At 43.1% G+C, this 144,179-nt stretch overlaps 2 protein-coding genes across 2 annotated transcripts; both read right to left on the bottom strand.

The window, feature by feature from the left end:
* Positions 1–3,528: 3,528 nt before the first annotated feature.
* Positions 3,529–29,396, bottom strand: PPP2CB (protein phosphatase 2 catalytic subunit beta). The gene is made up of 7 exons (XM_067556961.1): positions 29,126–29,396; positions 13,935–14,144; positions 13,524–13,697; positions 12,232–12,321; positions 8,749–8,910; positions 7,686–7,804; positions 3,529–4,240 (listed from the first exon to the last, which is right to left on the bottom strand). The coding sequence occupies exons 1-7, from the start codon at positions 29,225–29,227 to the stop codon at positions 4,168–4,170; spliced, it is 930 nt and encodes a 309-aa protein (XP_067413062.1). The 5' UTR covers positions 29,228–29,396; the 3' UTR covers positions 3,529–4,167.
* A 15,810-nt stretch (positions 29,397–45,206) lies between these two features.
* TEX15 (testis expressed 15, meiosis and synapsis associated) lies at positions 45,207–118,119 on the bottom strand. The gene is made up of 9 exons (XM_067557359.1): positions 117,975–118,119; positions 115,619–115,784; positions 103,864–104,101; positions 102,484–102,630; positions 95,043–95,205; positions 68,980–76,961; positions 64,857–64,921; positions 50,260–51,428; positions 45,207–45,275 (listed from the first exon to the last, which is right to left on the bottom strand). The coding sequence occupies exons 1-9, from the start codon at positions 118,117–118,119 to the stop codon at positions 45,238–45,240; spliced, it is 10,113 nt and encodes a 3,370-aa protein (XP_067413460.1). The 3' UTR covers positions 45,207–45,237.
* Between the last annotated feature and the right edge of the window lie 26,060 nt (positions 118,120–144,179).

Raw genomic sequence — 144,179 nt, forward strand, 5'->3', positions numbered from 1 at the left:
ATTCACCAGTCAAGCTGCGCTGAACTCGTTTCTTGCTCTCTGGCTTTCTTCAGCAGTTCCAGTGGATCAGTGTCAGCTTCTTCCAGAAATGCACACTTTATTTTCCTCTGCCTTGAACTATGTGGGGGGGTCTCTGCTCAACTTCCCAGGTGAGAGGCTGGGAAATCTTCCTCCCTCTGCCACCAACCAGTCAGCCCTCCAATGTTCTGGCGATTTTCCATTTAGAAGGGTCAGCCTCAGCCACTGTTTTTAATGAGCCATGCAATCTGCTCCAACAGCTAGAGGAGATTAACACACCTATTTCTCTTACTCTGGCCAAGAGCAAACTTAATCCCATTTCCCCCAGTGGGTAGCTATGTAAAATATAGGGGGAAAATAAGGCACACATAAGATTCATAAAATTATTACAAATTCTCACTTTGTCTCGGGGATTTATCATTGTTCTCCACAGGGGCAGGGAGGGGGATTCTCCATTAATTTCAATGGGGGAATGTGACAAAATGGGATTTTTTTTTTTTTGGTAATATTTTCATGAAGCATATGTGCCTCATTTTCCCTTTGTACTTTGCATTGCTACCCAGTTGCAGGGTGGTTATGTCTGCACTCACAGTACCTCAGGATATCAGGTGTGAGTGTCACCTGGCTGTGTGGGGTGCAATTAATGGGTCTTTAAGGAAGTGACTGGAACCTGTTGAAAGCAAGCCTGTATCAATGCAGAATCCAAATGATACAATAGGAAGCCCTAATGACCTAGTAATTCATACATAACAATCAATGACCAAGAAGGTGGTTTCCCCCCCACCTCTCAGTGGGGAAGCTGAGACAAGATCAGCTTGAGAATAGGAGAGACATGATAGGCAGGAGATAAAAAGTGAGGGCCTGTCTACACTTGAAACATGACAGTGGCATGGCTGTGCCGCTTCAGTGTAGACACCATCTACACTGTCATGAGGAGTTCTCTCATCAGTGCAGGTAATCCACCTCCCTGAGCGGCAATAGCTAGGCTGATGAAAGAATACTACAGCAAGGGTAAGGTTAACTACATCATTCCCCGTATGATGCTGACTAGTATATGAGTGACCATTTATAATATTATTATCTCAATTGCAAAATTGCAGTAATTCATATGAGATGTCATGTCAGTTACCATTGGAAAGGTTATACTTTGCTCAGTATGACAATATTGTTTGTGTGTATCATTTTTGTATTGTTTTACAAACAGTGGCTGGTGTCATTGCACATACTTGCAGAAGTGCATTAGTCTCTGCAGAGTGTAAAAGTCTCTCAGTTTATTTTAATGGTACTCAGTGAGCAGAGCTCACCTGTGTGAAGCAGGAGAGCTGGAGCATAGAGGCTGTGTTGAAGGTGGTGAGACCGCATGGCCTACCTTGAAGGAAGAGTGAGACCCCTTGGGGTCTGGCACACCAGGGGAGAGGAGGGGGAAGGAAGGAAGAACGTGTCTCCAAGAGTGTCTAAAAGCTAGGAGGGAGCAGTGGTCCTGTTGATCCATGACAGGGGATAGGAAGAGAAATTCTCCATGAATATCAAGGGGGGGTATCAGAGAAAGGGATTCTCCCTTGATCTCAATGGAGAGCACAGGAAGAAACAGTTATTCACTCCGGGCCGTAACTGCAGTCCTTCAAGCTGTGCCGCCTATCAGTGCTCCACGCTAGGTGTACTTGCACCCTCTGCGCCGCCTTTGATTGGAATTTCAGATAGCAATGTTCATTCGGCCCACACATCATCTTACCAGGTCTCATGCACCACACTGTTGTTATAGACTGCTGCACAGGCGAACCACCCCTCTGTTCCTTCTTTACCATGAAGCTCCATAGCAGAGAACTCCAAAGCAGAGGGAGAAGGGCACATAGTGGAGCACCCCTAGGAACATGCATCTCAGCACCACAGTTATTGCATAGGGTGAGTAACCACTTCTTTCTCTTAAAGTAGTGTCCCTACTAATGCTCCACTCTAGCTGACTACCAAGCAGTTTCACTTAAGGAGAAGAGGGGCTTCAGAGTCAAATCCAGTATTGGAGAAAGTACAGCAGAGGCAAACAACTTCAGAAGCAGAGTTGTGAGCCATTGACAATGTTCAGCAAAGCTATGTGTAGAGGTCGAAGTTGCAGCTCTACCTATTTCAATAATGGGAACACTTTTCAGAAAGGCTGTTGAAATAGAAATAGAGCTTGTAGAATGAGTGTGTATGTCCGAGGGTGCTTGGAGATTGAATGATTTGTAGCAACAACTAATACAGTTTGATATCCCGTTGGAAAGTCTTTATTTAGAGACTATAGACCCTTTTCATCTGTTGTGATTGACACAATTAGGAGGACTTGCTAAAAGATTTAGTCCTGTCAAGACAGGTGGCTAGGGCTCTCCTGCACTTTTGGTAAAGTCAATTCTGGACTTGCAGACTATAAGCTTTAGTTGGTCAGACATGAAATACCTCCTCGATCTGGGAGTATGAGGTGGTTCATGCTTTTGTGGGTTCAGACAATGCCCATGCCATATGGGCCTCTTAAGAAAAGCTGACTAACAACCTAAGTACAAACACAAATAGCCCTTAGAGGTCAGAAGAAATAAACCAGTGAAGCATCGAGGACACTGCATGATCTGAGCTCATTGCGCCTTAGAACAGAGGTCCTTAAACTGCGGGTTACGCCTCCCATGGGGCATGGAAGGATATCTGGGGTGCGTGGCAGGGCCCAGGCCAGCCCCCAGGAGGTGGGGAGGGAGCACCACTCCACCCTGCTCTGGTCCCACCCCCCCCATCCGTGGCTCCAGTCTCAACTGCCAGCCCCTGGCCCAACTGCCACAGCCCCGTTACTGGCCTCAGCCCCCAGCCGTGGTCCCTCTTCCAGCCCCAGCCGGGGAAAGGAGGGGCACTATCAGGGGGGTAAAGAGGGGAGGCAATGTAAAAAGTCTGAGAACCACTGCCTTGAAGAAACTGGAGGGCAAGTGAGATCACTCCCCCTTTTATATCCTCTGAGCCCTACCTGAGGGAGGGCTGAGGGGCCTCCAAGAGAATTGCTCACTAGATGGTTCTGGAAGCTCATGGTGCAAGCCCCGTGATTCCACAAGTGCAGATGACACTTGGAAAACTACCGTTAGTTCATAATCTCCATACATAAGCACATTCTTTGAATGATTCATCTTTTAAACAGTCATACACCAATATCTATAGTATCATCTAATATTGCAGAGTTGTTGAGCACATTCAACTTCTAGCAACTCCACTGGGAGAAAAGGGAGCTCAACACCCTGAAGAAGGTGGCTCTCCATTGATTAACATGCTTGTACTGTGTGGACATTCATCCTATAAAGATTGTTCTGTTATATACATTGGCCAAAAAGTACACAGATTAACCTCTTCACCAAGTAGGCTCCATGTTCTTAGATGTAAGCAGAAACCTAGAAACAGATAAATACTTCACAACCCAAACACCTTTGTGTTGAGTTTGAATAGCTGTGTCACATTCTGAAATGACAGTTACAGATATGCTTTTCACAAATGCAGACCACAGCGTTTTAGAATAGCCATCTGTTTTGGTTTACAATTGCAAGTTTATTTGTTCAAATACACCAGATAAGATGCAAGCACTTTCATGACAAATATACAGAAAAAAAGATAGGATCAACACAGAACAGTAATTTAACTAAAAAAGGGAAAGCTTTTTAAATGTTATGACAATATTCTCTCAATAGGAACTATTTCCATTCTCCAGTTAAGTTAATCATACATTTCAATAAAATAAAGGGTGATGGGTTGAGAGAGAAGTTAGTTGTGTATTTTCCTTAAAAATAAATTCCAAACTCTAATTAATACCAGTTAAACACTACAACTAAAATTTACAAATAAGCATAAAAGGAGTTGAAAGTGTTAGAATTACCTTTTCTCTTTGAACAGTCCAGAAGAAAACGATTACTACAAATACAGCAGGCAAACTGACTGTTGGACTGATTGTTATAAGATATATATTGTTGTACTGAATTCAGTCTCAAATTGTGCTAAATGCTCATCATCCTCAGTATGGCACATTTTGGTCCATGATGGGGGTTTTAGGCCAAGACAGATCCCAATTTGTTAGAGAAATGTGTAAATTATTGTTGCTTTTTTAAAATGCAAAGTGTACGTCATCCTACTAAGGCCAGTGTTAGGAGATGTTTATAGAAAGTAGTCTGGGGTACGACGGGTAACATGAGGCTCTCCACGACGAGGTGCAGGGTCAAACTGCAGGCTGTAGTAAAAGGAACAAATTAATTTTTTGCCACTACGATTAATGTTTAATGAATTTTTAAATACAAATTCAAGACATTTTCCCCACTGCTAGGCTATAACTTACCACCACCTCTCTCTACCCAATGCACTTTAGAATATCAATGTAAGTCTAGAAAAAGCATCCCTAATATATATCATTTTATGGGAGGCAAACTCTTATCAACTGGCATAGGTGATTACGTCAAATAAAGATCATCACTGGCTACTGTTTGTTGAACACTTCAGAAGCCCATCTCTAGTCTCAGTGAAAGCCCTCTGAGCAGAATTCTCCATTTATTTTCTTATCAAAAGCAACCCATTTCTCATTACACAACCTAATGTCAGCAATACAATGCACCCATCTTTACTTCCTAGATGTAGTAAGGTTCAAAAGTACTAGGAATTAGCTAAATACATTTTGGAGTAATATTTAACATGCTCACGTTTACACAGAAAGCTCTGCAACTAAGTACCAGAATAAGGAGTTGCACCACTAAAATGTAATTAGGAATATATGTGTTGTGTAACAATTGCACAACACAAATATGCAGCTTAATATTAAACAATATATCAAGTTCAGTATAACATTTTTGAATACTTTTATCCATCACGGCTCTCCTGCTCCCCCATCTCCCTTAGAAGAGAAGTCTAAAAAAACTTACTTCAACATTATATAATATATTAATAAATGAAGTATTTTTACAAAGTCTCTTAAATGCCCTCAATATGTGTGAGGTAATATCTTGTATTGAACCACCTTCTGTTGGTGAGAGAGACACATACAGAGCTCTTCTTATGATGACCTGAAGAAAAGCTCTGTGTGGCTTGAAAGCTTTTGTCTCTCACCAATAGAAGGGGCCTTAAAGTATGATTCAATGAAGCAAAAAGCACCAGAGAGAACAATGAAAGCATGAACTGGATTTGGAGAAGCAGACAAGCAAGAGGTACCACAGAGGACTAAATGGGGATAGACCATGGAAAACCAATTTGACAAGGAGCCTACATACCAAATTGAGCCCCATGAAAGAAGGCATCTCTTAATTCAAGGGTAGTACCAGTCTCCAGGTCCAGAGAGGGAATGAGGAAGTTACCACGTAGAACTTCATCTTTTTGAGATAGTTGTTGGTACAATATTGTGCCATGGATATGGAAGGAGCTCATTCTGGCTCCAGACTCGATGGAACTTGCTAGGCACTGGAGTCCACAAGCAGAGGAGTGCTTAGACTTAGACCTGTTAACCCCATACCTAGCAGACTTCAGTGAAGATCTCCCCCTTTCAGCATTCTGCTTCTTAGGTACAGGGAATTGTGAATGATACCAGGACCCAGGCATGGTAGAAGTGCACTCCTTACTGATGCTGAAGCACCTGGCTCAGATGGAGGTCTCAAGAAACTTTAGCCTGGATTCATGATCTTTCCTCATGTGAGACTTAAAGTCCCTGCAGTTTTGGCAATGCTCTCCAATGAGCATTTCCCCAAGACACTTCAAGCAACCTGAATATGGGTTGCTCATGGGCATAGCCTTATAGGCACAGCTTGAAGCTTGGTGACCAAGGCAACCCTCGGCATCGGGAATCAAATGAAACCCTCAGATGGGGTAAAACCTAACTAGTTAACAGCAATAACCTTATTGACACTAAACTACTTACAGTAAAATATGAGCGAATACAATCCATTGAGAGTACTTACAAAAGTAAGGAAAGCCATTCCAGCAACCTTCATGGGTGGTAAGAAGGAACTTAGGGGGGCTTAGGATCATCTGGGCCCTTTATACTGAGGCCAGAGGTGCGTGGCAGCAGAGGGTGCTCAAACCGCCCCGACAGGTACCACTGAGAGAAAAATTTCTGGCAAGCGTGCACGCGCTACGCGCACACCAAGAGCAGAATGCATGTGTGCAATCACTCAAAGGAGGAGGATACTTCTAGTTGTGTGGAATTCTTCCTGGTCTTCTCTCAAAGTCACAGCATTCCCATGCTCGTTTGCTTCCAGCTGTGTAGAATACCACTGGGTTTTCTTGGTGCTTAAAAAGTGCCAAGCTTCTAGTTTCCTCTCTCGGATTCCTTGGTTAACCAGTTCTTTTCTTTCTTGAATCTGAGGATGGCGATGCTTCCTGAATCTGGCTGTCCAAGAAGTCCTCAGCCTCTCTAACATACTGTAGTGACTGTATTTGTCTTGCCAAACCAAGCATCTTTTCTTCCAGCACAGCCACCCTTACACTTCAGACTCAGGAAGTCACTTCTGGCAGGAAAGAAAACATGGCACATCCCTTGCAGGTCACTATCACTGGCCATCAGGGCACTGTGTGTAGAACTGTACCTAAAAACTCTGTCCAACCACCCCCCATTTGCCACTCCTGTTCACCAGGCAACTGACAGACTAAGCCTCACTGCTCAGCTCCATCCTCCTGCTAAACAGGAAAGGATTAACCCACTGAAAGACTTTCAACATCATAGCTGATCAAAGACCCACGGGTCCCAGCCACAAACAGACTTCTCACCTGGCCTGTTCAGGGCCCACATCCCAGCCACACAACCTTCACAGAGAAACAGAGGGACCAACTACACTACTCTACCTCCAAACACAATGAAACTCCTGTTTGCCACTGCTGTTTACTTGCCTTCTCTGTCAATAAACCTTACAAACTATAAACAAATTAGTCCTCAAAGGACAGAAGGAAAAAAAAACACCAAGGGTAACATCAAGGACATTGCACAATCTCAGCTTGCTGCAACTTTGGCAGTTAGAAGGAACTGAAAGGTGACTAGGATCTTCTTCCCCCCCCCCCCCTTTTTTTTTTAATACCACTGGTACAGGGATGGGAGGGGCAAGTAGCCCCAACGGACACAGCTTTCCAGAAGGTTCCAGAAGCTTATGGCACAGGTGCCAAGATTCCACAAGTGAGAACATCCAGAGGCCACTCGAATATCAGCTGTTAACATTTCAAAATGAAGTCCTGAAGTATGTCAAAGTGTGATTTTTCTTCTTATATTATTGATATTTATATTTTTCTACTACTACTTGCTTTTGAAATAATTTAGAGCTTGTCTCTACAGATAGGGATGATATGAAGGCCATGTACTCAAACTCTGACAGAAGAATTGCTTCTCCTTTCTGAAGGGATCCCCTGTCACTAAGGAAAGGCTGCACCACGGAACTCCAGAGATGGGGAAAAAGAAAAGTTTGTGGCAATTCTTATGGAGACTCCAGTCTCATTTCCATGTTCCTCAAAGGTCCATGCCTACTAAAACAACCCTTGTAAACTCCTTCATCAACTAAGTATCACATAAGAGAATCTTTCAAAACTTCTATTTCCATTTCTGCATCACACTCTTGATTCATTAGAGTAAGAGTATCATCATTAGTTCTAAGATCTGCATCTCTTCCCTTCTGAAAGGAAAGACACTTGAAACAAGATAAATTACTCACAAGGAATATTTTAAAGTGTCATCTAGTTCCATGATAGCAGCCTGGTTCCCACAGCGATAACAGTAATTGGGTGCACTGAAAATGGTAACCACATTTCGATCATGACACCAGTTGTAACCCTGCGATGTAAAAGAATTAAATTCTCAGTTAAAACCCTTAGCACACATCAACAAGTCTGAAAGCTCCTTTTAAAAGCTTAAATGGGTTATGAGCATTTAATAGGGCAGCTTTCTTTATTCTTTGTTAGTATTTCCCTTTTGCAGTGATCTCAAGCTTCAAATAATTATTTCTTTTTAGCAGCTATTTCAAAATGAGAAGTGAACACTGAGCAGACAGCAAACTTTTTAAGGTCACAGAACAGGTTATAAATGACCATGATTATTGGTAATTTAAACCAGGGGTAACTTGCATGTTTATTAGTATTTTTGTTTGCAAATTCCAGAGAGCAGTACCCTAGACATACCTAGATGTTTTTAAATAGAAATGTTTAGCCTTTTTTAAATTCTGAGTACTGAAGTTTGAACTGATTAGCTTACATACTCTCTATATTTGTATGTACAGCATAAGCTATAAAGGATCTACTTTAACTGATTTAAAAATAAAAGTGCTCCATTGACCCACCTGGCATTTTTCTAGTAAGGCTATCCTGGTATGTTCTATCTATACCAGCTGGATGGTTTAATCCCTGTTGCAACTGACTGCTACATGTTACAGGATAGCCTACTTAACACATTAGTAGAGGAAAAGATTGTCAGTGTGCAAGTAGACTACTATACTTTTGTAACCAGTCCTTAGCATGAGCCATCTTTATTCCCTTTGAGTAACTCACACTAAAGAAAAAAAGTATTCTCTCACCAATTCAGCTAAAATGACAAGTGTACAGGATTACTTTTCAGGCCTATTACACATAATTAAAAGCCTCTTGGGATATAGAATGTAAATACCACTGTATGTAAGCCTGTAAACAATGGACAACCTTGCCTTTATAAGAAGTTAGGTCGTCTTTGGTATTTGTATCACTTAATCTATGGTAGGCTATCATAACAGACTACGCTCACGGTACCTCCATCACAAGTTGGTGAGCACGGGAGACCAGTGTAAGACCATTGGCATGGTTAAATGTTTCAGAAATATCCTGTCCAAATGTGTAGCCAGCACCACGTGGAGAAATACCCCAGCCTCCACGATCATCTGGATCTGACCATAAAAGATCACACATTGGGCCCTAGCAAGGAAAGCAGAGGTTTTAGTTAGAAGCAAAGTATTTTTTAAAAAGTCTACTTTGAAAGGCATTTTATTTACAATAAACACATTTCCAACCCCTCATTCTCTGATTATATGCTGAATATTCTATATATTTTTAAATACACACTGTCAGTGTGTATAGTATAGTGGTATAGTATTTCATAATCTTAAAAAATGTACTCACTAACATACAATATTGAGAGTTCTGTGGCACTTTAAAGACTAACAAATTTAATATTTGTAGACATAAGCTTTCGAGAGACTTCAGCTCTCTTCTTCAGATGCAGTAATACAGAATATATAAGATGCCTCTGTGTTACCTATTTTCTGTATTACTGCATCTGAAGAAGAGAGCTGAAGTCTCTCGAAAGCTTATGTCTACAAATATTAAATTTGTTGGTCTTTAAAGTGCCACAGAAATCTCGTTGTTTTTGCTGTATACAGACTAACACAGCTACCCCTCTGGAACTATACAATATTGACAATCCCAAATGTTCATAGATCATGAATCAGTCTCCAAAAATCATGACACTGGCTTAAATATCATGAAATTTTTTTTTTAAACAACTCACATCAAGTTTTCAAGCTTTTCTCCACAACCAGGAGGACTAGAAACATTTTTCTAAGTGAAAGCTGAGATTCTCATGTAATCTTCTTGTTAGGAGATTGAGCTTTAAGTGAAACATCAAATATCATGAGACTTATGGTAAAAATCACAAGAATTGGCACACTGTAAAAACCCTTTGGGAGCTTGAAACTGAAATGATTCCTTCCCAATTCCTTCCTCTCTCCTTCAACATGTCTGACCACTGACAGACACTGCATATTTGTTCATGATCAATAGCTTAATAGTCTTTTTGAAAATAGAGACTATTTGACCACATCATGGATGAGAAAATAAAATTTATAAAAATTATATTGATGTAGGCATAAATAATAAGAAGGTTAGAAGGGACTGCAATGATCATCTAGTCTAACCCCCTGCCAAGATGCAGGATTTGTTGTGGTTAAAGCATCCAATGATGAGAGTCTAGTTCCCCCAAACTAATCTCCAGTCCTATTGTGGCAATTCCCATATCTCAGCAGAAGCAACCAGAAATCCATTCCCAAACTGAAGTCATTCTGTCATTTAAGTGGTTTATATTAGTCGCATCTACTACTTCAGTCAGTTAACTAGTCTATGCATTAGTCAGTGTAGTTTACTGACAAAAGAGCAAGTGTGTATGTATGATGCTAGCCAAGAAATTTCATTCCTCACTAGGCAGCTACTCCTGACAAAGTTTGGTCCCATTACACTTGCAGAAGCTCAAGAAGCTGTGAAAAAGAATTAGAGCCACAAGCTCTGAGGCAGAGCTGTGCCCCTCCAGGCTAGTGAAAGCCACTGGGGAACTATGTCCACTACTAAAGGAACTTATCAGAGTCCTCTTCAAAGAAGAAAAGCTGGCAGACTGTCTGAAAAATAGAGTAGCCTGCCCAATCCCCCTGAATTCGATATTCCATCCTGAAGACATCACTTCCTGTCCCATCTCCAGCCTTCCACTGCTGACAAAATAATTAAGCAGAAACCACCAAATGCCAATCTCTGATGCCAGCCAACATCTTGCATGCTTCAGCTACAGTAGGGCAGAGCACAAACCTCGTGGCAACTACAAGCAGGAGGAAAATGCTGTGAAAACCAAATTGACAAGTGGAAAAGGACAGAGCTCTGGTGCAGAGTCCAGTGCATTCTCCACCTGGCTACTTAGGGTATGTCTACATTGGAATAAAAGACCCACGGCACAGCTGTGGCTGGTCTGGGTCAGCTGAGCTGTAAAATTGCTGTAGATGTTCAGGATCTAGGACCCCACAAGGGCGGGAGGGTCCTAGAGCCTGGGCTGGAGCCCAAATCTGAATGTCTACAGTGTGATTTTACAGCCCAGAAGCCCAAGCCAAAGTCAGCTAACCCCAGCCAGCCACAGACGCACTGCATGTCTTGGATTCCAGTGTGTACATACCCTTAGAGGGTGCAGGAAGAAAACAGAGTGGCTTTCACCTTGGAGCTGGCCCAGCTCTTCAATTTTCTCTAATCTGCCTGAGCCAGGCTCCAGGTTCTCTGCCGTAAAATGAACCTAAATTCTCCAGAAAGTAGAGGTTTTTACTGAATTAAATATGAAAAAAAAAATCAGTCTGACACCTGATATTTAATTTTATGATTTCCCCTATTTTTGGTTTTCAATATGCTGCAGATTTTTGTACTGACAATGCATAACCACTTTGTAGAAGTTGCTAGGGAAACAAGAGGATTTAGAACACTGGAAATTGTAGCATCAGCACATTAGCTAGACATTTCCGTTAAAACGATCAATAGTTAATTTTTGCATTTAAAACCACTGCCCCTTGCTTTCTGAGTCAACAAGTCTGAAGTGTATGGGGCAGTTCACAGCTTATTGTTTAGGCTGTAGACGTCGGCAGACTTCACTGCATTTTTACACAATTTACATTTTTAAGCGCATCTTTGCTACCATAAAGGCTAGATACATAGGTTTGTTTTTCAGTGAAAACTCAGCTACTGGACCACAATTTTATGTCAGCTCCACAGGAAAGCCAACAGCCATGAAATCTCAAAATATCAGAATTCTTTGACCAAGCAGGTACTTATTGAATAAATACCATTTGGAGATTTCCACTCCTCCTGGGAGAGGAGATGTATGCTTCACTCCTTCCCTCACATGGATGCTGGAAGAGACTGCTATTCTTCACACTTCAGTCTCAAGAAGTATCTTTTTGATTTGCTTCTATCCCTCAGTCTATTTTGCATGCATTTTCTCCTTTCCTGTTTGGTTTGTCTTTCCTTCTCCTCATAGAATTATGCCCTTGCTGCAAAGTGAAGTGACCAAATTCTTGTAAATTGCACTCCAATACAGGTAACCTATTTAGCAGGGCAACTTAAGCAGGAGTGGCATTTATTCACACAGTTAGTGTGAACTTGGTTAATGAGATGTGCAAACCAGTACACACACTTCCCTATCCAAATATTTCATCAATTGTGGGTCTGATGAGGTGGTACTCAAAGTCAGAGAAGATAAGTGTGTGGAAAATACTACTGCCTCTTTCTTTGCCAATTCTGCTGCCATAACATATACTGGTTTGTTTTATTTTACTTATTTAAGACTACAGTATTCGTATCTTTCTTAGAATTGTAACAATCTACTGTATCACCATGTACTTCACTTTAGTAAACTGTATTTCAAAATGGAGGATAAATGTGCATCTAAAAATACTCAAACATATGTGTAAAATAGTGCATTTCCACTCAGGTTACCTCATGTGGAACTTCTTGTAGACGATCCAGAGCCCTGATATGATCCAGTGTATCTATAGATGGAGAGAGACCCCCATGGAGACAGAATATCTGTCCAAGAATAAAAAATAACATTGATTTTGACTGAGAAAAGACCTCATTTTGAAAAGTAAAATTAACTAGCTTATGCATATCATTGTTCACATTTATATCGTTCTAAATCTCATGGCACAGATCACAATTTTTCTGAGTGAAATGCTAATTCCACCAATGGAAACACAGAATTCTGTAAGTGGTGCTTGAAGATCACAAAAGCAACAGTACCGGTATATCTGTAAGGTAATATTTCACCACGTTTGTTTCAGAAATATTTTGCCTCTCACAGAACTTAACACATAAGGTACAATCTCCCTGTAAACCAGGAGGAGACTCCTTCCTATTGAGGTAGTGTGTTAGGGAAGAAAAGTAAAATCCTGCAGCAGTTAGGACAGCAGGAACCAAGGTGGGATGGAAAGTGCAGCCCTTCCTCCACAGGCTCTAGCACACACTAACTAATCTGGTTGCACACTAACTAATCTGGTTGCATCAATTATCTTCTCCTCCTACTCTCACATACCACTCAGTTCTGGTACAGTGCATGTGGAACTTCAAGATTGCATAGATAATTTCCACAAATCTTGAAGTGGTGCTTCAGTGAAGCAGAGTGCTGTACAGGCAGCTTGGAAAAGGAAGCACTTACACTAGCGCCCAATTCAATTCGCAGAAGTCCCCACAATTCCCACTGAGCACTTGAACCAGTCTAGGTTTATTTTGGTCATGACTCCAAATCCGAAACTGGGTGGGTTGCAGCCAGAAACCACCAGGTCCTGCGTAAAAGTCTGAGACTCCGTGCCACAATTAATTTTTTCAAACCACTATGCACAACAGCTTCCAGGACATCTGTACTATTCACCACAACGAGAACTCTTCTTATGACATCTTTCGAAGTTAATTCATTATTATAAATGGCATACAGCAAATTGAGACCAGGAACAAAGTAATACTCTCACTTGTAAGCACAAGGGAAAACAAACTGCTTACAAACAAACCTTAAAAAATTTGTAATAGGTATAAGAGTAAGAAGTATAATAAAGACAGGCCTCAGTGAATGTAAGTCTGAACTGATTCTCATTAATGTTACCAACATGTATTATACGCCAAGTATGACACAAGTAGAACTCCAAAAAGGAGCTTGAGTAACCAAAGTACTCCTATCTGACCTTAAAATCTATGAGTAAGACCTATTATTCCCTGTATAATACAGGGAAGCTTACCTGGCCATCTACTAGAGCTGTGAGTGGAAGATAATCAAATAGATCTGTGAAATACTTCCAAACATTGGCATTTCCATACTTCCGTAGACATTCATCATAAAAGCCATACACTTGTGTAATTTGTCTGCTCTCGTGATTTCCTCTCAGTATTGTAATGCGTTCTGGATAACGAACCTAGCAATAGAAAGAGAACAATCATAACATCAAACAATAGATTGTTGATTAGTGTTAACTTCATGCCATTTTGAACATATAAAAATATTAAGCTTCTTTCTTGTCAAATGTTTTTACAAAGCAAAATCTTCGAGTCTGCAAATACATTTCAGCTCATCCACCCAACCCTCAATTTGTTTCAGAACTCTTGAAATGTAAGGGGTTTTAATGCTTTTTTTAAAATAAAAAGAAGAGTACCTTTAGTGCTACAAGAAGAGTCACTGTTTCCACCGAGTAATAGCCTCTATCCACATAGTCTCCCATGAACAGGTAATTTGTGTCTGGTGATTTCCCACCAATTCTGAAGAGTTCCATAAGATCATGAAATTGACCGTGGACATCCCCACAGACTGTAACAGGGCAACGGACCTCCTGCACATTTGATTCTTTTGTAAGTATTTCTTTAGCCTAATAAAAGATAGAGAAGACATTTAGGGCGAAAGGGAAGATAAACTATATTTTGTAAGTCGAGTCAATACGTTGTTTCAGCACCTACATGTTACAATCCCAATAGCCTGATAGGTTTTGAGACACTGTGAAAAGCCAGGTTCTGAGATAAGCAGAGATGTAATGCATACTGCAAATTGCTGTGGGGAGAGCTGACAAACCCTGTATAATCAGATCAGATCAGATCATTGGGATTTTATTGCACTGTCAATGTTCTGAGCATATCAGTTTTCTACAAAAGGAAATATGTACATAATGCAAAAAGTGTTGACAGAATACTCACAGGTTCACGAATTTTAAGACTGGAATGGACAATGATAATCTAGCCTGACTTCCTATATAACTCAGACCAGAAAATCATCCAATCTTGATTTAAACATTTTAAGTGATTCAGAATCCATCATATTCCTAGTAGCTAAGTGTTACCTCACTTCCAGTTAGAATTTTTCTAGCTTCAATTTAAAGCCATAGGATTTTTTTTATACCTTTGTCTGCTAGACTAATAAGCCCGCTGCTATCTCATAGCTTTCCCACACAACAGCTATTTCTAGGCCATGATCAAGTCACCTCTTAACTATCTCTTGGAAAAGCTAAAAAGAATGAGTTCTTTAAGTCTCACTGAAATGTAAGGCAGGCTTTCCAGACCTCAAATTGTTCTTGTGGCTCTGAATCCTTTCTAATTTTTCAATATCCTTTTTGAAAAGCAGGAAATCAGAACAGAAAACAATACTCCAGTATGTTTTTTAAGTGCAGTATACAGCAGCAGTCATTTTGAAAGAGCTAATGGTTCTTAAAAAAATATCATTTATCTATGCACCTTGATGGAAGATTACTCGTCAACTGAGTTACACCAAAATGCACTAACATTCAGAAACCTATATAGCTATTATGTACAAAAATGTTTAGGTTGCCATCATGCATTGTAAAGTTACAAAATACCAGATTTACGGTTATTCATGCAATCTTAATTCTGTCTCGTGTGTCCAACCTGTGCACTGAATGAGGCAAGAATCCTTCGCGCGCGCGCCGGGGGGGGGGGCCCGCCGCCAAACTATATGACTGAAGACTACAATACAATAGTTTTTAATCCTATACTACAACAATAAATATACACAAGGGGACCAAATTACAGTTGTGCAGACAACTGTAAAGTGGCAGATCCTAATTTTTCAGTGCTTGATTTTGCAACCTAAGTAACTTCAAAGGTAGCTTTCTGTATGAAACAGTTATATGATAATATGCAATCTTCTAGGTTTCTTTCAAAAAGAGAAGCATATAGACAACTTGTTACTTACAATTGTAACAACCCTCCAACTTCATCATGCATCAATAGGGTTTGACTCCTGAAACTTCAGCTCTGCAGCACAGACCACTACCATTTGAGTGAGCTACAGGACTAACTACATTAGTTGGCAGCAGAACAAGGTGTGATTCAGGAACCTTTTTGTGCCAACTGGCAGAAGGCACAGAGTTACTAGGATCCCCTGGGTCAAGTTTATGCACAACAGTTCAAAGGGTGGCATGTAAGGTCGCTACCGAGAGCCAATAGCTCACTGGTCATCATAATCATTGCAAAATGTATGTATGGATAATATTTTAAAGGTTATGCATCTGTACTATCAAAGCCTTGAAGTTAGAGGCAGGACACTAGGAGGTAACATGCCTCGGATAAGTTCTGTTCAGGCACAGCGTAGTAGACTATTCTCTCTCTGACCTGTCACTGTGCACTGAGAGATACAATGTAAATCTATTAGAATATGAAACCACCAACTAATTAAGATTGCAAAACCAAGAGATTGCAAAAAAAATCTATGGAAAGGAACACTCAGCAGGACAGTGTCTGGTTTATGAAAAAAGATCAAAGGACTGTTTTGAGACAGCTTGGGTTGCAAGGAGATACACAGTATCCTTTACCTGGGGGACAAGCTCGCAAGGTTTGTTTCATGAAAAAAAGATCACGGCCAGACCTGGCTGAAAAATATTGGAAGGACTTTGGGGTGTTATTCCAAAAAATAAGAAATAATCCAGTTAAACAAGTCTAGGGTCTAGAACGTGTTATGATTTTATATGAAACCATGTGTTTCCAATGCTTCTCCTTCCTACCATTTGAATCTTTTATCTTTGTTCAACAAACTTTTGCTTATTTTCACTATAAACATACCTAAGTACTGTTTTAAACAGAGCCATGATCTAAGGTAAAACTAGTAAGCTGAGGTGTACTGTTCCTTTGGAAACACCATATCTATGAATGCTGAAAGCATCCAGTGGACCGGGCCAGACAATCCAGGGAGATGCTCAGAGGTTGGTGCATGCCTATCGCTAACTTGCAGAGGGACAATGGAATCTGCACAGGCCGAGGTCTGGTCTACACTGGCAATGAAGGTCGACGTAACGCCACTTACGTTGACCCCCTAAAGTATGCATCTCCACTGGCACGTAAGTTTCGTCCATTTGAAGCACGGTAAAAGTCGACCTAATAAAACCACTTCTGCAAGTGGCATAGCACTGAATTCGAATTCTATGGGTCGCATTTAAATCAGTGTAGGCAGAGCGCAACGTAAATTGATGCTACTGGCCTCCGGGAGGTATCCCATAATGCCCTGTTGTGACCACTCTGGACATTCACATTCTGGTGTAATGTGGTCACGAACAGGAATAGCTCCTCCCCCTCCAGCCCTGGGAAATTTTGAATTTCCATTTCCAGTTCAGACAGCGTGGAGAGAGCTTTGTAGCCAAACTGCTCATGGCAACTGCACAGCCCAAACGCGCTCCAGCTTGGAGTTAGACAGATGAGATCCAAGACTTCTGGTTGTGGGGTGAAGAGTCTGTTCTGGCTCAGCTCCAAGCCAACAAAAGAAACAGATATATACAAGAAGAAATCTCGCTGCATGTTGGAGAAGGGGCAGAACAGGGATGCACAGCAGTGCCACGTTAAGATAAAAAAGCTGAGGCAGGCTTATCATAAAACTAGAGAAGCTAACAGCTGTTCTGGCTCCTTGCCCAAAACATGCTGCTTTTAGGAGGAGCTGCATGCAATTCGCAGTGGTGACCTCACCACTGTGCCATCATGCAGTGTCGATACCACTGAAGAATCCCAGTCCAGGACGAATGAGGAAGAATCTGTGGACGAAGAGGATGAGGAGAGCAGGGTTCAGGAAAGGGGGTATCCATTCTCCCAGAGAGCCAGGACCTGTTTGTTACCCCAGAGCAGTCCAGCCACACACAAGACAGCGGGACTGATCAAGATGCAGGGGAAGGCACATCTGGTGAGTATGTGGGGCAAATCTTTATTTTGCTGTTATGTCCCCAGTCCAGGTTCTTAAAAGGACTGTGTTTTTGAGGTGAGGGTCTTATTGTGTGGTGGCAAACTTCAGTGGAGGGTTACTCCTGGAACAGACTATTTATGTGTAGAGGTATGCTCCAAGATTTCTCTGTGGATAGCTCAAAGAAACTTTCATGTAGGTAATCTGTTAACCTTTGCTGAAGGTTTCTGGGGAGGGCAGCCTTATTTCTTCCACCACAGTAGGATACTTTTTCCCACTCTATTAAATGAGCAGGCATCATCGCGGAACACAGCATAGCAGCATAAGGGCCAGGCCTGAATCCCAATGCTTGCAGCAAATCTTTCCTTTCCGCCTGCGTAACCCTCAGGTGACTGATATCACACAGTCACCTAGGGAAGATGGCACAAGTTTAAAGTACCCGACCAATACAGTCACTCCATTTTATTCCTCTGCCATGGACAGGGTCCCTGGGTGCCTCCCCAATACTATTCCTAGTACTATTACAATGGGCATTAAGGTTGGGACACTGGTTGTCCTGTTTTCTGCCACTACAAGTCACCCACAGTGTCCTCTAATCCAGTGTTTCTCAACCTTTTATCTTCTGAAAATTTTAATAAGTATCCCAACACTCAATTTTCCACTCTGAGAAATACAATCCTTTTCCCCTTTACCGCTGGATGACTGTATTTCTCGTAAAGCAGGAGAGTTTGAGTTCTGCAGTGCTGTGGCAGATCACAAAACCCCCTGCTGTTTCTCCCCTCCTTTCTCCACATAGAAGCAAAAGTCAATGCCAGCCAATCACTATGGCTGATGGTGGGGTCACGTGGTGTTTGCCTCACACAGGCGGGAACTTGTGAGGTATGAGCAGGCACAAGTGGCCCACCAGAGTGGATAGCAGCACTCTCCATGGCCATCCCTAGTGGGGTGCGGACCTGGGGCAAATCACACTGTGGGCTGCCTGCCTTCCAGCTACCACTTGGCTTCCCCAGAAGTCAGCGGCTGCCGCTCACCTCTCTTCACTGGGTTTTTCGCTGTGTACCAGCTGCCTGCGTCTCACATACCCCCAGGGTATGCGTACCACAGATTGAGAAACTATGCTCTAATCTGTTCTGCCCACCTCCTCCCAAACCGGTCTTTGGCATGTTACAGGGGAGCCCGGTGAGCCCTCTCCTTGCTCAAGTGTGGATTTTAGTGCTAATGAAGCCTCTCTATAACAGATGCAAGGGCCCCTTGCTTACCATGTCTGTAACGTCAGTCCTACCCTTCTGATGTGTACAGAATGGAATGCGCGTCTAGCTTAGCCTTGTGAACATGAAGGGGAGTACTTTTTACATTGTAACATTTCCTTTACTACTTTGGGTCAGCTAACAATGGCAACTTTGTGCTTTGCTTATCTTACAGTAGACACCTCGGCCTTTGGCCCCCATTGCCAAACTCCAGCTGAAAGACTTTTCCAGATTAGAAAGTGGGAAAAAAAAACCATGGGATGACATGTTCAGCGACCTAATGAATGCCTCCGCAGCTGCTGACACAGCGCTCAGAGCTGGAGGATGTCCTTGTCTGAAAAATTAGACATGGAATACAGAAGATCTGTGCAAGAGCGTGATATGCAAAAGGAGATGTTGCATATTATGAGGGATCAGTCCAACATGCTGAGGCGTCTGGTAGAACTCCAGGAAGAGGAGCAGCAGGACAGACTCCCTCTGCAGCTCCTCCAAAATGCTCCACTGCCTACTGCTTTATCATCAGCCTCCACCCTCCAGCTGTCTAGGAGGATACTGCACGCTGCTCAGTCTGTGTTGCACTCCACCCTGGCGGAGGCACGCAGAAGGACACGACAGCCCCTTTAAGAATTGCATGCAACCACAGTTGCTTGCTCAGTGACACTTTACAATGTTAAGTTATCCTCCTTTCCCCCCATTAAAATGGGTCACAAATAAAACTTTGTAGCATTAAAAAATCTGTCTTTATTCATTCATAGCTTGGGTTGGGAAAGAAGGAGAGGGGGCCGCTGAAGCAAAGGTAGGGGATGGGATGGGAAATAAAGGCACAGTACAGACAAATTACTGCAGTTCATTGCAAAACCAGGTTTTCAATGCTTCCCAAAGCCGAAGCGCTCAGCAGTTGGCTCTGAGCGTAGTGCTGGAATCTGGCTGCTCAAAATTTGCAGCTGGCCTATCAGCCTCCACGGCCCAACGCTGAGGGAACTTTTCCCCCTTCATTTCACACAAATTATGGCACGCACAGATATAATTGATGGGATGTTCTTTTCACTGATGTCAAGCCTAGTAAGCAGACATCTCCATCTGGCTTTTAAACGGCCAAATACACATTCCACCACCATTCTGCACTTGCTGAGCCAATTATTGAAATGCTCCTTCTCGCTGTCCAGGTGCCCAGTGTACTGTTTCATTAGCCAAGGAAGCAAGGGGTAGGCAGGATCCCCCAGGATCACTATTGGCATTTCCACATCCCCAATGTTTATTTTTTGGTCAGGGAAGAAAGTATCCGTCTGCATCTTATTGAACAGACCCAAGTTCCTAAAGATGCACGCGTCATGCACCTTTCCAGACCACCCCACACTGATGTCAGTGAAACATCCCCTGTGATCCAAAAGGCTCTGCAACACCATTGAGAAGTATCCTTCCAGTTCATGTACTCTGTGGCAAGGTGGTCAGGTGCTAGGATAGAGTTATGCATGCCATCTATTGCCCCCCGCCCCAGTTTGGGAACCCCACTGTAGCAAACGCATCCACTATGTCCTGCACATTTCCCAAAATCACTACCCTTCTTAGCAGAAGCCTATTGATGGCCCTGCACACTTGCATCATAGCAGCTCCATTGGTGGATTTACCGACTCCGAATTGATTCCCAACTGATCGGTAGCAGTCTGGGGTTGCCAGTTTCCACAGAGCGATGGCCACTCACTTCTCCACTGTCAGAGCTGCTTTCAAGCGAGTATTCATGCGCTTCAGGGCTGCGGACAACTCTACACAAAGTTCAAAGAAAGTTGCCTTTCGCACACGGAAGTTCTGCAGCCACTGCTCATCATCCCACACTTTCATAACAATGTAATCCCACCAATCTGTACTTGTTTCCCGGGACCAGAACCAGCGCTCCACAGGCTGAAGATGATGCTTGACAGCCTGCAGCAAACAGGAATTGTTCCGCTCTATGGCTTGTAGCAGGACAGCCTCAGTAACATCGCTATTTTCCATGCTGCGGCTCCTCTCTCACCTTTGAAGGATAAGCCGTGAGGTATTTGTGATGCTCACAATGATAAAGCCCGCTCAGCTCTGCACTATGTCTTTCTAGCAACGGCATGCGCACAGCATAGAAAAACGGTGCGAAAAAGTGTTTGCAGTTTGTTTGGGACAAGAAGGTAGGGGGAAGGTACACGTTGCATCATGGGAGGACAAGAAGCTTCCCAAGAGCCTCTGCAGCTAGTTGCACTTTGGGATAGCTATCCGTGGTGCACTGCTTTGAATGTCAACCCAAGCATGGTGAATGGGGACGCAAGAGTCTGGCACAAGGAGCGTGGTGTGATCATGCTCCTGTGACTTCTAAAATTTGGCAGGTGAAAGTCGATTTAAAGTAAATTGACTTCAGACAGCAGTGCAGACATACCCGTAGAGGGGTGTGCCTGTGTTGGCCCTGGCCAATGGATTTGGGGAGCTGATACACAAGAGGCACAGATAAAAGTTCCTCACATTCCTGTGTGGCCGTGATTGAGGGAAAGTAAAGGGCTGCTGACACTGTGGACGAAGTTGAGAAGGTAGTGTTCTCTTCCTCCCCTCGTCCAGGAAATGTGAGTCTCACCCATGTCATGTCCATGTCATGCCATGTCCACCCATGTGGACAGAACACTGGGGCCATGCAGTGGATTTTGTGGGGGTGGAGGTAGGAAGGACTCCAATTATTTCAGTAATTTCCAGGCATTTGCAGTGCAGCAACTGCACGGGCCTCTCTCTTGATTGATCTAATTTTCAGTTATTTTAGGAGGTTTTCCTGAGGAGCGCACATGAGAGAAGGGAAACAGCAATTTAACAGTTTAACTGAGCTAAATGCAAATGGAATTTCATGGGACAAGAAAAAGGCACTCCTCTACCTTGGGGGCATTTCAAAGGCCTCCCAAAAGCAATGATGAGAGTGTTCAATAGTTCTTTACAATGGAATGTGGGTGGGCAACTTAAACACAGGGGTCACTACCACCTCTCCACATAACACTTGGAATTAAACCTGTGACAAAATTGTGATAAAGACTCATTCTTAGGACCATGATGGAAGGAAGATGTCCTAGATAAAGAGTTTGGCAGTTTAACAGTATTGTGATATTTTTTCCTCTATACACCAACTCCTCTTTCTAATCACACAAACTACATCAACTAGACAACTTGTCTAAATTACATGATTATTTTTATATGAAGTACTGTATGTGTATCAACCATATGGCTTTACCTCATTCAACAAGGTACTTCTGTGCTTCAACCAATGTCTAGAGGCCAGGGCATGGATGAGCACAAGTTGACAAACTCAGTCCAGACAGGAGCGACGTGATGATGGGTTGATCGAAATGGCCAGAGGAGATGGCAAAGGTGTTATCTGACTGAGGGTGTTTCTGCCATAACAGTACTTGTCAAGTTTCAGAAAAGCTTTCCTCATTTATTCTAGGTCCTAATTTTTGTCCCAAATCCGAGGGCTACTTTTTATATATTTTGGGGGTGCAGAAGGAGGACTTGCTTAGTCCTACTAAATAATAAAAAAAATTCCTGAGTTCTCTAGGATTCTAAAACTAATTCAGAATCACAATGCTCTTGTAAGTAAGAACTTCCTCTTGTTCACCCTACAGAGCTGTATCAATGACAGTGAGGTATCTATAGTAAATGTGGCATTAATATAGCTCTTCATCTGAGTGTCATGTACCATGTCCACGATGCTACATTTTACCCAGGCAACACAGTGTGTAAGTAATTGTTTGCTTATCCTTACAACACAATGTTTGTTTTCTAAGAAAGTCCAGGCAGCTCTAACCAAATTATTTATACTGCGGTTTTCACAGCGCCATCTGAACTATTCTACAGACCTTTGGCTGCTGCTGGCACAGAAAATTATGGGTTTTTTCAAGGTGTTCCTTTCAGCAACCTAGAATCCATTTGTCACACTGGACACCGTGAACACTTTTAAATATGCCCACTTGTCTTAAAATTCAGGGTTTGCTGCTTCGGCTTTGTAACTTTCAAATTCAACTGCATGGAAAGGGAGCAGAGTACAGTCTCAGGTGGTACATGAGAAGACAATGGCTCCACATAAAGAGGTTTTATGTCCCTCTATCACCAAATAGAGCTACAAGAGAGAGAAGACTCTGGGACTAACCATTGGTTGTTTAATGTTATGGGGAACTGAGAAGCCTTTGTACCATTAAATGTATTTTGGATTCTGTAGAGCTGAAACTGACATTTCAGCATCAGGCTCACCATTTTCCAGTTACTATTTTATGGACAAGAGAATTGCCACAGTGGTACAGAGGCTGGAATGCAACACAGACCACTGTTTTCTAGATGGAATGTACAGCACACAGAAGTCCATGATGGATATCATTGAGTTGGCAGAGTATGTAGAGACAGCTAGTTTTACTGACCCAAGTGATAACTACTGCAGAGGTCCCTGAGATAGAGACATGAACAGTGTAAGGCTTTAACAACCATGCTGGGGTTCTTAAAATAGACTTCATTCTTTTCCTCAATCAAGTCAATGAGTTCCACCACTGAAACATTAGTCGTACTCTAGGACCACACAGGCCATTGTCAATCACATGGGCAATTTTGATGATGTCACTTATTCTGGTCTTTACTTAGGGATGCCAGTGTATAAAAGTGGAAATATAATGCCACAATTACAGCATTTTGACTTAGGCACAACATTACTGAAGATGAGCAGTAAGAGTGCAAAACTATGAGAGCAAATCTTTGTTTTAAAGTGACACCAATTTTTAAAACTCATTACATTTCAAGAAGTTACAAGTAGCGTTAGACACTACAACAGCTTCCAAGCCTTCGTGCAAGTTATTTGGTGGTATTTTCTTGTTTCATTAAACTTTTCTCCCTGTCATGAATCAAAGGAAAAACTATGTATAGTTAGTCTGAATAATCCCACATATAGTCAAAATTAAAACTGAAAAAGAAAGATTCTCTAATGTCTGATAGTCTATAGACTCACCAATCCAGTGCAATTCCAGCCCATAATTGTGAGAAGGAAAGGTGGTTACAAATGAGTGGTGTGGAGGGAGGAAGGAATGTGTCAGATTCTGTTGACAGAATTGGTGAGGCCAGAGTCAGTAGAAAAGAAAAAGCTTTGTCTGCAGGAAAAGAATGGCTTCTTTTTGGAAGGCTTAGAGTACCTCTGAAGCTGGTAGAGAAGTTGATTCTCTGCAATGATCTTGAAACACTGTATCAGTTTAATTAGCTGACCCAAGGAGCACAGCTGGCACTGGAATCCCTGAAGGTATGGAGTGCCTTGTCCATTTTCAGGCTGAAGAGCTCAGATTCTGCAAACAATATCCTTAATGGCCATTTGGATCAGCTTTGATATACCCAAGGATTGTAACCAGGATGCTCTGTGCACTGTGATGGCTGTGGCCACCAGAGGCATCTAGGTCTGCCTGAATACATGTCTTCATCCCCAGTTGTCTTTCAGTTATGATGTCTCTAATCTCCACTCTGGCCCCTTGTGGGCTCTTCTAGAGAAAAGATGTTATCCTATTCCATGTAAGGAAATCATTTCACCAACAGAGCTTAGTATTTGGTGATACACATTTGGAGAGTCGCAGAATAAGCTTTTCTCCCCAACAGGGCCAGTCTCTTTGTCCACCCTCCTCCATTTAATACGCACACAGCCTTTGGAAGTCCCATTTACTTAGACTTCTCCTGTATCACACAGCAACTAGAGCAAACAGTGTAAGTGAGAGTAGATGTACTCAAAACCCTTATGTGGGACATGGCACCTCTTATCTCTCTTGCAGGCCAGGGAAGATAGAGACTAAAGCTAGCATCAGATCCTTTGCTGGTTTAAGAGCCTCTTCATGGAAGGGCACTGCCATCCTGCCTGGTTGTGTTGAAAAGTTTGTGCCTTCTGTGCAATGACAGTTCTCTATTTCACATGATAGCTGTTCTCCTCAGCAAGTCTTGGAACGCGCTAAAGCATGGAGGGAGACTGGATTATAGTGTAATTGATCCATCTGATGATGAGAGGGGCAAGTAGACCGGCTGCGGGTTCTACGTTATCAATGCAATCAACTTGGGGGTCCTCAACATTTTCCTCCACCTCATGCATTTCAACATCTTTGGCCAGTTTAGACTTGACTGGAAAAGAGACCTACAAGGAGAGTTGCTGTCTGGGTGGTTGGTCAGGGAGAATCCACATTGTCTGGTACAATCGCAGTGTATTCCATAAGGATACAGCTAAGAAGGGGGAGGAGCCCAGGAAGAAGAGTGTGGGTGCAAAGGCATCGTGTGCATGTGAGGCATTCAGATTTATTTTTGGAGAGACTCTTGGATCCCACCCCTAATGATCACAATGACGATACTGAATCCTCCTGTCCCAGAGAAGGTTAAGGTGGTCAGGGTTCTGGGGAGGACTCACAACTTGGCTACGGGTAGGAAGGAGAAGGAGAGGAAGAGAAGTATACTGGATCAAAAAGGGTGCAGATCTCCTAGGTGTCAGGATATTTTGGCAGCTATTGGAACAATGCTGCAGTATCATACTGGGGAGGCAACCGGTGCTAAGGTGGTGTTTCAGTACCCTTCCATCAGAACTTGCACCAAGTCCAACGCAAGGGACTCCACCTGGGCATCGCCAGAAGATACCCTTATGCTATGATTGGTACCACCATCAATGTGGATACCCATGCTAGCACAGACGCTGCAGACACCAGCTCAAAGCTCCACCATGTCTCAGGGACTGTTGCCAAAATCTGAAGAGGACCAATACTCTATACAACTGGGGATGTGGATTTCCTCCAGACAGAACACACATCAGGTTTGTCTGTCATGGACATAACACCATCACCTGCTAGCAGAGCTTGAAGCCTGAGGCTTTTGATTCTGCTATGAGGAGAGAAAGGTAACTTAGCACTGACTGGCTGGTAATGACCTAAAAAGGCTGCTACAGCTAGGCAGATATGATAAAATATTAACTTATTATCTAAACTTACTAAAAAACTAGGTTAAGAACAAGAAGAGAATTTAAATTTGCTTTGTGAGGTTAAGGAGCAGGACAGATACCATGAAGTTTCCACTTACTACCTTGGGTAACAGGGAACCAAGAGGCATTTGGGGTAATGCTGGCCTTTTATGCCTTTAGGTGCAAGAACATGAAGGTACAGACACCACTGATTCAAAGGGTTCCAAACCCACATGTATACTGTGAGAGGGATCCATGGGAGATGATTCTCAAAGAAGCAGCTTAGGCCTGATCTACACTAGAGCGTTTTATTGACAAGTCATCTTTTGTCAACAAAACAGTCCTGGTGTACACATTGCAACAACTCTTTTGTTGATAAAACTGCCATTTTGTCAACAAAATAAACCCACCTCGATGAGAGGCCTAGAGTCTTTTTCGGCAAAGTTTTTGCAAAAAAGCATGCATGTAGACACTGCCCTTAGGTTATATCACTGAAAATGGCATTCTGGGATAATCAGGAGGCTATCGTGAGTGCTGTTCTGGTAGGCTGTTTGAGCTCAGCTGCCCCATCCGCCTCCACCCCTACGTTTTCAAAGTCCCAGGTAGTTTTCACGTTAACTCACCATGGAGCTCACTCCACAGAGGCAGCAAATGCAGTCCTACCTGCCTGCCCTAAACTACAGGGGCGGGGTGTAACTCCTGCTGTGCTGTGCAGAGCCAGGGAGGGAGGCAGCGGCTGTGTCCCTCTCCCCCTGTGGGTGTACCAGACCCATCTCTACTGAGGTGGGGTGGGGGAACAGGGGATGCCCGCTATGAGCTGTCTTTGCAGCAGCATGTGCCTCGGGATTGGTTGCTTCCAGCTGCTGCTGTCTGAACTTAAAGAGGCAGCGACAAGTGCAGACAAACTCGCTGTCCTGCAACACACATGGTCTGTGTCTGTTTGTCTCTCTCACACATACACACTCCCACTCACTCTCCCACCTCTTCTGTGGGCTTCTTGCATTTGTGTTCAGTGGTGTCAGCTTGGCTGACAGGGCAGTTTAAAAGCAGCTGTCTAACTAGTAGGATGCCCATGGAATGATGGGATTCAGAAACCTTCATCATGTGACACTGCCTGTCCCATGAGGCATTGCAAACCCTTCCCAAAGCACCCTGCCTGCAGTTGCACAGTGGAATATCTATCCCATAGTGCACTGCTCCCTTTGTTGACAAAAGAGCTGATAGTGTGAATGCTTTCCACTGACAGACGGAGACAATGAAGACACACAACAGCGATTTAATTACAGTGGTGGTTGTATGTTGGCAAAACTTTTGTTGACAAAACTTTCTAGTGTAGGCAAGGCCTTAGATTCTAAAGAAGCTATGGTACTGTTTCTCTTCTCCCCACAAATCAGGGAGACTTCCCAGTCACTAGTGACAAACAGACATGCCTCACTCAGGGGTTTTAGCACATTTTCCATGAGTAGCATTGAAAAGAGTTTTAATTAGTATTTGTATTACTGAGGCTTCAGGCCTCAACCATGATTAGAGCATCATCGTGATAGGCTAGTGGGTGGTTTCCAATTCCTGTGAAGGATCTGAAAGGGATCACTGTATCTGTGCTTTAAATCAACTACTATTTATTCTCCTATTAGTACAGTCTATATAGTTTGGCCACAATCAAATTTAAACTATGAAGAAACAAAACTTAAGTTCTGTGAAGACAAGACTTAATGTTATTTAGTTGCCATGATCTTAGCCATTAGGTGGAAAAGACTGAGAGAAACAGATCAACACCATTAACTGAGTGAAAATACAAAAATAGTGTCAAACACTTCTAAAAGATAGTTGCTAGTAAGATACTTATTTATAACACACTTTTCCTTTAACCTTGCATCAGATATTTTCCTTTGCAGGGATTAAACCCCTTTATTTATGAAAAATACAGTGTATCCTCTCCAAATTTACAGCATGATGTGTACAGAATGAATGTTCAGAACATTTATAAGTGTTAGTTTGAGTGTTTAAATTGAGTAAAGCTGAGCCCCTTTAAAAATGTAGCATGGGTCAATCTTTGTTCTGAGAAATCAAAATAATTCAAAAACCAAAACAGACTGCAAAACTTTCTGTATAGAAAATTAAAATCTTTTGCTATATTTGAAGCAATTAAATGTAATTAAGATAAATAATTAATAATTTTACCTAACTGCTAAGATTACATGGACTACTAAACCAGGCAATAATGCTGGTAAAACTTATTGGGACTCCCGGGATGCAAGAGGTAACTCAACCAACCAAACCACAACCCATACTCTATAACTAGTTGTAATGTAATATTGGTTATAACTCAGTCAGGTAGGAAGGACTGGATATGTGTTTAGAAATTATCACTGGTAGTTTATTTGTTGCTGCTTTTCCGTGGCTACCTGCTGGCTCAGATGTCAGTGCCTGAAAGGTTTCTAATAGCATTGCTGCCCTGACTCCCCTGAGACACAAGCTGCCAGACACAAACACAGAGACGCAGAGATTCAGAGACTCGGCTCCCCCATCCCTTTCACAAGACATTGGAAATATAATTAGGGCCCCCAAAGAACCTTCACTGTGCCCTACAGTGACATATCGAGGAGGAAAAAAAACATAAAAAACAAACTTCTCTTTAAAACTAATGCAGTATGTGGCTACAAACATGAAATGCCTCCGACAGGGATACTGTTAATGTACTGCACCACTAGGCCAGAGCTCAGCCTGTCTGGGTGTCCGAGCTATACACTGCCATACCTTAAAACAAATGAATCCCGTTCAAGGTTAATCAGATCGCTGAATATTCTGGGTTTATCATTAGAGCCGTGCAAACCTGCGGGGGTCCGCGGCCCACTTTTGCGGATCAGATGCGGATTGTGTGTCGGCGCCGGACTCGGTTTACAATGCTATGGTTACCGGGACAACAGCAACATCCCCGGGATACATATTTTTCCTTCAATCACTGCCACGCACCCGCTCCTCCACCTTCACTCCATTTTAACTCCCCCCTCCCCCGAAATAAACACGCGTTATCCATCCGCGCGTTAATGGAGGCTGTACGGCATCACACCCAGACAAATCCGACCGCCGACTCCCCGCAGCGGTGTCATTTTGCGACTAGGCCTCTAGCGAAACACCCTCCCGTGCAGTCAGCTACCCGCCGTGTGTGTGTGTGTCACAGCCGGCCCGTCCCAGCAGGCCCTCGGCCGCTCGCCCTCTAGCGGATCGAGGGCGAGAACCGGTTCAGCTCCCGGCCCCGGCCAAGGCGCTAGGGCGCGGCTGACGGGGCCTGCGGGCGGAGCGCGGCGCCACTGCTCCCGTGCGGCCTTGGCCCAGCGGGGAGCCAGGCCCGGCAGGGGAGCAGCCGCGCGTGAGCGCTGCGGCCAGGCACGAGCTCCGAGCCCCGGCCTCGGCCCCCGCCCCGGCACGAGCTCCGAGCCCCGGCCCCCGCCCCGGCGGTGTCCGCGCGGGCTCACTCACCTTCTCGCAGAGGCTCCGCACCTGGCTCTCGCTCAGCTGCTTGCACTCGTTGAGCTGCTCGATCCACTGGTCCAGCTCCTTGGCGAAGCCCTTCTCCTCCATGGCGGGAGGGAGCTGCTCGCTCGGCGCCGCGCGCGCCGCCCGGACCCGCCAACGGCCACGGGGCAACGGTGGGTGGGTGGGTGCGCGCGCGAGGCCCGCCGCTCCGCTCCCCCCGCCCCGCGCCGCGGAATGGCGATGGCCGGCCCGACGCTGCGCCCGCGCGGCCCCTGCCCTCCCCCTTCTCCGCACCGCCACTTCCGGCCCCACCCCCTCCTCCGCTTGTTGTTGCTTCCGTCCGCGGGACAGTGGAGGGCTGGACCGGGGCGGGGAGCAGAACTGTAGTAGCAACCCCCGGACCGGACCGGACCGGACCGGCCGGCGCTCAGAGACCCCTGCTCCGCCGCCCCTCCACTTCTAGCCCCATTCCCGCCTCCCAGAACCCTCAGAGACACCCCCCCGCAGCATCACTGGGCGCCCCCGGCCACAGCGCCGCGCCCAGGCAGCCCCTCCTTGCCTCCCCCCGAGCCATCCTGAGCTCCTTGCCAGCCTAGGGCTGCCATCTCGCAGGTTCCCAGAAAAAGAGCCTTGCCTGCTTGGGGGGCAGAGGAGAATACAGTTGGGGGTGCTGGAAGGATGTGTGTACTGTGAGGGGGTATTTGGGAGAGGTATATGGGGGAGTGTACTGGGGGGTATTGGGGTGCTGGGGGTTTGTGTACGGGGAGGGGTATTTGGGGGTGCAGGAAAGGTGTGTACTGGAGGGTACCTGCAACCTCACTTTCAAGGTGGGGGGCAGTGTTGGTCCTAGTCCCAGTGCAGGTGGGGCAGGCCCAGGATGCTGCGCCAGCTGTCCAGTGCCTCCTTACCCCTCCCTCTTCCCTAGGGCTGGAAGCCCGGGTCTGGGTGGGCAGGATCCATCAGCTTTGGTTGCAGTAGAGGGACCAGTCGGTGTAGAGCCGGCTCTCTCTGATCTGCAGCATCTGCTCTGCAAAAATACCATTTGTTTTCTCTTATTTGAAAAATCCACCTGGACAGAGGATCAAAAAAGAGGAACCGCCAACCGCCACTCCCATTCCACCCCAAGCCACTCTTAACCCCCTCCCCACAGAGCTACTCCCACACCCGTCACCTCCACACAACACCACTGCCAGACTCCCCCCACAACACCTCTCCTCAAGCCACCCCACAGCCCTCCTAGAGCCATTCCCAGCCCCCCTCCACTCCCACACAGCCACTTCCAGCCCCCCTGTACACATAGCCCCCCGTATTATTCCCACCACTCAGAACCAGCCCCCTGTACCCACACACACACACACGTTCCCAGCTCCCCTCCCCCTAGCATCCCCCATCTTCCTTCTCCTACACAGAGGCACTCCTAACCCCCTGCCACAACCACTCTCAGGGCCCCTCCACACACACACACGGTCTCTCCCAGCTTTCCTGACCTCCTCCCCCCACATATACAGCCACTCCTAAACCCCCATAAACACACACATAACTGCACACAGCCACTCCCAGCCTTCTTCCCCACACATGTTGTTGGAAATATTTATACAGGTGTGACATTCCCACGGTACAATATGGACTGCTGTGTCTCCTCAAATCTCCAACCTGGGGTATCTTTGACACTGCTTCGCTGTGAGAGCAACCACTTTGGTCCTGCTCAGACAGCCTCTACCACGCAAAATCACTCCCAGATGAATTGTATGAGTGTTACAATTAACCACTCATGAATTACAGTACAGGGTGACATTAGCAAATTCCCAATCCCAGACTGGTCCTCAGAAATGTGTGTCTTTTACTGTCCAGCTCTTTTCTTCTGTACAATACAAGATCATAGAAAGTCTGTCATTTCAGTAATAGAAAATAATGTGCACAAATCTTGTTATTTCAAATGGCGGCTCCCAAACACACACTGGTTTAGAGAAAACATGTTTATTAGTCACAGAAAGAAAGATTTTAAGTGATTGCAAATAATGAAGCATAAAAGAAAATAAAAGGTAAAAATGTTAACTAATACCTAACTTAGCAAGCTAAATGAATTCAAAGCAAAGGCTTTTCTCACCACATGTTTTTTTCAGTTTTTACTGGCAGAGAGCTTTCTAGCCAGAATCCCTCCACCAGTTCAGTGTTTCTTCAGGCATTGTTGCTGCTCTGAGCAGAGAGGAATGAAAGAGAAAGGTGAGTTGGTGCCTCTATTCCTCATTTTTATATCTTTCTTTTCTCTTTTAGAATAATCTCCAGATGAGGTCCAGGTGACAGCAAGTCTGTTTTGGATGGGAACCTACACCCGTTTGTTTGCCAATATGTACATTTCTCACTTACACTCTTCTTCCTGCCAAAGAATGGCTGCTTAACTTGGTAATAGTCCACTTGATTATGTTGGTATGTGCCTGAGGTTACTGGCTAATCTTCTGTCTCTGAGGTACTGATTTGGGTTGCTTTCTTTTTAACTTGAAGCATGTCTCGGCAATGTCATATAATAGAATCTTTTAACTCTACATACAGGGTTGCCACACATATTTTACCAGGACAGTATTGATCAGTGAATTATGAGTTTTCAAATGATACCTCACAAGGCATACTCTGTACAAAATGTATCATACTTTTGTAAAAGTGATGAACGTAAGGGGACAGTCTGTCACAACACAGTATTACCACATCACCAATGTAACAATAAATTCACTTATTAAATCCAAAGGCCAAATGGTATTAATACAATTGCTCTAAATATGTCTAAATAGCCTAAATAATAAGCAATTTACTTCATCCAAACAGTAACAAAACATTTATAAGCATTTGATCAAGATACTTACAGATTAAACTCTCAGGGATTTTTAGACTCATATTGGTCAGCTCCACTTGGTCAGGTAAGTATTACAAATGAACCCTTTAAGAGTTTACTTTTTTTATACAATTTAACAAACAAGTGATGTCATTGCCAATTATTGGACCTTAGCTAAAGGCAGATGAAGCAATTTCTTATATAGTCAATTATTTACTGAGCCTAGTACCCAATTAATAGTGTTCATTTATTTGTTTGTTTATTCTTATTTCTGTTATTTTAGCCCAAACCATAAATAAAACAACACTGGTATTTTGAAGGGTCACTCCAAGTTTAACACTTCAACTCTTTTTTCTCATGCTCTCAGTCTTTTTGCTCTCATGCTTTGGGCCTGTTGTTCATGGTAATATCCTAACTCAATTAAAAACCCTAGTTCACCCATTATCTAATGTGCGTGTATATTCTCTCTAACGGACATGCACATTCTCCTACCTCTGCTGTTACCTAGCAGCTCTGTGCTCTTGGGGAACCAGGGTGCAAAACCCCAACTCACTCTCTCTGGCTCACCTGAATTACCCCCCCACCGGCCCATGCTTGAACCAGAAACCAAAGGCATTTCAATATGAAAATGCAGGAGACAACTGAAACCCTCCCATCAAGGGTGAGACAACTCCCCATGCCTCATAAGCATCTCAGTTAGCACATGAATGGAGAACAGAAGCCTCATCTACATCGAAGATGGAACACGCACTGAACTCTGGGATTGGTATAGCAGGGAACGCACTGAACTCTGGGATTGCTGCAGCAGGGAAGCATTGCATGTTGGGAGATCTATGCTCTTGATGTAAATGAACTAACACCTGCGCACATCCAGCTCCACAGTTATCAGACCATTCTAGTTATTGATATGCAAAACACTGAAACCTGGTTGCATTGTGAGTTCCCTCTCAAGGAAGAGCGCCCTTCCAGGAATGATCAGCTCCTTTTATCCAGACATTGTTTATCCATAAACAAACCTGGTATCTACAAATCCCCTATAAAAGCTCAAACCTCTGTTCTGATGCTTGGATCCAAACTCTGCATCAGTTCCACTGTAACCTGTCTTCTCTTCCTGACTGATCGTGTTGGGGGCTCTGCCAGACTAAAAGCACTCCAGACCCTAAGATGACAAGCCTGTTCCTGGGAACCTCTGAACTGCATGGAGTGGTGAGATCAAACCCCGCCCCCCCTTCTTCCCCCAACACAACTGGTCTCTCTCCCCCTCTCTCTTAGTCCTGGGTATAACTTTCTACTTTTGCAATCAAACCTGGGATAGCTCTCTCCAATACCGCAACTGTAATTGTGTAGTATTGTAAGCATTTGATTGTTTTTTTCTTCTTGTATGGTAATACTATTAGTATCATAAGTTTTATATACCTAGCAATAAAATAACTGTTATAATCAAGCTGGTTGCCACTTTCTCTCTCTTTCTCCAAACTGCATGTACTCCTTTGTGTTCTTGATCCCTATCTTGCTCTGTAGCAATGCTTCTCTTACCTAAGCCAAAGATCTCTGGAGTGCCCAAAAATCCTGTGGGGTTTGCTCATCAAGGGTGTTACTGCTAGTACAACTGTGGTGTAAAGGGGCATATGAAGGGGATAGCCAGGAAATGCTACTCTGCCTAACCTATGGAGTCCAGGGGCAACTAAGGGTGCGGCTCAAGTGCTGTTTGACCCAGCCTGATTGAGTCCAGGGGCAGATAGAAGGGAGTAGACGAAAAAGTGCTGTTTGGACCCAGCCTGTTCAAGAAATGTGCTCTATTCTGGTGCGTGGCAAAGAGGCATATAAGGGTAGCCAATGAAAGTGTGGTGTCACCCAGCCTACTGAGTTCAGGGACGTATAAGGGGTCAGTTGAGAGTGCTGATAGCCCGGTCCGCTCAGACGCACTCAGTTAATCTGAAATGTGTGTGTATCTGTGGGGGGTTTATTTGAATCGGGTGCTGGAGGAACCCAGCCCTGAAAACCTTAAGTCCTGCAGGATAGCTCCATTGGGAGGGGGCTTGTAGCCCTATGAACACACAAATAACACAAGCAGTACATTAGTAGCATCACACACCTAGAATCACCCCCCCCCCCTCCAGGAAGGTAACCCTAATAAATGAGCATACCCCAAAGTGAAGGGCAAATCTGTAACACTGCTTTCATACAACAGAGTCATCCCATCTTCCCTATACACAGAGGCGCTCTTAGCCCCCCACGACACACACCACCACTCCCAACTCCCCCCATGCACAGCCATTCCCATCCCCCATTAACACACACACACACACACACACACACATTACCACTCCCAGTTCTCCCTCCACATGTAGTCACTCCCAACCTCCACTCTCCCCCAGAGCCATTCCCACCCCCTTCCCTTCCTCTCCCACATACAGAGCTACTCCCATAGCAAAGATTGGGTTTTGGCCCTATGCTAGTTAATATCTTTATCAATGACATGGAAGAGAACATAAAATCATCATAGATAAAGTTTGCAGATAACACAAAAATGGGTGGAGTGGTAAATAACGAAGAAGACAGGTAATTGATTCAGAGCAATCTGGATTTTTTGGTAAGCTTGGGAACAAACAACCAATATGTGTTTTAATAGTCAGTGATCCCTTGGAGTTTGAGGATGATTATCTTCCATGAAGTGATAGCCAGTTATTGCTTGTGGACCTGCAGGTGGCTACTGAGACCAATCCAAGATCCACAGATCTTATCAGAGAGCAGACGTTTGCAGTCGGTGGAAGGGGTGGATCTGGATTGTTGAGTCAGACTGGGGCGCAGTCTTTCCTCCTTTCCCATTTCTCCATTTCCTGTTATCTTCGCTAAGTCTTGAAATGCTGGTGATCCTTGCCACAAGGTCCTTCCCCATTTTAATCAGTCAAGGGCTTGGGTTTCCCATAAATTTATGTTGGCTTTAAAGGTGTCTTTGAAGTGCTTTTTTATCCTCCAAGTTTTGGACTCAGAACACTGATGTTGATGCATTGCTCATCTCACTTGATTCGGAAGATCTTGCGGAGGCACCCTTAATGGTATTGTTCAAGAGCTTTGAGGCGTCTACTGTACGTGACGTAGGTTTCAGCATAGAACAGAAGGCAAAGATGATGGCCTGGTACATGAGAAGCTTGGTTTGGTTCTTGATGTCACCATCTTCAAAGACTGATTTTCCCAAGTGTTCAAAAGCTGCACTGGTGTACTGGAGGTGGTGTTGAATCTCCTTGTCAGTGTTGGCTGTCTGCGACAGATAGCTGCTAAGGTAGGGGGAGTGCTCCATGTTCTCCACAGTCTCTTTGTTGATCTTTGACTGCGGGAGCAGGATCCTGGTGATTCGGAGTATGTTGGTGTTGCACTTTAGTTTTCTTGGTGTTGAGTGTGAGGCTTGGTTGGTTGCAGGCCTCAGAGAAGATGTTGACTGTTGTTTGAAGATCTTCTAAATGAACACACAGAGCACAGTCATCCACATATTCAAGTTCAATGACTGATTTAGTAATAGTCTTTGTCTTGGATTGGAGATGATTAAGGTTGAAAAGCTTGCCATTAATTGGATATCAAGTCTGCAGGGGAGCTTGTCAGTGATGAGGAGGATAACAGCAAATAAAATGGATAAAAGGGTTGCAGCGATGACACAGTCTTGCTTGACTCCTGTCTTGACTAGGAAGGGGTCTCTGTTGGGTCTATTGCTGACGACCATCATGGACATGTTGTCATAGAGAAGTCACCAGGATAGAGTCCCCCATTCCTGTAAGTATGGCCTACATTCTTTGTTCCTAGATGCATACTTAGATTTAGTTGTGGATCGCGACCTTGATGTGGTGGAATGGTTTGAGTGTTCCCATGATCCTGAGAGCCATTCTCAGCCCCAACCTCCCCACAGATCTACTCTAGTCCTCCCTCCACACACACTTACTCCCAGTCCCACTCCCCATACACACAGAGCTATTCCCAGTCCCTCTCCATATTCATACACAACCACTCCTAGCCTCACAAGATATTGCTAACTCCCCACACACATTCCCAGCTCCCCTACACACACACAGAGTCACTCCCAGCTGCATGTCACACAGAGCCATGCCTAACATCCCCACACATAGAGCATGCACTCTCTCCTAAATTTCCCCCTCACAGCCACTCTTAGCCTTCTCCCCACACACACACACAGCTACTCCCAGACCCCCCCATAGCCACTCCCAACATCCCTGCCTACATACACACGTAGACCCCATCTGTCCATACCCCTCGTCCCTTAATACCACTAACAATGGTACACATTCCCCATCCACACGTTTTCTGGAAACACATGCCTCCTCCACCCAGACACACTCAGTTGGCCACTGAAGCCGGGTGGTACCTATCCACCCCTGCCATGCTCCACATACATCCCCCCATCGCATATGCACCCTCCATAGCATACATATACCTGCCCATCACACATACACATGCACACATGCCCCCACAGACCTCCCTAACCATACACAGACACCGCTCCGGTTAGGCAGTCTGCCCCTGAATACTCTCCCAAAAAAACCCAAATCCACCTATGGCCACATAATTCCTCCCCACATTTAGACAGTAAGATGCACAGACCATGTTCATACATGCCCTTCACCATACAACTCCCCCCATAAACATACACACATCCAGTCATGCATTCCCCTGACCCCCATATGTACTCTCCTCCCTTCTCCTTATCCCCCCGACATGATCCGACAGCTGCATTCCTGCCCCCCCACACATTACCACCACGCTCACACAAACAGGTGAATGAAATCCTATAGCCTCTCATCTGAAATCTCCACTATTTGAGGCAGCTGCGTATCCTACAAAGGACCCGTTTTCCATGTCATGTGATGTATTTTGAAAATGTTTCCCTATAGACAATGGCTCCTGATGATTCTGGACTCTCTGTGACATTTCAGTGCCCAAGAGCTGTCACAAGAGAGCATGTTTCAATTTGAACACAGTAACGGCCATACTGGGTCAGACTAATGGTCCATCTAGCCCAGTATCCTGTCGCTGACAGTGACCACTGCCAGATGATCATGTGTTGTGTGAAGAAGTCCTTCCTTCTGCTTGTTTTAAACCTGCTCTCTATTAATTTCATTGGATGACCTCTAGTTCTTGTGTTATGTGAAGAGATAAATACCACACCCATATTCACTGTCTCCTCACCAGTCATGATTTTATAGAGGTCTATCATATCCCCTCTTTTCTAAGCCAAACAGTCCCGGTCTTTTTAGTCTTTCCTCATTTGGAAGATGTTTCATACCCCTAATCATATTTGTTGTCCTTCTCTGCAGCTTTTCCAGTTCTAATATAGCTTTTTTGAAATGGGATGATCAGAACTGCATACAGTTTTCAACATGTGAGCATATCATGGATTTATATAGTGGCATGATCATATTTTCTGTCTTCTCTATCCCTTCCCTAAAGGTTCCTAACATTGTTTGTTTTTTTGCATGCTGCTGCACACTGAGTGGTTGTTTTCAGAGAACGATTCTTGAAGACATCAAGATTTCTTTCTTGAATGGTAACAGCTAATTCAGACCCCATAACTTTGTAAGTAAAGTTGGGATTTTTTCCCCAGTGTGCTTTACTTTGCACTTAAGACTGAATTTCATCTGCCATTTTGTGGCCCAGTCATCAAGTTTAGTGAGATCCCTTTGTAACTCTTCACAGTTAGCTTTGGACTTAACTATCTTGAGTAATTTTGTATCATAGAATTATAGAAGTGTAGGAATGGAAGGGACCTAGAGAGGTATTGTGGTCTAGTCACCTGCACTCAAGGCAGGACTAAATATTATCTAGACTAGGAGTGGCCAACCAGTCAGAAACGAAAAGCCCCAAAATAGCTATAGATACCGCAAAGAGCCACATTTACCTTACCTTCCGCCGAAAATTCACGCTGATCTGTCAATTTCGGTGGCAGCTTGTCAATTTCACATTTGAAAGTAAAAAATTTTTGGTGCCCCATGCGCGGAGCCACATTTGATAGAACAAAGAGCTGCATGCGGCTCGCGAGCCGCGGGTTGGCCACCCCTGATCTAGACCATCCCTGACAGGTGGTTGTCTAATCTGCTCTTAAAAATATCCAATGACGGAGATTCCACAACTTCCCTAAGCAATTTAGTTCAGTGCTTACCTACCCTGACAGTTAGGAAGTTTTTCCTAATGTCCAACCTAAACCATCTTTGCTGCAATTTAAGTCCATTGCTTCTTGTCCTATCCTCAGAGGCCAAAGGGAACAATTTTTCTCCTTCCTCTTTGTAACAACCTTTTATGTATTTGAAAACTGTTATCATGTCCCCCTTCAGTCTTCTCTTCTCCAGACTTTTTCAATCCAGTTTTTTCAGTCTTCCCTCATAGATCATGTTTTTTAGATCTTTAAACATTGTTGCTCTTCTCTTGACTTGCTCCAGTTTGCCCACATCTTTCCTGAAATGTGATGCCCAGAACTGGACATAATACCCCAGTTGAGGCCTAATCAGCGTGGAGTAGAGCAGAAGAATTACTTCTCGTGTCTCGTTTACAAAACTCCTAATACATCCCAGAATGATGTTTGCTTGTGATCCACTATTACCTCCCCAGATCCCTTTCCACAGTACATACTCCTTCCAAAGCAGTCATTTCCCATTTTGTATGTGTGCAACTGATTGTTCCTTCCTAAGTGGAGGGTTTTGCACTTGTCCTTATTGAATTTCATCCTATTTACGTCAGACCATTTCTCCAGTTTGTCCAAATCATTTTGAATTTTAATCCTATCTTCCAAAGCACTTACAACTTGTGAGGCCTGGCGCTATGCGCCCGGCTCACATACAGCCGGATGTCTGTTTGTTAAGTAGAATAGTAGAATGTGTTGCGGTCGAGTGTAACGGATGAGAGATGGGTGAGCGTCATCCTTTCAGTGCATGTTTTTAGATAAGTTTTGTTTCTTCATATAAAGTTAAGTTTCGATTTTGCGTATAAGGTATAATTAGCATAAATAGGGGGAAATTAAGCAAATATCACTGGCCTCTTTGGACTAGCAAAATAAGCCAGATGAAGGGCCTATCACCAAACCAATATACTAAATTGACACGGAAGCCAATTGTTGGTTCCAATCAGCAAGTGCCAGTCTAAGTAGGCCAAAGTTTTAACCAACCAGCAACACCAAGCATTGGATCGACTAAGATCCAAACTAGATAAAAGATAGAGTCAAACGGCCCAGGAGAGTGGTGTATTCAGATGTAATCAGCACAGCAGAGGCTGATAGACAACACAACCCCCTTCTCGACCCCTTGACTTCTGGACTTCGCCCGGAAGAGAAACAACTTGAAGCAGAGCAGAGCAGAGCAGATTGAGACAGAATTAAAGACTGATTAAGACAGAATCAAAGATTGAGTAAATATATTGCGATTGAGTACAGTGATTAGGTATTAGGCCTAGTAGGAGTGGCCTTCCTGACCAAAGGGCTCTTTGCCGAGCAGCATAGCCATTTGTGGAAGTAGGAAACCTCTGATACCTTTAGACAAGTAACAGAAGATTAGGTTAAGATTGCTTCAAGGGGAAAAGTCTTTCGCTCAGAGACTAGGTGAGACTGAAACGTCCTGAGGACACGGTTAAGGGTTACCGTGAGGCTGGGGCTACGTGCAGGAAGCAGGCATAGCAGGCCTAACGCATGAGAAGTATAGTTAGGGCCTGTTACTGGTCGCTTTTGAACACGGCAAGTGAGGTAACAGAGGACCAGCTATTGTAGCGGTCTCGCTTGGAGCCACGACTGGGGTACTGAGGTACTATCGGGGGACTCGCGACAGTTTAGGCATGCATTCCTATCGCTTACATCCTTAATTGCTCAGGATTTCTTTTCCTTTCTATCTCTTATATCTTCATCGGAATTGTGAATTAAATAGACTCGGATTGTAACAGAGACATTGAGTATTGGTACTGATTGAAGGGCTGGAAACCGTTGGTCACAGTAACACTGTCAGGACCACGGCGAACTGAGCGAGGGGAGTCGGTCATACTACACAGGACTCACCCTTCATTAGGTAGTCCTCTCTGCACAGCAACTCAGGGGCCCTTCATTTAACATCCCAATAACACCCGAGGCCATTGCCCATGACACAACTCCTCCCAGATTGATATCATCTGCAACCTTTATAAGTGTGCTCCCTATGCCATTATCTAAATCACTGATGAAGTTACTGAACAAAACCAGACCCAGAAATGATCCCTGAGGGACCCCACTCAATATGCCCTTCCAGCTTGACTGTGAACAACTGATAAAACTACTCTCTGGGAACTGTTTTCTAACTAGTTATGCACCCACCTTGTAGTAGCTCCATCTAGGTTGTCTTTCCCTAGTTTGTTTATGAGAAGGTCATGTGTGTCAGTATCAAAAGTCTAGATGTACTAAAGTCAAGATGTACTACATCCCCCCATCTACAAGGCTTGTTACCTTGTCAAATAAAGCTATTACGTTGGTTTGACATGATTTGTTCTTGACAAATCCATGCTGACTGTTACTTATCACCTTATCTTCTAGGTGTTTGCAAATTGATTGCTTAATCATTTACTCCACTATCTTTCCAGGTACTGAAGTTAAGATGACTGGTCTGTAATTCCCTGGGTTGTCCTTATTCCATGTTTTATATATTGGCATTATATTTGCCTTTTTCCAGTCCTCTGGAATCTCTCCCATCTTCCATGACCTTTTGAAGATAATCGCTAATGGCTCAGATATCTCAGTCAGCTCCTTGAGTATACTAGGGTGTATTTCATCAGACCTTGGTGACTTGAAGACATTTAACTTGTCTAAGTAATTTTTAATTTGTTCTTTCCCTATTTTAGCTTCTGATCCTACCTCATTTTCCCTGGAATTCATTAAATTAGCAGTCCAATTGCTACTAAACATTTTGGTGAAAACAAAAAGTAATTTAGCACTTCTGCCATTTCAATATTTTCTGTTATTGTCCCTCCCACCCCATTGAGTAATGGGCCTACCCTGTCCTTGGTCTTCCTCTTGCTTCTAATATATTTGTAGAAAGTTTTCTTGTTACCCTTTATGCCTCTAGCTAATTTAATCTCGTTTTATGCATTGGCCTTTTCTAATTTTGTCCCTACATACTTGTCATTTGTTTATATTCATCCTTTGTAATTTGACCTAGTTTCCATTTTTTGTAGGACTCTTTTTTGAGTTTCAGATCATTGAAGATTTCCTGGTTAAACCAGGGTGGTCTTTTCCCATACTTCCTATCTTTCCTATGCAGTGGGATGGTTTGCTCTTGTGTCCTTAACAACATCTCTTTGAAAAACTGCCAACTCTCTTGAACACTTTTCTTCTTAGATTTGCTTCCCATGGGATCTTACTTACCAACTCTCTGAGTTTGCTAAAGTCTGCCTTCTTGAAATCAATTTTCTTTATTGTGCTGTTTTTCCTCCGACCATTCCTTAGAATCATGAACTCTATCATTTCATGATCACTTTCACCCAGGCTGCCTTCCACTTTCAAATTCTCAACCAGTTCCTCCCTATTTGTCAAAATCAAATCTAGAACAGCCTTTCTCCTAGTAGTTTCTTCACCTTCTAAAATAAATATTGTCTCCAATACATTCCAAGAACTTGCTGTATAATCTCTGCCCTGCTGTGTTATTTTCACAACAGATGTCTGGGTAGTTGAAGTCCCCTATGATCCCTAAATCCTGTGGTTTGGATGATTTTGTTAGTTTTTTATAAAAGGCCTCCTGCATCCTCATCATCTGCAAACTTTGCCACCTCACTGTTTACCCTTTTTCCAGATAATTTATGAATATGTGGAACAGCACATGTCCCAGTACAGATCTTTTTACCAGTGAAAACTAACCATTTATTTCTACCCTTTGTTTCCTATCTTTTAACTAGTTATTGATCCATGAGAGGACCTTCCCTTTTTGACTCCTTAGTTTGCTGAAGAGCCTTTGATCCAGGTACACTAGATCTACTTGATCACCCTTGTCCACATGCTTGTTGACTCCTGCAAATTATTCTAGTAAGTGGTGAGGCATGATTTCTCTTTACAAAAGCTATGTTAACTCTTCCCCAACACATCATGTTGATTTACGTGTCTGATAATTTTGTTATTTACTATAGTTTCAACCAATTTGCTGGAACTGAAGTTAGGCTTACCGGCCTGTAATTGCCAGGATCGCGTCTGGTGCCTTTTTTGAAAAATCAGCATTATGTCAGCTATCCTCCTGTCATCTGGTACAGAGGCTGATTTAAGCAATAGGTTACAAATAGACAAAGTTAGTAGTTCTGCAACTTCATATTTAAGTTCCTTCAGAATTCTTGGATGAATGCCCTCTGGTCCTGGTGACTTAGTACTGTTTAATTTATCAATTATTATTAATTATTAATTACTGTTTAATTTATCAATTTTTCCCAAAATCACTATTGACACCTCAATCTGAAACAATTTCTCAGATTTGTCTCCTGAAAAGAATGATGTTGCTGTCGCCTTACGGCTGTTGTGGCATATTCCTCTTGGTGGGGGACTATTCAGTAATTAAACCATTCTAGCATTCCATGATGGGCATTGTATTAGACAGACTCATGAATGGATATTTTCCAGCCCAGAACAGAGATTACAAACTATGGAAAACAAAGTCGATGCTATAACTTTGTTTTGCTGATTTGGTTGATGTGGAGGAAGAGTTTTCCAGCAGTTTCAGAAGCTATGCAAGAATGTTAAAAGTCTGCAGCCTCTTGCAATACTTCAAATGGAATCAAATGTCCAACTATATGGTTTTTGATATATTGTATTAATAAGCAAATAAGTAGAATGCAACAAATATACTACAAAGCACTATAATAAACAAGTGTTTTTATTATTACTCAAAATGACAAATTGGCTAAATTCTGCATAGTTACACCAGCAGATACTCATAGTAACCCACTGTAAAAAGCTATATAAGCCAAATTCAAGCTTGGTGTAACTCTGCAGGGTTAAATGAAGATACACCAGAGATGAATTTAGGCCAGTATGCCTAGTGGAATATGTACCTGTTGTCATTTAAAACCAAATAAAGAGAAAATTCAAGGTGGCTGGCGGTGTATAAAGAGTCTTAAAATATTCCCTACTCCACTTTAGCATGAAACAGGATTCTACTATAGTTTAGAGGAATGAGAGAAATGAAATTATTCTTTAAAAAAAAATAGGGATGGACTGGAGAGGGGAAGAGGGAAGAAGTAATTGCTAGGAAGGAACATAGTTTTCACCTATGTTTAACTTCAGCCAATATTTATTCTAATAGTCCTAAAATACCCCATTCATAATATGCCTGTAGTAAATAAATGTGTTTACATTACCATACAGTCTATTGCTAGCAACTGACAGTTTTTAATTTTAATCAGCTGTGTATGTTGCACAACATCATGAGACGTTTAACACTAGTAGAAGTCTATTTTCCTGTTGATGAAGATTTACACTTCCCAACCATGTTAAAGGATGCATTTCAGGTATTACATGTGCATATCAGATGTAGAAATGACCAATTTAGGGCTTAACTTTGCTCTTAAATATGTGGATTTCTGTCACAACAGAGCTCATGAAATCATCTGCTATCCAATTGTGTGTAAACCACAGCAAATAATTTTACAAGCTAGATGGGTTCCTCTCCAGTGTATCTCAGATTGCAACACAGGGTGAAATCCTGGCCCCATTGAGATCAGTGGCAAAGGTTCAATGATTTCAGTGGGGCTAGGATTTCACACAAATCTCTCTTTGTAATTTTGATTAATGTAATTCACCTCTAATTATGATATCTTGTTCTCATGAAAGCACTACAGCATACAAATAACGTTTTGACAATACTGGTAATTCTTCAGCAAAGACAGACTATCATAAACCCTGGACCATTTTGCATATTTAAAGTTCAGCACAAATATTTTTAATTTTTCTGTAAAATTTGTGCTTTTAAATGTAAATTAATAGCTGATGCAGAGTTGCCAATTTTGTAGCTCGTGTTATGTCCTAAATTACCACATAATAGACACCTAACTGTAACTAAACTGTCAATGCTTGTTATTTCTGTACTATTTGCTACCATATTTTTAAAAAACTGTTTAATACACATACAAATAAAATTTACATAAATACTTGCACTGTACAAATGCTGTTAGCATTTAAAATTAAAATTTTCAATAAGACCTATATACTGAGAAATATTTCTAAGAAAAATATACAAAAATAACAAAAATAAGTTTATTCTTCATTGTTTGAAGAAAATACTGAAAGTATTCCAATCACTGTCATAAATAATATCTATAAAGTTAAGCAGTGCCAGTGTAAAAACTATTTGGATTTAAACAAATGTTAGTTATTTGCATATCAGATACAGCAAAGTATCAATTACTGTTATAAAAAATACTAACCATAAAATTCAAGAATCTAATTTCTCTATTACAATCTAAAAAAAGCAACCCCAGGCCAGCAAAAACTAAATACACATTTTCAGCAAAATCCGATGTAAGTGCTGACCTGCTGAACTGTGGTGATTTTCAACCAGGTATTCAGAACTGACTGACTTCAGGTCTTGACAGCCTGTGGCAGAGCTTTTGTTCAAAAATGTATTTAAAAGCTAAAAACCCATAATCACACATAAAAAGTTCTGTTTTCATTTTTTCAGTAGATGTCAAATAAACACCATTGTATCACAGTACTAAGAGTTAACCAAAAATGTAACACATTAGGGTCAAATCCAGAGACAGTATCCAGTGAGGCTAAAGGGCCGTACACTGGATATCTTCACCGGGTAGGCAGAGGAAAAAGAATCCTCCCCCAGGCCAAAGCCATAGAGCCACTTCACAACTGTTACTTTAACCAGTGGTTTAAACTGCCTTTTGCACTGCAGAACCATGCTGGTTCCACAGTCAGAGGGCCCTCAGTGGTCACTAAGGTGAATTTATATTTGCCCCTTCGTGTGTGTTTGGGTTTTTTTTAATCTGGTTAGATAAATCTTGCTGTTCATTAGGGACTCAATCCTGCACCCATACAAATCACTAGGAAAACTCCAACTGTCTTCATGTCCTAAAAAAGGGGAGTATTTTTGATACAATAGTTCTGGAAAATTCAAATTCTGTGGCCTTCTAAAGTAAGTGGTTACACTTCAAAACATTATGCAGTGCTCTGCATTTTGTATTCAGCAGCAAATCTACATAAGAATTTAAATATCTAATACTAAACATCTTTAACAAAGAAAAATTACAATTAACAATGCTCAACCAAAATGTAGTCATGGGACTGGTTTCAATATCCAGGATGAAACGGTGGCTGCTGCCAGAGAGCTGGAAACAAAGAAAAATATACTTGAGAAATAATTAGGAAATATAGATTCCTCTTTACACCATCCAAAGCACCCAACACCACCGCTTTGCAACTTCTATAGCAACTTTTGAAGGTTTTGAAAGCATTCTGAGACTCTGAAGCACTGACTTTCATCCTGTGCAGGGGGCAGCAATTAGGTGCCTTAAAGTCCTGTGATGCAAAGTCCTTCCGCCACAGGTGAATTTCAGCCTTTATAAATATTTATGAGTTTAGCTTAACCCCACTTGCCCAAGGTTACATAAATTGTCTGTGGATTAGCTAGGATTAGAACTCAGAATACTCGATTCCCAGTCCTATGTTTCAATTACTATAGCATAGTCCCTGTGAATGAGAGTCTATAAATGTAGCCTATGGGTTGAAGTTTCAAATAAGCCTTAAGTGATTCAGGAGTACAAGTTCCATTGAAAGTCAGTGGAACTTGTGCTTCTAAGTCAAATCCCACCAATAGTCTTATCCATTAGTGGCAAATACTATTTTAAATTAACATAAGACTCAAATAGCTCATAAATTATAAACACCAGAAAAATATGAGAAATTTTCTCAGGAGGCAGTAAACCAGCACTGGGCACTGGCAAATGAAAAAAAAAAAATCCTCTGCTCTTTGTAAAATAGAGCTTACTTTAGTACAAAAAGTAAATAAATATCTTCCAATCCAAACCAGGATGTGCACTCAACTCTCATCATCACCTTTTTTCATTTACTGGGAGGAAATGGCTATCTCAAAGAGAGTGGTGTTGGAGAATGGGGGTGGGGTTAAAAAGGCCTGCTAAAACGTGATAGCTATGATAGCAAGACTGAACTGATGATAATTGTACCCAATTTTTTATATGTAACTTTGTGCACACAGTAAATATATGGTTGCTGGAAACAGGAAAAGGAAGATGCTTGACACTACAGTAACTGGAGTTCATTGAGATGTGTGGTCCCTCTCTGCATTCCACTGTAGGTGCACATGCGCTCCATGCGCCTGAGACTAGAAGATTTTTGCTAGCAGTGTGCGTTGGACCATGCCTGTGCCCATAACTCCTCATGATCCAAACAGAGGGCATAAGAAGCAGTGCAGACCGGCCGCCTCTCCAGTTCCTTCTCTACTGTGAATCAGCTTAAAGATCTGAAGAAGAGGGGAAGGAGGGCGGGTAGTGAAATACAGACAGGTACCACACACCTCAAAGAACTCCAGTTACTGTACAGGAAAGTAACTTCCCTTTCTTCTTCAAGTGCTGGTCCCATGTGTATTCCACTGTGGGTGATTGACAAGCAGTGTTTATTAAGGAGGAGAGTGCAAGGACCTCTGGAAGGCTACAGACAGTAGTACAGCAGTGCCCAGAGAAGTGTCAGCTGCAGAGGCCTGCACCAAGGCATGATCTTGCCATTGAATGTGGGGCTGTGTCAGCTGCATCAACTGAGGCCTGGAGGGAAGATCTAGTGATTAATCTACCCTCCTCAATTATTACCTGGAACTGTGATCTGTGCTCCTGCAGGAGTTTGTCCATAAATTCTATCAATTTAGAGTAACTGATGAAATCATATTTCAAGAACAATGCCTAACAGCTGGCTATATGAAATTCCAGGCTGACTGAAGTGAACCAAGCCCAGCGGGTCTAGTAATTTAGCGTCTTCATCTGACAAGGTGGACTTCATCTGATGATATCTACTTCTTTCAGTAGTCGCTTGAACTAAAGAGTTCGGGGCGGGGTGAGTAAATAAAAATTCTACCCCTTTAGCTGGTACGTAGTATTTCTTTTCAGTCCTTTTGGTGATGGCAGCACATGTCAGATGATCTCAGCAGGCTTCATGATGGCCTCATTCATGGTGAGTGCTATCCTGCTTGGCCATGTACTCTAAAAAATGTCGAGGAATTTGTGAGGAGCTTCATGTACCTCCTCCAGTGGGATTTAGTGGAGAGTCTCAGCCATTCTTCTCAACAGGTCTTGAAACTATCTATAATCATGGAGAGGAGGTGAGGCTGGTGCCCTTGCTTCATCTGTGAATGAAGTTACTATCAGAGCAAGCAGTACCAATAGATCTAGTTTTTCTTTGTCCTCCACCATCAGTACTTGAGAATCTCTGTCTTGTCCCTAGGAAGGGGGTGTATCATGATTCATGATGCAAGCATACCAACTTGGGGTATCATACATATATGTTCCAGCACCCCAGTATGGTCAGTGAGATGGGTCGAGCACTGTTTGGGGAAGTCCCTATGGCATGGGATACCATTGGTCCCGAGGTGGATATCCAATTTTAAGTGACCTTCAGGGAAGGCAAGAAGTCCCAGATGCTCTGTCTGGGCTGTCATTTGACTGAGGGGGCAATGGTCCTCCACCAACATCCAAGTCCTCCTCTGAGGAGAATGTAGGCTCCACTTCTAGTGGTGGTTCCATCAGAACTGTGGTTGATGACATCTCATGGATGGTGGGAGGGACCGAGAGCAGCTTTTTCCCTCACACCATCTTAGTGCCAATGGAGTCAGGATCTCTCTAGTGAGGATGGGATCCAATAGGAGACTCCGAATCTAGGAGCATAATGAAGCTCTCTGGAGTTATATATCTGGCCGTGCTTGTGGAAGGGCAAGAGCTCTTCTCTTTTTGTACTATCTTAAGCTAGTGTTGGTATGGTCTTCAACACTGAAGCCCCTTTACTGGGGTGCTACAGTGCTGTCGGTCCAGCTTTTCTTTAGTTGGTACTGATAGTTGACTTTCTTGAGATCTCAATTTTTCAGCTTTGTCCATATTGGTAGTATCCCATCTCCAATTCCATCGGGGCACCTTTTCTTTTTGGAGCTTGTAGATCAGTAACAAGATACTTATGAGCTCTTGAGACTTCATGGCCAGAACAAGATGTCTCCCCCTGACTTCCAAGGTGCTGGGGAAGAAGTTCTCCTCTTGGAAGGAGGAGATCGTGGAGATCCACTCAATCGATCCCAGATGGGCCCTCTGGTCAACGCTGTTAATCCACCTCCCCGAAAGAAGTAAGGTTGCATCAACAGGAGGGCATCTCCTGTTGACGCAGCACCGTGAAAATGCTGCAGTACAGCAACATAAGAACGTCAACGAGAGATATACCAGCTACATTATGTAGCTAGTGTATCTCCCGTTAACTGCCGGCAGCAATGTAGACCAGGCCTAAGTCTGTCTTTTCATGCTTGGTGGGCCTGGCTGGGAAAGGCATGGCAAATATTGCACGTGGAAGCTATGTGAGCCTCTCCAAGGCAATAGAAGCATTTCTGGTCGTCACTGACTAAGAAGACTTAGGGGGTAGAAGATGCAGTTCTTAAAGCCCAGGAGCTTTGGCATAATAATCACCCAAATCTAACTTACTAACTGAGTACTAAGTTAAACACTATCGCTATCTACTAACAAGAAAAAATATTTACAATATTTACAGAGAAACACTGAAGGGGTTCCATCTCAGACCTTGCAGTAGTAGAAAGGAACGGGAAAGGTTGTCAGTCTACACTGCCCTTTATGTCCTTGGTTCAGAGCACAAGGAGAGTAAGTCCACAAATATGAACCAATAGACACTATAAGCAAAAATCTTCTGGTCTCAGGTGCATGGAGCACATGAACACCCACAGTGGAATATATATAAGGAACACCACTTGAGTAGCAGTATTCCTTTTACAGCTAAGGGGTGATAATCAGGGGATTTGCTAGTATCTTCTTTCTCAAGACGTAAGTGTAATAATATAATCTCCACTCTTCTACACTGAACCACAGACTCACAGGTAAGGTGTTTTGTACAATACATTTAAAATGTTTCAACTAGATGCTTGGCAGCATTTGTACACACTGGGCCAAATTCTCATTTATATGTGACCAAGGGCCAAATCCTGAGAGCTAGTTATGCAATCACAAAGTGCTAAAGATCCAAGCAACCTATTTCCACACTCTTCATTGTGATGAGGGAGCCTGAGGATGGCAAACCCTGTGTGGAGAGGCACAGAGGAGTAAGTACAGGCACAATGGGGAGAAGGGGAACCAGTTCTAGAGAGGGTCACTAAGGTAGCCCCTCTATTTTTCTTCTACTACAGCTCTGAACCTAGGCCAATTAGCCTAGTTAAGAGCTTGGTTATGCAGCTGCTTTGGTTATACAATGAAGTAGTTCTATAAACAAACTGTCTGAGACAGGTTTCAGAATGAAGAGGGGCACCCTCAGGGAACCAGGGTGACATTCACTCCTCTCTCTAAAGAAGGCCAGCACAAGGCCTATGCATCATTTAAGTCCTCAAAATAAGAGGTCAGAAAAACTTAACTGGAGCACAAGGGAGAATTTCACTCCATGCATGTATCATTAAACACAGAAATATTGAATAAAGAGAATGTATTTGTTTTCCAGTGTAACATTAAAATGTAACAGTTTAATAACTCAAATGGAATGCACAACTAGATCATTAGCATTAGACACTGACAGTTAGGAAAACTATAAGGCTAGAAATGTTCAACTAGTCCAGGTACCTAATGGCTGAGAAACGTTTAGTGCTTTATCAATTCTTTTACAGTAAAACACTCATTGGTAGAGGGCATTGTGGAGGTCATGCTCCCAGCCTTTAGGCAGGGAAGTGCTTACTACATTACTCAACAACTGCTCTGCATACTGGCAAAAGAGACTTCATAATCCCTAAAGGAAAGCATCAGCACTACATCATAATACAGTGAAACACTAAATGAGGATGGATTTTTGAAGAGTGAAACCATGGGTAAAACTACTATAGATGCATGCCTGCACTGCCCAGTTTGAAAGATATTCAGAGGTGACTCTGATTGTAGGAGAGTCTAGTTTACACCTCTGCATTTGATATAATGTATCATTTGAAAATCACTGGATCAAGGCCAAGAGCTTAGTAGTATTTGTTTGAGGCAGCAAAGCAATGTCTAGATGTAAACGCCTGAGGTCACTGCAACAAAAATATGAAAAAACCACTGAATTTAGTAGTCATGTACTTACTGCTGCTCCAAACAGCTTCTGAGGATGATCCTGTATTGGAAGGATATGGCAAGGGTCCTTGTGACCAAGGCTGACTTGCATCATACTGTGGTAAAGATGGCATCTGAGAGCTGTAAGGAAGAGGCATCTGAGAACTAAAATATCCATGCATTGGATATTTTTGAGAATAGTTAGGCCTTTGTAGCTCCCCAAGAGCAGCATAACTAAACGACTGGGAGTAAAACATATTAGAACATGCATTATACACGGTACTTGCAATTGCAGATGTGCCAGAATAAGCAAGCTGTTGCACTTCATAAGTTATCCCCTGGTAGGTCTGGGTTATGGAACTGCCATTGCTATCACTTTGATGATAGGAGTAACAAGAATAGTAAGGATAGGATGTCTCATAAGCCTGCACAAAAGAACCTTGCACTGGAGGTGTTGATGGTGGAAGTTCATTTTGAAAGAAAGAAGAATGTTCAGTGGGGCTTTTTGCTTTTTCATTGGAAGGTGGTTCCAAAAGAGAGCACACTGATCGTGATTCTAAATTTGGAGGATCTGAAGTACTGACAGGCACACTGCTAGGACTCTCTGAGTTCTTCTCATGTTTTTCTTTTCTATCAGATTTTGGAGCTAAATTATTAGTTGTACTATATGCAGGCAGTAAACTGGATCTTGATATATTTCCTGTGGTGTCTGATTGTTGCACATGTTGTAGATTTAGTGCAGCAGACGTAGCAGAGGAACTAGTACCTAGTTTTGTTGTTGACCTAAAAGAAGACTTTTGTGTTGAACATGAAGCATTCTCAAGACACTTTTGAAGTTGTGGCTCTTTTTCTAAAGACAAATGGACATTTTCACATTTCTTGTCACAGGATGCAAAACTGTCCCTATGTTTTCTTGCACTTTTGTTAAAATTACTGTTTCTTCTGATCACACGCTTTAGGTTTGCTGAATTCTGATGGCTGCTTAAGCCTTTTAAATTAACAAATGAGCTTTTAGAAGCATCTGGTGTAGATTTAACATGTGGAGAGCAATAAACATCTTCCAAATCTTTTGAATGCAAAGGAGAGCTGGGTGATCGGTCTTGCACAGCTTTTTTTAGAGGCCTCTTGTTTCCTAGATTATCCAGTGAGATACTCAATCCTAGATCTTTTTCATTTTGGAGATTAACTCTTGCATTTGCTCTAAAAAAAAAAAGAAAAGCAAAAGCAAAACATAATTATATAATTGTACATCCACACTTCCGTCTTATCCAGCTGATAATAAAAAATACATATGCACCACTATCAAATACTGGTAGTAAAATAATTGTTTATAAGTGATATGCATAAAACATCTGCTTTAATCCTTTATATATACATGGATTATAAACTCACTAGTCCATGCTATTTTATAATTAATTAGAGGATGTAATAGTGTGGAATATTATTCCACACAACTTTATTGTATTTTATAGTCCAGAAACATGTTATTCAACATTGCAATATTTTTTCCAAGTGGACATTATTCTAGAATTTCCACAATGGTTGAGTCGATGCAGTCCAGTGTGGAAGTATTCTACCTGAGCAAAACTGAACAAAAGCATGATCCAAATCACACACCTTTTGTCAGAGGGAAGCTGAAGGAATTCTCTTCCTTGATGTTCTCTGTCCCCTAACCACTGGATGCTGAAGAAAATGGGTAGGATTCCACCCATTCTCTTCCTGAAAAAGCTTTGGTAAGTTCAATGCCTTTAACTGGTGCCCTGATCGCTGAACTCAAATAGAGTGAGTGGTGCAACAATCAACATACTTCATCAGCTCCTATGATATGTAGGCAAAGTGAAAGAGTGATCTCGGATTCCAGACTAGGGAGATAAGGAATGAATGCTCTGGTCTGAAGCCAGGCAGCTGGTAGCCCTATAAGTGTCTTTTACTAATAACAAAAATATTTTCTTGCAAGGTAAGAATTTGATAACTCCACCATAAGTATTGATCCACCATTGGAGCGCTGAAAAACAATAGCATATATCCCATTTCTAAATTTTCTACAACATCTAGAAATCTGATTTGATATACTACAGGATTTAAGCTTCAAGTGTAATTTCTACTCTTTCCTCCATCCTAAAAAAGTGCTGTTAATCGTCATTCCTTCTGCAACACTATACCAATATATACTCTTCTTCCCACCTAGCTCCCTGCACCATCCCAGTTACAAGGAATTTTATTTCTTCTTTGAATTTAAACAGCTGGTTAGTGATTTAACTGAAAACCAACAAACGAACTGTGGTACTGGAGCTTTAAGAACAGTAGTGTCTATAGTAAGACTTGTCAGATGGCAGCAATTGAATCTAGAATTAGAGATTGACCCCATGAATGAAGTGGATGTAACTTGTAAGAAAGAACCTGCTAATTCATCTCATTTGTTACTTTATTTTTCTTCTTGTTATTCTGATCAAATTGAATTGTAGTTAATTAAAAAGTTGTATGTGGCTTATTGGAAAATCAGAGTCATAAAAGAAAAATCATTGGTGAGGAATCTTTGATGGAATTCTTGAAACACTAAGGTGAATCAGTGAAGCTACAATTACAGAAGAGTTTTGTATCTGAAAAGAGAGGACGAGAAATAAAGGGAAAAGACTGGTAAAAATGGCTATGTATGTCAAATGGACACTTTTCATTTTGATAGCAGAGTTGAGGATTTGAGTTTAAATACAAAGGGTGCATTTGTATTTTTATGCCAATGACACTGAAGTCAGTCACAAGTTCCAACTCTGGTTAGAAAGAGATATCTATACACTTAAAAGACTTATGTTTCCCTCAAGAGCTAGGTGACATGAACTAAGAGGACATGAAGTGCTTAAAAACACTATGTACTCTAAACAAATTTACCAGCGAAGATACATTTCATTTAAGGTGCAAAAAAAAGAAAGCATATCTAATTTTCTGACTACTCTTAAAGCTGTCCATAATCTCTGTCATTTCAGTAACAACTTAGAAGAAGTCTTTCCAGGACGGTTCTGTAATTCAAATCAGAAATAAAAAGTTAAGAGAAAGGCCACTGAGCATAGCTCATAAAAAGGATCTTAATCTGAAAGGAGCAGTAGATAGAGCTTTGGTATTTATTCTGTTTCTGTTGGGCGTCTCTGTTTGAATAAGTGTGTCTGCTTAAGTGTCATATAAAGTAAAAGAAGTGAGCATGATCTGTGTTTCTGTTGTTTGTGGAACACATCAATGTCTTTTTAACGAACTGAAGTGCAGAAGTTGAGATAAAAGGACATGCAGTTCATTTACAGGTACTCATTTACAAAATGTGTGTATTTTGGCAACATTTCTGTGATTATTACACTCATTTATTTGCATTACGATTGCACCTAGGAGCCCTAGACATGGACCAGGAACCCATTGTGCGAGAGACTGTACAAACACAGAACAAACTGTTATGTACTTCATGTCAGCATAGCTCTTCTTTGGGCATTTTAACAAAAGATACAATGGTCACCATTAAAAAAAAATCTGTACTGCCAACCCCAAACATTCAAAAGTCATGAGTTAGGCCTCAGAAAATTATAGGACTAGCTTAAAAATAATCATTTACAAAAATTGTAATGTTTAGGTTCTTTTTATTTGCCTTCTGATTTTCAAGCCTTCAGGGGTCGGGTTTCAGACTTTTCTCCACAACCATGAGGGCTAGAAACTTACTTTAAAAAAATGAAAGCTGAGATTCTCATGTAATCAAATGATTCCAACTTGTCATTTGACTTGTAGTAAATAACAAGAGTGAGCAGTGCTGATCATCTACTACACTGTGGTATCCAAGACACATTATTTTCATAAATTTGAGTACGAAACAACCATGTGATAATAATATGTCAACAATTCTCTACCTGCAGATATTTAGGTGTAGGTTTACATTTTCTGAACTTTTGGTAATATTTAAATTTTAACTATTTAAATTATGCAACCTCCTGAAGGTTTGGAATCACATGTGAGAAACTATGCTCTTGATAAATGTAGGTGTCAATAAAGAATGACTGTTAACTAAGGAATATAAAAGAGTATTAATATCATTAGCATATTGGTTGAATTATATTGCCATCAAGAAGGTAAAGTGAACATGAAAAGTTTGGCTAGAATTTATTTTTTAAGACCGCAGATCAAGAGGAGAGGGAGCTTTCAAAGGTGTCAATCTGATTCTGTGGAATGAACTCACACAAGAACTAAAAGGGACCATCACAAACCTCCTCCCTGCCTTCTACTCCAAGTGCCTGGCACTCTTCTCTGACCACCCCACCTAACACAAAGACAGAGCAGCGTGGCCTTTTCTAAAAAAATCCCTGAAATCAGAACAAATCACCAAATTGCACTGCACACACAATTCTCCCCCAGGGGAGAGGATGAAAGAAAGAATGACCACATGTGTAGTCTGGGAGCATAATATAGTAAAATCTCATTTCATGGGCAAATTAGTGATAGAAAGGTAAGGGAGGCGTCATTTGATTGGAAAAATCTAAAGAATCATAATTTCAATTGTATCACCCTCTGTGGCATGGCAGGAGGGACTCATTGCCCCCCATGCTCCCAGCTCCAGGTCCTCTGATTGGTGGAAAATTTGATTATACAATGTCATTGGGCTGAGCTGAGTATTATTCGAAAGACCTTTCTTCCACAACTAGAATGGTACCAAAATGTGACAAACCTAGAAAAAAAGACAGTTACTCACCTTGTAACTGTTGTTCTTCGAGATGTGTTGCTCATGTCCATTCCTTTGTAGGTGTGTGCGCGCCTCTGTGCACAATCACCAGAACTTTTTTCCTTCAGCAGTACCCATAGGGCCGGCTCCGGCACCCTTTGGAGCCCCATGCACATGCCACGATATATGAGGTGCTGCCGGCCCTATGCCCCCTCAGTTTCTTCTTGCCGCCAACTCCAGCAGCGGAGATGGGGGGGCGGGTCATGGAATGGACATGAGCAACACATGTCAAAGAACAGTTACAAGGTGAGTAACTGTCTTTTCTTCTTCGAGTGCTTGCTAATGTCGTGTAGGTGACACTCAAGCAATGCCTTGGAGGTGGGCCGGAGTTTCAAATGAGCTGCCTGCAGCACTGCTCTGCCAAAGCCAGTGTTGTCCCGTGTCTGCTGGACAATGGCGTAGTGGGACGTGAACGTGTGCACCGATGACCAGGTGGCAGCCCTACAGATGTCTTTTACCGGCACCTGCGCCAGAAAGGCTGCCAACAACTCTTGAGCTCTGGTCGAGTGGGCTGTGACTATCCCAGAAGGGGCACTTTCGCCTGCTCGTAGCAGAACTTGATGCAGGAGGTTATTCAGGACGAGATACGCTGGGTGGAAATAGGTAAGCCTTTCATCCAATCTGCCACTGCAACAAAGAGTTGAGTAGACTTCCAAAACAATTTTGTGCGCTCGATGTAGAAGGCTAATGCTCACCTAACATCTAGCGTGTGCCACCTCCGCTCCTCCTCCGAACCATGCAGTGTGGGAAAAAACACAGGGAGAAAAATATCTTGGTTACAATGAAAATGGGAGACCACCTTAGGCAGGAAAGCTGGATGAAGTCGTGACTGAACCTTATCTTTATAAAACACAATATAAGGAGGCTCCGAGGTCAGCGCCCTAATCTCGGAGATCCTCCTTGCCGAGGTAATTGCCACCAGGAAAGAAACCTTCCATGATAGCAACAGCAGTGAGCATGTAGCCATGGGCTTGAAAGGGGGACCTGTGAGCTGGGAGAGAACCAGGTTTAGACCCCAGAGAGGCACTGGATCACAGACCTGCAGAGAGAGCCTCTCCAACCCTTTCAGGAACCTAGTTGTCATAGGGTGAGAGAAAACTGATCCCCCTCCAATGGCTAGTGGAATGCCAAGATGGCCACTAGATGAACCCACAGCGAAGCCACAGCTAGGCCCTGGAGCTTTAGATATAATAGGTACTCCAGGGCCGCCTGTATCGGCGACGACCAGGTGAAATTCCATGGGACACTACCCAGCAGGTGAACTGCTTCCATTTCGCCTGATACGTGACCTGGGTGGAAGGCTTCCTGCTACCCAGCAGGATTTGCTGAACCTGCATTGAACAGGCTCGCTCATCCGCGTTCAGCCACAGAGCCTCCATGACATCAGGTGTAAGGAGTCCAGGTCTAGGTGCAGCAGGAGGCCGTGGTCTTGGGACAGGAGATCATGCCACCTCGGCAGTTCCAGTGGGGGTGGTGGGGGGATGATTGATAGTTCCAGCAGCATGCTGAGCCAATACTGATGCAGCCAGGCTTGTCCCTTTTGATTTTCAGCAGGACCTTGTGAAAGAGCGGGATGGGTGGAAACGTGTACATCAGGCTCCCCCTCCACTGCAGGAGAAAGGTGTCGGATGGTGACCCAGCCTTGAGAGGGAGTAGAACTGTGGGCATTTCCTGTTCCATCCTGATGCAAACAAGTCCACCTGGGGAAAGCCGCACCTCTGGAAGATCATAGAGGCCACCTTCGGGTGAAGCAACCAGTTGTGGCAGGGTAAGAATAACCTGCTGAGGCAGTTCGCTTCGTTGTTCCTGACTCTCAGTAGGTGAGAGGCTATTATGTGAAAATCGTGCCTCACCGCCATGTCCCACAGGTGAACCATCTTCTTGCAGAGGGCTGAGAAACGGGCTCCCCCTGCCTGTTGATGTAATACACGGCCGCTGTATTGTCCGTTAGTACGTGCACTACCTTGCCTGCAATGAGGTGAAAGAACATCGCACAAGCTAGGCGTATCGCTCGTAACTCCCTCACGTCGATGTGCATGTCTCTCTCCTCTCTCGACCAGACTCTTTGCGTGCCAAGGTTGGCGGTGATGTAGACCCCCACCCCAAGTCCGAGGCATTTGATACCAGTGTAACCAAGGGGACTAGCTCTTTGAACAGTAGATCTCTTAGCACTGCATGGGGGTTCTGCCACCAATCGATCGCAGACAGAATGGGGGGGTGGGAGGGAGGAGACTGTGACCACCCAGTCTAGGGAGTGCCTGCTCAGAACATAGGTCGAGGCGAGCCATGATTGAAGCGACCTGAGTTTCAGCCAAGCAAGTTTCACCACATATGTATAGGCTGCTATATGGCCTAGCAGCTGTAGACAGTACCTAGCTGTAGTGGTAAGGCAGAGGTGCAGGCAAGCAATCATGGCCAACATTGCCTTGAAACGTGGCTTGGGAAGGAAAGCCCTGGCCCATGAAGAGTCCAGGACTGCCCTGATGAATTCTATTCGCTGTACAGGAGTTAATGTGGACTTCTACTTGTTTATTAGTAGGCCGAGGCGGTGGCAGGTGACACATACAAGGTCTGTGCTGCTCTGGACCTAGGACTGGAACCTGCCCTTGATTAACCAGTCGTCCAGGTATGGGAAAATTTTGACCCCCGGCGCCTGAGGTGCGTCGCCACTACTACCATACATTTCGTAAACACCCTTGGGGCCAAGGAAAGGCCAAAGAGCAACACCACAAACTGGTAGTGGAAGCTGGCCACCACGAAGCGGAGGAAACATCTGTGGCTGGGGAGAATAGAAATATGGAAGTATGCGTCCTTTAGGTTGAGGGCAGTGTACCAGTCTCCTGGATCTAGGGAGGGAATGATGGAAGCAAGGGAGATCATACGAAATTTCAGTCTCTTGAGATATTTGTTGAGACGACGCAGGTCTAGTATAGACCTGAGACCCCCTTTCACTTTGGGGATGGGGAAGTACCTTGAGTAAAAGCCTTTTCCCCTCATGTCTGGTGGAACCCCTTCTATGGCCCCCAGGATGAGAAGGTTCTCTACCTCTTGCATGAGGAGTTTCTCGTGAAAGGGGTCCCTGAAGAGGGATGGGGAGGGAGAGTTGTTGGGAGAGCTAGAAGCAAACTGGAGGGCATAGCCTGCCAAAACTATGCCAAGGACCCAGCGGTCTGATGTGACCTTGGCCCAATCAGACAGGAAGGGAGCTAGGTGGTTTAGGAAGGAATGGGTAGGATCCTGGAAATAGGCTGAAATGCCACCCTCAGGCACACCTTCAAAAGGACCGTCTTTGATTGTTAGATTACCTAGACGACCCCTGCTGGTGGGTCGAGGAGGACCCCAGCATTGGTCGGCGTCTCCTAGACCTCCTGTTTCTGTCCCTTTGTCTATAGGGTGCAATATGCTGCAGCTGGTATCTTTGCTGCTGGTTTTGAGGAAGGAATTGGAGCCTTGAGGCCTGGGGTGTATAAAGGCCCAAGGAATGGAGCATGGCCCTCGAGTCTTTCAGATCATGCAATTTTGCATCCATCTGGTCCGAAAATAGGGCCAACTTGTCGAAGGGGAGGTCCTGAATAGACTGCTGGACCTCCTGTGACAGGCCCGAGGATTGCAGCCACAAACATCTACGCATACCAGATCACCGAAGCCATGGTTCTCCCCGCTGAATCTGCTGCATCCGAGGCTGTCTGCAGCACTGCTCTAGCTACTGTAATGCCCTCTTCTAGGATGGTGCCAAAGTTCAGTGCTTGGTCCTGGAGCAAAGCCTCTCCAAAACGTCTGAGAGTCCCAGAGTTGAAATTATATCTGCCCAGGAGAGCCTGCTGGTTGGCAATGCAAAATTGTAGGCTTGCCGTCAAATAAACCTTTCTCCCAAACAAGTCCAATTTCTTATTATGTTTATTCCTGGGGGTTGAACCAGGCTGGTCCTGCCTGTCCCGCTGGTTGGCAGCATCCATCACAAGGGTACCAGGAGAGGGGTGGATGAACAGGTATTCAAACCCTTTAGCCTGGACAAGGTACTTTTTCTCGGCCCTGTTAGAGGTTGGGGCCACCGAGGAAGGGGTCTGCCATAGGGCCTTTACTATTTTTAATACCCCCTTTTGCATGGGAAGGGCGACCCAGGCTGAAGCAGCCACTGCCAACACACTGAAGAGGCTATCTGATGCCTCCCTTAGCTCCTCCGCCTCCAGCCCTAAGTTCGAGGCCACCATCTTGAGGAGTTCTTGATGAGCCCTGAAATCATCCATGGCTGCCGATGACCCTTAGGTGACTGCTCACCCGGGGAAGATGAGGAGCACTGGAGGGGTGCGGAGGGTGGTAGCATCCCTTCCCGCTTCCAGGAGGCCCTAGCCGAGGTCCCTTCCTGGGGGTCAGAGCCATTATCGGAGACCGAGTAATGATCCTTCTCCAGAGCTGGCGCAGACTGCACCCCACCAGATGACCTGTATGAAAATGGCCCTGGCCCCACCGGGAAACCCCAGGGACTGCAATATGGGCACTGGGCTGGCCACTGCCCTTGAGGCCACCCCAGAGCTATCACAGCAAGGGGCTGCTCGAGCACCATTTGCAGATGGTGGTGTCTCGAGACTTGCTGTTCGATGACCAAGGTGGGGTTGCTGCAGAGGCTCCTGCCAAACGGTGCCGCATGGAGGGGGAGTGATGACACAACCTCTGTGTCCCCCTTGCTCCGAACAACGCCCTCTTGGCATTGCTGAACGCAACAACAAACCCCATTGCCGGCTCCTTGATCGGTGCCACCGGGCCAGGGAACCATGCACCGACGGAGAGCTGGAATGCCAAGAGCAGCACCTAGACTCCGATGACTTGCAGTGCCGATTCCCCCTTGGTGCCGGCTCCACCTCCAGTGACTAGGTTCTGTGCTGTGCCGGTGCAGGCAAACTCCTCGCTGCTGGGGAGCAGGAGCGGTGCCAGCTCTCTTCTGAAGAGCGTCCACACGAGGATGACCTAGACCGTGCCACTTTCCCAAACGCGTTTCCCTCGGTGCCAGAGACCACAACCGGTGCTGAGAAGGTGGCAACCTTCCCCTGTGCTCCACTGTAGAGGGGTGCTCCAGTGACCGTGACTGGGAGTGCCCCCTCAGAGACTGACACCATGACAACACCTCCACTCACAGCAACCAGGCTCTTGGAGACAGTCTCCCCGGCTCTGGGGATCGTCGAAGCCACACAGGGGGCCCCAGCATGGACTTCCCCTTGGACACTGGCATCCTCTCTTTTGCCAGATCTGGTGCCCAAAGAGGAGGTGGTGTAGGCAAGGACATCAGGCTCCTTGCTGCCTGGAAGGCCTCTGGCCTCAACAGTGTTGGCAGGTGGAGAGATCCCCTTCTGCTCCCCATAGTCAGGGATGGGTCTCTAGGTAGGGACGCACCCGTAGGGGGCAAGCTCATGCCCGGACAACTTTCTGCCAGCTGTGATCGGTGCAGTCCCGCACTCAACCCCGATTTTTTTGACAGTGTAGGGGAGTGGCCTCGCGCCGCACGTTGTTTCCTTTGCTTCTTCCTCGATGGCGAGGAAGAAGTTCGGTGCTGCGGCAGATCTGGTACTGATTGTGCGCTTTGCACCAATGCCATACTCAGCACCGAGGCAGAATGTGCCTCCATTAGTAAGGCCTTCAGGTGGATTTTTCTATTCTTTTGAGTCCACGGCCTGAAAGCCTTACAGATCTTGCACTTATCCTTGCGATGAGCTTCCCCCAGGCACGTTAGGCAACTGTCATGGGGTCACTCAGTAGGAATGGTTTCCCACAGAAGACGAAGGGTTTGAAGCCTGGCAATCGGAGCATGCCCCGCTCCTGGGCAGAAGTCCCAGCCAGGACTATCCCTATACTAGCTATCACTATTAACAGAAATTTAAGGCTAATCTACCTAAGAAAAACAAAACAAAACAACGAACAATTAACAGGTATGAAGGGTTTGAAAAGCACTTGTGATGCAAGCTGAGCAGTTCCAGCAACCATCACAGGCTGAAAGAAGGAACTGAGGGGGCGTAGGGCTGGCAGCACCTCATATACCGCGGCATGTGCGCGGGGCTCCAAGGGGCACTGGAGCTGGCCCTACGGGTACTGCTGAAGGGAAAAAAGTTCCAGCAACCATGCATGGAGGCACACGCACATCTACAATGGAACCGACGTGAGCAAGCACTCGAAGAAGAACTATATAATACATATTCAAGTAAATGTGTAAAAATCACCTATTTTTAATTATACTTAACACAGGAATGCATTGCTTTCATAAAAAAAAAGACAGATCTTTGGTAATCCTAGGGAATTTAAATTTGACATGTAGGACTGAAAACATTTATTCATCAAAGTCATCATTACTGTTGTCTCTGCCGAGGGCACCACTGCTACACACAATGTCACACTGACAGTATCTGGGAAGCACTTGCACATCTCCGTACAAGGCAGGTTCCTGGCCAAACATTTGCAGGGCAGTAAGCATCTGGTCTTTCCACACAAGCATTTGATTAGCTGAAAGATTGATTCAGGAATGCAAATCTTGGCAGGTCTGATTTGTCAAAAGCTTGCACTTCAGCCATATCATCTATGATTGCTAAACTGGATGGTTTCTGCTGGCATAATGTATCATTCACTTTGTCAGTAGATGCTGGCTTAGGAAGACCTTGCAAGATGTGCATTAATTTGCTTTTCATCTGGCACTTAGGCATTGTTCCATTGCATTCAAACATTGATCATGGTACCACAGAGAACTCATACCTTCCCCTAAGCTGTACAAGGAATTTGCTACAGGTTTTGGAATGAATTGTTAAACCAGCAGTCACTTGTCACAGATTATGCATACAACATACAATTGTTGTGTATGTGTTGAAAACCTGCCTTTCACTCAAGCACTCATACATGAGGCTTTGTGATAAAATGGCAGCTTTGTGCTCTTATTGCTTGCTGTTATACTTGCTGGTGCTGAAGTCACTGTGATCACCAATGCACCACTTAAAAGTAGTAGTACTGGTCACACGGTATTATTTTTCAGGTTTGGCATCAGTAAGGTGATCGCCAGTGTAAAAAATCAGGATATATTTTTTTTCAGGGGAATGGTAGGGGAGGCAGTTGCATATGTAAGACAAAGCCCCTAATATTGGGATGGTCCCAATAATATAGGGATGTCTGGTCACCCTAGACATCAGCTATGAATCCCTGAAACTCCCACATGCTGCACGACAAAATGCTTTTACATAAAAAATGCAGCAGTTGCAAACAGAATCTTCATATTACTGTTGACATCAGTGCTTTCTTCCACTTTTGATAGCACCATGTCTTTTGCAGATTAAGGTCAGGTGCTGTGATTCATTTCTGTGGACAGGATTGCTAAAAACTAAGTCCATATTCCACAGTTCAGCTTCAATAAGTGCTTTCAGAGCCTTTCTGCTACGCATTTGTTTCTCTTCAATCCCATTCAAAGCACATACTTCTCTGCGCTGGCCATCATCACGATGTTCCCATCCATTAGAACAGTGGTTCTCAACCTTTCCAGACTACTATTCCCCTTTCAGGAGTCTGACTTGTCTTGTATACCCCAAGTTTCACCACACTTAAAAACTACTTGCTTACAAAATCAGACAAAAAATACAGACATGTCACAGCACACTGTTATTGAAAAATTGCTTACTTTTTCATTATGGTAAAAATGATACAATTATAAAATAAATCATGACTCCCAGGTTGAGAAACACTGATATAATATGTAGAGCAGTATAAACAAGTCATTGTATGAAATTTTAGTTTGTGTTGACTTCACTAGTGTTTTTCATGTAGCATGTTGTAAAAGTAGGAAAATATCTAGATGAGTTGATGCACCCCCTGGAAGACCTCTGCGTACCCTCAGGGGTATGCGAACCCCTGGTTCAGAACCACTGCAAATTCTTCTCAAACTTCATGCCATGGGACTTAGTATAAAGCGAGTCTTGCCCACAGCAGGCACTTGTTCCTGCTTCTTCAACATTTTGCTGTTGCTCAATGTACTTCCTCTCCCATCTTGCCGAATTCAGTTTATGGATGTATGTATGCATTATGTAACTATGTGCACACCATTTTCAGATGGATTCCAGTAATTTCTGGCTGGTTGCTGATGTCTTAATCAGTACCTCATTACAACTCTTTGGGATAATAAACAAAGCTGACAATCAATATAATTGAACCACTTCTTTTTTGCTGATACTAGCAAATCAATCTGAAGCACTCCTTCCATTCATAGTAACCGGTAACATTAACAAAATTAATCAGGTATCATGTCCTGCATATTAACTGATAAGGTAATATTGTCCATTAAGGACCACAATTTAAACTTTGTTGAGGACTGCTTTTTGACATGCTTGTGTTAAAGTTTTTTGGGTTTTTTTTAAGTTGATTTTTAAATATTATCTTGAATGTGTATTTACATAATTGTTCTAAGTTTGTCTTGTTTGGCACCTTTGTGTTTGTGAGAGAAAGGGCTTTTGAATGATAACCAACTCAACTCATCTCCATTGACACTATTAGCAAAATTTCCAACGATCAGAGTACTTGGAGCTGGGAGCAGGGCTGGGGGGAGAGTCTCCCTTGCCACATTACAAAGGGTGATACCATTGAAATTATGATTCTGCAAATTTTTATGAATCAAATGACACTTCCTTCACTCTTCTATCCACTTGCTCACAGAAGTATACATGCTCACAAACTATGACAAATGTTAGTGACATGGTTCAGTGCACGACAGAAAAGCATGCAGCCACTACAGTGATGCATGTGGGAGAAGAACTTCTACAGAAGTGAAGATAATAAAAGAAAACCTAGTCAATGTGCTTTACGTAGTAGTCACCTAAATATGCCTCAAACCACTTCTTGTCATCCTTGGAAATGGGTTATTGGGCATATGCTCATATGGTTTACCTGAAGGGATTGCTTCAGACCAGTGTTTCCCAGCTGATGTGCCATGGCACACTATTGCGCCATCAGGCCAGAGCAGGTGCGCCATGGATTTTTTTAAAAAACTACTTGAAGAGTTCTGAATTGGCTCATGAATATTCATGAGTTCATTTGGAGACTATATGGGAGTGTGCCTCAAAATAAATAATGGTATCAAGGCAGAGAAGGCAGAGAAAAATTGGGAACCACTGCTTCAGACAATGGACGTCAGTTACTGAAGGATTTCCGATTTTCCTCAACGGAAATTTTGCAACATACAGTAGGTAAACTGCTTATCATCCAGCATTAAATTAGTTAGCAGAATGCTTTGTGAAGACACTTTAAAGGACACTAGAGAAAAACATGGGTAGAAGTCTGCAATGTTGTTTTCGGAAGTTCCTTTTGTCACACAACCCTACACCACCGACCTTCCCACAGAAACAACCTTGAAGAGCTGGGAGTGAAGGAAGCTGTAAAGTCATATAACATTCTCTGAGACATCCTAATATTGCACAGTGATGCCGTGTCATCTATGCTGATGGAGAATGACAAGAGAAACATCACTAAGCAATCTCAGGATGTTATGTCATGATAACTCGATAAATTCATTTGACACAATAACCTCTCTCTTCTCCATTACTATTCTCCTGATGGCTGAAAGGGGTCCCATCAACTCTGATGCATTGCTTAATGCTTCCCCCTCCAGCCTCACATATGCCAGGAAGTGCAAAGAGTGTTACTGTGATTGGAACTCCACCCATTATGTCTGAGAATAGGTTGAGCAAGAGGTGCTCTGTGGATTCTGCAGAAGTGCCGCAGGAATTAAATGCATCTGTAACTACAGGTTGAGTAGCACTGTGTTAAAGTAAGGGGAAACGGTGTCACTTTTTTTCCTGTCGTTATTCAGCAGATCTTGAGTTTTTCTGTACAAGTGTTTTTACTATTTTAAATCTTAAATATACCTTACGTGGCCGCATGTTTCATTTTCATCTCCATTTTTTGAGGCTGCTGCCATCAGAATACCAACCTAAGAGAAAATAAACTGGTTATATGTGAAATTCTTATACTTTTAATGAATATTATTTTGCGCACTCTATTCCTATTAGCTATTTTCAAAATGCACACACATATCTTTGTTTGAATGACATCTTATATTTTTATTACAATCACATTAAAACACTACCCTTGGGATCCAAGTATTTTGGGTGTTACAACTACTATAGAATGAAGGATTCACAAGAGCTATGGTGGAAAGGCACCTTTCTCTGAAGCAGCCAGAGCCGGTCATTATCAGAAACAGATACAGAACTTGATGGACCACTGGTCTGATCCTATATGGCAATTCTCATGTTTGGACCCAGACATGCTATTGGGTTAGTGCTGTCAAAGTGAACCAAAAGGTTGTGTTCTGCTGAGATTTTGGAAAAGGCCAGAGCACAAGAGATGAGCTGGAAAACATTGATGCTTTTATTTTTCTGCATGAGGGTTGACTCATCTCCAGTCATACTGCCCACAGTGTAAAGTTTGCTTCCATAGTGTGTATGCAAGGGTCTGAGTTAGATTTTAGCATGTTCTTTGTACTTATGTACTCACAAATGGGACATCTGCATGTAATCTAGGAATAGATGCCCAATTCTGCAGTGCATCTAGCAAATGGTTTCATGTCTTTGAAAGGAATCTCTGGAGACACTTTATACGGAATCCCCACGAGGAATGATACTGGGTACGGCAAAAGCATGCTAGATGCTGGGACAACACTGATGTAATGAGGCTTTGGATCTTTATAAATCTTTTCTAGTGTGGTAAAGTTCTGGCTACAGCCATACCTTTTTCAGTCTGTGGATGGGCAACTCCCTATGCTGGCGGGCTGAAAAAGTTATTGGGTTTTAGTAATAACCAGTAGGTTGGAAGCATTTCTGGCATCTGGCAAGTTATGATTGCTCTGCTTCTCTGGGCTTGGCTCTGATTAGGATGTTGTCCATGAATGGGTGTGTGTATAATTTATAGGTTCACAGATTCCAAGGCTCGAAGGGACCATTGTGATAATCTAGTCCCATCTCCTGTATATCATAGGCCATAGAACTCCCCCAAAATAATTCATAGAGCAGGTCTTTGGATATTTTTCTGAATCTTTATTTAAAAGTTGTCAGTGATAAGAGAATCCAACATGTCCCTTGACAAATCATTCCAATGGTTAATTACCCTCATTGTCAAAAATTTACATCTTATTTCCAGTCTGAATTTATGTAGCTTAAACTTCCAGCCACTGGATCTTTTTTACTTTTCTCTGCTAGAGTGAAAATACTTACTATTAAGTATTTGTTCCCCAGGTAGATACTTATAAACTGTAATCAAGTCATCCCTTAACCTTCCCTTTGTTAAGGTAAATAGATTGAGCTCTTTGAGTCTATCACTATAAGGCATGTTTTCTAAGCCTTTAATCATTCTTTTATCCTTTAATCCTCTAAAACTTGCAATCTGAGCTTTGTTAAAACCACTACCAGCCATTTAAGATTGAGTTCAGAATGCAGATTGAATGGAAGGAATTTAAAGAAAGTGGAAGTTCCCATACATAAATGTGCATTCTAAAGATTTTGTGATTTTCAGGATAGATTTTCAGGATAAAATTCTATCTAGAGCTCTTTCTCCAAACTTCTGCTCCAGTTTACTTCCTCTGTGGGGGAGGGACAGAGTCTCTTCTTAAATGGCTTTGGAGTTGGCAGGGGCTAAAGTACCGTATTTGCTATGCTGGATTTGAGAAATGAGAGATGATGCCTCCCTGCATTCACAGCTACTACTTTCTCTAGGGTTTCCCCTATAAAATTTGTAAGCCAACGGTCTCTCTTTGCAATGACTACTATTCATGGGTGTAAACACAGCTTCCTTGTTAGGGGCCGTTACTCTTTTCACAAATCACATCAATTCCCAAGAAAGATTACCAAGAATCAGTATTTTACATACTGCTTCAAGGATTTGTCAGAATCTGCATCCCAGACTTCTCACACTCAAAGTAAGGATCATAGCTCTAGACAAACAAGCCACTGGCTTGCCACTAAGTAGTTTTTCAAATGACAGTTTTATGAATGACAATAAATCTTTTTTATATGAATGATCAAAACTGAGCTTTCAAATTTATGCTTAGAGTGACTTCTTTCTTATGGTCTGTGGGAACTTATGGAAGGAAATCCCCTTTTGAAAAGACAACAGTGCCTTGCTGTGCTGGCCTTAGGTTCATTCCCTTGTTCTCATCATCTGTGAAATTTCCTTGTGTTTATACAGCAGTTTAGTTTCCACAGAAGTCCCCATTCAGATCTGATGATGTCCTCAAAAAAGGGGAGTATGGAATTAAAAAGTTACAAATCAAATCCCTTAAAGGGCACTGGTTTTGTCTTTTTGGGACCCAGAGTCTCTGGAGTTTATGAGACTTACCCCAGAGAGGGCTGTTTGGCGTTCTCCTTCCCTCAAGAATCCTTCCAAGAGAAATCACATTGCTCCTGCTTGAGCCTTCCCACAGCAGAGTTCCCCAGCAGGAAGATGCAACAAGGCTCTGACATGCCAGTCCAACTCAAAGCCCTGTGCCCTGGCAGGATAAGGGTCAACTGGTTGGTAGCAGCAAGGCATTGCTCACTGTATGAAACTCCTGAAAAGATTGCCTTATAAATACAGCAGCTCTTGGACATGGTTTGACGCTTGCAGGGCTTCTCTGCTGCTGTGGGAAGGGGTTGGAGGCAGAGGAAGATGACTAGAGAGACGCAGAACCGGAGAGGTCCCACAGGCCTCGATGCTCAGCGACTCCCCAGCAGAGGAGGGAGAGGAGCTGGGAGATAAAGTGAGATCTCTACTGCACAAGCAACGAATGCCTATTACCATTCTAGAAGATGAACCACCAACTTGTACCACTATTGGAGGCAGAATTTCTGGGGGCCTGAGTGAGGAGTGGGGGCTTAGAATTGCAGCTCCCGGCAACAATGTCAATTCCACAAGAGAGAGACAGTCCATTCATTAAGAATAAAGGAGCAGTTGGTACAGCAAACACAAGATACAGCTACTGTCTATCAAAAGTGGAGAGCAAGGGTGAGAGGTTGAGGGCAGAGCTAGACTACACCAGACTGATCTACAGTATAACAAGGGTGCTGCATACTTCCTGTTTTCAACTCTCTGGCTTTGGGGTTTATAGATGAGGTCACCATGTCTTTTTAAAGATTGGTTTTAAAGTATGCTATTAATAGGCACCTAGAGGTTTACAGAAATACAGTTTTTATTATTTATTGTTCACATTCAGATTTTCCACAGGTCTTAATGCAAAAGAAATATGAACACTGATATAAATATTAAAAAATACTTTTGACACACAAAAGTCTAGTTGAATACTGGTAAAATTAAGATGATACATTTTTTAAAATGGTATAAGAATGATTGAAGCATTTGAAAACATGCCTGATAGTGACACATGCAAAGACTCAATATGTTTCGTCTTCCAAAGAGAAGGCAGCATTCTATAAATGGCAATCAAGCACTTAGCTGATCATCCCCACTTTCAGTGATTCGAGGAGTGGGGTTTGTTTGCATCTGAGGCTGGAAATAAATCTCAGGTGTTTATTATGGGTTGTGCTCTAATTTTTAACTCGACTGTGACAAAGCAGGTGGTCATCATATTGGACTCTCTGCTTTGAGAGGAGTCCTCAGATAGCCTCCTAGCAGGCTAATGCTGATAGAGCCCTCTATGAGTGGCAAATTCAGATTTTTTTAAATTGATGCTCTTATCTAGTATCAAAAACACCTTTTCTTTTGAGGGTGAAAGAGAAAACAGCATTAGAGATGTCTCAGTCCTAAAACAGTTTCAAATTAATGACATTTCTTCATTGGTCAAAGACGGAACTGTCACTTCTTTGAGGCCAGTTCAAGCCCTGTGAATAATATATACGAGACAGTCTACTTTTTTTACTCTAAATTCAAACGTGGAATAATTTATCTCTACAAAGCAAAATCTGATGCACCCCTCTGCCCTTAACTAAGTATATCTAACTAACACTACAATTCTCCTTTAAATATAAAGCATTTTGAAGTATTAAAGAATTATCTTACCTTTTGTTTTTTGCAGCTGGAAGGAGTAGAACTTTCTGCATAATCAGAAGTGTCTCCGTGTGAGGCCACACAACTATGTCTTTTTTTCTGGGGCTGAGAGCTAGCTTTGATGTCAGACACTGAAGCTTTTGTTTCACAGACACTTTTTTTAGTTTTAGTCAGATGCATTTTCATGTCTCCCTTTCTTTTCAACTGGCAGGTCTTTCTCCAGTTATTTAGCATTTGATATATCAGAAGAGAGAGAATTGATTTACCTTTTTTGGCACAAGCAAACTTCATGTGCTCAATGGTTTTCATGATTTTCATAATATGAGCCATTTTTCCTAAATCTTTCCTGGCAGACAACATTAAGTTTTCAAGTAACAAAGAAAACTGGTTGTAGTTGTAGTCTAGTTCAGTCAGAGTGCTCCCATAGTTTACAGACATGGTATAAGGTACACACTCAACATATGTGAAGATAGAAGGCTTTGAATTTTGTATTAATTTTCTTGTTTCTGAAAGTTCTGCAAGTTCTCTGGTCAGAAGGTGAAGTGCATAAGAGCAGTTTATGCTTTCTGCATAATTGCAAATAATGTTCAGCTCATTCTTAATCTCAGAGATGGCAGACTCTACAGCTTTACAAAGGTTGTCCTTTGAATTATCCTTCAGAAATGAAAAGGAAGACATTTTCTCTTGGGAATGTACCAATTCAGGGAGAAGCGATGAATCAAACCACAACAAGCTTCGAAATCTTTCTTCATCTACTTTTCTTGCTATTGAATTTTTAAGAAAGTGAACTGTTTCATGCATCATTAGTACTTCAATGTAGGTCTCAACAGCTTCAGGCTTTAAAATTACAGCATTAATGCTATCATTTTTCATTGTGTCTAGCACATTTTGCTCTGTGAACAAGATTTTATCTACATCCTCCTCCTGCAAAATCTGAAAATACGTCTTTAAGGTTTCTAAACGTTCTGTACATCTGAGCATTAGCTGCTGTAACTTCGTGAGGTCTGCAAACTGAGCTTCATCTAATATTTCTCCAACACAGCAATTATCAGGATGTGAAATCAAAACATTGAGGAAGTCAGAGTTTTCCTCTCCAGGTGTTCCTTCATTTTCATAATATTTTGACTTTTCTGTATCATTTTTCTTCTCAGGAATATTGTTAGATTTTTCAGTTCTAAACTCTTCAGCCACGTATTCATAAACTTCATACAGCCTAGAGAGGGCAGCTTGGTTTATTTTGCACAAAATTTGTTTTTTCCTATTGGGAGAGGCGTTATTTAACAAAAGACTTCTGTCTTTCCAAACAAGACTTTTAGCAGCATCAAAAAATATATGCTCAAGGCCAAAGAGTGACGCTTTCATATTCATTGATTCACAGGCTTTTATAAAGCTTATTTTTGTAGAGATAATTTCCATTATAATCCACAGATGGTCCTCTTTTTCTGCATAGGAGTGAGCATCTGGAAGGTTCCTATATGTATTTATCAGTTCCACTGCACTTTTCCTTACAGTTTCCAAATCTTCTAAAGTATCTCCAAAGTTAACTCCACAAGTAAAAGGCACAGAGAGGAAAAAATCTAAGTAATCAGAATTATGTTGTAACACAGCTTCACATTCATCAATCTCTCGTCTGAATTTCAAGAATGCATAGTAAGATTTTTTTTCCCACCTTGTTTTTTCAAAGAGCTCTAATAACTGTCTATGGTAGCTCTGTAGCTCCCGAAAAACATTGTACTTCAGCCTTCTTTGGAAAGCAGGATAGAAATTGGATTGTTGTTGATACCCTGATTGCCTACCAAGCAATTCCCCATACAATGAATCATCATACCAAAGCAAGCTTCGGAAAGTTGGCTCCCTTTCTAGAAAGCACTTCTTGTTTTCAATGAACTGAACTGTTTCCATTATCATTTGGAGTTCCACTAACGAATCTACAGCATGTGATTTTAATATGGACTTACAGTTAGTCCAGAGCTTTCTTTCAACCAGTAACTCTCGGGAAACCAAGATGTGTTTAAATGAGCACCCTTGTTTTTTCTCAAAAGCTTCAATAAATGAAGGAAGAAGGTTATCACAAAGTGTAATCTGTTCCTGTAATATTTTCAGAGATGATGTTTCATTTGCTTTTTGTAAAATTTTTGATATTTCAGTTATGAAAGCAAGAGATTTCAGTTCCATTCCCACTTCTCTATGCTTGATTTTACTGTTGATACTCTTGCATTTGTTAGGATGTTCACCTGAGAGATGATTTACATTCAGTTTAGTCACAGTGTCTGTAAATTTCTTATGTGTTTTCCTTGGTAAGGCATCATAATAGGCACAAGGCAAAGCAGAAGCCCCAGTTATACTTTGAATACCTTGTTTTGACATAATTCCTGATTTCAACTCTGAGTTAATTTGACAACCTTTGTTAGTGCTTTCTTTCCAATCTTTGTTTCTTTTGGCAAATTTTTTATCAATTGACTTCCTTAACAAGACAGATGAAGTGAAAGCACTGCTGTTGTTTGAAGAACTCTGAATGCAGCTGTATTCTTTATTAGGTCTCGAGTGACCTTCTCTTTGTGTTATGCTCTTTTGTTCCACGATTACCTTAGCAGAGGATCTCCCAGGTACATCTTTTATCAGATACAAATCTACAGGTGAAGATTTCGTCTTGCTTTCCAATAACCCTGTTTCCTTTATTTTTGTAAATGTATTCTGTCCAACTTCCTGTGAAATGTATTGATTTGAAGACAGGGCCAGAGTATTGTCTACTAAGGACATAGAAGATACATTCTTAAAATTGTTCTCTATCTCTATATTATTTTCTCTCCGATATAACATTTTTGCCAGTGGTTCCAATTTGATAGTCTCGGTAACATTTGTCTCCTTTTCAGCTACTTTACTGTAATTACTCAGACAATGTCTTTCTGAATTTGAAGTTTCTTTTCTATTATAGCCTCTATCTTCTAGCTGTCCGCTGAGAGGTACTGTTGATGTTTCAAAAGAATGGGTCTCTAAAATTCTCTCAGATAAAATGTTTGAGCTCATTTTCAAAGATGCAGCTTTAGCACTAATAATTTGGTGGTCTAATGGAACTTGAGATACACTAGTATTATCTTTTCCTCCTGTTGCTGGCATTAGCCTCATTGATCCTGAAAAATTTCCAATACCAATACCCTGATTTGTGGAAATACTCCCACTCCCAGCAGCAAACATAGTCTCTTTTTCAGTAGAAAAAATACCTTCCAGCTTTTTGTGAGTGGCAGAGAATGTGGAAACATCTTGCTTGTCGGTGTCTGCATTTAAACAGTTCTCTGCAGCTGTTTTTAATAGTGACGTATGTATGACAGTGTTTGTCTTTACATTAGCCTGACAGGTTCCATCTTTTCTTTTGTCTGTACAAAATTCTATAGAATCATCCCTTTTGACAGGCAAGCTCAAAGGTTTTGAGATATTTGTGTTGTTAAATGTATTTGCTACAGATATGTGGTCTTGTCTTGTATCTTGTACTACATTATCACATTTTCCGGCCATCTCTTTAATATGAATTTTAGATGAAACATTTACAAAAACCTTGTGTTCCTTATTAGTTAGTTCCATGTCTTCTAGACCAATGGTGTCTAAACATACAGAGTTTTCAGAGACTGTTTGAAGTTCCATTATTCTTCTTGTATCTCTCACATTGTCACTTTCAAAAGCCATATATGCCTTGCATGTAGCAGCTGAAAACTGACTACAGGTTACTGAAGAAGTCACAGTTAAGTCAGATTTGCAATGATGTATCTGACTTATAATATCATTCAACACAACAGGTGCACAACCTGTAGTGAACCTCGTGGCCATATCTTTTTCTGAAACCATTTCTCTCGTTTGAGCCTCTTTAATTTTAAACCTTTGTTTTATTGGCATACATGTAACTGTGTCACTTGCTTCCTTAAACTCTATAGTCTGTTTATTTTCCTTTATGTTACATTTTCTTTTCCGAGAAAAGTAAGCAGAAGAATACTTCCCAGTTGTCATGAAACTATGACCTTCAAGATCACAACTTTCCCATAAGTCGTTACATATTATTTCATAGCATTTTGGTAAGGGACCCTTTTGTCTTTTCTCTCCAACTTTAGTTACAATTTTTAGAGATTTGTGAACTCTCCTCTGAGCTTTCCTTAAGTGAAACATAGCACCATCTATTTTTTTGGATAGACGCTTACTTTTGCATAAGGATGCTTCACTATAAAGAGTATTTAGAACATTTTTAATGTGTTTTTCGGACTGTGCAAGTGTTTTAATTCGTCCCTCAAATAATAAAGAAAACATTTCAGATGAGCAGTGTTCTCTCTTTCTACCACAAAGTTTTGAATTTCTATGTATAGATGAACATGTTAAAGCTTTCTTAGGCCTCATTTGATTTGTTAGAGATGTATTATGTGGATGTTTCCTCTTACTAACTCTTGATCGCACACCTTTCTTACTCTTAAATTCATTACTATTATCTTTGGGTTTTGCACAGTAAAAGCTGCTCCTTTTATTCATTATATCAGAAACAGTAACAGGTGCAGTGAAAGTGCTGCTTTCTTTTTCAGGCATATGACTATCTGCTTCATGAACACAGTTAAACAGGCATGTTTCCGTTTTACTTATAAGACCCAATTCCTGCATATATTCTTCACTTCTTTGATCTCTTGACAATTCCATATTGACTTCTGATCCTGGAGATTCAATTGCACATCTCCTCGTCTCTCTTGTCGTTCCAATGTCAGGCATGTTGAATCCTGATTTGTATATATTGGTTATTGTAATTTGTAAGTCAGGCCACACAGTTGTACTTAAAGATTCTGTTTTATCTTCCTTTGTGCAAGATTTTTTTTCCGATGAACAATAATCTTTGCTTTTCTCTGATATCTTCTGGCTAGTGTTTCCAAACAAACTTTCCCAGTCTATACGATCTTTCAAGTACTGATACAATGAGTCAATCTCCTCATCAGATCCTCCTTCATGACTATGTGGATTTTGTGGTATTGAGAGAGATTCCTCATGCTTCTCTGGTGGAATTTCAATCTCACTTGCAAATTCCAAGTCCTGGAGAAAAATATCCTCACATTTCTCTTCTATTATCTGTTTAAATATTTTCTGCATGTTATTTTCATGGCAAGATGAGTTTTTCTCAGAAACACATGTTTCCTGAATTTGGGAACATCCTATTTCTTTGTGTTCCACATTTCCAGAAGGTATCGATATGGTGGTGATTAAAAAAACAGCATTCTGCTCTTCCCATTTATGGGCCTCTGGCAGTGCTGCAGGTCTGCAAAACACAGCTGTGGCAGAGAGCTCTTCTGATTCTCTTTTGTTATCTGGAATAATTTCCTTTTCCTTTATAAAAGTGGCAATATTTTCTGTTTCCATCAAATATGCTTCTGTTAATGCACATCCTTCTTCAAAAATAAAGTTCAAACCAGAAGCTGATCTTTTTAAATCCAGAATATGAGGAATGTCACAAACTTCCATCCAGACTCCTGGGACATTGCTAAGTTCTTTTTCAAGCTGGCATGTGTGCATTTGGTTGAAATCATGAACATTTATATCGTTTCCCATTTTCTGATTACAGATCCAATTCTGTTCTTCATCTAAAAATGCAGCTCCAAAAGCATCACTCTCTTTGCTATCTCTACAGAAATGTTTGTCTAATGACACTGGCTCATTTTCTTCAAGGAAACATAAGCATTCTTTATTGAAGTAATCTCTCAATACTTTGTCTGTTCTGCAGGTATCATGACACAAATATTTCTGGTTATTCACTGTTTCTTTGATGGAAGAATTGCCTTTTACTTCTTTTGTGGCATGTTCTTCCCTTTTACCTATGCAGTTTTTGTTTGTGTTTTCAGTTGCTGAATATATTACTTTATGGGCCTTTATAGGGCCTTCATCAACATTTTTTTTTTCAGAAAGCAAAGTGTCTTGAACTTTACTTTGGTGAAAATTTTCTTCCCCAATGACTTGATTACTAGGAACAAATTCACAAGCAAAATGATGACAGACACACTTGTCTTCTTCCTCTTTGGCATACTGTTTTCTCATAGCATATTTCGAAAGGTGCATTTTTCCATCGACACCATTGTCTAAAGTATGATCCTGTGTATCAAAACCCTCACTATTAACTTTATATTCTCCATGTGAGGTCAAAGTATTATTTTCAGCACATGTTACGTAAGAAGCTCTTGAACTGTTTCCTATTTCAGAAGTATAATTATTTTCTCGTAACTGGTTATGCATTTTCCTGGTATATTCTGTCTTGCCTTCATGAGATTCAACACTTTCAGAATGTTGGATGCATATGTTCATGCCTTTATCATCATTCAAAGACTGTTCAGCAGTATGTCTTTGATTATCCTCAAGTACTGTTAAATTAATAGATTGTGATTCTGGACATTTCTGCACTCCTTTCACTGAGGCATATTTATCCCATTTAGAATAGTTCAGTTGTGCTGAAGCCTGCCCTTTATCATGTTTCTTAAGTGGATAAGTACCATTACACACTTGATTGGAAATCTTAGATTTTTCATCTGCATTACTTTTGTTCTGCGCTACTGACATTTTGTCCCGGCTCCACACATGAGACAGAGATGAGTGTGACCTCTGTTCTTCTCTGTTTTTGAAGTCCTTTGCAGGTACTTTCTTTGAATTTTTGTTTTGACAATCTTCAGAGAAGAAAGAGAAAATACTCCCTACCACTGATGGCATATGGTGATTGGTACGCTTTTGAGATCTGGAATACAGACAGCCGCTTGAATCTGCAGTGCTGTGAGGCATGGATTCAGACTGTGTGTTGCAGGCAAAGTTAGCAAATGGCTCTGATGAAACTGAATTTCTCATTGACACAGATTGGCACTTTTGGCCAGGAGGAAGATCATTATGCCTCGACTTTTTAGTGAAACTTAAGTTCTTTTTGTTATCATGAACAGGTAAATGCTTTATATTATTATTACGAAGACTGGAACCTTTTTCTATGTAGCAGTAGTCTGCTTTGTCTTTCCTGGACAAACTCTTCTGCAAATCTATCTCACGTTTTGTATCCTGAAATGGAAAAGATGAAAATTTCCTACGTTTTTCCATCTGAATATGGTGCATTTTCAAGTCTTTTCTATCACAGATAAGGTTCTCATTTGCTGTGCCATGCTTTTCTTCAATAAAGGTTTTTGAAGCATGATTTGTGTGAACATCCTGCAATACAAATGGCTCCATTATTCCTTTATGAAGTTTTGTTATACTACCAACCACTTGCTTGTCTTCCACAGAGTGTTCTTTGTCTGTATTTAGGGTGGATTTAAACTCTTTTATGAAAGCTGCCTCTTTCTGTACTGCTTGCTCCACATGTCTCTGTCTAAGTTGATCTTGTTTTGGGTCATTAAGCAGAGGAGGTTCTTCAGGCAAAGGTATATTTAAAGTGGCTGATATTTTCATTTCTGAGTTGAGATATTCCAGCCCATTCTCAGATGTTGAATTCCCATGAAAAACTGCCTCGATGTTTTGTTCTCCTGGGTTTCCTTCTCTTTTTTTAAGTCTTGGATCCATCATGAGTCTTGACGTAATTACAGTACTTGAGCCACTACCACTGTAGGCAGCAGAAACTGTGGTAAAATTATCAGAAATAATGCATTTTAGATTCGCCATATGGTCACTACTAACACTTCCACTGGCATCTACACCAGCCACAAGTGGCAGACTCGACTCATTGTCTTGCACTTGTGATGAATCCCACCTTCCAGATATGTTATGTTTCACTTGGGTATCATGGGCTTCAGCTACTGAACCATTCCTGTTCTGTGTATGTTCACAAGAGGAGGAAACTTTTGGGCCAGAAGTATTCTCTTCTGAATTTACTTCACTGCAAGAAGAGCTTTCCTCAGGTCTCAGAGCAGGTAAACCTACAGGTTTCCTGAAATGCTCATAGATTATTGTAGCCTGAGCGCCTTTACCGATCCTTTTGGCTACAGTACAGTTTTTCCATGAGCCTCTTCCTCCTGTGAAAGAAAAAAAAAAAGAGTGACAATACTCCAGAGTTAAGGCTGCAAGAACCATTCTGACACACTTCTAACTTAAAAAACCCCCAAATACTTTTAGTCTGAATTTTCTTTTCATGTTCTGCCTAAAGCACAGGAGAATTCAAAATTATCAGTGAAGCGGGTGGCTTTTTAACACCTACATAAAGGCATGCATTTTCTCATCCAGGCCCACATCATTTTACATCTTTATTACTGTAACATTCTTTCCTTTGGCCTTGATAAAAGCTTCACTTTTATCTATTCAAAACACTGCTATGCAAAGATCAGTTTCCTTGTTTCTCATTTTGCTCATGTCAACACTTTCTTTGCATCCCTCCATTGGCTCCTTCTTTTCCATCGCATCAAACAAAAACTACCTGTCTTCACTTCATGGCCTATCCTCACCTTACTTATCTCTCATATGCTATCAGTGTATCCTAGACCTGAAGGAGAGCTCTGTGTGGCTCAAAAGCTTGTCTCTCTCACCAACAGAAGTTGGTCCAGTAAAAGATACTACCTCACCCACCTTGTCTGTCTAATATCCTGGGATCGACACAGCTACAACTACACTGCCTACATAACAAAGGGGCAGGGAACCCCAAGTTCACTCTCTCTCCTAAGATGACAAAGCACAAGCATCTTTGGGCCTCTGGGAGAGATCCTGACCCAGGAGATGGACAGCCACCATCTTCCTGAAAAACATTGGTGAAAAAGGCCATCTTGAACAAAGCTTTGAAACAAAACTTTAGACTTTTAGATGTTTTCACTTTAATTTGCTTGTAATACTTTCTAAACTTTCTCTCTTATACTTCAGCTCATTTAAAATTCGATCTTCTTTTAATAAACTTGTTCTACTATTAATCTAAACAAACAGTGCTGTGTTCTTACTAAAGTGAATGTGGCAAACTGGTGTGTTTTATCTGCTTAAAGGGAAAAACAAACCATATTATGTCTCTAAACTGTCCAAGAGAGGTCTGGACATTCCCGAGAACACTGTTTTGGGACAATTTGGGAATAGAGTTGTATTAGGGTCACCCTGCAAGTAGTAACTAAGGGTCATAGAAGCCAGAGTGGGGCTGAGGGGCTGAAAACAGGCTGCTGGGATCAGAGCTGCAGTACCAGAGCTGTTGGAGCAAACACACTGAAGGAGTGATCTGCATGCTGGTAGTCTGGCTGGGAGTAGCCCAGGTTGGGACCTACAACAGCAAAACATTTGTGAGGCACCCATTACACAGGAGAAGCAGTGACACAACCCCTCACTGGTTGGGATTCCACCCCAAAATGTTATACCCCCTTGTAATAATTTCATCTAGGCTACATTTCCCTATTTTGCTTATGAGAATGTCACATGGGATTGTGTCAATTGCCTTATTACAATTAAGATATATTACACCTACTGCTTCCCCCTATCCACTAGGCCAGTAACCCTGTCAAAGAAGGAAATTAGGTTGGTTTGGAATGATTTGTTCTTGACAAACGCATGTTGGCTATTACTTATTAACCTATTGCCTCTAGTTCTTACAAACTGATTGCTTAATAATTTGTTCTAGTATCTATCCAGGTATCAAAGTTAGGCAGACTTGTCTATAGTTCCCTGCATCTTCTTTATTCCCATTTTGAAGATAGGTACTATGTTTGACCTTCTCCAGTACTCTGGGACCTTACCCGTCCTCCATGAGTTCTTGAAGAAAATTACTAATGGTTTCGAGATTGCTTCAGGTAGTTCCTTAAATATTCTAGGATGAATTTCATCAGACCCTGCTGACTTGAATACATCTAATTTATCCAAATATTCTTTAACCTGTTTTCCCCTATTTGGTTTGTTTGCCTTCCCCTTTGTTGTTAATATTAAATTCTATTGAGACACAATTTTGTCGCAATTTACCATTTCAGTGAAAACTGAAGCAAAACAGGCATTAAACACCTCAGACTTCTTGATGACATCAGTTATAAGCTCTCCTTCATTGCTAAGTAGAGGATCTAAACTGTCCTGTGTCTTTTTCTTGATCCTAATGTTTTTATAGCACCTCTTCTTACTGCGTTTTATGTTCTTTGCTAGGTATAGCTCAGTTTGTGCCTTAGTCTTTTTGATTTTATCCCTACATTCTCATGTTAACCTTTTGTATTCATCTTTAGCAATTTGTCCAAGTTTCCACTTTGTGTAGAACTCTTTTTTTGACTTTCAGATCATTAAAGAGCTTCTGATGGAGTCATATGCCTCTTTTCCTCGTAGCTTTTCTTCACATTGGGATAGTGTGTTGTTGTGTATTTAATATGGTCTCTTTGAGAAACTGCCAGTTCTCTTGAACTCCTCCTTCCTTTGCATTTTCTTCCCATGGGACTCTACCTATCAGTTCTGAGTTTGTCAAAGTCTGCTTTTTTGAAGTCCATTGTCCTTATTCTCCTGCTCTCACTCCTTCCATTCCTTAGAATAATTAAATCTATCATTTCATAATCACTTTCACCCAAATTGCCTTTCACCTTCAGATTCTCAATTAATTCCTCCCTGTTCTCAATTAATTCCTCCCTCAATTCTAAAATGGCTGCCTCCCTGATTACTTCCTTAATCTTCTAAAACAAAAAGTTGTCCCCAACATATTCTAAGAACTTATTGGCCATTTTGTATTTTGCTGCATTACTTTTCCACCGGTTATCTGGGTAGTTAAAACTGTCATTACTATGAAGTCTTGTGTTTTGGATATTTCTGTTTTTTGTTCTAGAAATACCTCATCTCCTCCTCTCTTGACCTTGTGTTCACTAGTAGACCATGACGCCACCCCTATATTTTTCTCCTTTTATCTTCACCCAGGGACTTTCAACATCTGCAAATGCACCTTCTAGCATCAGAATTTTTGACTTCACTAGCTATTCAACAGAAAGCTAGCTAGGGATGGGTTCCTCTGCTTTTCTGTCTTTAGTGAATAAAAAGAAACTCATTCTGAGATGAGAAAAAAATCAGAGAAAAATTTCACTGACACTAGCCTAAGGCAAGGGCACTCTGGGGAGAGAATGAGTGTTTCAGGATCTAGATGGCCCTGAAAAAAATATCAGTTTGTGAGCCAAGTCAGACCTTCTCTGAAAACAAGTGGCCTCCCTTAGTAGAGACTGAGAAATTTCTTACATGATCATTTTGTTTCTATTAGCAGCTTCTCTCCTCATTCATCATTAATTTATCATGGTTTTCTTGGAAGCTTCTGTTTCAGGATACCGTTGGGGTTAGTAACAACCAATGGATTGCTGTGCTGACTTTCACAGTGAGGGCTGGGGCCTCTCTGCTATCCCAACTACTAATTTCTCTGTTTCCCCCAGTAGTGTCTCACTAGTACATTTGGATGCACAAGATATCCGCTTAGGATGAGCAATGCCTATTCATGGATGTAACACGACTTCCTTCTAGCCACCAAATTAGAATCCACAAATCATGTCAAGTGTTTGACCAGGACAGAACCTGAGACATAGCAAACAATGAGCCACTTGTTTGCCATGAAGTATGATTTCCTTACTTAATATATGAAAAACCTTTGCTCTGAATGGCTACAGCTGAGACTTTGAAATGCTGTACAATGTGTCATCATCTCTTTTATGGTCTATGGGGTCTTTCAGAAGGAAATCTCTTTCTGATGGTGTGACTCTGTCTTTCACCAGTAGGGCCACTGCTGCACTAATCTATGAAATGTCTTTGTTTTAAATAAACATTTTAGTTTAACATTTGGTTTAATCAGATGTCCTCATTTGGATCTCATGATGCCCTCAAATGAGGCATCAACAGAAAAACATGTATCTAATAATGCTTAAAATAGACTTTATTAATATTAATGAGTTCCTTGCAAGCTACTGACTGGCACCCTGTCCTGGAAGTTGTTGTTGTTGTTGAGTTTTTTTGCATGTGTAGTACTTCTTCCCCTGGCTGGTTACAGGGCCAGTTAGTACACTATTCATTCAGGCATGAGGCCCAGGTTGGGGGGCCTGGTACATATACCTTGATTATGGAAGTAGCTTGCTAGATGTTCCTGCAAGTCTAAAAGGCTGCCTCTGCCTGCTCCTCCAGACTGGCTAGCACCCAACTGCTGTAGGAGCAACCTAGTACCACAGTAGCTTTACTCAGTAAATCAGGATAACTTTGAACATGGAAAGGGATTTCTCACTTACTCCTCTGCAATTCCAAAATGGTGCAGCTTTGCAGAGACAGGAATCTTGATGTTCCTTTTTGATCTGGCTATAGGCTGCCTAAAGTTCCTAAGGCTTTAACGTGGAGCCAGCCTGTGGCGCTGGTGAGGAGTGGAGGTGGAGAGAGAGAAACCCTTTTCAATTCCCATTACATTGCAGCCTCAGGCAGGGCTACAGAGGAGGCACAGGGCTCTCTGCATGCCCAGACATGCTGTAGGTCGGGGAGGAGTGGTGAGCATGGTACAGAACACTGTGAGAGAGGCTCTGTGAAGGAGATAAACCCCAAGAAACATGCCCTCGAGGGAGAAGGCAAAGGAGACGGGGTTTATCCTGATTTTCACCCCACTTGTTCCATGAACAATACTAATCGCTGCCTTGCAAAGGACACACTTGATTTTTGACTTTTTGGGAGTCTCTGGAATTTGGAAGACTTAGCCCTGAGTATCATGAGAATCCCTCAATACACACTGTGAAGAAGGGGAGCTGGGTAGGAGCCCTACTTTTTTTCCCACAGGGACCTATTGACCAACTTCAGTATCTGGGGGATGTGAGGACGCTGAATCCTTTCTGCATCTTTTCCCCCTTCTGCTCAGGTCTGTTGCAGGACTCACTGCCTGACCTGGCTGATAGCTTCCTTCCTGTCCTTAGACTTTTTTCCTGAAAGCCAGAAGCTCCTAAATGGGCTTTTCTGCATTGGAGTCACAGCTCCTCGGTGCAGGGTGGGGACATGACGTGCCAGTCTAAGCACCGTGCCCTGGCAGTGTGAGGGTCTGCTGTTGGGGAACTGGCAGGGCATAATTCACCCTCTGAAGCGCCTGCAAGTGCTGCCTCATGTGGGGAACACCACTTAGATTTAGCTGGATGTTTGAAGTCTCTCTCTGCCATGCCTGAAGGGGGGGGCACAGGAGTCCAGCAAGGAGGTGCAGCAGTGACAGATCCAAATGCTTGACGCCACCATGCTGCTATTTACCCGACCCATGGGGGATGAGAAGGAGGAAAATTGTAAGTCACAACTGCACAAAAATAAATAAAAGAGAAGGTTACTCACCTGTGCAGTAATTGGGGTTCTTCGAGATGTGCCCCCTGTGGGTGCTCCACTTCAGGTGTCTGGCACACCCTTGCATCCGGATTGGAAATTTTCGTCCACAGTTCCCGTTCGGGTGGCTCATGCGAAGGTCCCTCCGTTCCTTTTCCACCGCAGAGCAATAACAGGTATGGGCTCCAAAGTACAGGGGAAGAAGGAGGGTAATGAAGCACCCACAGGGGGACACATCTTGAAGAATCTCAGTTACTGTACAGGTGAGTAACCTTCTCTTCTTCATCAAGTGGTGTCCCTGTGGGTGCTCCACTTCAGGTGAGTATGACGCAATATCCCTCATTTGGCAGAGGGAACTTTGGAGTCGTTATGGTCTACGGATGATAGAACATTTAGACCTACAGTTGCATCTGACCTGGAAGCTTGGTCAAGAGTGTAGTGTTTAGTAAACGTGTGTATAGAGGCCCATGTGGCCGCTCTGCATATGTCTGCTATTGGGACATTTTAAAGGAAGGCTGTGGATGCTGCCATTCCTCTGGTGGAGTGTGCTCTAATCCCTTGAGGGGGCTACACATTTTTAAGGGTGTAACATGCAGTCTTTTATCAACTCAGAGAATCTCTGTTTGGATATGGTCCCCCCTTCAGAGCGTTCCGCAATGGACACAAAGAGTCTTGATGTCTGTTTGAAGGATTTTGTCATGTCCAAGTAAAACACTTGTGTGGATGAAGACGGTGGTGGAATATCGTGATGGGTAATTTTTGTGCTAGAACTTGAGGGAGGTCACTCAGGCCCTCGACAAAACTTTCAAAATTGTTGTTTGGGTGGCGGTGGTTGAGATGTTAATTGCTGTTATTGCTGGCTATTCTGCCATCTTCTCTGAGGTCTTTGTCTTCGATTTGTGTCGTATTGCCTCTCTTGGTATGGGTATTGGCGGTATCTTCTTTGATAAGGTTGATGCCTGTTCTGTTTCCTTCTCGTTACAGAGGTGTATATACCGAGGGTCCACAACGTTGCTCAAGATTCTTTCTTTGTATAGAGGACTTCATCCGTTTTCTTCCCGAACAACTTGGCATTGTCAAATGGGAGATCTTCAATGGTGGCTTGTAGATCCCTGGGTAGGATTGCTGGATGAAGTCACAAAGCTCTCTGCATGACAATCGCCGTGGCCACTGTGTCTGCCATGTCAAGAGCGGCCTGCAGGGCTGTCCTGAATATAAGCTGACCCTCTGTAACGAAAGACTGAAATTGTTCTCTTCTCTCTTGTGGGATGATATCAATAAAGTCCATGAATTTTGAATGTGTGTCATGGTCATAGTTGGAGAGTAGTGCAACATAGTTGGCTACATGTAATTGTAGAGTGACGGAGGAGTGAGTAGACTTTTTGTCTGAAAAGACTGACCCTCTTCCAATTGTTGTCTTGGGATGTGGATTTCTGGTGGGTTTGCTTGCCCCTTTGTTGTGCTGCTTCCACAACAAGGGAGTTTGGAGGGGAGTGGGTGAAAAGAAATTCGACTCCTTTTGATTGTACATAATGTTTTTTATCGGCTCTTTTGCACGTGGATGTGATGGTGGCTGGAGTTTGCCACATGGTATCTGCTGGCTCCATGAACATGTCATCCATTGGTAGAGCTATTTTCGATGGTGCAGTGGTATGTAAGATTTTTAAAAGCTTATGATGCTTTTCCAACACCTCTTCAAGGGGTATCTTCAAGCCTTGTGCCACTCTTTTGAATAGCTCTTGAAACTGCCTGAAATCATCCGCACTCGTAGGTGGGGGTTGCATTATGGTATCATCCAGTGAAGAGAATGAGTTCTGAGGTGTTGGTGATGCTTATGATTCCAATACCTCGTCAGGCTGTTCGGTGGCTTGTGATGGAGGTTTTATGGCCGAGTGCATCAATTGCTGTTGGGACAGGTCTCTGTCCCCATGGGAAGTAGAGGGATTGCAGTAATCCCTGGCAGAGTGAGGCCATGCTTCCCAGTTGCGCCACTGCATGAGGTATGTCATGGATGGGGCGAACCATGGAGGCGTAAACCATGGTTGCCCCGGGTAATCTCCGTATCCTCTAGGTGTGGGTCTGTGAGGCGAGGAATATTGAGAAGAAAAGACTCCTTCCTCAATATTGTCATCCTCTCCGCTGGATGATAGCACTCAGGACCTTGGTGGTGGCATGTCTGTGCCATATAGCGGAGAATCCTCCTGTTCCTGGTGCTTTGTCTTGGATGTATGTTTCCTCCCTGGCACCGTATTAGGTGCCGTGCAGTTTGTCGGTGCCGATATGTGTGGCGGTGCCGATGGACTGGTCGGTGCCATTTTGTGACGAGTTGTCTGAATCGGTGCCAGAGCTGTGTCCAGTGCCGATGTCAGAGCCGCCACCTGCACCATTATGCAAATCAGTGCTGAAGGAATGGGCGGTACCGTTTTCACTGTCAACGTTGTTTTCGGTGCCGTGGCTGTTGATGCAGCAGAGGTTTTGTTGGTGCCGGATCGGAGGAGGTCTTTGGTATTTTGACTCTCGACTCCATGCCCTTACTATGATGCTTCTTTGGTGCTGTAGAGGATGTGGGCACTGAAGGGGTCTGGGCAGCTGTTATTTTGGTTGGTGCGGGCCTCTTTTTTGGCAGGCTTCTCAATGGCATTGAAGCCCTCTTCCTGCCCTGTCTGTCAGACGGCAACGGTGAAGGCTGTCGTCCTGGGTCTGAGGCAGGTCTCAGGGAGTTTTCCATTAGGATTGACTTCAACCTGAGTTCTCTGTCTTTTCTTGCCCTTGCCTTGAGGTTCTTGCAGTGGGGACACCTCTGCATAAGATGTCCCTTGCCAAGGCATCGTATACATTGGGCCTGGCCATCAGATGCCGGAATGGCATCCCTGCACGAGGGATGTTTTAAAACCCGAGGAACCGGGCATGGTAACTGGAGAACTAAAACCTGCTCTAAAAGGGAGGGAAAGGAGTTTAAGAAAGAAAAAAGATATATATATTTTTCTTTTCCAAGTAAGTAAATAGGGGAAGGAAGTAGTAACTAACTAACCAACTAAACTTATATTAAATACTAATTAAACTTTTCTGTCAGGACGAGTCAATTGAGGGAACTTTTGCGGCTCCATCTCGGACCACAGGTGGTTGAAAAGGAACTGAGGGACTTAGGTTGGGATGCACATGAACTGAAACTGTGGATGAAAATCTCCGATCCGGAGGTGAGGGCTCACCAGACACCTGAAGTGGAGCACCCACAGAGACACCACTTGATGAAGAAGTAAAGATTTTAAAACAAAACAGTTGGGAGAAACTGAAACACCAACTTGTTCCACCGCTTGAGACAGAAACTCTACTCACAGCCAAACCAGGGTTGCCCCCTCAGCTGCTGTGCTGAGTCAGCACTCAACAGAGCCTTCAGCGACTCAGCCCTCAGGTATGCAGCAGCAGTGTTTGCCATATCAATTTTATATCTTTCTAGTTTTTTTATCAAAATGTCATATGGTACCAAGTCAAATGCCTTACAAAAGTTTAAGTATAATTACATCAACACTATTATCACCAAACTTGCATTCTCATCAAAAAAAGATATCTAGTTAGTTTGACACAATCTCTTTTCCATAAATACATGTTGACTGGGAAATCCTATTACCCTCCTTTAATTCTTTATTAATTGAGTCCTATATCTGCTGCTCCGTTATCTTGCCCGGAATTGATATCAGACTCACAGGCCTATATAATTGCCTACATTGTTCCATTTGCCCTTTTTAAACATTGGAATAACATTAGCTTTCTTTCAATCTTCTGAACTTTCACCAGTATTCTAAGACTTATTGAAAATCAACATTAATGGTCCAGCAAATTCCTCAGCCAGTTCGTTTATAAAGCTTGGATGCAAGTTATCTGCACCTGCTGATTTAAAAATGTTTAATTTTCGTAGTTGCTGTTTAACATCCTCCAGAGATTTCTGAGGGAGACTTACTGAACAAACTTCAACTCAGTTTAAGATACCACAGTTACAAGCAGATGGAAGCTAGTTCTGTACATTCACAATTTCCTCTCCTATTCTATATCCCTTCATACAATATCACTGCTATTGGGACAAAATACCACTGAAAACAGCCTTAACTGCATCTCTCTGCCTCAATGATGCCCCATCAAATCTCATCTGAAAACCTCTCTTTTCTTCTTTTCCTCTAGTATCCCAATTTCTCTCACGCTGTTTATTAACTCTACACATTATTTAACTCTGCAGTGCTTTCCGGAATATAGTTTGTATGAATGCAGCTATTCAAAATACAAACCCTACTACATAATGATTATATAATTATTCTCAGGTCCAGAAATGGAGTCCAGAGTTACTCTTCTTACTGCCCTTTAAAGCAGATTCAAAGTTTCTGTATGTGACTGAGGCCTGGACTACACTGGCGACATAGGTCAACGTAAAGTCACTTACGTCAACTACGTACACATGCATCTACACTGGCACCACTGTTAATTCGAATTAACTCGCCTCAAAAACCCACTTAATAAGACCACCTCTGCAAGTGGTGTAGCGCCTAAATAGAATTAGTTAATTCGATTTAGTGTCAGTGTAGACACAACTTCACTTAAATCGAATTCATTGGCTTCCGGGAGGATCCCACAATGCCCCGTATTGACTGCTCTGGACAGTCGTGCTGTGCTGCTCTGTGGTCACGCTACCAAGAAATGTCCCCTCCCCTCAAGCCCTGGGAAGATTTGAATTTCCATTTCCTGTGCTGCCAAAGTGGAGAGAGCTTTGTCACTGTTCTCCGCATGGCTACTGCAAACCCCAAATGTGCTTCAGCATGGAGTCGACCAGAGGTCTTAGACCTCATCGGACTGTGGGGCGAGGACTCCGTTCTGGCTCAGCTCAGAGCCAGCAAAAGGAATCTGGACATTTATGGGAAGATATCCCAGGGCATGCTGGAGAAGGGACACCAGAGGGATGCTCAGCAGTGCCATGTGAAGATCAAGGAGCTGCGTCAGTCATATCAGAAAGTCAGGGAAGCTAACAGCCATTCTGGCTCCTCACCCAAAACATGCCGCTTCTATGATGAGGTGCATGCAATTCTCGGTGGCAATCCCACCATGGTGCCGCCCCACAGCATCGATACCTCCGCTAGGTCACAGTTCATGGACAATGATGAGGACTCCGTGGACAAGGAGGAGGAGGCTGAGGAGAGCAGGGTGCATGAGAGCATGCTGTCTGTTCTCCCTGAAAGTCAGGACATATTCCTGACCCCAGAGCAGTCCAGCAGCACACAGGACAACACAAATGACCCCATGGAAGGCACATCTGGTGAGCTTTTTTTCTTCTTAGCAGTTCTGTCCTTTTACATTGGGGGGGGGGGGGGGGGGGGCACACAAAGGGGATTTCAGGTGTTTCGGTGACTGTAGTGGGGGGTTACCCAGGGAACAGTTTATTTATCTGATGAGAAATGCTATGTTTATCATCAGTTGATATCTCAAGGAAACTTTCATGTATGTAATCTGTTATCCTTCGCAAAAGTTTTCAGGGGAGGGCTGCCTTGTTCCTCTCTCCACAATAGGATACTTTGCTGCAATCTTGGCAGAACAGTGCTGATACCCCGCTGCATCCAGCAAATCTTTGTTTTATGCAGAGACTTCCGCCCCCCGCCCCTACTCTCCGCAGTTCCTCTCTGTAAGGGTTTAAAATACAAGCAGAGACTTCTCCCCCCTCCCTGACACTGTCCACAGTGCCTCTCTGAAGGGCACCCTGCACATGTTTAAAATACCTGCAGAGACTCCCCCACCACGCTCTGCGCAGTTCCTCTCTGTAAGGGTTTAAAATACCAGCAGAGACCCCCCACCACCACGCTGTCCTCAGATCCTCTCTGTAAGGGAACAGTGAACAGACTCTTCTGGGACGTCAGGAATGGAATGAGGCTGTGTTTGTCCTGTGCACTGCATGGGGATTATTGTCTACATTGTTGCAGTTGTATCATTTTCTTCACTATGCTAACAGTGCTACCTTGTCATTTTTTTTTTCATTCTGTAGACACCTCGGCCTTGGCCCCACCCTCAAGAAATGCTGTGGAAAGACTATCACAGATTAGAAAGAGGAAAAAAAAACAAACCAAGAGACGACATGTTTTACGAGCTCATGAATGCCTCCGCGGTCACAGAGACAGAGCAAAGAGCGTGGCAGCTCACCTTGTCCCAGAATATGGACATGGACAAGAAGACTCTCAGAGAAATGATGGAGCATGATCGCAGTACCACACAGGAGATGCTGTGAAAATGCGGGACCAGGCAGACGTGTTGCGGAGGCTTGTGGAGCTTCAGGAGGAGCGGAGGAAGGACAAAGTCACGCTGCAGTGTGCCTGCCCCCGCCCCCAGTCGGTCTCTGAGGAGACTGGCCAGGCTGCGTACGTGCTCGCCTCCACCCTGGTGGAGGTGAGCAGAAAGCGGCGGCAGCCACGCTGACAACTGGCCAGCAAGCTACCCCCCAAGTAAAGGCACTTATGTGGTTAACCCTAGAGAAAAATGGGGATTAGGGGAGGAGTATATTGAATATATTCAATCCGGAGATACAGAAAGGTATTTAGGTGCTAGAATAGACCCCTGGGTTGGAGTTGCTAATATCTCCCCCAAAGAAAGATTAACAGAATGGTGTAACAATTTATGTAAAGCTCCCTTAAAACCTGCCCAAAAATTATCCTTTGAGATAGTGAATGAACACTCCGCCCCCCGGTCCTCCTCGACTTGAATATTCATAAAGTTAAGCATAATTTCAACACGTTTCTTTATTAAATCATATCTTGTTCTGGAGGGATTTGGCGGGTACAGATATCGATGGGGGGGTGGTTTCACCAAAGGCAAACAACATACAGGAACATAAATCAGTCCTGCATCTCATGGCAGAACCTGGTTTTCAAAGCTTCCCTAATGCAAAGCGCTACACGGTTAGCTCTCAGCGTAGTGCTGGCATCTGGCCGCTCATAATTGGCGGCCAGTCTTTCTGCCTCCACAACCCAACCCTGGGGGAACCTCTCACCCTTCGCTTCACACACATTATAAAGATCACAGCACACAGATATCACAGAAGGGAGGTTCTTCTCAGTCATGTACAGCCTAGTGAGGAGACTCCTCCATCTACCCTTTAAATGCCCAAAGGCACATTCTACAACCATTCTGCAACTGTTTAACCTCTTATTAAAACACTTCTTGTCGCTCTCAAGATGACCAGTGTACGGCTTCATTAGCCAAGGGAGCAAGGGGTAAGCAGGATCCCCCAGGATCACTATGGGCATTTCCACACCCCCAATTTGAATTTTTTGGTCTGGGAAAAAAGTGCCCGCCTGCATATTAGAGAACAGCCCTGAATTACGAAATACACGTGCGTCATGCACCTTCCCAGACCACCCCACATAGATGTCAGTGAAACGACCCCTGTGATCCACAAGCCCCTGCAGGACCATGGAAAAGTACCCCTTGCGGTTTATGTACTTGGTTGGTAGGTGGGCAGGTGCTAAGATAGGGATGTGCGTCCCATCAATGGCCCCCCGCAGTTTGGGAACCCCATCGTGGCAAACCCCTCCACTATGTCCTGCACATTTCCCAAAGTTACTATCCTTTGTAGAAGAAGTCTATTGATGGCCCTGCATACTTGAATCACGGCAGTGCCCACTGTAGATTTACCGACTCTGAATTGATTCCCAGCCGAGCGGTAACAGTCTGGGGTTGCCAGCTTTCACAGAGTGATGGCGACTCTCTTCTCCACCGTCACAGCTTGTCTCAAGCGAGTATTCATGCGCTTCAGGGATGGGGCCAGCTCTGAGGACAGTTCCAGGAAAGTTGCCTTTCGCATACAAAATTTTTGCAGCCACTGATCATCATCCCACAGCTGCATAACAATGCGGTCCCACCAGTCTGTGCTTGTTTCCCTGCACCAGAAACGGCACTCCACGGAATGCAGATGATTCGTTACAGCCCGCAGCAATCGGGAATTGTTCTGCTCGATGGCTTGTAGCAGGGCAGCCTCGGTGGCATCGCTGTTGTGTGCACTTCGGCTTCTTGCTCTACTTTGAAAATACTTAATGATAAGCCGCGATGTATTTGTAACGCTCACAATAATAGTGCAGAGTTGAGCTGGCTCCATGTCTCTGCAGCAATGGAGAGAGCGGGGAGTAAAAAAACGGCGCAAAAATACTTTTCCTGTTTGTTTGGGGGGAGGGGGGGGGAGAGAAGGAAGGGGGAAGCAGCGTTGCATCATGAGACAATGACACTTGTCCCAAGAGCCACCGCAGCTAGTTGCACTGTGGGATACCTACCCGTATTGCACTGCTTTGCAATTCGAATTAAGAGTGCTCAGTGTAAATGCAGGAGACCTGCGCAAACAGCCTAGTGTATACACGCTGCTGCAACTTCTAAAAATCGGCTGCTGGAAGTCGACTTAAAGTAAGTCGACTTCACTCGGCAGTGTAGACATGGCTTGAGTAACATGACTCAGCAAAAAGCATTCCAACCCTGCCAAAACACAGAAAGAAACTTTTCTGGTTTGCAAAATGACAGACAGCATTTCTGCTTTTGTATCTATCTACAGCCAAACATTTCTTAATGGGGACAAAGCAAAATTCTTGAGCTGAACAGAGGGGCACTACTAAGGGGGATAAAACTGTTAAGATTGTAAAGTGATCTACCAAATGTGAAAAAGCTTAAAATGAACAATATTAGCACATCAGTGCACACTCAGTGAAGAGATTTTAGAGGAGTAGTTAGTACATCAGCAATTTTAAAATTTAACTTTTTTTTTTCTATAGGTCTGTGAAGGACAGACTAACCAAAGACCAGAGATCACACCCACTCAGCGTGACACTCCAGAAGGTCCTGCTCTGACAGTGTCATGTCCACCATCAGTGGAGAGCACTGGAGAAGGAGTTCCCTACAGAAGTATGGTAGTCCCCAGATCAAATATTTAATAATATTAATAATATTTAATTTAATAATATTTTATAATATTCTTATTTCACATTCCGTAAGGTATAAAATAAAAATATTAAAAATTTAAAAGAATACAGCTGGCTCAATTCTCACTTACATCTGTTAAATAGCATTGTAATTCTATTGATTTTAATGGAGTTACTTCTGATTTACACTTATATGTATGTTACAGAGCTAGCGAACAGGAACAACTAACTATAACAGGGCTCAAAAAAGAACTAGATAAGTTCATGGAGGATAGGTCCATCAGTCGTTATTAGCCAGGATAGACACAGATTGCTGTTTGCCAGAACCTGGGAATGGGCAATGGGATGGATCACTGGATGATTACCTGTTCTGTTCATTCCCTCGGAAGCACATGGTATTGTGCATGCTCGGAAGACAGGATACTGGGTTAGATGGACCATTGGTCTCACCCATCATGGCCATTCTTATGTAAGAATCAAACCCTCGCTATTAACCACATACATGTTGACACCTTCATCTGGGAAGGTTGCTTGGGTCTCCAGTACTCTTCCAGAGTCATATGTCAACACCAGAGCACAAAGAGTATCGCTGCAGTCAGTCCCAGAGCACCACAAGACAATGGGAACACATCCTGATTCCTTGTACCCTGCAGTGGCTCTGTGTCAATTGCTAGCTCTAAATCAAGACCCTGAGCTTTAAGGGTTTTTGGAATCTGCCGCTCTCAGGGATCATTTTGCTCTCTCCATGACTATGACCTGGTTGCACTCAACAGGACCAATGGAGTTAATAGCGACAAGATTGATATGTGGAAGCGGTGGCCAGAGACAACTAAGCAGCCAGCCCATTGTGGTGGAACTCCCACCAGATACAGGTTGACAATGGATCTCATCACATTTAGATCATGATGTAAGATTCATCTTTTTGACAGGGTCTTCCCCAATACAAATCCAGGAACAGTTTCCCATGGACAGAAATAAAATTATGAGAAAGAAAGAAAGAAAGAAAGAAAGAAAGAAAGAAAACTAGCTAGCTTCAGGTAATAATAAGTGTACTCCAACAGCTTTTACAAGAAAGAGAAGCAGAATGCAATCCCGTGTACTGCTTGTTCACCTTTGTAATTTTTGTCTGCATTAAGTTACCACTGAGATAGGTGCATTACAGATAGAGATCAGGATGAGCATGCGTTAAAAATCTGTGGTGAGTCTGAATCTAATAATCCTGCAGAAAGAAAATGGGCAAATTTGTGTTAATATGTTGAATGTCTCTCTTACCATTTTAAAAGATCTGAGGATGACCTTTATATACACTAAATATTTTTTCTATATCTTTCAAATCTTTTTTTTTTTTAAATCACAGTGCTTGCAGTCCTGCTTAGGAGAAGTCCTCAATTGTCACCAGTCAATGATCCGTAAACCCAGTTAGGTTCCCCCTCTCCTCATCTCCACATAAATCTATAGCTTAATATCATAGGGGGAAAAGTGCACTTCCATTACAATGGGGGACAAATTCTGGCCTCACATATGCATGCACAACTCCCATCAACTGCAATGGGAGTTGTGTGTAAGTGTTTAATGGTACAATTTGGTTCTTATGTTGTACACTTAAGCAAGTCATTTCCTGACAATAGCAGTCTTGCTCTCTACAATGTTTATCTTTGCCACTACCAAGTACCGTTATATGTCCAGCTCCAACAGCAGATACTGCTTTGGTCAGAGTTTTGGTTAATCTCTTCTATAAAAGAATAAAGGATTCAACATCAAATATCAGTGTCTCAGTACTCCACCCATCCACACCTTGGGTGAACTTCATAAAGAAGCTTGAGTGCAGTGATGCTAAGCACGACCATACCTAACTTTCAGGGACCTAGAAAATCACTGGGATTGGACCTAGGCTCGTATTCGATGACTGGGAACAGATAGGTGCCTCAGAATGGGATCCACAAAGGCCAGCACGCTTAGCGGCTCCTTGGCTAAGACAGCCAGTGGGAGATGCCAATCCTGCCCCACTAGCAGAGATAGGCTCCTAAGTCTGGGCTGCAGGGAGGTGCCTCCCTCTGCTTAGGACTCTCAGCTGAAAACCCTTTCTTGGTGTTAAGTGTCTATGCTGCTGGAGGAGGAGGAGTTCCCTCATTACTTTTAGGTCAGTAGTTAGGGTACTCACCTGAGATGTGGGAGAACCACAGTTCAAGTCCCCTCTCCACCTGAGAAGGGATTTGAACAGGAATCTGCCACCTGAGAAGGGAGTGCTCTTACCCTGGGCTATGGGGTATTCTGATGTGGCACTCCCTCAGGCTCTCCTGTTGAAGCTGTTCACTCTGGATAAAGAGTCAGTGGCACAGGGGGACTGGATCATGGTCTCCCACATGAGTGCACTAACCACCAGGCTACAGAGTCATTCTCACGCTTACAAGATGTCTCTCTGGCTCAGTGTTGAAGCTGAACCACTGTGGATAAATAATGAAAGCAGCACTGGGCGCTCACATGAGAGATGGCAGATCCCTTCTCCCACACATGTGAAGAGGGGAGACTTAAACTGGGAGTCTCCTCCATCCAGGTGAATACCCTAATCACCGGGCTATGATTTATAGGTCATCCTTCTCTTCTCCTGATGTTTTGTGTAAGATTCTCTGTAGGGGCCTCCCGCTCCAGCAGGCCAGGTCTGAGAACACTTACTGGAACAGGCTCCACAGGCGAGTTAGGCGAAGGAACACCTATCTTTCCCTGGTTCATGCATCACTCTGGGCCTTCAGCATCCAGACGCTTGGCCTGGGATGACAGCATGCACACTCAAAGGCAGAAACACAGGCGCTTAGGGAACTTTTGCTGCAAAAATTAAGGTGCCAAGAGAATTTAGGCATCTACCAGAGTTCAGGTAGCTGACTGGAGGCTTTGTGAGTCCCACTGGGGCCTGATTTTGGGATTTAGGCTCCGATATTGGCAGTTATGCACCTAAATCCTTTTGTTAATCTAGCCCTTTGTAGCATCAACTCATGGAAAGGAAAGATACTTTGCTGGTTTCTTTTCTTTCCCCTTTTGATTATTTTCCAGAGCAATTCCAGAGTACAGGGTCTAAGATCCAAGTGAAAGTTAATCATGACTAAGGCAGGATCAGTAAAACAAAAACATTTCAGCAGATAATCATAAAGGAAATCAGCCAAAATACATGACAGGCACAGGAGAATCTCCTAGTGGAAACGTACTTTTGAAAATAATCTTTTTACATTAACCTCCAAATTTCAGAAACAGTTTTCCCCTCTGCTTCCTTCATTCTTTACTGCAAGTGCCATTTCACTTACCTTTAAGATCTTTTACATACTTTGGGTATTTAGCATTAAGTATTTTATGATGCTTCCATTTACTTGAATAGCAACTTGGATTTTTAACTCTTAGAAGTTACCTCTAGCTTCTATCCAAGCTGCTGAAGAATAAGCATCATCATCACTTATAAAGACAATAGATCAATATTTGATATTTGCTCTTACAAAAGCAATAAAAAATAAGTTTACTTATGTGTAGCTAGCGCTCTTAGAATAGATTTCTTCCATCAGTCAACATTTCAAATCTGAAAGCAAAATTTGGGCCTGTCTTGTGCAGAAACAGTGGAATACGAAGGCCCACCACTTCTCCTTAGAATTAGGTAGTTGCCCTGGATAACACATGTAGTAGCATTCTGGGGTCCAAAGGAAAGCACTCTCTACCCCCCTGCATACTTGCTGCCATCAGCAGCTGGTATTAGGAGAAACACACAGTTTTATTTCGAAGTGTTAGCATGGAGTGCTGCAAAGCATAATTTTGACATTAGGGGGCGAGATATCCATTGTAGAAGGAGAACAATGATTGTCTAGAACTTTTTAGCAAATTAGCTCCCCAATGCACTTATCCCTTTTAACATTCTACAATTACTGCATGCAACTAAGTGAATCTTACCAGAATACTTAGGAAATCCTTTAGACAGAAACCTCACAGATGTTATGAGAGGGTCAGACTCCGCCTTTTGACCAACAAATCTTACTGTTACTACTGCATATGGAAGGCATTGCCTAGGCTTATCCACTGGTTTTGAGAGTGTATTGTATTCATAGAAGTAAACCTGTAATTTAAAGAAGAAGACGGTCACAAAATGTAAGTGGTTTGTTTTATCAACAGCTAAATTTGCATGTGGCATTTTATTACAGAACATAAGAACGGCTCTACTGGGATCTGAAGAGAGATTAAATTTAGAATCATGGAATTTAAGGTCAGAAGGACCACCAGATCCTCTAGGCTGACCACCTATATATCACAGGCTACCAACACCACCTAGCACCTGCAAACTAAACCCGACTACCAAACTTAGACCAAAGTATTACAGCCCACAGGATATTAGACTATTATGTGCCACAGGCAGAGATTTGAAGGGATTGAAGTGTACCATAGATTGCAGCCCCTGCAGTAGGAGGGAAACCTCACCCCTCTGATGGTTAGAAACCTTTCAATTTCCAGCCTGAGTTCATGTTGTTGTTCATGGCCAGTTTATATCCATTTGTCCTTGTGCCAACATTGTCCTTCAGCTTAAATAGCTCTTCACCCTCCCCATTTACCCTCCAATCATATCCCCTCCCAGCCTTCTTTTAGCCAGGCTAAACAAGCCAAGCTCTCCCAATCTCCTCTCATAAGATAGGCCCTTACGAAAACATCTTCTTAAGAAGTCCCTAACTACAGGTGTGGCTGCCTGAGCCATCTCCAACACTTGTTACACACATACAACATGACACACGCAGGCAGTCAAAAACGATTATAAAACCTATCATCAGCTTTTCTAAGGCTGCATAATAGAAGGTAGCCAGCAGGTTGAAGAAGAGGGTGAGTGTTCACCAGGAAGACGAGTTGAGAGCTGTTTAAATCAGGTGCAAGAGGGAGATGCTGCATGGGAGAGACAACATGGTCCACGGGGATCAGGCACTGAACTGGGAGTCAGGAAACCTGTGTTCTATTCCTTGCTCTGCCACTGAGCTGCTGGGTGAGCCTGGGCAAGTCACTTCCCGCCTCCGTGTCCTCTTCCATCCCTGGTTTTGTCTATATATCTTGTAAGTGCCTCAGGGCAGGGACTGTGCCTACCACTAGGCACTACTGTATTATAAATATTGAACAACACTATCTATAGAATAACTGGCAGGTGCAAACCCCAAGGAGATCTGGGACAACAGGTGTTTTTTAAAAGAAATATTTAGGATGAAGGGTCCTTTTTTTCTTTATTCTTCCTAACTGAAAGTCTGTGTCTCAGCATATGCTGGCAAATAAAATCTTCACAGAAACTCACCAGGAGATTCTTTCGAAAAAAGCTACCATCTCCCATTATATGCAATAGGACTGGAGGTCACGGGCCACCATTTCCCTACTTGTGCAAGAGAAAGTTTAGACTGCCCAAAACAATGATGGCTACTGCCTCCAACTGTTTCCAATGGCAGTGAAGCTATGCTGCCTTCAGAGAAGATGGAAACCCCTATGTTGTCAGGAGGCAGAGATAAACTGGGATGGCAATGGAATACAAGAGCAGGTGGAGAAGGGGAAGGAGTGTCCTTTTATTATTATTCAATTTAAATTTTTTTTGAGAACACAGTATCATTAATTGTCCATAATGAAAAAGCAACAAAGTCTGTATTGTGAGTAAACTGAACAGTTTTACAGAAGTTGAATATAGCTGAGGGGGAGAAAATGATACTTATGCTTCTTGTTTTCTGTAGATAGTAGCTAACATAGATCTCCACTCTTGGTTTTTTGCTCAGCAATTGAGACTGGTTAACCCCACCCCTTGATTTAAAGTTCTGAGCTAACTCCTGCTCATCCAATGCTAAAGTGTGGCTAGCAACTGATTTAGCCACCTGTTCTTTTTTACCGTGGATTCTTGGAGTCAGAATGTAATCTCATGTACACAGATTAGGCATCAAGAGTCAATCTGCTGACTTCAATGAAGTTACTCTGAATTTACATTGGGGTGAATGAGATTAGATAGCCCCTTAATTCTATCCACAAATTGGAACTGAAAAACTAAATCTGATTTAGTTCACACCTTTCGTTATTTCGGTGCATATCTTTGCATGGGCACACTTATTCTAGATTAAGGGGATCCATACACAGATTTGCACTGAAATAATTAAAGCTGTGAATTAAAATCAATTTAGCTATCTTGGTACTAGTTTACATACAGAGCACTATGTCTTGGAGGCTAGAATTCTCCAGAGGATTGCTATAAAATAGCTATACAGAGTAGCCACAATCTTATTACAGAGGAGTGTAACAGGCAACATCAACTATATAAACAAATTACCTGTTATCATTACCACCATTATTTTATTATTTTTATTACCTTAGCACCTAGGAGTCCTACTCATGGTCCAAGACCCTATTGTGCCAGGTGCTGTACAACACAGAACAAAAAGGACAGTCCCTGCCCCAACGAGCTGACAATCTAAATATAAGACAAGAGACATCAGATGGTTGCAGACTGACGGTGGAGTACAAGAAAATACTTGAGTACTTGGTCAGCATGATGGGCAGACTCAGCAGTGTCTTTCCCGCCCCCTGAAGACAATAATTATAATAGATAGAGCCTCACACTCAAGTTGATGATCTCAACATGAGACAGTAAAGAAACTCCTATTGCTCCAGTTCTAAGTCATTAACATGCCACCCTTCTTGGGGTGGGGGCAGCATACAACTGGTTGCTGGTGAGATTGTGATCATCCCTTGTCTCAACACTCAGTCTCTGTATTCCCAGCAAAAGCAAAGAACTGCCAGAAAAACAAATCCCCCCCTAACTGCAGAGAAAGGAGATAGGCGATTAGGAACCTACTATCAGCCATCGCTCCTGTAAACAAGGAATATGTCCTTTTTACTCTCCAGAGACTGTATATTAAGACACAAGTTTGGTTCCCATAAAACTTCAGGGAAGTCTTTCTAAAACTTCCTAAGGAAAAGAATAAAACTTCTTGTACATAACTGTAACAAATAGCAACAACAATCCAGCCTAACAGGCACAGAATGCAATAGTAATAAACACCTTTTTCTGTTTGTTTGTTTTACATGGATGGGGTAAACTATTATTCAGACAACACACAGAACTAGCTACCCCTGGGAAAAATATAGTGCGTAGAACAGCTGTATCACTCACATCCCAGAAACAGGCTCAGAATCATGGAGAACCAAACTCACATTTATGCCATACTGCTGAGCTACATAATGCTGCTTTGCAAAGAGCATAGAGAGAACTGCCATGTCCCTATGCACCACGCTGGTGATCAAACATGCCTGAACACTCCCTAATAGGTTCAGGATACCTAAGATATAACAATGAGAGAGATCTAGTCAGTCACCTATACCACACAGAGATGGAGATTTACCACCGGGAACTGGTCAGGGCAAGAGCAGCTGCAGCTCAGTGGAATTTACCACCACTGTACCAAGGAGTTTTGTTGGGGGAAAACAGCCTTCGATTTCAGAATTAATAGGGTCCATCACTCTTCTGTGTGGAGTTGTTTAATTTGACCTGTTATATTGGTTTCCAATGAAAATTGTTGAGTGGATGTTCTAAGACTTTTAATCCACCCCCAGTGAAAACCAAGGGACCCTTAACTTGTGGAGAAGGCGTAGCAACAGGATCAGCTGAATTTTTGTCACCGTTTTTGGAAGGATTTACAAATGAGTACCTAAGCCTATTACAGGAGGAGCTAGCGTAGCACAGAAGCACAGAAATGTAGAATTGGAAGGGACTTCAAGTGGTTATCTAATCCAGTCCCCTGTACTGAGGCAGGGCCAAGCATTATCTAGAACATCCCTGACAGGTGTTTGTCCAACCTGTTCTTTAAAAACCTCCAATGACAGAGATTCCACAACCTCCATAGGTAATGTGTTCCAGTGCTTACCTACCCTGACAGGAAGTTTTTCCTAATGTCTAACCTAAATCTCCCTTGCTGCTTTTTAAGCCTATGTAATGAGGCTGTCTAACATTTCCCATTGTAAGAGATCCATCAACTTTAGGGGGACAGCTTTCAGACCCCTACTGTTTGCAGGAGGCCTTTGAAATTTGGCAGGGGGCGCCCTGGAGCTAGAGACATATCTTTTGTTTATCCTGTGTTCGGGTTTGGCGGAAGTATAAAGAGTTGGAAAATCACCATTTCCCTTCTATTACTTGCACTGTTCAGAAAATTGTTGGCAGCCTGACCCAAAGCCAGGCCCATGCTAGTGCAAGAGCAGCAGCATCACCCACCATGACCACACACTGCACTAGGAACCATGCGAGATGCTAGAGCAGAGTGGGGAGGGGGCGGAAAGGAGCCAGGTTCTTTGCAACATACTCCCCACCCCAGACCCAGCACGTGGCCCCAGTAGCCATCCATAACTCTTAATACCCACCCCGTACATACCTCACACAAGAATATTAATGATCAGTGAATTATTAGTTTTCAGACGATACCTCACAAGGCATATTTGTACAAGGATTCTTACCATAACACATAGAGTGGGATGCAGAGGTGTTCTGTGTCACACCCCCCTTTACAAAACTGCGGGAGGGCTAGCTGCTGGCTGGCCCAGAGCAGCGGGTTAGAACCCACTGTTCTCCAACTCCTCAATATGTTTAATTACGTCTGAAATGACCATCCTAAACCCACAGATTAAGGGGCACCTTTCCACCTCCTGTAACATCCATACTTTCCCCAGCGGTTGCTTCACACCCATCTGGGTCACCAGGCCACTAAAGAGTTCTGTCACCCCTGAAGGTGTTTACTCAGCTCTCTTACCACTCAGTCTTCCCCATCCTCAGTGGAGTTATGGCCACCGCTTTCCCAGCTGGGCCAGAGATGCACCACTGGCAGCAGTCTTCCTTGCTGTCACCTCACTGTGCCTGAGTCCCATTGCTCGTCGCAGTTTCAGGGTCACAGCACCGTCTAGAGGTGCCTCAGTTTCCCTTACCCAGAACAGTAAAGATACGTCATCCCCTAAAGCATGAAACCAGACTTCTTACCACCCTGAGTCTGCCCTGCTCCCAGCAGAGCTCTGGCCCACAACTACCCCCAACTGTGCCAGTGTCTCTCTGCACTCAACACTTTTTATGCCACAGAAACTTCCAGTTGTGCCTCAGTTTCCATGCTTACTGTGGGGTTCTGGCCCACAACTTTCCTAGCTGTGCCAGAGTCTTCATTGCATCCAGTAGTTTTTGAACTTCAACACCATCCAGCTGTGCCTCAGTTTCCCCCTGCTGCCTTGATGGTCCTCTCTACTGCTTATCTATACATATAGACCTTCATTATCTTTCCCTGAAGATCTGGCTGATCAGAGTATCAAATACAGTTTCCTTTGTCTAGTGCAGACCTGTTTACCGACTTCCCCAACATGCCTGTTTTAAACACACTTCAGTCATAATTCTAGCATATATCCTTAACTCTTAATATCCAGGGCGTACATACATCACACAAGAATATTAATGATCAGTGAATTGTTAGTTTTCAAATGATACCTCACAATGCATATTTTCTATAAAGATTATTACAAGAGTATGTAACGTGTGAAAACAGGGGTGCTTAGTGTCACAGATGGACAAGCATAAAACTGGCATTTTCTAACTTTTGAATGCTTGACTTTGCAACCAAAATAATATTTTTAATAGTCTTTTGTATGTATTGAACTAAGAATGATACAGTCACTATCTAAAGTAGTGACCCCCTGGAGGACTGCACGCTATGTCTAAGATTTCCAAAGGGCTCCATTTGAAATTTTTTAGGGGTCCACAAATGAAATAAAGTTGAAAACCACTGATCTAAGCCTGAAGCTGAGCTGAAGTCACTGCCATCAGCAATCAAGCATTCATTGTTAGGAACTTGAGCTTGCAGGCATCAAATGGCACAAAAGAAGGTTTCTTCAGCTTTGCAAAAAACACATCAATATTCAAGCGGTTGCCATTTTTTCCCCAACCTTCCAAAATAAATGGAAAACATCAGTGAAAAAACACAAAACCAATCACAAAGGTTTTATGAAACAAATCACAGAATCCATACTGCGTGATTCACTTTGTAAAGTATATTTACTCCTCAAACACGAAGAGGCTCACGTTATCCAATGGAAAAGCAGACCATTCTGTAAGCAAAACACAACAGTGTGATGGTACACTCACCTCCTGAACAGAGACTGGGTGCGAACACACCCTTCAATTAACATCACTGCCAGGATCCCACCTAAGACAATGAAGGCTGTGATACCCACTCAGGAGTTTGGACTGAGTGGGTGGAGGGGATCTGCTGAGTATTGTGTGTGTGAGAAAGAGAGGGCGAGAAGGGAGGGAGGGAGATCACACAGAAAAGAGGGAGGCAGAGTTTGCAGAAAGCAAGAAAGTCAGGCAATAGCCTGTGAGCATGTGTCTGTTGGCTAAACAGGGCAGGGGGGCTGTAAGCTAAGGCTATGTCTACACTGCCAGCGAAATTCGGCAGCAGTGGATGGGAAATACACAAGCTACTCCACGAAATGCCCTTCCATTGACACAGCATTACTCTTTTTGCGGGGGTGGATTAATGGCGTCGACTTCTGGATCGATTGAGCGGGTCTCCACTGTTGCTCAATCGACCCCGCAGAATCGATCCAGCAGCACCAACAGTGCTGCCATCAACATAGACATAGGCTAAGAAACTGCTCCTTTTGTTCTTGCTTCCTCCTCTGTTAGGAGAAGCAGGTCTTTGAACATTCCTTATAAATAAACAGGATTGCTGCAAAGAAAATACCTGACTCCATCATCAATTTCTGTTTCAACTGGAACATTCCCAGGGCCCTCAACTTTGACTAGCAATATCTTACCCAAACAGAGACATGTCGAGCCAGGTCTTAGTTCAGCCCCTTGCCTGCCCACTTTGCACCATTCAAGGAAATTCCTGACATTTCAGATTGTGATGAAAGAGGAAGAGTGAGACCCCTGCGGGGCTGGCACACTGAAGGGGTTCCTCCTAGAATTGCAAGCTGGGGGCAAAGCACAGATCCTGTGGAGCCATGACACAGATCACCACAATTTTTTTTATACAATGATTTATTTATGTAATCTAACGCTTCAGACCATTGTTAAGAATCTGGAGGCCACACTCACTGGTATGTTCCAGCTACGTTGCACTGCTCTAGTGACATAAAGCAGCTGTCAACCCAGCTTAACCATCCAGTTAAGCTGATTTTACAATTACTTTGAGTCACTGGCATGGCACAAAGCAGACAGAGTAGCAGTGAATCCAGCCCGAGGTCTCCAAGCATTTTATTCTCATATTGTGCTTCCAGGATGGGAACAAAGAAAGATGATTTATACAATTCTATTTAGATCATGTGTAAGCAAATCAAGTGAAATAAAAGATCAACATACCGATGAGCCAATGGCCTGCAGATCAACTGGATCCTTAAGTGTAGGAGCAATTCTAGACATATGGCAATCAAAGTTTGGTGTAGGATCCAGAGCAACTTTCTTTTTACCCAGAGCAGGCTGGATTTTTTTTACTTTTCCAAAGAGAACCTGCTCAAATAAAGCAAAAGATTTCAACAAGGATGTGCCAAACCAATCTGTTATAGTTTAGGTTAAAGCAAACGTACAATGCCAGACTCCAGTGGAAGCAGGAAAATTAGGAACACAGCAAAAGTGAACTGCTTCTAAGAAATAACAAATAACTATCTAAGGAAATAGAAGTATTAAAAAAAGAAAATAATTGTTAAGGTTTCTATTGTCAACATAGCTAGATGCTTAGGAATGGTTCTACCTGAACACCTATTCTTATTTTAAATGATCTCCATAACCTCTTCTGTTTACACACTTTGTGGAATGCACAAAATAAAAAGGGATGTATCGCTCACAGCGCATCAGTTGCCAAGTAATGTAGTTTAAAGTGGCAAATGACTCACAAGCACCACAAAGCAATTGGCTTGAAATAGTTTTCACCAGGGTAAAATCTTCAAAAGTGCTTATGTGACCTAGGAGCCAAAGTCTTGTTTTCAGAAGAAACTTAGACATTTTAGGAGCCTAACTCCCACTAGAAGTCAATGCGGCTCCTCGGTAACTTTTGAAAATAGGACTTAGGCTCTGTGACTGCATGCTGACAGCCAGCAGCTGACCTAGCACTCTGGTCACTTAGACACCAATTCCCCCAGAGAAGCCCTGATTAAGGAGCAGAAGACTATTAGCTAATCAGACTGTGCACTGATGAGCTAAGGAGCTAATTATCCCATATTATCCCATCAGATAAGAAGATAGTTAAAAAAGTACAAGGATGTGCAAGGGAAGGAGAGAAAACTAGCAGAGCCAGGTCTCTGGCTGGTGAGATTGTTTCCTCTTCCTCTCCCTGCAGAACAATCTGAGGTTGGAAGGACGCCACAGGTAGACGTGCTGCATGGGGATCGTGACAGCAGCTGAGGGCAAAAGGACGCCACAAGTGAAAGAGCTGCACAGGGACTATGGCAGAGGGAAATTGCAGGCACCAGTGCTGCACGGGGACTGTGGCGGTGGCAGAAGGACGCTGCAGGCAGCAGTGCTGCACAAGGACAGTGGTGGAAGTACATGGTAGTTAGAAATGTTGCACGGGGACTGTGTCACGGTGGTAACAAATAAAAACTCACAAAGGTGTTGACAATCAGGAGGCGTCCAAGATTGTTTGTGAGGGACCCCAGGGTGGGAGAGAAGCCTGCCCTGTGACAGGCTCCTCGAGCACTGTGCACTTTTGAAAATGTTCCCCCTAACTCTTTACATGATACTTACCTTGAAAACCAGGATGGTTTCTGCACGAATCAATCTGTTATTTGCATAATTCAAAGCGACATCAACATGTCTGAATAAATAAACTCCAAGCAGGGGATTTCCTAAATCCTTCATAGCAGACTCACTGGAATGTATTCCACCCTGGTATATTTTTGAGACCTCATCCCAAGGCAGTACTAAAAAGCAAAAATGTTCTTCAAGTTCTCTGCCTTGCCTTCCTTCTTCACGCATCTTAGCCCTAACAATGAAATAAAAAGAGGTTATACACTTTGACAGCTAACAGCCATCAGTTTTCAAAGATTTGCATAGATAATACAAGCAAATATTATAACAAATCTATAACTATATTATAAATGAGGTCCAGAGGGGTAGCTGTGTTAGTATGTATACAGCAAAAACGAGAGCTCTGTGGCACTTTAAAGACTAACAAATTTAATTTCAGTAGGCATAAGCTTTTGTAGGTTGCACCCCATTTCCTCAGATGCAGTTAGTAGAAATAATATAGCAAATACAGGCGACATATATATGGTGGGCAACATATACATATCCAAAGGCATAGACAACAATGGAGTAAGTGGATGAAAGCCGGGTTCTTGAGGCCTAATTACAATAATTGAGTAGGAGATGAGAATGGGTGATCAGAGCAATTTACTTCTTGTAATGAGATAGCCATTCCAAATCTCTGTTTAAACCCAGTTTGAATGTGTCAAGTTGCAGATAATTTCTAACTCATCAGTTTCTCTTTGAAGTCTGTTTTTGAAGTTTTTTTGTGATAGGATAGCAACTCTCAGGTCAGAGATAGAGTGTCCTGGGAGACTGAAGTGTTCTCCAACTGGTTTATGGATGTTATTATTTTTTACATCTGATTTGTGTCCATTTATCCTTGTGCGTAGTGATAGTCCAGTTTGGCCAATGTACATGGCAGAGGGGCATTGCTGGCACATGATGGCATATATAACATTAGTGGATGTGCAGGTGAATGAGCCCTTATGGTGTGATTGATTGATGTGGTTAGGACCAGTGATGCTGTCACTAGAGGCAATGTGTGGGCAGAGCTGACAACGGGTTTGTTGAAGGGATAGGTTCCTGGATTAGACTTCTTGTAGGGTGTATGGTTGCTGGTGAGTATTTGCTTCAGGTTGGGGGGCTGTCTGTAAGCCAGGGTGAGTCTGCTGCCCACTGCCTGAGTGAGAGACGGATCATCTGCTAGGATAGGTTGTAGATCTTTAATGATGTGTTGGAGAGATTTTAACTGGGGACTGTAGGTGATGGCCAGTGGTGTTCTGTTGTTTTCTTTGTTGGTCTGTCCTGTAGTAGGTGACTTCGGGGTACCCGTCTGGCTCTGTCAATTTGTTTCTTCACTTCTCCAGGCGGGTATTGAAGTTTTAAGAATGTTTCATAGAGATCCTGTAGGTGTTTGTCTCTGTCTGAGGGATCGGAGCAAATCCAGTTGTATCTTAAGGCTTGGCTGTAGACAATGGATCGTGTAGTGTGTCCAGGGTGAAAGCTGGAGGCATGAAGATATGTATTGCGGTCACTTTGTTTTCGGTATAGGGTGGTATTAATGTGACCATCCTTTATTTGTATTGTAGTGTCCAGGAAGTGGATTTCTTGTGTGGACTGGTCCAGGCTGAGGTTGATAGCGGGATGGAAATTATTGAAATCCCAGTGAAATTCTTTGAGAGACTCTTTCCCGTGAGTCCAGATGATGAAAATGTCATCAATATAGTGTAGGTAAAGAAGAGGTGCTTGGGGACGAGTTTTGAGGAAGCGTTGTTCTAGGTCAGCCATAAAAATGTTGGCATACTGTGGAGCCATGCGGGTGCCCATAGCTGTGCCACTGACTTGGAGGTATAGATTGGTTCCAAATCTGAAGTAGTTGTAGGTCAGGACAAAGTCACAAAGTTCAGCAGTCAGGTGTGATATATCATCATCAGGGAAAATGTTCCTGATGGCTTGAAGTCCATTTTTGTGTGGAATGTTGGTGTAGAGAGCTTCTACATCCATAGTGGCTCGGATGGTATTATCTGGGAGATCACCGATGGATTGTAGTTTTCTCAGGAAGTCAGTGGTATCATGAAAACAGTGGTATCATGAAAACAGAATGGGTATCTCATTACAAGAAGTAAGTTGCTCTGATCACCCATTCTCACCTCCTACTCAATGGTTGTAATTAGGCCTCAAGTACCCGGCTTTCATCCACCTACCCCATTGTTGTCTATGCCTTTGGATATGTATATGTTGCCCACCGTATATATGTTGCCTGTATTTGCTATATTATTTCTACCAACTGCATCTGAGGAAGTGGGGTGCAACCCACAAAAGCTTATGCCTACTGAAATTAAAGTTGTTAGTCTTTAAAGTGCTACAGAACTCTCGTTGTTTATATTATAAATATTATAACTATACTTTGCTCTCCCCTGTGGGAGGCTTGGCTCTGTACAAGTCAGCCCACAGCCAAGAGAGACCCTTCTGCCAGACTGAAAAGTCCTACTGGCAGGCTTTTAGAGTCCTCTGCTGTCAGGATGGTATCTGCAATGTAAAACCCTGAGGGTGAAGCATGCAAAGGCGAACAAATGAACAGATTCCAAGGTGTCCAGTGAGGTTACAGAAGTTCAGGGAGCAGGGATGACGATGAGACAGTTCTCCTCTGTAGTAAAAGAACCAACAGAAGTGCAGAATTAAGGACTCTGGGTCAATTCAGCAGTGACATAATTGTTAATAATGGGAGTCACACTGATTATCTGGCTAAATTTGACCCCCGAGATCTTGTCTTAAAGACTTCAAGTGATGGATAAGCCACCACACCCCTTGCTGAATTTTTCGGTGGCCAATTATCCCAACAGTTACCAAAACTGGCACCCTATTTCCTGTTTGCTTTTGCCTAGCATCAGCTTCCAGGAACTGGATTTTTTATGCCTTTGCCTGATAAATTAAAAAGCCCTTTTCTCCTCGTGTAGGTACTTACAGACCACGATCAGCTCACCTCTTAACCTTCTCTTGGATAAACTAAATAGATTGTGCTCCTGGAGTCTCTCACTCTTAATAAGCATCACTTGCTGGTAATTTATTCTTCAAGAGATACCTCTGCATGCTGCCACTAATGGGATTTAGTGCCCCCTGGCACCAAGCTCACAGAACTATTACCAAAGCTGTGTCCATGTGGTGGGCATGATCGCTCCCTGGTGACGCTTACATTAGACTTCCAAACCTATATGAAGATGTGCAGCCCCAACTGTCTCAGTTCCTTCCCCTAAACTCAGGAAAAACTTCTTAACTGCAGGAACGTTAGGACAATGGAACAGACTGCCTAGGGAAGTCGTGGAAGCTCCTTCACTGGAGGTTTTCAAAAAGAGGCTGGATAGCCACCTGTCTTGGATGGTTTAGATCCAACAAATCCTGCATCTTGGCAGGGAGTTAAACAGGATGATGCTGGTGTCCCTTCTAAGCCTGTGGTTTTATTACTCTGGTTCTAAACTGCGGCGTTTCCAAGTGTGACAAGAACGCAGAGGACAGGAGGGTGATCAGGGAATGCAAATGTATAAAGAGGATTCTCAGACAAGTTACTAAAGTGGCTTCTCCTTTGAAAGTGCCTGTGCATTCCCAACTGTTGGAGATGAGCTAACCATATCATCTAGAATGGACAGAGGGTCAAGAGGTTCCCCAGTGAAATAAAGACTACAGCATTGCCTGCCCAAATCCATCATGTGAACACTGGGCCAGGGCTAATGAATACTACTTAGGGAAGGTGTGAACCCAACTCTAAGTGGCTGCTCTCTACAAATCTCCCCTATGGGCAGGCATAAACCTGAAAAATACCATTGAAGTGGCAGTAGCCCGTGTGAAATAGATGCTGATTCTTGTTGCTAAGGGGATTCTAGCTTGAATACAAATAGATACGGTGACCCATTTGTATAATCTCTGCAAGGAAAGAGCCTGACCATTACACCTCTCCCTGTATATCACAAATACAGCCTACTGCATTTCCGGAAGGGCTCGGTTCTCACTGAGCAGAAACAGAATGTGCTCTTTTCATGTCCATAGTGTGCAACTAGGTTTCCCAGTGAGGGCGAGAGTGAGGTTTTGAAAAGGAACCCAGGAGGGAGATGACCTAATTAATGTGGAAATCTGTCACTTCCTTTGGAATACATTTCAGGTGAGGATGTAGGGATACCTTATCTTTCAGAGTTGCCAGCAACTCCCAGACCCTTAGAACTAATGCAGTGTCTATGGGGAAGGCGGTTTTATAAGACGGGTAGATAGACCACACCACACTCCTCCCAAAGTTCAATGGAGGTTCCCTCAGTTTTGCTAGCACGAAGATCAAGTCTCTTAAAGGAACAGGCTCTCTCTCAGGGTAAAATGCACTGTTAAGGCCTTTGAAGAAATGTGTGGCTGTGGAGTGAAAAACACGACTAGAGCCTAGAAGAGGAAAATGGTATGCAGAAACTGCAGCTAAATGGATCTAAAGGGAAACAATGGCAGAGGGCTTCCTTAAGGTATAGTAAGAAGTCCAGGACAGTGGAAATAGGAGGGGATTCTGGAACAATTCCCCTTAATTACTGTCAAAAAAGAGACTCTTCCATTTCTGATTGTAGTTCTTGTGAGTGGTAGGTTTTCTAGCCTGAAGGAGCTCTCTTGCTCTTGCAGAATAACAAAAGAGATCACTCAGTTCAGACTCTAGCATTTAGGCAGCCAAATGTAGCATGTCACCCTGATATAATTATCAGAGCAACAAGCGGGAAGCCTGTTAACCAACACATTTGTGTTAGACACAGTATACACCACCTTAAAAGGTATTATATGCGTAGTATTAATATAAGTATTGGGAAATTATGTTAACTTAATGCGTTACACTTTCCCACAATTCTGTTCACTTATGCTAAGTATCCCATAACATCTTGCATTAGCTAAAGTAAGCTTTTGCTTAAGTAGATAGGAAAACTGTCAGGCTCAGGACATAGGGGTGTTTTACCACTGCAAACAGTAGGGAGTTACTCTCACAGGCCAGTACTGAATTGTCCCAAAGGAAAAGGACAAGTTACATGGTTTATCTACCTGGTACAAACCTTGGAGGTGGCTTCACACACTTTGGTAGCTGGAATGCATGTGCTCAGAACAAAGAGATAAGAGATACAATCATGGTACCAGAAAAACAAAGTAGAAAGCTGATTGGTTAAATCTAGTTTCAGATGACACACAGTACCCTTTTAGTTGTAAACAGGACGGATATAAAAAGTACAGCTTCAGGAGTGTAACTTCAGAAGTACACCTTCTGTGTAAGATGAATTTAACAATGCTGCACAAGACAGCTTCTTGGAAACTGGTATCATTTCAAACTTTCTTCCTGTACTATACTATTATTGATACCTAGAAATAAACCTGACTGATATTGGTTATGTGGTCTCTTGAATATATTTCATAATGAACCAAAGTACAGTTGAGCAACTGACTATACAATTCATCAATACTTTGATTATTTTCATGGCTCTTTTCTGACCCATTTCCAATTTATAAATATCGTTCTTGAACTGTGGGCACCAGTAATGGACACAGTATTCTAGCAACGGACGCCCCACTGCCAAATACAGAAGTAATACATCTCCCTACTCCTACCTACTCTGTTTTCAAGGACCACTTATGAGGTAGCCCCGCAGCCAAACCAGGGCTTCTCACTCAACAGCACAACCCAGCCAAGAACCCTCCTGCAGTCATACAATGTATCAGATTCTCTTGACTCCCAGCCTGCTCCTGGTCCAGTTCCTGTTTCTGCCCCAGCCATGCCCGAGTTCTGTTCCAGTGTTGTCCTTGCCTTTCTCTGACCTTGCTCCAGCCCTGTTCCTGACTCGCTCCAGGCTTGCCTCCACCTCCTGATCCTCCTCAGACTCTGACCACCAGCTTTCGACCCCTGGCTTGCACCTAGACTCATAAGAGCATAAGAACGGCCATACTGGGTCAGACCAATGGTTCATCTAGCCCAGTATCCTGTCTTCTAACAGTGGCCAATGCCAGGTGCTTCAGAGGGAATGAACGGAACAGGTAATCATCAAGCGATCCATCCCCTGTTGCCCATTCCCATCTTCTGGCAAACGGAGGCTAGGGACACTTCAGAGCATGGTTTTGCATCCCTGCCTATCCTGGCTAATAGCCATTGATGGACCTATCCTCCATGAACTTATCTAGTTCTTTTTTTGAACCCTGTTATAGTCTTGGCCGTCACAACATCCTCTGGCAAAGAGTTCCACAGGTTGACTGTGCGTTGTGTGAAGATATAATTCCTTTTGTTTGGTTTAAACCTGTTGCCTATTAATGTCTTTGGGTGACCCCTAGTAATTGTGTTATGAGGAGAAAATAACACTTCCTTATTTACTTTATCCACACCAGTCATGATTTAATAGATCTCTATCATATCCCCTCTTAGTCATCTCCTTTCCAGGCTGAAAAGTCCCAGTTTTATTAATCTCTCCACATATGGAAGCTGTTCCATACCCCTAATCATTTGTGTTGCCCTTTTCTGTACCTTTTCCAATTCCAATATATCTTTTTTTGAGATGAGGCAGATCAGATCTGCACGCAATATTCATGATGTGGGCATATCATGGATTCATAAAGAGGCAATATGATATTTTCTGTCTTATTATCTATTCCTTTCCTAATGATTCCCAATGTTCTGTTAGATTTTTTGACTGCTGTTGCACATTGAGTGGATGTTTTCAGAGAACTATCCACAGTAGTCCAGCTATGGTACTTATGTACTATCCACCGTGACTCCAGCTACAGTACTATGATTCTGGCTTGTCTACAGACTCTGATCTCGGTTCTGACCCCAGCCTATCCCCAGATCAGAATTCCAGTGCTATCCTCGGCCCAGTCCCAACCCTATGACTTGCTTTGACCTTCGCTCCAACCACTGGGCATGACTACCAGAAACACCTGACAGTTTGCACACACTCGTTGGTACTGGACCCCTGGATGTTGATGGAGCACCCGGGTACTGCAGCCCTGGAGATGGCTTCCCTATTCCAGAGCCTTCAGAATCATTTGCCCATCCAGAGTAAACTTGTCCCAAAGCAAACAGAAACTACTGATGGCAGTATGCTGACCTCCAGGCCAGATGCCTAAGAGACAGCCCCTCTCCATGTCAGGCCTGGGGACCACCAGGAAACTGAAAATCAACCAGATCCTTTCATTGCACTTTCAGGTCATATTGGGCCTCCCCTGGCTCTCCCTCCACAACCCAACATTTCATGGGCAGCACAGAAGGTATGGTCTAACTCTGGGTTTTGCCTTCTGCAATGCCTAGGAAGACCTAGCAGGGAAAAACTCAAATCTGTCCTCAGAAGGAGTTCTCCCTGCTCGGTACTACCTCAGCCTCCAAAGATACATCAATCCTGGTCAAGTATAACAATTTTGCAGATGTGTTTGATAAAATGAAGGCCAATGTCTTACCCCCACACTGATCCTACAAATGCCCTACAGACCCCCAGCCACAGGCAAAGATCCCCTTTGGATGCATTTATTCGCTGTTGTTGGAACCTGAGCTCAAGGCCCTATGGGATTACCTGGATGAAAATTTGGCTAAAAACTTGCTTTGGTCCTTCAAATCCCCTGCTGGAGTCCCCATCCTGTTTGTTCAAAAGGAGGACAGGACACTGTGCCTCTGTGTTGATTATCGTCAGGAAAAAATATCTTCTTTTACTGATCGACAAGCTCCTAGAATGGGTCAGTGCGCAGCAAACATCTTCACCAAGCTCTACCTGCATGGTGCATACAACTTGTTCCGCATACAGGAGGGCGTTGACTGGAAGACAGCCTTCCACACCAAGTATGGCCACTATGAGTACCTAGTTATGCCATTTGACCTTTCCAACACCCCAGTCACATACTTGTGTTTTTAATTATATCTTCAAGGATATCCTAGACCAATTTGTTATTTACCTAGACAACATCCTCATCTTCTTGGAGAACAAGACTTTGCATGACCAGCCTGCCTGATAAGTGCTGGAACACCCCAGGAAAAATGGCCAAAATGCAAGCTAGAAATATGCAAATTTGACTGCACCACCATCTATTTCCTGGGGTTATATTATCTTGCCAGACAGGATCAGCATGGATCTGTGGAAAGTCACTGCCACTGTAGACCTGGGCCCTGCCAAGGACCATCCATGTCATCCAGTGTTTCCTGGGATTCACAAATTTCTACTGGAGCTTCATCAAGGAAGTCTCCCTAGTAGTGGCCACAATTATCCCAACTCTTCCATAAGAATTCTGCCCTCATCTGGACGTCGGAGGCCCAACAGGCTTTCAAGCAACTGAAAAAGGGCTTCACCTCTACACCTATATTAAGGTATCCAGATTCATCTAAGCCCTTCATTGTCAAGGCAGACACTTCCAGTTATGCCATTGGGGAAATATTGCTGCAGGGGTCACCAAGCATTCTCCATCCATGCTCACTCTACTCCAGAAAGCTAAGTCCTATGGAGTGGACCTATAAAATCTGTAACAAAGAGCTGCTGACCATCAAGGCCGCCTTTGAGGAATGGTATCACCATTTGGAGAGTACGCATTTTCCTGTTCAAGTATTCACTGACCACAAAAAAAACTTAGAACACCTGAGATCTGGAAAGAACATCAACCAGCGCCAGATCTGATGGTCCCTGCTTTTTTTCATGCTTTGAGTTTACACTGTATTATTGACTTGGAGGCCGGAATGGCAAACCTGATGCACGCTCCCACAAGGAGGAGTACCTTGATAGCAAAGAAGGACCATCAGCAACCTCCACCATGCTGAAGCCCCATCACTTCACCAACATCTTAGTGACCATGGACATGTTAGCCCTTATAAAATCCTCCCTACCAAGCGACCAATTGGTGACTAAACAGATGTTGCCCAAATCCAAGCCTGACCCAGGTTTCTCTGTCAAGAACAGGATACTTCTTTTCCACAGCCGTGTTTATGCCCCCAAAGGCACACCCCATATTGCAATCTTCCAACTATGCCACAACTCAACTCTGGCCAACCACTGTGGACACTGGAAGATCATGAAACTGATCATACGCCATTTCTGGTGTCCTGATTGCACGCCTCTGTGAGATCGTACATCAACTCATGCAAAGTATGCTGCCTCACGATGGTCCCCCATACTAAACCTTAGTCCCCCTACCTACTCCTTCCTGACCCTGAGACTCTAGATCAATGAATTTTATTGTAGAGTTCCCTAATCCCAGAACCACATCACCATATTAGTGATCGTAGACTTCCTCTCCAAGATGTCCCACTTTACGCTCTGCCACAAGATTCCCACTGCAGAGGTGACAACCAATCTATTTTTTACCATGTTTTTAAGCTTCATGGGTTACCTCCCAATATTACATCAGACTGCGGGCCACAGTTCATCTCCCATTTTTGGCAGAATTCTTCTGCTTCTTAGATGTTGACCTATGTCTTTCCACTGCCTATCATCCCCCATGTGGATGGGCAGTCGGAATGAGTAAATCAAGTTTTAGAGCAGTACTTATGGTGTTTTATCAAATTCCACCAGGATGGCTGAATCCAACTTCTATCCTTCGTGGTGTTTGCCTACAAAAACTCAGAGCCTAAGTCCACACATCAGAGCCCCTTTTTCTCCAACTATGGTTTCCATTCCCGGTCCCACCTGTCCCTTCCCTCAACTTCCCACATTCCTGCTGCCTCTGAGCTGGTTGAACACCACCACCATGTTCAGGACGAGCTAAGAGCCCAGCTGCCTGGAAACCGCAAGGGCAGACTATAAGTAATCTGCTGACCACCACCACCAAGCTAACCCTCCCATCACCATCAGGTACAAAACACATCTGGACATCTCCCTTCCCTCCTGCAAACTTGACTACCAATACTTTGGTCTTCCTCATCACCCAGCAAATTAACCCAGTCACTTTCCGCCTCCAGGTAACCCCCATGATGTTAGTACACACAATATTCCCTGTCTACCTACTGAAAACACCTGCCCCCCCCCCGCTCCCCGCCAGGATGACCACAGGCACCGCCTCCTACAGTCACAGTGCACGATCAGGAAGAAAATCTGATGAATTAAATCCTCAATTCCAAGACCCTCCAAAGGGCGCTCCTGTAGTTCCTACACTGCAAAGGTCACAGCCCAGAGGAATACTCCTGTGAACCATGCCCCAACCTGCTCCATGAGTTCCATTAGTCCCATCTCAACAAGCCCAGTCCAGGGATGCCTGTGAGCAGCACTATCTGGCCAGGAACCCAGCTGCTGCATTGCAGTCCGTCACTCTCTCGACTCCCAGTCTGCTCCTGCTCCAGTTCCTGTTCCTGCCCCAGCCTTGCCCAAGCCCCTGTTCCAGTCTTGTTCTTTCCCTACTATGAACTTGATCCAGCCCTGCTACTGATCCTCTCCAGCCTTGCCTCCATCTCCTGACCCCCTCAGACTCTGGCCACCCAGCCTTGACCTCATGCCTGTATCTGAACTCTGGCTACAGTACTGACTTGGCTTGTTCATGGACCCTGACCCCCGCTATGGGGTGCATGTAATAAACTGCTTCATAAAGCTTTTTGTTTATTCATATGAAGTTCTCATCATCATAATGGTGCCCATCTCACATTTCTGGCTTATAGACACCCACCCACAATAGCAGATCTAGAACTGTTTAGCGCACGTGTGTGATAGCAGTACTGAAATGTATGAGCGCCATAAACCAAAGAAACGCCTCACCCCGTCAACTTGTGTTAATAAATAATAACATCATCCAAAGTAATCAGTCCTTTGCTGACAATTAGACTGTGCTGCAAAGCGGTTTTCCATCACCAGTAATTCCCTATGAGACCTGCCTTTCTTCAGGGCTGGCACTTCCAGCCAGCGAACAGAAGCCTCACATGCAGACAGGCCAATTTACCTTATCACATAACAGGAAAAAACTGGAAACTTCTGTTCCATTAGGGGTTATGAGCTATGCGCTATGCCCGTTCGTACATGATATTCTGTGGATTTAATTCTATTTTAAATGCTTTTAAATGTTTGGCATGAAACTACAAAAACCAAGGTCATTATTAATGAAAAGCTACACAGCTTCATAACTTGCCTATGCTTTTCAAAGATTAAGGAGATGGGGTGAAGCAGAGGGAAAGTTGTCACAGCCATTTATGGCTCCCTGATCCTCCGTCTGGCACTGGCATAAGTTAATGAAGCCTGAGTCTGCTCTTATTTGCAGCAGTTGATGGATAATGCCTAAGGCACTGTCTTCTGGTTGCAGCTAGCCAGAGGGCAGTGCACTTCAGCCGCACCATCTCTCCATTCCTTTGTGCCAACACACTCCCTGTGCCTGAAGCTGCCGGGAAGATTACACAGACAGTTCTAGGCCTGCCGGCAGCTCCCACCTGCTGGAGGAATCATCTGCAGAGGGAGACAATGCCAGATTCTGAAAGAGAATGTAACAGGCCAGAGAACCTGGCTCACAGTCTCAAGAAGATCTTGTAAACAAAAACATGTAGCTAGATAAAGAAAGTAGGCAGGAAAAGCTGGGATGAAATTTAAAACAAAATGAAGTAATGAAAGTCATATTACACAGCAAGCAAATCACATGTAAGGACACTCTGTAAAGTGTGCCCCACGGCAGCATTGGCGTTCCTGACTTGCCAGTGGAGGAAGCTGGTCTCACAATGGCAAAGGACAATGGGTGAATATTAACAGCAGAGGGCTACGTCATGAAAAGTCACCATAGTGAATTCACTGACATTCCCTTCGCAATCACCTACCTCTTCGCAGCAAATTTTTTTTCCAGATCTTCATTGTGTACCAGTTTTATCTCACCAAACTGCCATGAAGACTGCAGGTCACATCCTGTATTGAGACGAGACTGGCTCAAAGTATGATTGATGCTACTATACTCCCTCTGATTAGTGCAGCAGGTTGTTAAAGAAACTAGAAACACAACAAAGGAAATGGTGAATACAGGATACATTTTCCAATACCCTTTGCAGACAGACATAAGTAGATTTTATTGATAGCAAACTCACTACGGCCCTGTCTACGCTAGGAAATTAGGTTGGTATAACTATGTTGCTCAATAGGTGTGAAAAATCCACACCCTTGACCAACGCAGTTAAACCAATCTAACCACCAGGATAGACAACTCTATTGATGGGAGAATTCTCCTGTCGACCTAGCAACCGCCTCTTGTGGAGGTGGATTACCCGTCCTGTTGGCATAATTAGTGTCTTCACAGAAGCGCTATAGCTGTGCCACTGTAGTGTTTGTATGTAGACAAGCCCTAAGTCGGCTCAGCTAATGATGGCAAACACTTAACAAAGATGACGCAGCATAGCACAGGGATAAGTTAAAACAATGTGCTTTTGCTGTCAATTCTGAGACCATTTGTCATTCTAAATACTTTGCCAGAGGGTCTTGACCTAGCTGCTGAGAAAGTTCTGTCTCGTATGGTTCACATAATGGAACAGTTCATTGCTCTTAAGGAAGGAATCTGTTGTAAGAGATGGTGCTCACAGAGAGGAAAGAGAATCTCCCAGGTACCTAGGACCAATCCCACTGAAGGTTTAGAATATCAGAACATGGACCATAAATGTAATGCTGAGTTCAACAGGAAGCCAGCACAGAAAGCAGAGCATTGGGCTGACATATCCTTGGTGTCCTAGGTAGGCAGGGAGCTGCATTCTGTACCAAGAGGACCATGTTCAGGCCTTGCAGCTCCAATCTTAGGTGCAGTGAGTTGCAATAATCAGGCTTGGACATCTTGACTCTAGGATGGCTGTGGCCAAATCCACAGCTGCTAAGAAGAGGAGCAGCCTCTGACCAGTCTCCCAAGGAAGAGGGTGATTTCAAAAGTATGGCAATTTGGGCATTCAGTGGGAGCGAGGATCTAGCATGCCGAGCAGGACAGATTACAGCCGGCAGCTGCAAGTGTGACCATTCTGAAGTGTGACGCTGCGAGCCAGAGAAAGGGTCTGGGTGCCAAAAGAGTTCAATACCAGTTTGAGGTATTACAGAAAAACAGGAAAATCAACTGGAGGGTACAAGTGAGGAGACACTTGAGGAAATATACAAACAAAGAACACACACCAAGTTTTCCTTTATACTAAAGGCTAGGGAGGCTCGCGGACTTGTTACCCCCACTTCTCCTTTCACCTTGAGTCTTCTGCTTTCTCCCTCCCTCCTGACTACGGGGAGAGAGTAGGACTCTCCTTTCCCACAGCTCCTCAGAACTCTCCATGTGAGGGAGACCTGGTGGTGATCACAGAGCCGAGCCTTCTTGCTTCCCGTTCCTCACACCACTTGGCAGAGTGAGTGAGGAATGCACCTTGGACTGGGGCGCCACCGGATTGAGGTAAATTCAGGCAAAGGGGGAGGAGAACTGAATAATGCTCAATGTGACCAACTGAACCATATGCCTGGCAGGCCAACGAGAGCCCGACGTGCAGCTACACACAGCGCATTCACCACAGCCATCTTGAAATGGGTTAGCTGCCATAACTAGCTAAGATTACACCTTTCTACATAATACAAAACAAACAACACAATACCAAACACACAAAGCCCCCACAAGAAATGGCACTACACTCCTGATCCAATGGCAGGCAGAGAAAATAACTGAGGGAGGGTGCAGTTGTGCCTTCTTTTATAGCCATGGTCTAACTCTATTAATTTCTGTGAGTACATTTCAAGGCAATGTTTCAAAGTCACCACTTCATAGCACCTGACTCCAACAAAAAGCATCTTCTCTATTTCAGAAACTGGCAAACTCTCTCTCTCTCTCTTTAACTCCATGGATCAATGTTCATATGTTACAGAATATTTGACATTTGAGCAGGGTTTTCTGGATGTGTCAGCAAAATTGGACAAAAATAAAAAATTATATTTTAAATTCAAGATACTGGTTACTGTCTGTGACAAGCAAGGTTTCTGAGCTTTAATCAGCTCAGTTCACAACATCTGGCAGGTGCTAAATTTGAAACAAGTCAGTTGATTTCGAGGCTTTGAAGTGTTACAATTTGTTGATGGAGCTTTGGAATAACACACACCACTTACACTCAGTTATGCACAATTTTCATTTGACAAAAATACTCAGTTTGGATTTTAGTTACCAGTTTACTGTACCTTTATCAGCAGTCCTCCTTATTTTAGGGATGGTAAATTTTTTCAAAGGATTTGTTTCTACACCAGCAGCTGGCACATATGGTGCCTTCTCATTAGATCTTATTTTTTTCTTCACTTTAACTCTATTAATTTCCTCCACTTCCATCTTGTCACCAGCCTAAAACAGGAATGAAAGCCATAAGTAACCAGCTAAAAACAGTCTTATTGGTATTTCTGCTTTTCTGCTCAGCTCCATCCATGTTGTCACCTCATCTTCCCAACTGTACTGTGTGATCAGAGAGGCATCAAACTGTACCTGCTTAGTAGACAATTAGGACATCACTTCCAGAAGTCCCTAACTTTACTATATCCTCACGCTCTCTGGGAAATGGAGGTCCAAGAACTGTACAAGTTTAATTAATCTCCACGTCACTGTTCCTCACCCTATTTGTCTGTCCTGTCATCCTGTTGCATCCTGTCTATCATGTGTAGGGTGATCATATATTCTGTTTTGGCCAGGACAATCCTATTTTAAGCTCAGTCCTGGAGGTAACAACTTTTTTGGCAAAACTGGGCATTTGTCCCACTTACTCTTACTAACTGATGATCAATCAGTTTTGCCAAAAAAGTGGGGTGCACCCCCATAGAAGGGTGTGGAGGAACATTCAGGGGGAGGGGGTGATCAGTATTGCCAAGTGCCAGGACTTTGGCTATCAAGTGGCGATGCCAAGTGTTTTGGGAGCCCCAACAGTGTCCCATTTTCACTTTGGGAAATATGGCCACCATAGTCATGTAGATTATAAGATCTCTGGGGCAAGAACTCTCTTCCTTCTTACACGTTTGTACAGCACCTAGCACAATGAGACCCTGATCCTCCTATGGAGTACCCAGGCACTATCACACTATAACTAATAAATTATGAATAGCCAGCTGATAGCCAACTACCTCACCTGAGAATTTTTGAAAACCATTCGGTTTAGAAACATTTCTGTTAGTGTTTCATATTGCACTTTATTGCCACTTTTTAAAAGTACTATACTTTGGACAAACAAAGGATCTTTGTTGCTTAGGATTTTACATGTGTCTGCTGCTGTTGATGTAAGAATTCCCTATGACATTATTCCCCAAAAAGGAGTTGTGTTTATCTTGTCACAGCTCTTTGTTTATCTCTTGCTGGAAAAACTTTTAAAGGAAAGTTTATGTGTCTGGGTGACTGTTCTTCTGTAATGTCTAAGAGTTTTGCTCATGCAGGCTTAATGAGCCATCTCATCACCAGAAAGTCCTTGAAGGAACAGAACAAAACACATAAGCTCCTTGGAAGAGCAGATTCAAATAATAAAAGGAAGTGACAGCGTTACAGAAGATTTAAAAAATCAAAGGTTCTTTTCTTTTGGATTGGTGAGCTGTAGTAATAAGCCTATTTAACCTACAGATTTATTTGCTGATCTTATATTTTGAGGTTAGTAGTTTTATCTCTATAACTTTTTCTCATCATATAAATTTTAACAGGTTTCCATGCCCTTCTTTTTGCCTTGTGGTCTCATTTTTGGATACCTGTATTTTTGGCATTGATCATTTTGAAAAAAAAAATGGTTTTTAATGTTTTATTTAAATTTATTTTTATAGGATGCATTAGAAATAACTGTATGAATATAGCTTTCGCACCTTTTCATTTTTAGAGGGAAATGTCCATTATACCCATTTAGTGCAATTCTAAATAAAGTGTAGTAAACAGTTGTACAAAGTCTGAATGACAGAAAATTAAAGATGTATTAGAATGCATTTTTAGAGAAAAATAATTTTAACAGCACATTTCTAAATAAAGTCACTAAATTTACAAAAATCTTAGTAATGATAAAATACAGTATTAATACATATATGTGATGACAGGCATTTTTAGAAAAAAGTATTTTATATGCAGTTAGTCCATTTTCAATAAAACCTTACGGTCAGAGGAGTAAAGGAGAACCATTAATACTGAGATAGAATCATTCATTTATATAAATTTATAAAAATAACAATAAGCATGTTTTTACATTTTACATCACACCGTAAAGAGAGATGCCAAGAACAGGAAATTGCTAGATTTACTTCATTTCCATGATCAAATATAATTCTGCAACACAGAGACAGCCCTTTGTAACAGGTCAAGTTTAACAAAGTTTTGCCTAAACAAATTGCAGAGTGTTCAAATTGTCCTGTAAAAAGTGTTTACACAGATACAGTTTGTACTAGGTTCCTGGGGAATATTAATATCATACAAAATCCTCATTTACAAAAGGGTTGTTTAAAAGTATTGTATTTCTTCACAGCCTTTTATAATTTCTATAAATTATCACCTACTGCCTTAGGTTGTATTAAAGGCCTCTTGAATTTTGTACAATTTTTGAAGGACAAATACATTTTTAAAAGTTAGCAAAAAATGAACACACAAAGCATCACTCATTTCACCTTCCACCCTATTTCCCAAAACAATTAGACATACATTGAAGCTAACTGGTATAGATAAACTACTATAAGATAAACCACTATAAGCATACATTCAAACTAATTTGTATAATTTTATAGATAAGTCATCAACTCTCGCACAGATAAATGTTTGGTTTTTTAGTGTTATTTTATATAAAAGACACGTACAGCCTAACTTAAAAGAAATCTAACAGTGTAAAATTGATTACACCCCAGGCTGACAAACTTCAGAACTAGTTTAAACTATTTTATATAAGAATTAATTACACTTTTTATCAGCGATAAGAATGCTAATTCTCTCCCTCAACACACAAGTACAAAGCACCAACATCCACCCTTTCCTTCTCTTTCCCAAAACAATTAAGCATACCTTCAAAACAAATTGTACACTATTGTATAAAACTACCTTAAGCATATATTCAAATTATTTTTGTTTTACAGGTAAATCATTCACATAGGTGTTCATATTTGTTTTTCAGCATTATTTGATTCAACACACGCACACACACACACACAGCCTAACAAATGAAATCTGTTGCATGTCTGAAGTCAATGACAATTTGAGATTGTTGAATAACAGGCCCAATTGGAATTATTTAATCAAAAATCAGATTAGTACAGCACCATGCAGAATACAGAAAGAATAGATACATTACCACCCTTGATATAAGATCAAGAGGTGGCTCTGTGTATTCTCTTCATTGTAACTACTGGAGTGCACAGTTTCATTCCGCAACTAAATTCCAAAAATTCTGTTATTATATAGACAAAAGGACCCATTTGCCAAGAATATTCTCCCAGAACCATATGTTCTGATGTTGTATCTTTTAATATACATACATTCTCAGTTTACCTGATTGATGTGTGAAGGCATAATTGCTTAAAACTGAGTGAACCAACATTCCTCAAGATAATATCTCTTAGTGGGTCCTTCTTTCCCCATAATCATTCTTCCTTGTTGATTCCCCAATTGGAAACATTTGCTTGTAACAATCATTCCGTATCGAACTTCCAGGTTTACATATGCTTCGGTAAGCATTTTTTCGTTCATTGTTAGTTGTCATGGTTTCCAAGAATATCTGAAGTTTTATAGACATGGAGCTGCCACAGATTATGGGATACAGCCTAATGCATAGAATTCCTGAGTATGGTTACTTACAGGTTAAGAATCAGTATTCCGAGCCTTAGAATTCAACATACTCTTTGTTAACATCATACCTTTATGAATCAAATATATAGAAAGAAAAGGACTAAAGGAGTTGAAAATAACTAACAGGTACTAACAAATCTAATGGTGTAAAAGTGGTTAATACACTCGTGTATGAGATAAAATGCAGGCCTAGCTTAAACTATTTTATGTAGAAAGAATTGATAACACTTTTCACTAGTTCTTCCACAAACTATGTCTTTTTTGTTAAGATAAATATGTAACTCTTTCAGAATTTAAGATATGCAATGTAAATTAATTAAATAATTGGATTAAAAAACTGGATTTGATAAATAAATAAAAGCGGGAATGAGGTATTGGGGGAAATTATATTTTATTATTTGAGAGGCAGTTAGATACATTCTATATTAAGACAATTTTGTTTGTATTTAAATGCTTTAGCAGTAAATATTTTGTATTATTAACTTACAACACATTTAGCAAAATAAAATATTAAAAATCATGACACACGTATGTGAGCGTGTACACACACAAGCCCAGATTTTTAAAGATAACATGAAAAAACAGAGTATGAGGATAAGACAGTTGATCTGGATTTTTAGGGCCATTTTAACAAAAGTTGAAATCTTTATTTAGTGGAATATTTCTGTATTCATTCATTGTTAGTTGTCATTCATTAGCAAGGGTAAATGCATGTCAAGTAAATAATAGGTACAAAGGCATCAGGAGGAACAAGTATCCATACTTGGTCAAAATTGCAAGACTGGTCTTTTCTGACTGAGATGAAAAACTCTAAAACATAATCAAGAACCTTGTCTGTACAGCCTTGGTGATAGTTTATTAATTACCTCAAAAGCAACAAGAACTTTTGTTTGTTAATATCCCAAGACACTCATTAGATCCTAAAGAATAGCTGTGACTAAACATGAAATCTAAAAATTGCAGCCACAGCGGTGCAAAACTTCAAGCCCAAAACTTTTTTTTTTTTAAATAAAAAGGACCATGATATAATAAAAAATCATCACCTTTACTTTTGTAGCAATATTTTATGGAGCTATCCACAAAACAAATACTTTTTTCCATTTTATTTATCACCACATTGAAGCAGCCCCAAAGAAATTTTCCTTCCCTTTTATAAAACTCTGCTGTATAGTGCCTTTAAAACTGTAACCTCTAGCACATCGCCTGTCCCAACCCTCCTCTCATAAACATTTTGATTATCTTCACCAAAGAGCATATTTCTACTGAAATAAAAATGACATCATAATGTTTAAGAGAGATACTATGCCAACCTTTAAAAAATAGGGGTTGCTTGTTCTGAAGTTTTGCCTACATGAATTGCCCAATATAAAAACAAACAAACAAACAAAAAACCACACCAAACAAAAACTTATCTAAAGGCAGTTTACAAAGATAGGACACAGGCCTCTTAATAGGCTCGTCATTTTTAAATTGTAATGAAAGCTTTAGATTCTAGGGTGCCGTATAAAAACCCTCATGTGTGGTACCGTTGTGTTCATGAATCTGGGAAATCAACACTGTTTCTGCAGTCCCTTTCTTGTGGCACAATACCAACCTCCTGATGCTACCAGTTTCTCTGTTAGATCAAATAGTAGAGGACTGTGCTATGCATCTAACAATCCAACCCTGCTGATGATCCACCGCAGAGGGGGGTCAATATGGTTTTATAGGATTCAATTTTTGTTTTTCAATTTTTAAGGTTTTTTTTTAAAATGCAGGAAATTACATTTTTAAAAAAACTACATTAAAAGGACATTAAGGTTGCAGAGTCAACACTCAAAAGTTAGAAATAACAGAATTAAGGTTACCTGGGTGCAACCTTAATTTGGCCACTTGTGCATATATAGTATATGATTGAGTCTATAACCACAGGATCACATCCCATTTTTTCCACAGGATCCCTGCCTCATTCAGTGCACAGGACGGACAGTGTTCTCCCTGAATATTGTTGGAGGCCCAGTACAATTTGAGTTGCTTGATCACTGTCCTACAGGCTTAGCATAGCTTCAGTTGCTTGCTTGGCTATTCTGACCCCTGTAGCATGACATCTTCCAGTTGGCAAAACTGAGTAAGACTGAGTAGCCTTGTAGATGTCTCAACTTCTGCATACCCTGGCACATATCAAAACAAAATACAGATACTGTATTGCTTGCAGCTGCACACAGATAACGGTGATTAAAACAAGTTATCCTTGAACGTCTGGGGGTACACTGTTTTAGCTCTCCAGGCTTAGCGAGTATGATATATTGTAGTTAATTTTAGGCTTTGTATTTAACTAGTACATTTATAGAAAACCTTGCACATTAAACCTTATTGATCTGTAAATCAGGCATACGGTGTCTCACTGGTATCCACACTGATCACAAAGTGTCTGGTATCAACAAATATATCTTTTTATCCTCATCATTCAATTCATTGAAGCTTTTCTATCTCAGAAAATGCTAGCACAGGCTCCTACCAGCTCAGGCAGACAGGATGCTCTGTTGATAAGGCTGCTGCCCACAGATCAGGATCTTCTGCATTCAAGTCCCTCAAGTGGATGCTTGCAAAGCCAGATAGTGCAAATGTCCAAACTGGCATACACACAGCCAGCGTGTCTGTATCTGCTCCACCAACAATGCACCAGGAGGCCATCATTTTGATCCACAAATGGCAGCCTCTGCACATCAAAATGGCAGCATCGTCTTGTGGGCCAAATCTGACCTGTTGGACCCACACCCCCTCTGCTGACAGAATGACCCCATTTGGGGTCGTGACCCACAATCTGGGAACCTATGAATGAAAGAGTTAGAAAACATGCCTTACAGTGATAGACTGAAGGCGAATCTATTTAGCTTACCAAAGAGAAGGTTAAGGGATGATTTGGTCACAGTCTATCAGTACCTACGCATGGGAAACCAATATTTAATAATGGGCTCTTTAATCTAGCAGAGAAAAGTATAACATGATTCAATGGCTGGAAGCTAAAGCTAGACAAATTCAGAGTGGTAATACAGGGGAAATTATTAACAGTGAGGGTAATTAATCATTGGAACGACTTCTAAGTTCATGGTGGATTCTTCTACACGGACAATTTTTAAATCAAGATTGGATGTTTTTGTAAAATAACTACTCTAGGAGTTATTGTGGGGAAGTTCCATGGCCTGTGTTATACAGGAGGTCAGACTAGATGATCACAGTGCTCTCTTTTGGCCTTCAAATCTATGAAAAGTTTGGTTTAAATGACATGCCCACATTAGAATTCTGTGGCAAGGTTAGAATCCAGTTATCCGGGACAGCATCGAAACCATCCTCTCTCCTCCTGCGATCTCCTGCCTCATTCATTACACAGCTTCCAATGGCCCAGACCTCATCACCATATGGGCCAAATCCTTAGGAAGCACGGCGCTCACCCTGTCACGCAGGCGGATCAGGCTTCCTCTGCTGCCCTAGAAGGAGGACCTCTACAACCTAAGGAACTGCAACCCAGCCTTGCTCCTCAGCACAGATGACAAGGTCCTGGCCAAAGCCATCTCGTTGAAGCTGGGGTCCAGGCTGGTGGATGTGATCCATCCTGACCAGCCATCTTCAATAATCTCTATGTGGTCCAGAAACTACTTCACCTTATGTGCAGAGATAGCCTGTCACTCGCTCCTGTCCCTGGACTGGAAGAAGGTGTTTGACAAGAAGGATCACGGGTATCTCAGGGCACTCTGAGGGCATTTGGTTTTGGGACCTGCTTCGTGGGCTTTCTCCAGGTGCTGTACGCCTCTGCTGAGTGTCCAGTCAAGCTCAACTGGGCCTGGAGCGAACCCATCACCTTCAGGCGAGCGTTACATCAGGGCTGCCCACTGTCCAGCCAGCTGTATACCATCACCATTGGGCTTGGTGCTTCAAGAGCCAGACTTGCGGGTGGTCCTGTCAGCATATGCTGATGATGTGCTCCTCATAGCCCAGGACCCGGGAGACCTGGTGTGCATGGATGCTTGCCAAGCCTCTGCCCAGGTCAACTTGGTCAAGAGGTCAGGCCCCCTCCCACCCATGATACAGGCCATTTGGTGGGGAGTGGGTCCACTGCTATATGTGGGCACGTATCTTTCTATACCAATCCCTCCTTGCGGGAGATCTGGAGCAATCTAGAGGCCAGTGTGGCTGAGTGATTGCAGACGTAGATGTTTGGTGCCTTTCCCTTCAGGACAGGGCGCTGGTGCTTAACCAACTGGTCCTGTCCATGCTCTGGCACCAGCTCGACACCCTGAGCCTGCCCCTGGGAACCCTGGCCAGCCTCCAGGAGAAGATCCTGGAGTTTTTCTGGCCAGAGCTGCACTGAGTAACTGTGGAATTCCTGAGCCTCCCCCTGGAGGAGGGCAAACAGAGCCTGGTTTGCATCTGCAGCCAGGTCCACACCTTCCACTTTCAGGCCCTACAGACTTCTTTACAGGGCAGATAGTCCAGCATGGAGCGTGCTGACGTACACTTTCCTCCCCTGCCTCCGAGGGCTCCGATATAGCCAGCAGTTTTTTTGTCTCCACCCAAGAGGTTTCCCCTGAGACTTCTCTGAGCCATTGGTCTTCTACCAGAACCTCCTCAGGACCTGGAAGCTGATCTCAGCAATGAGGTCCGTAGCAGCCGCCGAGGGGGGAGATTTTGGGGAGCAGTGGGCACTGTCAGGGGTTTGCTGCTCAATGTCCCACTCCAGATCCCTGATTTTTGCCAAATGAACCTTCAGTCCTGTTCCTGTTTTTTTCATTTGTTGCTCACAATATACATTTGTAGCCCAGGTTCACTGGTCCCTCCCCTCTGACTAAGGGGGAGAGCCTTTAGCTAGGGATATGCTCAGGTTTTCCCCTGTAACCTTTCCCCCAGTTTCCACAATAGGTGCACGTTTTCCAACTTCTGTAACAAGGAAAGCAGGGGTCCTACAGACAACAGTCTCCTTCGCTTCACAATCCTGATTCACTCTCTGAGCACCAGCCATCATCTGCACTGCATGAAGTGAGAATCCTGTGGGAAAAACAGTATGTGTTCATAATGCATATGCATGAGAGGGCTGAATCCAGGCTGCAGAGGTGGAAATCTTTAACACTTACCCGAGGTTCCTTCCCATGCAGTGGGCTCACCCGTGCTCAACTGCCAGGACTGACAGCACTGCAGTGGAGTTTCAAACAGGTCCTGGCCTGCGGAAACGCTGGACCATCCCCACTTGCATGTTGCCCATCCTTCATTTCAAAAATCTGCGAGGTTTAAAAGGAAGGAAGCCTTCCGGGCTCAGTGACCCATGGGTAATGGACTTCACAATTGTGACCAGAGCCGTCAGTGTAAGGCATTGTGCAATGGCTGCTGGAGAACTGTTAGGGTTGACATAAATAATGCAGAGTCTACGCTTTCACTGTGTCAATCTCAGAACACCGACGACTCAATGTCATTTGGGGAGGTGGTGTTACTGTAATGCTGTATCACTGGGAGACAAATTTACGTGTAGCCACCTACATGATGACTAGGTCGATGCAAGGCAGCTTACGCTGACCTAATTTTGTAACACAGGCGAGGCCTTGCAGTGTTTATAGTGAGGTAGCTAGATGGAAGGAACTTCTCTCAACCACAGATATACACAGATCTGCCTTTGCTTTAGATAAATTTTGGTATGACTACTGGGCCAGACAAAAAATATATGTTGTATACTGAAAATCTTCTAGATTAGAGTAGTCCAATAGAACAGACTGAGTTAGAGCTGCAGAATCAGGCTCTCTGTAGCCAGGAAGGGTTTTTGAGATACTTTCTCATACAAGTGTCAGCTATTGGGGTTTAACAACAATTGTGTTGAGATTTCAGATAAACAGGCTCAATTGATCTATTGACTGGAAGTAAAGTCAGCATACTACAGAAAAATCAATATGTTACCAATTGGCAGAACAGTCTTGCAGTGGTTACATTTTTGGTGTTGCAAATTATGAGCTCAGTTCTGCTCACATTTATTTTCCCTTTGTTTACAACAGATGGAAGATTCCACAGATTCCACTGTACTACCATGGACCTTACACACCTTTTCTTACATAGTTTTCTACTTAACATCCCCAATGTCAGTAGAAACATCTGCACTAACTATACCTAGCACACAATTCATATTTTGCAAACCTCAACAGGATATACATTTTGCTTCTGACAGTTAATTGCTAATAAGTTTCTACAATAAAGATTAGCATGGGTATAAAACACTGTATTCTGAAAGATTTTAACTAGCTCAGTGCACTAACACAAGGCCAATACTTATACACTAATTATGTACTTACATAGATTCTTTTTTCTCTTTGCAAAGTATTTTGAACAGTAACCATTCAACCTTAGAAGTGTACATATAGTTTTGCATCTGAGATACACAGAGCGTGAAGCTATCAAAAAAAAAAAAAAAACCCAAGCAAAAATGAGAAGTTTCAAATCTAGACCCTATTCACTGCTACACTATTGACAGCTGCACCTGCCTTTTCTCTTACTTTTTCAGCTGTAGTAATTAGAGACTACAGAAACAGCTAGGATTAGTTTTAAAGTGTGATAATCAGAGGCTTTTTATTAGAGTGCACGTTTCAGACATGAGGATCCTATTGCACTATAGGGAATACCTTAAAATAATATCTTTTAAATTACCACTAGTTTGGCATATTAAAGTATGAACATTTGCCTATTTTCTGATTTATTATCCCCCCTTATGATATTAATTTCAAGCAACAAAGATGACCTTAGCCTTCAGATTTCATCCAGACAAATTTGAAGTACCAACATATGCATCAACTTCGTAAATGGCAATTCTGAAAGCACCTAAACAGATAATAGTATACATGTCCAGTGTTAAAATTAAGGAGCGATTACTTAGATAAGCATTAGAAAAAATAGAAATTATTCCTCAAGGATAAGTGAAACATGATACTCCTGCCAACCTGTAATATAAAGCACACAAAAACCTTTGCTTCCAGTAAGTCAGATCCTGAAAGGTGTTGAGCTATATTCTATGATGGGAGTTGCAAGAACTCAACACCTCTCAGATTCGATCCAACAATGTAGTTTAACATCAGAGGACAGAATGCTAATCCCACTGAAGTCACTGTGAGTTTTGCCACTGACTTAAACGTTGTAAAACTGGACCCTAATTTGCCTGCATGCTCAAAAAGGATCTGAGGATACCACTTAGAAGGAACACCTGTCAACAAACTCAAAACTTATCTGGGTTCTTAACACTACTTTGGGATAAATTATTAGTATCGTCTCAGATAGACTGCTTCGTTTCAGTGGTGGGTACAGTTATTGCAAGTGTCTCTACTAACATTGGGAATGTTATGTACAAAACTAGATAAGAAAAGGTGTGTAAGGTCCATGGTAGTAAATTGGAATCTGTGGAATCTTCTATCTGTTGTAAACAAAGGGAAAATAAATGTGAGCAGAACGGAGCTGATAATTTTCTTCTTTCCTTTTTCCCACTACCCCACCAAACCTAGGGGGCCCAAACTCCTACTCAGTAAATTTAATAGATGTTTTACCACTGACTTTAGGGATTTGGAAGTGAAATCAGCAGATAAAAAAGTGCTTTCAAATAAAAGATAATAGACTGCTGGCTCCCATCTTCTACAGAAGAACTTCATTAATTCACACCGCTGAAGTTACTTATTTTTGCATATCAGCAAGTCAAGAAACAACTAAAAAAACCAAGATGTACATGGTTCAATTATTGTAACAAGTACAATTTAGGTTTAATTATTCTTACCAATACCTCACAGCACATTAATAAATATACTGGAGAATACTTCATAAAAACAATTTAAGCCTTAGCAACAGAAGAAAATAAAAAGGAAGGATGATTTTTTCTGTACAAAACTAAGACAGGTGATTTGGCTTCTATTGCCAGCCCTGCCTCAGAATCTTTTGTTTTCTTAGGCGACCTAATTTTACACATGGACAAACTGAGGCACAGAATGATTAAGACAATAATAACTCTTTCCTACCTCAAGGGGTTACATGACCAAATATATATTAACAGAGTTAGTGAAGTTCTACTGCATATGCAAATAGCCTCTGGCAGAATGCAGCATGTGTTGAGAACTATTTTTAAATCACTACAACAGAAAAGTTAAAATATGTAAATTCCACTTAAAAATATCAATACAGCAAATTTTATATTATCGGGATCTATTTCTCCCAGGGTTTGGTCAATGTTGCAGCCAAACTGTCTCTATTATACTCAGTCTTGCGTTAGTCTCAAAAGTATGCTCTTTTTGAATATATTCACATAAAAATCCAGACTGTGTAAATTGTGGAGTATACATCTAACAGCAGCTGGCAGAATGAGGGGCTTATACTAACCAATGAAAACACCCACATCTAAGGAGAGACTTTTCCTTTTGTAACAATAACACTACTAAAAACTGTTTGGGCTCCCCCTCCAATGACACCAGCAACCAAATTATTTTCAACGCCAGACAAAGGGGCCCAGGAGGCCTTGGGGCTGATAACCATTTTCCTAGCACACACAAGGCCAGGCTACAATTACAGCAAGTAAGTAAAATCTCACACCCACCCCCCGGGTGGTCTGGTGAGACTTATCGGCTGCAGTGGGGATGAATCTGTTTTCTCTGTCTAGAGTCTGTGACCATTGCACCACATGGCACCAGAGAAGCCACCACACACAGAAACTCCTAACACACTCCAACATATACTCTGCTGACTGGCTTGATTGCCAATGGTTTTGTTTACTTTTGCTAACTTGCAGCCACTATTTAGACTTGCAACCATTATTTACCTCACAGTGTTATGATCTGCTGAATCGTTGTTGTTTACCACCTTTTCCCGCCAATTTGGTTTTCCCACCAATTTCTAGTGCTAGGTGACTTACAGGGATCTCTCATATCAGCAAGCACCAGTGGACCCAGACTCAGCCCCATCACCTCAGGGCTCTGCGCACCCCCACCCCAGTCCACTGGTAGCCCCAAACCCTGCTTGGAGAGGGCTGTTGCTTCCTCAATCCTCCCCAACCCATTATCTGCCATGTCCCCCACCACTGCCAATTCCTGCCAGGCACAGCACACTCGGGGCAGCAGTGAGCCTGGCCCCACATGCCACGGACAATTGGTGTGAGAGTGAAGCAGGGCAGGGCAACACAAGGCCTAAAGCAACCCATTGTGGGGATAGGACGGTGGAGCTGCTCCACTGCACCCCCCGTCAGCCCACTGCACCCTTCCACACTGTAACCCCATGTCACCCTGCCCCACTGCACCCTCACAGCGCCAAATGTTGTCCCCCCTACTGTTACCCACAAAAATGTAAGATACCCCGGCTATACCCTACCGAGGGCTCAAGGTGTGACCCAGTTAACTTAGGTATCCTAACCTTTTCCCTACCAAGGGCTCAGGATGTAAGGCACCTACCCTTACCCATGGGGCTCAGGGAGAAACCTGGTCAATTTAAGTACCCACCCCTAACCACGGGGCATTGGTCTTGACGCGTCTGCAAGATCTTTTCCCAGTGAAAGAGCCTTACACAGCTATGCGCTGAACATCTATTTATTAGCAACACACACAGGCTACAAATGCCAAGCAAATCTGTTGTGCTCTCTATTCCCAATATACAGACAAACTTTACCCGATGGCCAGTCAGGATCCACTTGTCTGGGAGTGCTAGGGACACCTCTGCACGTCAGGGTCATGCAGAGGGGTAAGAGTTCTAGCAGCTTGATTGAACTGCAGTCCAGCAATGGTTCCCAAAGAGCACTGTTTTACGTTTACATTATATAGGTTAAACTAGCTACCTCCTTTAACTCTGCTAAACCTATCCCATTACTCAATACCCATACGTAACACAATTTAACCAATTACACACTGGAACTTATGTTTCCTCCTCCCTGCTCAAATCCTCGGGTCTTTTTTTAAAATATTTTTTACAGTTGATCTGTTATGCCCGAATTGTAACTTATTTATGACCTTCCTTGTTTGTGCAGGTGGTCAGCATAAATTTGCTGGTCAGAGCTTATCTTATCTAATTTACCATTTGCTGGGTCTTTCTGTATCCTCCCTAAACTTCCCAGCGCCTGAGTATCTGTACTTTACAACCCTTGATGTTATAACTCTTGTTAAGGGCATTCCTGAGGTGGGGGTACTTTATCAGAAGCAGAGCATTTTTTCTTAATTTCAGTGGCGAAAATCCTGAGTTTCACCCAAGGCTGGTCATGGCTAGTTTATTAAGGGATGAGTTAAGTCCCAGGCCTACATCACTCCACCCCACTGCATCCCTGCTGCTCCCTGTCCCACTGTAACCCCTACCCACTGCACACTCTCACTACATCCCTCCCTGCTGTACCCCCACTGAACAGGGGTAGCGTTGCACTAGGGACAGGGGCACGGGACATGGAGGGGGCTCGCTCCAGGGGCACGGAGTATGCAAAGGAGATCACTCTGTCAGGTGAAGGCACCCTGGTCAGCACCAACAGACCCAGGATTGTCCCCACCACCACCAGGCTCCGCACCCTCCCAAGCCAGTTTGTAGCCCTGGGGGGAGGCTGCTGCTTCCCCAATTCTCCCCCAGCCCATTATCTGCCATGCCCCCCTCCACCTCCAGCTAGGCATAACAGAAGCAAGCCCAGCCCCACATGCTGCAGACAATGGGTGTGAAAGTGGGGCAGGGTCTGGAAGAGCAGGAGGAGATACAGCCTTGGCCACCCAACACAACAGCTAAACTCCCTGGGGGTGTGTCCAGGGTTGTGAGGCACCTCACTACCACCTCCCCTTACTGTGGGGGCCTTGTCTGGGCTTGCTAAGGATCAGCTCTCTGGCAATCCATCTATGCCTCACAAAACACTCCACTCTCAGCCCCTGTAGGCTCCAACGTCCCTCATGCAGGCTAGCGACAGCCACACTCAAATATCCGATGCTCGAGCATCCCCCTGAAGTGCCCAATCCCTGATCACTGGACACTCACCGAATTCTCAGATTCCCTGCTCCCAAGGAACAGGACAGCACAGCTAGCCCTCAGATCCTGGCTACACTGAACATCCAGCACTTAGATTTGTTTACAGTGAAAACAGGAATAACATTTCACAAAGAACAGAGATTCAAATTATAGCAAGTAAAATTAATGGAAACAAAGGGTTATATATAAAATATCATCACAACAAGCATTCAAGAGCTAAAACTTAACTAACAAGATGCCTGCCTCTTGTCTAATAAGGTACAGCTCACCCAAAGTCTTTCCCACAGCGTTTTTCAACCAGGACGTCTGAGACCCTTCTTTCACAACTTACTGATCCCTCTCCACGCTGGGCAGAATCCTCTAGCCCCACCAGGCTGCAGCAGGGCAGGAGCTCTCAGTTTCCCACCCCAGTCTGGCAGGCAAAGAATGGGGGGGTAGGTGAGGGGAACTCTGCAAGAAGCGGCATGCAGCTCACAAGCCACAGTTTGGCCATCCCTGACATCTTCACCTGAAAACAGCCCCTCCCCCCCATTCTATGTTGTTCACCTCTTCCCAAAATTCACAAGTCCCTTCTGAAGTTCCTGCAATCTCTTCGTTAGCATTTGACTCAGTATGCCAATAACCTTTGATTGTCAGCCACCCCCTACTTGGGGAAACCTGCCTTAAGGCACATGTACTTCTGGGTGTCATGCATTTAAGGCCTTAAAATATGATTTCCAATATATATACACACCTATTGCCATATCTACTAGCTGCACACACATTTCTCAAAGACTCCAGGGACCAGTGTTACACAGGCTGTCAGCACAAAGCTTATATGAGTGAAATAGGATGTGCAAGCCAGACACAGGGAATCTCTGTAACTCATCTGCTCGCCTGTGCCTTCCGCAGGCTGGGATCAAAAGATCTTTGGGTCACACACCCTGCAATACACCCTCCCTCATCCTTTCCCTACTGCACCCTGTCTCACCCCCTCCCCGCTGCACAACACACTGCACCTACCGTCAGCCCTCCTCACTGCACCCCACACTGCACACCCCCCGTCACCCGCTCCCACGGGGACTTGCTCCAGGGACAGGCAATGGGGGGACTCACTCGGGGTGCCGGGGCAGGACGGGACAGCGAGTCGCTACGCCGGGGACATGGGAGGGGCACCGCTCTCCGGGAGGGGGGCACACGCGCTCCGCGGCCGGGACACCGGGCAGCCCGGCCCAGCACCGCCGGCCCCGAGATTCCTCCCCCTACCCCTCGGCAGCCTCGAGTCCTGCGCTCCCCCGGACCCCGACCCTCCGCCAGCCCCGTTACCTGCCACTGCCGCCGCCAGCCTGGCGCCGAGCCGAGCCGCCCTACATGCAGCGCCGCGGGCCGGGCAGTACGAGAGCGGGGCGGAGCTGAAGCAGCCCCCCGGCCCCGGGGACGGAACGGGGTGGGGGGCGCGTCGCTGCCTCCCTGCTGCAGCTGGTGTCACGTCGCCACGTTGCACTCCGCTTCATCTCCCCGCATCCCACTGACCCCCCCTCACTAGTGCACCCCGTGTCACCCCACTGACCCCCTTAAAATACAACCTGTGTCACCTCACTGACCCTCCTACCAATACACCCGCTGTCACCTCACTGACCCCCCTCACCAGTGCACCCGGTGTCACCCCCTTCTCTGCTGCATCCCCACTCATGCAGGCTACTCCAACCCCCACATCCTCAAGCATGCTCCTGGAGTGTCCAGCCTGGCCACTGACTCACCACATTGCCAGCAGCGGCTCTGTTCCCAAAGGGACAGGACAGGACAGCACAGCTAGCAAGTTACACTGTAGACCCCAGCTCTCCTTGCTACTGTGAGGGACATGCATGAATTATGGCCACAGGTTTAAGCAAATAAAGCCTGTTTACCCACATGCATATAATTGAGTCAGGGTCCCTTTCAGCTGAGATGAAACGGCTGGACAGACACAAACAGTTTCATAGGAAAAGAATCCTTTATTCAGCTGAAGACTTGCAATAAGAGGATTGCAAGTGCCTCCTGTTTCTTTTATTCATGCTTATATACCTTTTACCTAAAGGAGTGGGCCTCCCCTAGATATTAAAACCAGATGGTGCACATCTCCTGTTTCTCCCCAGTATTTTTGCTTACACTGCAGTTTTATATATATTCCTTCTTTTCTTTTGTTTCTCTGTTAAATTCTGCTTACAATGGACATTCCTATCCTATAGCTTCATGACACTTTCATATATAATATCCTTTCTTATCGTTCACCACTCTCATGTTTCCAGCTAATGATTTCCACATGCATAATTTCCTTTACACTACCCAGCACTTCGATTTGTTTACAGTAAAAACAAGCATAACATTATTTGACAAAGAACAGAGACTCAAATGATAGCAAGGAAGAGTCATGGAAATAAAGGGTGATGCTCTGCCAGCTGCATCCCTCACTGCACCCCACACTCCACCCATGTCATCTCCTCCCCACTGCACTCCCATATAGCTCCCTCATATCCCTCCGCTCCCATTGCCCTGCTCTCTGCAGCATTCCCCCTCTTCCTCAGGCAGGACAAAAACAACCAGTAGAAATGTAGCTGGTGGCTGGTGTCGGAGAAAGGAGATGGTGGGTAGGGACAGATACACAAATAGTAGCGCCATGGTCATATGCAGCAGAAGTACAAGAACAACTGTACTGCCACAACCATCCTTTCCTACAGTCACTCAAGGAGCAGCTGCTCTGAAGAGACAACCAGGTGAGGCTCTTCACCCAGGGATGTGTGCACATGCAGGGGAGACTGATAACCAGCAGGAGCGGGGAAAGGTGATGCCAGAAAAATCTCATGGCAAATAGCAGAAGGAAAGAAGTGGAAGCAGATGATCAGGAAGAGTGATGAAGCAGCCTGGTCATTTGAAATATTCTATAGTTTATTACTCAGTTTCCATGACTTGAAGAGAGATGTTTCAGGGGCACTCAATATTTGATACACGTAAATAATTAATAGATAAAATGCCAGTAGATGGCACTCAAGTATACATAGCCTAGTTCCTGGGTTGTGTGCATACAGCTTGTGCACTGCACATGACTCCCGGTTACTCTTTACATCAGCTCTTAACAGTACTCCCAGAATCCCAGCCCATATCTAGAGAGATAAAGGCCTGGCTATGTAAGGCTTTGGCTACATGGGAAAGTTTTACCAGTTATACCAATTCAGTTACTGATGTAACTCCGTTATTCTGATACAAGGCCCTGTGTGCACAGAAGAATTTGTTGGTGTTTTTAGTTTTTTCAGCATAAACTACTTTGCATCCACGTACAAATTACTTTTTTTTTTTTGGCTTTGTCTTGTGTTTTTTCTCTCTGTAATTAATCCACACTGCATCCAAGACAAGTTTTATTGTAGCAAAAGAAAAAGCAAGAAATACCCCCAGAAGAAACTGCACATAAAACCATACTTTGATCATTGTCCTTGTAGGCTGCACTAACAATATAGTGCCAGTAGAGTGAGTGCAGCCTAGGGGACTGTCAGTCAAGGTGTCCGCTGTGTGACCTATGGATTTGCCCATGTGCAAAAGGGACTCCTGGCCTGAGGAGCGTGGGTCTCAAAGTCTTGTTATGGCTATGATCCATACACAGAGTACTAATCTTACTCCGGCCAGCAACAGTTACTAGTTTACCCAGCAACAGTTCCTCATTCATTAATCTCTTTACCTGGTAATAATTCCCTCATGCTCTGTATTGATTGATCAATTGTAATAACATACTGTAAACTGTTACCAGTTCTTTGGCATTATCTAGCTAGAAATTAAGGAGTTGTCTGGCTAGGAGTTATCTGCTAGCTAGGTTGCCCTACTGTGACTCTGCCTGACCAACAGAGTTCATGGTTTCATTTCTGTAATAAAAGCTAGTGTTTAAATACTTACCAAAGATTCCGGAATTGGATATCTCAAACTAGGTGGATGCCAGAAGGAAGCCACAAAGGAGCAGTAATGCCTGGGAAGGGAAAGGCCTAGCAGCACCCTACAGTTATGATCTTATTTTGATTTCCAGACACATCCTTAGAATGAGGTAAATTGGCCACTTAGGTTACAGATTCCCTGAGGCATTTCATGTTGCATAGAGGGTATCAGGCATTTGCAGTAGCAAGGGTTATAAAAGGCATTTAGCTTTTCAACAAGTACTTATTTGTTGCACTATTTTGCATTGTTAAACCCGTTACAGAACATGCATCACAGCTGCAGAGCCCTATTTATTTTGGAACGCACTTTCCGCTGATCAGCCAGTATTATAAATGACAATTCTAGGCAGATATAGCAGTGTAGCTTGTATGCATTACAAGGTAATGCTGCTTTCCTGGGAACCCCCGGATAGGTAGTGTTTCCCTTCCAGTCCATCAACAGCTCAGGGGCAAATAACAATGCTACATATCTTCCTAGTTGTCCCTTTTGCCTTTCTGAACAGGACCATTCTCCGCCTTTTGGGGACATGCTTCAGGTAATATCCTTTACCTTAAGGACAACCTGCAGGAGTGCACATCCAATTAGTAGCCTGCGCCTTGGAATAACTCACTCCCCCCCAAAAAAACGTACACAGGTAATGGTGCAAATGACCCATTAGAAGGAAAATAACTTTAAAGAGTCTTACTACCTCTAAGTGCACCCAGACTGGGAAGAGCACATGGCAATAGATTTCCAAAACTGAGAACATCTGGAGAGAAGTAACATATTACCATTGATGGCATGATAACTAACATTGGTCTAGTAGCCACTCTGTAAATCTCCTAGCATGGTATGGCTCACATGAAGCAGTGGCTGAGCTCCTGGCAAAACTGCAAGGGAAGAGAAAGAATGAGGGAGTTGTTTGCTTATTTCATGAATGGGTTCCAGTTTAGGGCAAAAAACAAAGGAAAAAAAGGAGTAAAGGGAAGGATTCATCCCGCTGGGAAAGAAAGAGAGTGAAGGAAGTGCAGGGACTGACTGGACAGAGAAAGGGACATAAGGCAGAAGCAAACAAGTCTGCTAGTCATCCCAGATCTGCAGCAATATCCTGTCTCGCCAGTTGGTGCTAGTTGGCTGAATCCAGAAGCATTGCTCCACTGAGCGAAGTAGGTCCAGGAAAACATCCTACAGAAGTAACTGTGCCAAGTTTCATCCTCTAGCAGTATCCAAAGGATGCTATAGTGGTGGCCATCTCCCATCTCTAAAGCCACCCTCCTGCATGATTGCCAATCCATCTGTAGCACCCTCTTCATACTAAGGAGGGTCAGGATCACACTGCTCTCTCCATGCTGCCTCACAGCAGTTTGGAAATGGCACTGGCTAGCAAAAAGCCAATGAATTACGGGACGATGTGGAAGGAATTATGGGATTTGGATCCCAAGTCCCCAAATTCCCCTGGGTTCTGGTACGCATCCCACAATTCACCACAATAAACATCACTTAATGCATCGAGCCTAACAGCAGAAGATTGCCTGGAATACCTGCCCAGAATGCTGTGTGCATATATTTAAAGAGTGCAGTCCTTTGCGGATACTATGATTCACAGGGGAAGTTGCTGAAGCTGCTTTAGACAAAGCAGTGTGGATAACACTCTTTTGGTTGAGTTATACCTGTATAGTTATACTGAAAAAAACTGTTGAATAAACTTTCCTATTAATCAGGGTTGCCAACTTTCTAATTGCACCGTCTCTTCCCCCAAGGCCCTGCCTTGCTCATTCCTCTCCTCTGCCCCGTCACTCATTCTCCATCTACCCCACTATTACTCGCTCTCCCCTCCCCTGGGACTTACCTCCCACCTGCAGAGCTGGGTTGGGAGAAGCTGATGCGGAGCCTGCCTGACTGCCCAAGCGGGTCACAGCAGGGCTGGGGAGAGGGTCAGTCTCCAGAGTGAGGAGCCAGAGTGGGCACAATCGGGGCAAGGGGAGGGGGGTGTCAGTCCTCAGAGCAAGAGGCTGGGGTGGGTGGGAAAATCAGGACACAGTGGAAAGGCAGGTGGTCAGTCCCTGGAGTGAGGGGTCAGGTTGGGGAAATCGGGATAGGACAGGACGGTCCCTGGAATGAGGGGCCGGGATGGGAAATCAAGGCACAGCAGGGCAGTCCCTGGAGTGAGGGGCTGAGGCCGGGGCTGGGCAGGGCAGAGGCGACAGGATCCCTACCCCGTCCCAAGCAGCAGCAGTGCCGGTACCTACCTCTGGAGGGAGCTGGTCCAGGGCCATCCACTGCTCGCTCCTGTCAGTTGTCAGCCCTGCTACCAGGCAACGGGCTCCTCCAAGTGGCTCCAGCAGCAGTTGCTGTTCTTCCTGCCCCCCCGCCAACCCCAGTGGTGGAGGCCGGTGGCTGCAGGTAACTGGACTTCTAGCATCCAGTCAGCAGTGCTGACCAGACACTGCCAGGTTCCCTTTTCGACCAGACTTTCCAGTCAAAAGCAGGACACCTGGCAACCATCAGGCCTAAGGTATATTTGCCCTCGTGGGCCTGTGTTGATGTTGTACTGGTATATAGGGCCTGCACCAGCGAGATTATGTCTGTGTCTTACACTAATGCAAATTTCTCATGTAAACAGAGCCTAGGGGATTTTGCTTTTATTTAAATCTTACACAGGTTACATCACTCCCCTCATTTACTTTCCAAGTTATTTGCAAGGTATCTACATGCTGATTTGTACAGTCTGAACATTGTAGATCTCAGTGCATTTCTTGTTTCTCCAATGCTTCCATGTTAGGGGTCCGTCTTAACTGCAAAATTAGCCTAGTCTCTGACTCAGGAACTGCCCCTTTCCCCCTCCTGTCCATATACAAAAATCTTTCTCTCATGTTTAGTTGTGCTGTCAACCCAGACTAACTGGCCCTGCTGGAGGTGTGAGATAGACCCCAGATGCCGCTTTCACTTGGGCTGGAACCCACCCAGTTTGCAGTGAGGACGCAGGCTAAATCACTTGAGTGCCAATAGTCCTCCACTGCCTTCCTACAATTCTCCATGTGCACCCAGAAGGACAGACAAGTTCTCCCACAATTCACTGGGAAAAGATGACAGCTCAGCTCAGCTTATTGCAGCACAAAGCACCATGAGCTATGCCTCCATAATTCCTATAATTTCACATGGGGGAATGCAGACCCGATGGGGCTCAGGTGACTGATCACACCTGAGGTAGGCTAACCCAGGTGCCAATCATCTGGCCTAGCCCTGCAGTGAAGACATTCCCTGTAACAAAGAAGTAACACAGTCAGCATCTTAAGTGCCATGTCTGCTAGCTCTACTCCAAGCAGGTCTGTCGATTCAGCATAGCAACCCACAGCCCAGCTATACTAGCTTTCCCAATGGGGTAACATTGGTGGAACTGTAACAGTGGAAAACTTCTCCGCTTTTTTCCTTAGTGTAGACAAAGCTTTGGACAACTCTGCATTAGGTCATATTCAGAAAGTTTTATTTGTAATCATCCAGTTAGGGAGATACCAGGGACAGTTTCTACCCAAAGGGGTAGGGCAGGGCTCAGTTGGAATTTGGCAGCCCAGATTGGTGACCCAACACTGTTTTTGAAACTCACCGTGTGTCTGTGCAGCGTGGGGAGGAAGCAGCAGAGCAGCTGGCTGAGATATGTACAATAGTGATAAATTCTTTATCAGTGAGCCAACTGGAGTCTTAGGTGGTGGAACAGATACTGGAGATCATCCCCGCTTCGAGTGCTGTCTGGGTCTCTTATCGGGAAAGCAATGTGATATAGTTGGATCTGGCAGGAAATGTGGGTACAAATGAATCTGTGCATCTACTTATCTCAGCTCCCTACTTTGGTCATATCACTTGTAACTTAAATATCGGATCTGCAATCAGATGTTGAGCCAGATCCCACACATATGCTTAGGATCTGACTATTATTGTATGCTGTTGAGCTCTCTTGCTTGATCTGATGTTTTTTTCCTTTGGGATCAAATCACTGAACAGATCTGGAGGTCTAATGTCCTTAGGTCTCAGATCCATGTGTGAATAGCCTGAAGAACTACTCACCATATGTTTTAATGTAGTGTTTCTTTTCCCCGGAACCTGAGTAGTAGGTTCCAGTGAGTTATTCAGATCGTTAGGATGTCTGTGTGGTACAAGTTTTTGAGCCAGATCTGAAGACTTGTGTAAGGTAAGTTCAGTTAACTTGGAACCAGAGCTAGGTGTCAAGGTCTAAGTCATCATTGTTGACATGTTCTTGGATTTGATTGTGCTTGGAACCGATTCCAGTCTCCTATCCTTACTTTCAGAACCCTTAGACCTGTCGGAACCCAGAGGCTTTACTATAGGTGAGCCTGAAGTTTATTTTGTCTTTCTTTCCAGGACCAAGTAATGAATGTACTGTAGATAGTACAACGTACTGAGGAATTGTTCTCTCTCCCAAGTATTTTAGACATTGAACATGGGCATCAGATGGTGGAAAGACCACTGGAAGAAAAAAATAAAATAATCACTGAAGCCATTTACAGATGACACATAAATTGGGGGAGTGGTAAATAATTTGGGGATTTTTGTTTTTGTTTTTTAAGATATATTCTAATTCAGAAATAATTATTTCATGGACGTTCCGTGGCCTGTATTATATAGATAAGATGATTGCAGACAAATTATTAAAATCAAATTAGATTTTTAAATTTCTCAATATTAGTAATCACAGGTTAAAAAAATTAAATGCAAGGATAAATCTTTACCTGATAGTGTTCATTTAAGACTAGGCATAAAGTTCCCCAACACACAACTGGGCTTAAAGAACAGTAGAAAGTTTGGATATCCATAACACAGCCAGGCAGACTTATGTTCCCCACTTCTCTCTGCTTGAAAGGATATTCAATGGCTTTAATATAATAGCTAGAATATTCCACCTATTTAGTTTTAAAATAGAAGTTCTGAGTTGCTGCAAATACATGTCCTCAGAGGCTTTTTTAAATTAAATTAAAATGTGTCAGTTTTAATTTAACTAAAATTACAGCCCAGGTTGATGGGGTCTGAAGTAGGATCAGAAATGCCTGGAGAACAATTTTCTTAAACTCAGAGTAAAACTTTGAACTTTCCTTTATGTTGTTCTCTGAAATTTATTAGTGAGTTGAACTAGCCAGACGGGATGAATACAGTGTCTTTATTTTGCTCCAGGTCAATAGGAAGCCTGCCTCAATGAAGAAGAGGACTTACACCATTAACATTGGGAAATGTTAAGTTTTCATTGTTAAAAAGTTTCTAGGCCTTATGGTTACAAAGAAAAAGCTTCAAGTTTGAACTCATGTGTCATCCTTGGGAGACTGCTGCCAGAGTGCTCCAACGCCTCTGGGCTCTTTGCTTTGCCAACCAGCTGCAGAGTGAAATTAAGAACATTGTAATCACTTTCACTGCTGATAGATCAAAAGGCATTGGGGAAATTGTCAAAAGAGGTCTCTTTTATGCTGCTGAGACAGCTGGGCATAAGAGGAAGGTATAATAATCAGTAAGTAAATATGATTGATGGGGAAGTGACCTGAGTAAGTAGAGGTTGGAGAAAGATGGAGCAGTGGTGACCTGTTCTCATCCCTCTCCCTAAGCATTAGGAGACTAGTGGAGAAGTAGAGTAGTGCCCCCCCTCCCTCACTGCTTCATAGAAGCCTCCTTCCAGCATCTAAAAGAGGATGGAGCTTCAACTATGTCAGGTATCTACTAAGCAGAGGCTGATATGAAAGCTGGAGCACCCACACAAACTAAAGGGGCAGTGACCATGAATCGCACTACATTCAACATGGGCAAACACAGGACAATCCTAACCAGTAATATAGAGACTTGGTGCTTCAAAAGGGCTAATTTCCCAATTCGGATGAAAAACTACAATGCAAATTGATTAGGAGAAAAATATTTAGACAGAAAAAAATTAAATGATAATTGGGAGTTCTTTAAGAAGAGTTTATTAGGTGGTCAAAAAACCACAATTCCACACTCAAGAAAGTGGAAAAGATTGGGTAAATGGCCAATCAGATTCAGTGGTGAAGTGAAGGCAGAAATTAAAAAAGCAATATATAGTAAATGTAAAAAAGAGGAGAAATAGATAGTAATTGATATAAATTAGAAGTTATGATGTGTAGAAAATTGATAAGGGAAGCAAAAGACATCAGGGAAAAAAACAATGGCTGGCATGGCTAAGGACAAGAAGTTTTAAAAATATATTAGGAAAAAAAAGTCTTAGCAATGGTATAGGCCAATTACCAGATAGAGATGAAACAATTGTTAAAATTCATGCAGAAAAGGCAGAAACATTCAATAAATGCCTCTGTTCTGTATTTGTACAGAAGCAGAATGATATACTCATGTCATGATGATAAAGTACTTTCCAATCCATCAGTAACTAAGGAGAATGTTACACATCATTTTCTAGGGATAAGCATTTTTAAACCAGCAGGTTTGGATAACTTACACCTAAGAGTCCTAAAAGAGTTGGCTGAGGAGATCTCTGAACCACTAACATTGATTTTTAATAAATATTGGAATACTGGAGAACTTCCAGAAGGGTTATTATAGGCCAGTTAGCCTGACATCAGTCCAGGGCAAAATAATGGAAATGCTGATACAGGATTCAATTGATGAAAGACTTAAAGGATAGGAGTATAATTAATGCCAGTCAACATAGTTCTATGGAAAATGAGTGCTGTCAAATAAACCTGTCTTAATTCTTTGACAAGATTACAAGTTTGGTTGATAAAGGTAACTGTGTAGCTGCAATATCCTTAGACTTTTGTTAAGTGCTTGAATTAGTACTATACAACATTCTGATTAAAAAATTAGCAGCATACATTATCAATAGGGAACACATTAAAGGGAACAAGAACTGGCTAACAGATCTCAGAAAATACTTGTCATTAGGGAATCATCATTGAATTGGGGGTGTTTTTAGAGGCGTTCCAGGGGGCTTGATATGAGGCCTGACCCTACTCAATATTGTTATAAATGATCTGAAAGTGAATATAAAATCATTGCTGATAAAATATGCTGATGACTCAAAGAGCTGGTAAATAAAGGTGAAGGCAGGGCAGCCGTGCAAAGCAATCCAGATCACCTGGTGAACTGGGCACGTTCAAACAAAAGACATTTTTATAGCCAAATGTAGATTGAGAGGTGACTTGATTACAATGAGAGTGCCTTCAAGGGGAGAAAATACCAGGTACTTTAATGTAGCAGAGAAAGACATAACAGACCAATGGCTGCAAGCAGAAGCCAGCCACATTCAAATGAGAAATAAAGCACATATTTTTAACAGTGAGGGTGATTAACCATTGGAACCATTGGAAGTGCTAGATTGTCTGTCTCTTGATGTCTTCATATCCAGACTGAAAGCCTTTCTGAAAGATATGCTTTAGCCAAACACAAGTTATTGGTCTCAGTACAGTGGTAATCAGCTGAAATATAATTGTCTGTGATACACAGAAGGACAGATTAGATGACTGATTGGTTCCTTCTGGCTTTAAAGTCTTAATGGTAAAAATCCTGCATGAGCAGCTGATTGTGGCAATGGGCTGGGCTTCTCTCCAGGACAATGCCCTGAGCTTCACTTACTAGGCCCCACCTGTAAATGATGTGTGCTTGCAGTTATACTATTCAGCAACTAAACGTCTATGTTTATGTTTATGCTACACGGAGCTCTCGACACGGTGTGGTCCCTGGTAAACAAAGATGACAAA

Source organism: Emydura macquarii, unplaced genomic scaffold, assembly GCF_026122565.2.
Source record: "Emydura macquarii macquarii isolate MOO-44397 ecotype Brisbane River unplaced genomic scaffold, CSIRO-AGI_Emac_v2 contig_1790, whole genome shotgun sequence".
NCBI lineage: Eukaryota > Metazoa > Chordata > Testudines > Chelidae > Emydura > Emydura macquarii.

What these genes read in the sequence shown, in the direction of transcription:
- PPP2CB (XM_067556961.1), bottom strand. Translation starts at nt 29,227, where the DNA reads ATGGAGGAGAAGGGCTTCGCCAAGGAGCTGGACCAGTGGATCGAGCAG. An exon ending in CTCTTCTTGTAGCACTAAAG is followed by an intron (nt 13,698 to 13,934) that starts GTACTCTTCTTT and finishes TTCTATTGCTAG; the next exon opens with GTTCGTTATCCAGAACGCAT. An exon ending in TACAAGAAGTTCCACATGAG is followed by an intron (nt 8,911 to 12,231) that starts GTAACCTGAGTG and finishes TTTCCTTGCTAG; the next exon opens with GGCCCAATGTGTGATCTTTT.
- TEX15 (XM_067557359.1), bottom strand. Translation starts at nt 118,119, where the DNA reads ATGGAAGTGGAGGAAATTAATAGAGTTAAAGTGAAGAAAAAAATAAGA. An exon ending in AAACCATCCTGGTTTTCAAG is followed by an intron (nt 102,631 to 103,863) that starts GTAAGTATCATG and finishes TTATTTGAGCAG; the next exon opens with GTTCTCTTTGGAAAAGTAAA. An exon ending in GAAACATGCGGCCACGTAAG is followed by an intron (nt 51,429 to 64,856) that starts GTATATTTAAGA and finishes TTTTTTTTTTAG; the next exon opens with AGCAAATGCAAGAGTTAATC.